Here is a 111,521-nt window from a genome sequence, read left to right as displayed (position 1 = left end):
AGCCAGCACAATGTTGGCTTTTGTGGTTTTGAATGAAATGTTGTTATTGGAATACAGCTTTTGGATGGGCTGCCATGAAATTTGGTAGAAACATACAAGTTCCCCTCAGGATGAATTGTGGTAACTTTCAACATTCCTTTGTTTTCAGCTAGCATCATCATTGGGTCAAAAGTTGTCCAATACCCGCAAACCTAATGACATTTCCATCTGCCTCAACTCTACTTAGAAGTAGAGTGATTATTAGTTTAATTCTAACACACTTGAGAAGGTGAGCATCAAAAACATTACACCTGGTAAACATCAGCATGTTAACATTGTTAGTGTAAGCATGTTAGCATGTTGAAGTAAGCATTTAGCTCAAAGCCACAGCCATGGTTCTTAGCATTGTGGGTCATTTGTGAGGGAGAGTGCACCACTCAAACACAAAATCAGTTCGGTTCCACATCATCAAGGAGATACCAGATTTTCTTGTGGTCTGCCCTTTGTAGTTCAAACTGGGTATTCATGCAAAATTGCATACAAAGTCTATGGAAAGATGTGATTAAGCAAATACACCCTGGGTGGCGCATCCTGCTGAGTTGAAAATGTGTCAACTTGAGCAACAATTCACACGTATGCTGCGGCTTAATGAAGTTGTCTCATAAATGGCATGGGAGGAAAAAGGAGAGAGACTGGAGTGAAATAACAGGAAGAACCAGAGTTTCAGAGGCTGAGCTGAAAACAAACACACAGGCGTATTCCCACTGATACAGTTGTTACGTTTGGTGTTAGTTAGCTTACAGTAGGTGCATTGGCTGTTTGGGGCAAATGCACAGTTGAACAGTTCAACAATCAGCTCCTTCATCGTAATGATGTGGTCCTTCATAAATACATTAGTTTCCGATATAGTTAGAGCAGGTTTTTTTTCTGTGTTCTTCCAATTAAAGTCCTGTCCACGCTCCAACCTCAGATGCTTGAGCACAGATGATAGCATGTTAGCAATGCTAACTTGAGCAGCTGTGGCAAAGTATGAGCCATCATTATTATAGTTCAAAAGGGCAAATAGTCCAAGCCATCATTCTTCTGCTTTTGAGCTGAAGTAACAAGCTGATTATCCGTGCTGTTTTAATCAGCAAGAGAGGAATAACAGAAAACATGCACGCAATTTACCAAATGTCTTGGCTAGTAGAATGGTTTATGCACTATAGGCAGGCACAGGGGAGAAGGCTACTAACCTAACATTACATAAGACACAAAGTTTTGTGACACAGATCCAATTGGTACCAATTTGGTCAGGGTCTCCTGCCTGGGTTTTTGTTTCAGCTGTCAAATAATAGACAGGGCCAATTTGTTTCTGGGTTGTACATTTCCAGGTCTTATTGTGTTTGAGCAACAACTTTTTGGACCTGTGAAGACCTCTATTACATCCAGCTATTAAATTGACTGTGGTTTTACAGTCCAGTGAGCTCCTCGAGACCTAAAGCACAGGCAGGCTTCACCTCTAGAGCACCACTAATTAAGTTATTCAGTTAGTTTGCCTTTTTATCAGTAAATGTCATACACATAGTTGACATACAACTTTTATTGTTTTAATGGGCTTTTCTTTTATGGGGATTTAGCCATTTCAATGCCAGAGCTCGCCTAAACAAGTTCCCCCTTGACACTGTTGTGCAGTAGACCTATTGCTGCATCCTGGGTTTAACACCAGCCAAGATGGTTGTGATTGGTTTAAAGAAATGAGAACAAGCCAGAGCATTGTTTGCCCCTACAATGGAATGATAATGTTTCAGTTGGACCTTTCTCCAGCTTCTGGCACAGGGCTAAAACAAAGTGTGGAGATGAGGTTTGAGGTCTGGCAATGCAAGATTATCAAGTATCTAAAGCAGGAGTTCCCCTTGACATCACACTTTCTGACTTCCTGAAAAACACCAACTCCACTAATATTGCTAAGTCACCATGACCAGAAATTGTACAAACTAGAGTGAGGCTGACGCTACAATGTTCTGTGTCCACTATACCTGACTCAGGCATAACAGGGGCCAAACATTCAAATTTTGCCCTGACGCACTTGAACAAGTTAATCTGGCCAAGGAAACAAGGCCATATACCACAAGCCCCATCTAACTTGTTCACAATTCCACTTTTAGAAGACTGACATGGGGATATACCTGAGGACTAAGTGTAACAATGCAATGCTGACCCAAATACAATCATTTCTTTCTGGTTGCATCTCAATTCAAAACACCCTGAGAGTGAAGGACAGATAGAAATAGATGAAGTTAATGGCAGATCACACAGGCAAACTAAGCAAGGTCAGACGGGGCTGAAAGGTGAACAGCTCAGGGAGGAACAAGGGAAAAAAAGGGGGGGGAGACCTTCAGGAGGCATTGTATATAATGTAGAGGACAGAGTGATTCTGGCTGTTGTAAAGCTCCCCCATGTGGTTGAGCAGTGACACCACAGTGAGCAATAGTTGATCACTAAACTGTTTTTATGTGGGTTTGTTGGTATTTGTTGTTCTGTCTTGTGCCAAAATCAGCATCAGGGTGTTTGAAATATAACTGATATGAAAATTACACCAGTTTCAAGAATGTTCCCTGCTGGTTCATGGGCAGCTGGTGTGACAGTCAGCCCAAACACTTTGAGTAATTCAGGACAGCAGTCCAAAACTGGAAGTCGAAGCCTCTTCAAGGGGACACAAGGTGATTGATTGGATGAGAAAATGCACACTATCTTTTCCAGTATGGATGTGCAACTTTCTTTCATTTTTTCTTTGAGGTCTGCCTGCAAGCCACCACTCACTATGTGGTAGGTGTGTGTGTTTTTCCTAATTTCTTCATAGACAAACTATACATATGTTTTTAAAACTCTCTCTCTCACCCTTTTTTTAGGTCTATCTTTTTTTTCCATAAATGATTTGAAAGGTTTAGAGGGTAAAAAAAACATAGACATATGAACCTGTGAAAGGCAGTTGGGACACACTGCTTATACTGCTTATAGAATATAAACCCAAGGAATTGTTTAATTTCATCAAATCAAACCACAATTTTGGTCTAACAACAAGTATTCAGATTTTCTACTTTGTTAAGGATAAGTTCACATTTCTTCTAGTCTGTCTTAAAATAACATAGGCATTCCCATCCCATGTCCTTCCTGTATATCATTGTGAAATAACTTGAAAAAAGGTGAAGCTATGCTTTAATCCTCCTCTGGATAAGTCCATCGACCAAATTCAGATCTGAGGACAGGGTCTTTGTAGTACTTCTACTATGCATACTTGTGGATATAGAAGAAGTTAACTGGAAGAAAGCTACACCTCCATAAAGTAAGTGCCAGTGCTGAGACTGAAATTCACCAGTAATGTCTGAGCTGCTGTTCCTCATTAACATAATTGATAATTAAGGTGACGTCATGCTCTAATTAGCCCCCTCCTGCTGCTCTTTTTTTGCTCTCTTGAATTTTTACAATGCTCACAAGACCAAACAAGGTGGCAACATCTTGTGTCGAATCACTGTGAATGATAGTCAGAGGGGCACTATTTCCATCATTTTCTTTTCCTGCAATCTAATCAGCTGATCTTTGATTTGGTTAAATGCCATCTCCTGTCAACCCTAACAAGCCATTTCCCCTCTGTGCAATCTACCTCTGTCCTTGCTGTCATCCCATCCTTTTCTCCCCGGTAGCTGTCTGATGCTGGTTAATTAACTGGACCATCACACCCTCCTGTCATCAGCGTCCGTGAGAGACAGCAGCTGGGTGACCTCTGTGACCTCTATTAAGGCTGCTAATGGCTGACTAGGATCTGGCCTAATAAGGTGGTGTGTGTTCATCCTCATGTAGGTTAAGTGTGTGAGTGTGTGCGTGTGCTTTCATGTGTGTGACACCCTATATATCTCCGTGCCCTCTCTGGCCTCACTGGCTGTTTGTGGCCCCGGGCTGTGTGACCAGAGCCGGTGACAGTGTGTGTGCTCAGCAGGGGACAGTATTTAGGCACTGGGAGCTGTGGCTCCGGGATCTTTGGTTCCATAATGAGCTGTTGTGTGTTGTGGAGCTGTGAAGCAGCTCGCTGGGGGACAGAGGAGCATTGTGTGCTGCTCACCACAGCTCAGCTCTGCACAGGAGGCCTGACTGAACCAGGCTGGGGAGCACCACAGGGCAAACATCTTCTGGATACTTCTGTCTGTTTGCTGCTCCTTCTGACCGTCTGACCTCTTTTATCTTGGATTTCTATTACAGGCTATAATCCTCACAATCAGTCACATTTTGATAGCTAATCTGTGGCTTGTGGTTTTTATTCAAATAAAACATTAATGCCCTGCTCGTCTAGGTGACTGAGATGCTGAGCTTGTAGTTCCAGCGTCCCTGCTTTGAGTCTTGGGTGAGACCTTTGTTGAATGTCAACACTCCTCTGTCTTCCATCATTTCCACTCATTTCTCTAATTGTTTGTTATCAAATAAAGGCAAAGATGCTCCCCAAAATGCTTTATTAATGATGCATATTCTTATGTAGTGTATGGCTTAATCACCATTTGGACTCATGGACATGCAACACTCACAATATCAATTGACATGATAAGAGTCGTTTCAATCTTCTCATCCAAGTCTCTGCATGAGAACGAATGAGCAGGTTCTCCAAAATGTCAAACTACTTCTTAAAGCTGAGACTCTATCTTGAAAAGGGGCCCAGTGTCACGCCCTTCATCATTTCAGCTTTGTACTTATATTTTGCACTTCCATAAATTACAATAATGTGTTTAATCAAGTTACCACACAGCACATCTGGGTCCAGATACAGCAGCATTTCAGCACAGAAAAACGGAAGAGTGGGAAAACATGCAGTTCAATACATCGTATTTTTGACAACATAGTAGATTAATCCAGCCCTGATTAAGTGAAATTAACTGCTGCAATTTGCATTTGTTTAAATTGTGCTCCAAAGCCTGGTTTGCTTGTATTTTTATAGGCAGGATCAGCTCTGCTTTTTTTATTGAGTTGCAAGCATGGAGAAAGTTTGCTTGTAGTCTCACTGGATGTCGGCATCTTGAAAATAAATAGGATTGAAATTCAGGATTTTTTTTTTTTTACAGAGGTTTGTGAATCTTGTATTGGCTATGTGACCATCATGAGCAGCCCACTGAGCAAAATGCATTATGCTGACTTCAAATCAGATTATCGCATGCCCTCCACTTGCCCGTCTGTCTGTCTGTCTGCTCACACATCCGTCTGTCTGCTTGGGGTGTTTGTGAGCTTGAACACCTGTCTGTGCTTCTCTCTACCTGTTGGCCTCGGCAGCTTCTCTGTACTCACAGTTTCTCTGTGACTTGGACAAATGGAACATCTCTCTATCCTTTCCAGGCTCTGTGACTTATGTATATCTGATGTCGTCACAGTATGGAACAATTAGATTGCTCATATTCGTTCACGTCTTCAAAGAAACAATTGACTAAAATGAAATCAAATGTGAGGAATGTCATAAATGACCATATTTCTCACTCTCTGCTCTCAAATATCCCATCCATCTTTCTGTCTTGTTGCCTTTTATCTCACCCTCTGCTCTGACAACAACAGGCTCTTTCATGTAGACATCTTTTCCTCAGACCCCTCAGGCTCTGTCCCTCTTTCTCTTGCGTTCACACAGACTAATTAAATGTTCTGAGGAGAACTCATGATTGGAAAGTCTGCACTACTTTCTCCCTTATCTCATCTCTCCTCCTCATAAAAAAAAATCCTCATTAAATCCAGAGTTATTGTCCCTGATACATTTTAAACTTTTTAAAATCAACACACAGATGTTTTTGTTTTCGTAAAAAAACATTTCTTTATTTGTGGTTTTATACCAGTTAACGCCAGAGAAATATGATAATAGCAAATAAGATACGGTACATTAAAGTTATTTCCATTTTAAAATTGTCATAAATTTGGAGCACATTAGCACATAAGCATTAGCACATATATTTTGAAGAACAACTCTTTTCATAATGGGTGCATTTGGCTAATTTCCTGTACCTCAAGTTTAAAAAGTGCTTTGCAGGAGGAAGAAAAGGGGAAAGATAGATTCAAAAAGGCAGAGAGGGTAACATATAAAATCAAGGAGAATCAGAGTAAACAAATCAGTTTTAAGATGCTTTGTAAAGATCCAAGGTCCAACAAAGTAAAGCAGAAAAAACTCATAAATAACAATTCATGTCGAACCAGTTCAACACATATTGTATTGCTGATGTTTTCTGGCAAAGACTTCACAATAAGTACAGAAAAAGCAGACATAAGTCAGTGATGCCAGCAGACAATGTATCAATGAATCAAAGCAGAAATTGTGATAATAATGTATAATATTCTCTGGCTCCAGCCTCTGAAATGAGAGGATTTGCTGTTTTTTCTTCGTCACGTCATTTTAAACTAAATATGTTTGGGTGTTCGACTGTCAGTCACACAAAACACATGTGAAAATGTCAACTCTCAGAGTTTTGCTACAAATTTTTCATTTTTTTTGACAATCCATACAGCAAACAATGAATTGATGAATCAAAAAAAAAAAAAAATAATAATAATAATAATAATCAAAGATATAAAAAGTGTTCAGGTCTTAACTGAAGCTGTCTGCAGCCTCTCATATGGAGAACAGGTAAAGGCTCAGCTGCTCTGCTGGATGCTGATTGAAGGCCTGGGGCTCACCTGGATTCATATATTCACAGTCTACTCTTGTTTCACTTTACTTTTGTTTATTTTAATGTTTTGAAAAAGAATCACATGCAGACAGTAATTACAAACAACACAAGCAAGACATAAGACAAAAACAGTGACTCAGGATGGTCTGAAAATGTACAATAATCATGTTTCCACATGTATAAAGGCACAATATCATATAATACCACATTTGTAAATTTAATCTCATGTTCTTACAATGAAGAGAGGAAACATTTCTAACTGCTGATCTTGTCTTTGCACGTCTGTAGAGGGCAAGAATTCTAAGTGTCATAACAGCCGACACATTTGCATGACTAAACGGCGTGCTGGCACGTATGACCGAGGGGCAAAATCGTCATGGAGTCACAATATGAATGCCACCATTGTCCATGTCACCCTCATCCCCATCTTCATCATCATCACCATCACCACGTTTCAACATCCTCCTGCATCTGAGACAGGGGCACAAATATGAGGTCAAAATCTGGCTTTTTCCTCAGGCTTCAATCTCATACTCCTGCTTTAGTTTTTCATCTCTCTTTCCCATCAGTGCTACAAATACAAATCTAAATGTCTGTCTTTATCTCTCTGCTGGTCATTTTCTCTTCCTCCATTTCTCTCTCAGGCTGCAGTTGTAGCAAAGAGATGCGGACACAGCAAACCACCGAACAATAAGCCATTCATGATGCCCTGCAATGCAATGATGATCCTGCTCTGCCCTCCACCCCCCACCCTGCACCAGCCTCCACAGCTGCACAGGAATGTGGTCCAACAAGTTACCCGCTCCCCCCTCTTCCCTGCCGCCGCCACCACCATCGCTACCACCACCTCACCAGTGCTGCCGCCATCGCAACCGAAGCCCCTCTCTCCCAAATAAAAGAGACGAAGAAGGCAAGAAACTATAGAGGGGGGAAACTGCAGACAGAGCACAAAGAGAGGATTCATGCTCGGTCACATACACTCCCAGAGAAAAAAGAGGGGGACCCATTTAAGTGTGGTGCAGCTGCACTAATTTACTGGGTGAAAATGGGCAAAAAAAGGAGTGGCAGAGGTCAGATAGCAGAATCATTTTTTATTCATCCTCATGGAAGGCATATCACTGCATCATCAACAGTTACAATGTCTGCAAGATGGTTAAATCCAGTGATTAATCCAGAAGACACCTGCAGGCCTTGGTGTGATTAGTTCACAAGTTTGTCCCCAGTATGATTTGATAGTGAAAGCAGAGCCACTCCTTGCATTCTCAGCTACTAAACTGTGTTCGTTAGAAGTCCCAACACGACGCTTGTCAGAGGCTGGCTTGAGGAGAATTAATGAGATATACAGTACAGTGTGAAAGTCTTGAGTCACAATATTTGAGTCACATGAAGTTCAGTTTTATTGATAGTCTGGCTTCAGAGCTGGAATTCCCCCACGCAAAAGCACTGAGCTCAACTGTTTTTCGCACAAACCCTGAGAGGAAATGGCCTTTATGAATTAAGTGCAGTGTTTTCCACAAACCAAGAAAATGCAAAGGAAACTAAAAGCATGAGAAAAGCACTTGTTTCTGCAGATAAATTAATTTTAAATGGCCAATTTCAATTAAGCATTTTGGAATGAAATCTGAGGCCCGGAAAGGAGAAAACATGCATCCGCCCCATTTCTGACACATAATTTAAGACCCCTTTGTCGAATTTGTCATCTTTCGGAACAAGTGACGCCATTCTTTTCAGCCCCAATGTGCCCATTGACATGAGAATGAATGTTTTCCACCAATTATGCATCAGTTTAATGCAGAATGTGACCCAGCATGTGAATATTTGACCGCTGTGCATGCCTCCCTTATCTGCACCCCTCTCATACTCTCTCTCACACGATCTGCATCTTTCCGTTTCTCTCTCTCTTTCTTAACCTTTTTCTCTCCATCCATCGTCAGATTTCAAGAATTTCCCCTGGGAGCTGTTCAAGTATTTAGGCCAAAGCAGAAGGGCGTCCTCTCTTTCTTTCTTCGCCTACTTTCTTTGTCCTTCCGCCACCTGATCATTTCTACCTGAAAACATCTGCAGCAAAATATTCTTCAGAAATAAATGCATCTGCCTCAAACTCATTGACTCAATTCATCCCGATCACACACGAAAGATAGCTGACTATGTGCACCTGAAGGCTGACTCTTTAACCCCGTCCCTTGCTGATCATGATCTCTGACCTCCCTGCTGATCATGAGACCTTTTCCTCCCATCTTCTCCCTCAGGAGCCGCAGGAAACAGGCTCTTGTGACCCAGTGGTCTGTGCAGCCATGGAGAGGCCCATTACTGCAGTCACATGGCAGGTTAGCACAGGGGCTGATGCAACCATGTGAGCTCTATTTTCTAACAAGTTTCAGCTTCCCCGAGGCCCATGATAGTTTCACACAGGACATAGATGTCTAATATGTCTGGAAATGCATGGCGGGTGCAGATTCCAAGCAAAACGGCAGATTGCTTTGCTTTCTGTGCACAAATGAGTTGAATCAACTTAAAGACGTGAACAGGTGCTATTTCTTTCTTTAGACTTGGGTCACAGGTGGAATATGCATGAGTTGTTTTAATTCCTATAAACCGAGTTGGCTACATATCTTTAAGAAAAGAAGAAACCAAGAACTTGAAATGAGCTTTTTGGCTGTGAGATATTAATCAAAGATGTGACATATAACCTGTTAAAGCAAATATATATACTATACTTTTTAAAAAGTCTTCATTGGCTAAAAGAATGACTTTTTAAAGCTTCAAATGGACACTCAGAGCTCATGAATGTGTGCAAAGTACCAGCCCCATACTGAGGCCTGTCAGTTTGAGCTCTCAGAATGAAGAAGAAGAAAAGTAAATGTTAGCAATGATATAAAGGTAACAAATGAGTTGACTGTCCCTTTATATTAAATCAGTGCTGATGCTATCATTACTAAAGCCTCTGTAGATTAAACTGAAGAGTTTGATATCCACTCTCTCATTTTCTGAAATTTAACTCAGGCGGGCAAGTTTGACGCTCATCATTTTGGTCATTTAGTCACATTTTTTTCACTGAACTATATCCATGCAGACAGAAAAACTGTAGGATGTTTGATTAGAAATACAAATAATATAAAATATGATTCATTTGAAATGTGTATAAAGACAAATATCTGAAAATTAGAAACAAATCAGAGCTTAATACAGAGAGAAATTAGGACTTTTTTAGGCTAAAGAACTAAAGACCTGCGGGCAAACAATGATGAAGTGATAAAACAATCAAGAAACCACACACAGCATTTATCTAAATTTACATCTTTAAAGATCAGTCAGACTTTTTTTTTTGACTGTTCTACTGATGACTGATGTGAGCAACTTTCTGATGCCTAAAGAGTCTAAGAGTCTAAATTTAGAATTTATCATGAAAAAAAAAGAGAGAGAGAAAGAGAGAGAGACCATAAACGCACCACTGAAAAGCCTCCAGCTCTCTTTGCTTTCCATTCGTTGGAAGAAATGGAAGAAATACATTTTAATATAAAGGCCTAAAATGGCTGATTTTTAAGAATAACGGACAGGACTTATTAAACATCGGACATCGCGTTGAGATAATATTCTAAAGGCCTCGACGCTCTGCCTCGTTCAGGTTGCTCCATTATTAAAGGCTTTAATAAGCACACGAAAAAAAACAAAAACAAAAAAAAAACGCATACACGATATAACTCATAACTTACCTTATAGCTACAGATTTGATTTTTGAATGGCAAGAGGTTTTAAAAGTTCGTTTGATTATTTTGTCTCAGTCTCAAATATTTGAGCACAAATAATAATGAGAAAAGAAAAAAGATTTGGTCTGGATACATATTATGAACAGAAGCTGCATATCATTGTTTTCATCCTGAAAGACTGTTTCAGTACAAAAAAAAAAAAAGCTCGTTAAAATACATCATTTTCTAAATCTCTTTTTCGATAAGGTTTCTTTAATTATCAGTATCACCAAAATAAAAACTGATTGAATATGAAACTAAAGCGCTCAACGCCTGCTGGTAAAATACAGCTTTGACAGACAGAAACGTAGAAAGTTTACAGTCATATGAATAAGCACCACGGGAAATAGTCTTCTACAATTCTGCACTGAATCGGTAGTCACTGTAACACACTGCTCATGTAAAGATACTTAACGCCATGTGTGCTGCAGTTATTAATAAGACGCAGAATATAAGAATATTATAGAATATGGCTTTTTAACGCACTATCCAGCACATTAAATGCAATATTGCCAAAGCATTAAGGGGACATTTAAGTGATTAAATTCTACTATGTATTTTTTTTCCCAGCAAGGACACACTCTGAAGATAAAAATAAAACATGCTGCTCTGTCTGACAGTCTGTCTGACTCCCTGGGGGCCCACGCACATTTCTCCACGCTAACTGAACACCCTCCGTAAAACCGCAGTTTTCTCCAAGGCGCAGAAACGACGCGCACTTTTTTAAAAAAACACTTCCCTGCAAAACAACAAGCAACAATCTCCCTCATGTCAGCCGGCAGCTCACAGACAAACACTCACTTCGCAAGCCCCGGAGGCCTCATGCAGGATCCAAGTGCTGCCGCTTGGTCGGTGGGGTGCAGCATGAAGGTGTCCCCCACCCTCCCACCACCAACCCGTCACCCCCTTCATCCCCAAACACAGCCCCCCTACCATCAGCACCTCCGAGGCCCAAATCCAGGTGCTGTGGAGTATTTAGAGACAGAAAAGTGTCGGAGCTTGAGGAACAGCAAGATCCATGTGTCCCGTCTGCTGCAGAGAATTTTCTGTGTGCGCCACTAGTGTCTATGCTCGGACATAAGGGGAGAAAGACGCACACATCGCTCTCTGTTATCATTTTTTTCCATGTTTGCAGCACAAAACTGCTTTTTGTTCCCCATTTTTTTCATTTACGAGGGTTAATGGATAGAGGCTTGGGCGTTTGATCACATGGCTACAATTCACCTGAGATGGAGACAAAGAGAGCAAAGAGAGAGGAGAGAGAGAGAGGGAGAAAACTGAGAGTCAGGCTCAACATGAGAGGCAACGGACACACTGGGGTCATTGTTGCATTCATTGTGTGTGTGTGTGTGTGTGTGTGTGTGTGTGTGTGTGTGTGTGTGTGTGTGTGTGTGTGTGTGTGTGTGTGCATCAGATGCTGCTCAGTCAGTTGTCTCCTTTCCCATCAGGCCCTGCTGTAACGGCACAAATCATGGCCTACAAGCATGTACTGACTTTTCCACTGTTGCAGTCTTGTTTTAAGGGCAAGAAATACAAGGAAATACAGTCTTTGATTGACTGATCAAGAAAAAGTGAATTCAAGGGTGTGCCAGTGTCAATGAGCCACCTTAGTATTTACAGTAGTTTGACTGGCAACACTTTATATTAAGGTAGTTAGTTAGTCAGTTAGTTATTAGGATGTGCGTTAGTTGGATTTTGGATTCTTTATTAGTCATCATAAAGCACTTGATTGATGCCTTATTCTGCAGCTGTTAGACCATTAACTAAGAGTTTTCTCTCAACCTCCTAATTGTTGCTTATTGATAGGAAGAAAGGAAGTTACTGTAATAACCTAACCATAACCATTAATACCCCTAACTCCCTGAATAAAGCACTAATATGTGCTTTATAATGACTAACAAAGAGCCAATACTCAACTAACATACATGCTAATAAGCAACTAGTTAATGGTGAATATGTGTTTCTCTTTATAAAGTGTTTGCATGTTTCCAGCCTTCATTTTAGGCAATTCACCCAGAGGTTTTTATTCAGAGAACAGTTTGATTAAATAATTGTTGATAAATTAATAATGCTGTAATGAAATAATTACACACTGAATCACATTTAAGATATGATGTTAAAAACAAGGTTAAAGTTGATATGGTCTTTAATGTCAGACTGGTCATTTCTGAAACAATGTCTAAAATGACTGACAGCGGTAGAGGGACCTTTAAGGCCCCCCCCCCCCCCCCCCAATTTCATTTAATGGAACGAATGGCTTTTTTTATCCAAAAATCTTGCAACAACACTATCTGTTACTCAGGAGTCATTTTTTATCTGTGTGACATCATCACTGTGGGCGCAGCCTGAAATCAAAAAGAGACTGGCTGGCATCTGTTCAGGGAAAATGCGTATAACACTGAAAGTCGTGTTGTTTCTGATCACATATATAAAAAAAAAATACTCAATATCAACATTAGTTTTCTTGGAAGTCCTATGAAGTGGACTGTGCCAGGTTTGTCAAGCAAAGCGGGACACTTTTCTGAGTGTGCAGCAACTCTGCAATGTCATGCGTTTCATCCAACGCAGAACATGACTGATGAGAAGATATAAGATGGGCTAACACACAGATACATACACACACATACATAGAGAGTAACCACAATTGTACTATTGAAACATTTTGTAGAGTGACATCAGTCACTGAATAATCTATCAGAGGCGATGTGTAGTCTTTGCTTTAAAACGCATTGTGCTGTAGATCAACAGACCAGCTGCACCGTTGAACCTGCACACATGCAGCGGTGCAGCTGGATTCACAGTGTGTAGCTTTTTAACGACAATCAATACATCAATACTCTTCCAGGAGCGTGTTGAGAAGGGTTGTATCTTTACACAAAAACATTATTGGTTTGAGTGAATATTTGTCAGCGCATTTGTTAATTTTTGCTGAAGTTACTCTGTCGTTTCTAATTTTTTCTCCTTCTTTAAGTTGCTTTAACTGATGATTTAATTCATTGTGCTTACAGGCCATAGTAAGGATACTTTTATTCTGTTTTGTTTGTTTGTTTGTTTGTTTGGTTGGTTGGTTGGTTGGTTTTTGTTTTTTTAAGTTTATAATGTATTTAGAGATTTGGTTAGATAGAAAACATGTTGATGCTGTATTAATTATCATTGATTTTATGACATTATTGCTCACTAACCCAAATATGGCCATTCCCATATACCTGGTGAATTATCTTAAATTATTTTCTCGTCTTTACTTTTAAAAATATGATATAGTTGGCTATTTATTTACTGAACGTACGTCTCCCTGATAAAGATTTGCCAAATTTCTTTACATTTTAAAGATTGTAACTCAAACTTACAAGCCTGATTTCCTGAATCAGGTTCAATCACAGCTGAACTTTACAAATCAGAGGTGATTTTTTTTCTTCCTTTTTTTCGAGGAACGTGACCACAGGAGGCAATAACTCTGCTCATGATTGTTTATTTGTTTGATATAACATGTCAACACGTCCAACAAAGCTGGCCTTCTCCTGCCACTAAATGGCCGCACTGTAGAGTCATTTAAGCCACTCCGATGTAAAATCTCACCTCTTCTCTGTTGGAAATGTTGCAGCGACGGACAGACGAGCATTAACTGTGTGCTGCTGCCGGCCAATCAGAGCGCAGGGGGATAATTAGCGGACCAATCGGGGCGCGGCGTGGTGCCGGGGGGCGGGGCTGATTGTGTGCTGGAATGCTGCCTCTCTGGGAATGTTTTCCACTTTCAATCACTTTTTTTTCTCCCAGTCCTTCTCACAAGGCGCTCTTTAAGCTCCGGTGTTGCCACACAGAGCAGCCATTCATCGGCTCTACAGTCAGCCACACACACTCCCATGTTGAACCACTGGACATCTAAACTGGTAAGTTATGCAATTTTTTTTTTTTTTTTTTTTAAACAAACGAAATTTATAAGATACAACAGAATGTTTAATATCGCTATTTATGTGTCAGGTGTATTCCAGTTATTTTTTTTTTAATTGGGAGAGTTTGGGCGTTAATTTGGCTTTAATTAAATTATTCTATGGGCGGAATATTATTCTTCTGGAAGCGCTCCTTTCGTCCAAATAACATTATTATTATCATCATCACCATCATCATCATTATTAGCTAGATATGCAGGTAGGTATATTGTCACATTTAGTCCGATAAAACTCTTGACAAGCCATGTTCAATTCGTAGGAAAACAAAAATGACAATTTTCTGCATCTGTGAACTTCATTGGTACTGAAATGCTTTTGGTATGATTTTAGGTGTAACTGCTTTTGCTGAAACGGATTTCCAGCCAGCGGTGGAAGGTTTTGGACACTTTTACGCAGCAGTATGGCTTTGCCTGAGAACAGTCTGCAATAACTGGGACCGTCACAGACTCCAGGCATCTTATTCAATTAACACGACTGAATTGCACTGAATACTTTGGACTCTCTCTGAAACAAATTTTGTATTCGAGGGTTGTGTTGTCGTTAGCTGAAATTGAAACAAAATGTCTGGCGAGGAGCACAGCCTGTCTGAGGCGGAACTGAGTCCGGGAGGGTCAGACGACGGTCACTCATTGTCACCGACTCAACCCGGAGCGCCACCCGGCCAGGACTCCCCTCTGACCGGCCCGCCGCCGCAGCTGGCCGCGCTGTGTGTCGCGGATGGCAGCGGAGACGATGGAGGCAGATCCGGAGTCAAATCAGAGGAAGAGGATGATCGCTTCCCGATCGGCATCAGGGAGGCGGTCAGTCAGGTGCTGGACGGATATGACTGGACACTAGTGCCTATGCCGGTGCGCGTAAACAACGGAAACAAAGCGAAACCCCACGTAAAGAGGCCCATGAACGCGTTCATGGTGTGGGCGCAAGCGGCGAGGAGGAAACTGGCCGACCAGTACCCTCACCTGCACAACGCGGAGCTCAGCAAAACCCTGGGCAAACTGTGGAGGTTTGTATGGGGCGACTGTCCCAGTAAAAGAACACTGTGGCCATACAGTGGCACATTTCCTGTGTAGTCTGTGCGTTAAGGATAGGGTACGTGGGGATGTACTGAACATGTTAAATAATGAGCTCAAATTTGTGATTAAAAACAAGGAAACACATAGAAACAGAAAACAACTAGTTTTCTATTGTTGCGTTTCTTTTATATGATGTGTAATATGCAATAAACTTAGATTTACAACGGCCTAAATGGCGCGTTTTGTCCTCATCTTCTCTTGTATTTATCCGTTACGCACGGGGTTGAAAGGGAAAATATTTCTAATTTTTATACGCATGCTAAGAAAATACTTCCACATTAAGGCAGACGGCTTATGAGACTAAAATCACTGCTTGTTTGTCTCCCCCCAGGCTGCTGAACGAGAACGACAAGAGACCATTCATCGAGGAGGCGGAGAGGCTGAGGAAACAGCACAAGAAGGACTACCCGGAGTACAAGTACCAGCCCCGGAGGCGCAAAAACGGCAAACTAACGCCTGCTAGCGAGTCTGATAGCCAGGGGGAAGGGGAGGCCAGCCACTCCCAGTCACACTACAAAACCCTGCATCTGGAGCACAATGGCGGGGCTGGCTCTCCCCTGGGTGACCTGCACCATCACCACCATCACCACCACCATCCTGCTGGTAGGTAGCTCACAGGTTCTGCGCCTGGACACAAAAATCATTATTTTTATTTTGATATTTCAAGAGACGTCATGGGAAGGAAAAGGGGAACATAGAAAAAGAAATAATTTGACCCATAATTCCTACATCAAAGTAACACTGATGTGAGACAAAAAAAACTTTGTTGTACCTGATGTCAAAGTTCATCTGGTCATGTTGTCCTCTCTCCTCTAGGCCAGGGTCACAGCCCACCCACACCCCCCACCACCCCAAAGACAGAGCTCCAGTCTGGGAAATTGTCAGATGCCAAGAGGGAGGGGGCAGCAGGAGCAGCCGGAGGATCAGGGGGGTCCAGGGGAGCCCTCGGGGTGGGAGCTGAAGGGTCTTCCGGTGGTCCATCATCATCGAGTGCTAAACCCCACATCGACTTTGGCACCATGGACATCGGCGAGATCAGCCACGAGGTGATGGCCAACATCGAGCCATTTGACGTGAACGAGTTTGACCAGTACCTTCCTCCAAATGGCCACCCACAGAGTGCAACCGGGGCCCCTGCAGCTGGATCCTCGGCCTCATCTTACGCCTACGCCCTGGCTGCTGCTAGCGGGCATTCTGCCTGGCTCTCCAAACAGCAGCAGCCTCAGGCCTCTCCATCTTCCTCTGACCCTTCCAAGGCCCAGATCAAGAGCGAGTCTGGGTCTGGGAGCCACTACGCCGAGGCCTCGTCCTCTCCCTCCTCAGGCACCCACGTCACCTACACTCCGCTCAGCCTCCCTCATTATGGCTCTGCTTTCCCCTCGCTGGCCTCCAGGGCTCAGTTTGAGTATGGAGAGCACCAGGCCCCTGGGGCATACTATGCCCACTCCAGCCAGGCACCAGGGCTGTACTCAGCCTTCTCCTACATGGGCCCTACACAGAGGCCTCTGTACACTACCATAGGAGACCCCTCCAGCGTGGCCCCCTCTCACAGCCCCACACACTGGGAGCAGCCTGTTTACACCACACTCACAAGACCTTGAGGGAGACCAGCTGAGCAGAGGGAAATATGGGAAGTGTGTGAGTGGATCTGTGTGTCTGTGGGAGTGAAAATATGTGAATGGTTGTGTGTGTGTGTGTGTGTGTGTGTGTGTGTGTGTGTGTGTGTGTGTGTGTGCGTGCGTGCGTGCGTGCGTGCGTGCGTGTGTGTGTGTGTGTGTGTGTGTCCGTGCCATATTGATGTTATATTAGAGGTTTTTACTTTTGTAGCCAATATAATGCAAGATGCATCCACGGGGCCTTATACAGTTTAAAAAAAAAAAAAAACAGAAACAGCCACAGACTCACAGGACATAAAGTGTGAATCATGGGTCAACAGCCAATCAAAATTAAATAAAACCTTAACAAATGTGTGCCATCATAAACTTATAAGTTGAGATGTACAGCAAGTGTGTATACGAGAGCTAGACGAGTGAGACACTGAGCGTGGACACATGTTGAAGTGACAAGTGACTCTGATTTGACCCCCAGACGACGGGGTTAGACTGACATAATCAGATTTTATTAACCAAACTAAAGCAGATGTTTTTGATGTTTTTGTGTTATTTTATATGAGTAGTAAGTTTATTGTCGTTGTTGATATCCTAGGGTGTAACTTTATTGTGACTGAATTGATATTACACTAATACATCTGCACCACTGCTTTGGGAAAATACATGTTTTGTTTCTACGAGATGTACCCCGGGGTTGTTTTTTTTGTGGCCAGAAAAGGATAATTGCAACCTTTTTTCCTTGTAGGTCGCACTCTGGATTTCTGTCCTTTCATTACATTGACTTTACTGAACTGAAGAATTAAACATTTAAGGGGAAAAATAGGAAAAAGAGAGGGAAAGAGAGCTCTTTAAGATGTATTTCAGCTTATTGCTCGGTCTTGGACGCTTACCTCAGCTCTGCTCATTTTGTGCCAATAGCAAAGGACAAATTCATCTCTGGATACCTGCTAAAGTACTGCTGAAGGTATTCAAAATTTCAGAGCAGTAAACTTCCACTTAAGTTTTTTTTTTTGTTTTGTTTTTCTGTTTTGTTTTTTGCTTTTTAAGTGCCTAACATTTTTCTGATTCACATCTGATTTATCCAATAATTGAGTTAAAATCTATAAGTACAAAGTCTCAACCAAATCTCTTGAGATAATTGGCCAGCTTTGGGTCCTACTTAAGGATTAGAATCACATGTACGATCGTTCTGCACTGCATGTAGGTCAAAAGCGTGTTTCTTGTCTTTACAGTTTGTTTCTTATATTGTGCCCAAGTAGCCCTCTTCCTCTTCAGCAATGTGATTAATGGTCATTACCACAGGCTTCACCTTTATTACGTGATGCATACTTTATCATTTTATACTGACCCTCTTACCATGTAGTTATTATTGTTATGTAAGTAATAATGCATTGTGTGTCACACCTTTGCTTCTTCCATTTTGTATAATTCTGGATAGTTTTGTAAAGTGTTTGCTATACATTCACTTGAGTATTTTGCTTCCATACAAGAAAAGCAATGTTGAAATATTATTGTTGTCATCTATTAAATCAATTTATTTATAAAAAAAAACCATCCTGTGTAAGTGCGTTACTTTATGCAGCAGCGATGGAGATAACGCATGGGGCAGTGAGCAAGTGAAGGGTGAACAAAATAATAAATTAAAAACACGCTGCTGACGTGTGAACTGTAATAACAACACAATCAGTGCCCCACCAACCTAAGCTGTTTAGAGTGTTTGTGTGTGTGGTAGGCTAAAATTGACTACTAATTCCCCACATTTAATCGGCTGGGGACTGCGTGTTACTGAGAAAAACAAAGAGAGCTATTCACCAAGGGAGAGGGACAGAAAGAGAGAGAAGGGGTGGGTGTAAAGAGCCAGAGGCAAGGCCAATTTCAGCTCAGTAACCAGCATACACTTGGACTTTTGTACATGGCTTTCCTTTCAGTCTGCCCTCTCCTCTCCACCTGAAGCTGCCTCGCCATGCCTCCACATTCAGCTGCTGCTAAAACCCATCCAGAATCAAAATGTCAGGTTCATTGTACTGGTTTTGTGTTTGACAGAGATGCAAAACAAAGAAAAGAAGATGATGACAGGCACAGAGATTTTTGCAAAAAAAAAAAAAAAAAAAAGCTCTTGTTTTTCATAGAAACATCATAAATGACATAAGGTGCACTTGGTGTATGAATTTGAAAAATGGTTGTGAGCATGGAAAGAAATAAGATAATGAGGCGGGAAGAGAGAAAAACAGAAAAAAATCAAAGACAATAGCTCCGCTACTGTGGCTCCAGCTTTAAGCCTAACTTTGCAACAAACAAACAAACAAACAAACAAACAAACAAACAAACAAACATAATAAAGCAGAAATAAACCTTGAACTGTAAGTCAGATAATATTTTTTTTATGAAAGATCTAAAATTTGGAATCTGGGGAAATCAGCAAGGATGTAAAATTTTAAAAAGCATGGAAAATTCATCTTCTGCAGCAATTTTTTTTAGTTTTGATCTGCTTTCCTGGTAGAATTACCAACTGTCCAAAGCAGGCATCAGATCATGACAGGTTCATGGGATGTGTGTCCAGTTTTAACCCATATGAAACATTTTTGTCTTTGCAGGTAAGTCCATTTGCCATATCTGGCAAGGGAAGGCATGTTGATTAATTTGATCTGTCCTAAATACAATACAAAAAAGTGAGGGAAGGTGAAATGAGTGTGTAAAAAATAAGGATTGCTGTTTTTGTGAAATCAATCCAGTTGTTCAGATTACGAGTGGTGGAAAGTAGGAGGTACATTTACTCACTTACTGCACTGAGGTAACATTTTATTTGAGTATTGCTGCGTCATCTTACTTCACTTTCACTTTAAATTCAGAGGGAAATATTGTGTTAGGTGCATAGGATCACATTTTAGGATGGCCGGTCATATATTTTTGTAATGAGTAGTAAATAGTGAAAGTTAGCTCCCCTTTGACCAGCTGCAATATTAACATGCTCTTTACATGTTAATTCATCACTAACAGCCAGTGAATAAAACGATATATAGAATGTAATATAACACTCAGAAAGGGGCAATTTTGTCTAATCAGTAGCCTACTTAAGTATATTTTCCTTATGTACTCTTTAATGCCTTTTGCTTGTAGCTATTCTGCTATTGATGCTTTTACATATGGAAAGGTTACCACTGAAGATAACATATTCCTGGCCATGCACCAGATTAAAAGCAAAACATATGGATATAAAGAGTTATTACCTGTTTATTCGTCCTTTTATAGCCATAGACCTTGCGTTTGCGTGTGGTCAGGCTCCAGACCAACTGGTGGCGGTAATGTGCCAAAATGAAGAAGAAGAAGAAAAGAAGAAGAAGAAGAAGAAGAAGAAGAAGAAGAAGAAGAAGAAGAAGAAGAAGAAGAAGGTGTGACGTCATTCCCGGGGCGCCAAATCTGTAGCAGACAGAAGCATAATACAAAGTTGTAACGAGTTTAGTCACCGTCTGAAATAGGTAAGAATGAGCTTTGTTGATATTAATGACAGAATTAGTTAGTTTAGTGTTTCCATTGAACGGCCAAAATTATTCACTTAAACATGACATGACAACAAAAAATGTCAGTGTGAGTAGTTTAAACCGTATCAGCAGCGCGAAAGAGCAAGCTAACGTCTCTAGCAGCTGTGTACCTAAAATGGCTGGTTGTCAGGAGTTGTAGTTAACGCGACAAGTCACCTTGTTTCAGTGCTAAAGACAGAGTTGTACATCGAGCAGGACTTGGACGTGATAAGATAAATGTTTGATATGTGTCTGTTTTCCTCTCCGTCAGCTGTCATGGACCTTGGCCCTTTTGAATCAGACAACTCCGTCAGCTGCAGACTGGCTTCTCAGATCCCTGATGTCTGCCGGACTGAAGACTGTTGTTTGGGCATTGATGAGGCAGGCAGGGGGCCTGTGCTGGGTATGCTGTTACTTACTTGTTGAAAAGAATATCTTCGTAATTTAGACCGTACAGCGTTTTAATAAAACTGCTTCCTCACATCGTCTGTTGCAGTCATCCATAATTTGTTATGGAGATGAATTGATTTACTGTCAGCCACTTCTTGAAAGCATTGTCCAATTGTTTTAACACTCACTGTGTTCCAGGGTTTGTGGCTTATATATTTACTGTATGTACATGTTTTGTGATCCAGGGCCCATGGTGTATGGAATATGTTTCTGTCCAGTTTCTAAAAAGGAGGAGCTGAAGAACTTGAAAGTGGCAGGTAATCCTATTGGCCCATATCTCTGTTGCATAGCATGTGTTGGTGAGATGCTTTGAGCTCATCCTCACTCACTAAGTTGTTAACAAATACATAAGCAGAATAAGCAATGAATTATTTTTCCCTTCCACAGTGGTAAATGAAAGTCTTCATTGCGTCCTCAGTAATATTACTTCTTATATTGTACAAACAAACAGATGTATTTTGTCTCCGCCTTATCAGATTCAAAGACTCTAACAGAGGCAGAAAGAGAAAATCTTTTCGAAAAACTGGATGAAGCCAAAAGTTATGTTGGCTGGGCTCTGCAGATTCTCTCACCAAACACTATCTCTACCAGCATGTTACAGAGGTATGTGGCACACACACACAGCATCATGCACATGTTCTCTTTTTCATAAAGTGTGTTCTGTATTCACACCCTGATAAAACGTCTGCTTTTGTTAGGACAAAATATAACCTGAACGCACTTTCACACGATACAGCCATCGGCCTATTACAGTATGCTTTGGACTGTGGAGTACAGATCAAAGAGGTATGTGAACAGATGAAGGTGCACACTAATGTTTTTGTTGTATTGTCAGGGTCATATTTTCTCCTGTGCTGGCTTTACACAAACTCTTTTCATTCAGTCAGTACAGGGTCTTTGTGTCAGTTCTGGGTCAGGTCTGATTGATAACTTAATGAAACATACAACATGTTAAACATCAGAGAATCAAAATGTAAGAAATCACCAAATTGAATACAGCTCCATTGTGTTTTAGATTGAACCTGTTACTTTAAAAGCATAGCATTTTGACCATAAGGTAGCCATCCTCGTTATCAAACCTTTATGTTTCTCATAGTTTTGCAGCCCCAGTGAAATGTGTGCTCTTCATTTCTCTCATTCATCTTTGCTCTTTCCTATTTCACTTGACCTGTCTGGGTTTCTGCAGGTATTTGTGGACACTGTTGGCCCAGCAGATAAGTATGAGGACAAACTCTCCAAGCTGTTCCCGGGTATTGAGGTGACTGTGAGGCCGAAGGCCGACTCCCTCTTCCCCATTGTCAGTGCAGCCAGTATCTGTGCGAAGGTTAGTGACCACCAGCCAGCTGGATCTCAGTTTCTTTCTCTTACTGTTCATGTTTCTGATTGTTACCATTTGTTAGCTCCACATAGGGCTGGGCGATAAAAACAATAGCGATATGTCTCGCGATAGACACGTCATCAATATCAATAAAAATGCGTTCGATAAAACATTCGATAATTTTTTTTCTTCATCGGAAGAAACCTGAAGTTGCGAAGCGAGGTTGGTTGCATGAACAAAGGCACTCGCTCTCAGGTAACCGAGCAACGTAGGGAGTAATCGCTAATCAGTGAGAGAGACACGCCAACACGCCAATCATGTAACAGTATCAAGTTCGGTTGCACCATCTTGTTGTCTCATGTTTGATGCTTTGCGAGGAGTGAGATGAGAAATAGAAAGTGAGCGCTGCAGCGAGCAAAGAAATTGTCAATAAAACATGGAAAGTCAGCTCGCCAGAATGGCATTTTTTTGGATTTTATAAGTCGGACCGTAGTCAGACCAATGTGGTCTGTAACTTATGCAAGACTTTCGTCCCCACCAAGACCGGTAATACCACAAACTTATTTAACCACCTTAGCCGCGCTCAGTCTTTGGAGCGCAGCCATATTCGCCAACGTCCGCCAACCGCAGCATCACCGCACAAGCAGCAGACCACCATGCAGAGGTATCTGCTTCAGTGCCTGATGACAAATCATCTAAAAGGCACGAAGACATAATGGAGGCAGCGGCATATCATATAGCTAAAGACATGCTTCACTGAGCACTGAGGAGAAGCCAGGTTATAAACATCTCTTACGCGTACTTTTTTATTATTATTTTTTTTAACGCACTTGCAATAAAAATATAATTGAATAGTTCATGTATGTTTAGGGTAAGAATAGTGACTAAAGTTATTCATATGTCAAGGCTGGTTTTATAGTTCAGTCAGTCTTACTGTGCTGTCTGTCATGTTTGTTTGTTTGTTTGTTTGTTTGTTTGTTTGTTACTGATGTCAAGTCTACCTCAGTTTCTGCTATGTTTACAAAACACTGCACATATTTGAAAACATTTTATTCAGCAGAAGGTGAATCAGCTTGTGAACTTCCTGCACTAAACCTGTAGAAAAAAGTTCTCAGGTTTCTCTCTGTTTACATTTTTACACTTTTTTTTACATTTATTATTTGAGTGTTTTCCATGGTTGTGTTGACATTTCCTTTCCTTTCTGCCTTGATAGCTGAGGGGATTATAATCAGAGGAAGGTTCAATTTAAAATAAAAATGTTTAGATTGAATGTATTTTTCTCCCGGTCCTTATTTTAAACAGGTCATAAAAAATATCAATAGTTATTGATATCGACCAATATAAAACACTTATATCGCAATAGAGTTTTCAGCCATATCGCCCAGCTCTAGCTCCACAGTACTGTACCTCCAGAAGACGGCGACGTTACCTTGAGTATTTATTGAAAGAAGTTGATCTTGTTGTGAGATAGTGAAGGAAGTGTTCTTTAGCCTGATGAGTACAGACTGCAGGTGTTGTAGGCAGTGGAGATGAGTGCTCTTTACTTCCCTTTTTGCCTCGTGTGAATATGAAGTCTGTAACTTCAGCCTTACAAAGCGAACATGTTCCTGTGATGAAAGCCTCAGTGTCCACGGTTTATGCTTTGTGCAAAGTCTGTCAGTAGTTTCTCTGATGCAATTTGCTGATTTTTCAGGTGGCTAGAGATCGGGTTGTAAAGGGCTGGAACTTTGCTGAGGACCTGGGAGAGGTGGATTCAGACTACGGCTCAGGATACCCCAATGGTAACAGGAACAATCAACAGCTATTTATAATCCTCCCACAATGATATCCTTATTTGAGAAAATCAGCATTTGTTTGCGTTTACACTTTTCAGGTATTCATTTTAGAAAAATCTGTCACTAATAACATAAAAAAAAAATTAACTGATACCAAGACCAATATTTTTCCTGCGTTTTCAGACCCCAAGACTAAAGCATGGCTCCTGAAGTATCTGGACCCAGTGTTCGGTTACCCTCAGTTTGTTCGATTTAGCTGGAGCACTGCCCAAACCCTGATGGACAGCAAGGGTGTGACTGTCCACTGGTAAAGAACCTTCACACTTGATTTTGAGCAAAAGTTAAAAAAAGCAGAGGCTGATTTAAGGAGTTAGAGAAGACTACTGTTGAAATCCAGCATTAACACATGATTTACAGTATCTTGATGATTCAGCTCAGAGAGAATTACTGCCTGTGTCATTTTTTAGCTATTAGTTAGCAGATAAAACATTTCTGAAAGCATTAAAATTATTTGCTGCTTTTCCCCAAGTCCATAGAAGCCAACCCCTTTGATTTCCAGGTCGTGCTTAATGCCTGCGCAAGTCATTCGTCTTAAAGAGATGAGTGCTAACCACAGTGAAAAAATCAGTATTTCTTTGTTGAATCTGTCCTCAGGGAGGATGATGAGGAGGATGGAGAGAGGGCAGCGCAGAGGCAGAACAACAAGTCCATGTTGTCCTACTTCAGTTCTTCAGCTGCAGGTAAAGACCAAAACCCGGCCCACCAAACACACCGATTCTTTACTGATCGGAGGCTGAAGAGCCTTGACACACTCTGAAGACAACACAGTAGAGGACATGCGCACACATACAGGAAACCAGAAGCTCTTTGGAAGATTTTCATACACGGCCCAAACATTTGGGTCTTCAGCACAGGTGTCGATGGACTTTGATGAAACATTGCAGACGTGTGACGTTTGTATCACTGCTGCAGATCTGTCTTTATTTGTACTGTTTTGTACTGTACTGTTTAAAACTCATTTGCTTTCTTTGTTTTTAAAATAAAATATAAAATTTTATAAAAATTAAATGTCAAAAGTCAGAGTCAACTTTATTGTCAGTTTCACCTAATACAGGACACTCAGCGTGCAAAAATATAAGGATAAAGCAAGACGAGTGGTTACATTTTGTCATCTTTAATGTCAATACTGCCCTCTCGTGGCAATAGGATGAAATACACCAGAATATGAAAAGCACTGTCAGTGTTTCACACGACCACATTGTGATGGCTGAAACAAATGTGAAGTATCCTCTGCAACATGACATGAATGAATGAAAACCACTCAGGACAGATTCTTCCACATATACTGAAATCATAGTGCGTCATCTTCATCACATTATTTGAGCTACTGTGCTGTGCAAAGACAAGTTTTGGTGCATACATCAGAACATACAAGAACACTGCCTGAATGAAGTGCAGCCTAAATAGTTGTTGAAATTACAACTGTCTAATCAAAGAAGTTAAGATGTGTAATAAATTTCAAAGAGAAATGATGAGCTTTCAATGGTCCACAGTTTGACACATTTCAGTCAGCACCAAAAAGTTACAGAGGTGCAGTACCCAGTACTGAAAATGTTTTATTCTAATTTTAGCTTTCATTATGTTTGATTAACTATTAAAATCTTACATTTTGAAACTGCTCGCTACATGAATGAGGCCAAACGGAGGATGAGGTTTGAAGGTATTACTGCATACTGTTCCCCTACTTGAAATGCCATAGTGTAATCTCTGTTAACCCAGCAAAGCATGTTTGGTATCCAATAGGTTGATGTGGGGATGGTTGCCAAATGCTTGTCTTTCTCAGCAGTGTTCTCCTGTTGTTGATCTGTCTCATGTCCCCTGAGAGCTTTATCCTCTTCTGAATCTCCAGGCTTTTGCTTCAAGGTAACACTTGAACAAACAGAAAACTCTCTGCGTGACATAGTACACATCACATTTCACCACAGGAACACAAAAGGCAGCTGGCCAAGAAGGGGTGTCCATGATTTCATCAGAAAAATAAACGTATCATTGACTTGCTGAGTTTAAGAAAGGTGATATAAGAAATGAAGGCATGTCCATCTGTCCACCGTCGCTAGTTCATGTCGGCTTTGTTTCGAGACTCTTGGATCCTCTTCCCACAGTTCATAGCCAAAGTGGAGACTGCAAATGAGGACAGGATCACAATTGAGCTCCCCACAAAATGAGACGATGCTCCTCTGGGGGTCATTCTCTGGACTTTCCTGGGGAAAGTCTCTCTGTCAAAGGCTGCAGTGGTGGTCACCGTCTGGGCCATGGACTCCATGCTTATGTTTCTCAGACGTGTGGAAACTGAAGGCAAAGAGCACGAGCTGGTCACAGGTAGACGTTGGTTCCTCTGCAGCCTCAGCTGGAGGTGTCTGGATCTCTGTCCCGACCAGTACGCCGCAGGTCCTGATCTGTTGTGTTCTGTCTGATTCCTTTCCTGATCCCTTCCTTTACCTCCATTTATAAACTTCCCAGGCTCCTTACCTAATCCCTCTAAGTAACCTGGTCTCCTACTGCGTCAGTGGGATTAAAAATAGCTAACCCATGCCAGCAGAGGGCTAAGGTGGTGATCTATTTCAGCGTAAGACTGTCTGCTTTAATTCTATTAGATCACCCGCCATCATTCCATAGTGTGAATGAATGGAGTATATGGGATGGACAGAAGTTGGCAAACAGTCAAGTCTGCTGTGTAAGCATAATTAGGAAAGGGCATAAACAATGATGACACCTGTCAGAGGTGAGGGTCGGTCGTGTTTGTATCGGTGCCGCTGGTCTTTGTCACAACTGAGAAGAAGCCTGGTACTCCTCCACAGTGCTCTCTATACATTTTCACAAAAGTAACTCAAAGGCAGATGTTTACACAAGTGTTTTTGTTAAGCAGAAGAAATATCCCAGATGGTAAGGACCACAGCACACATAAGTGGAAGCAACTTAGAGGCTGCTAATATTTGGCAGCTAGTTTGTTTTTCCATTTACAGTAATTGATGGCTGCCACAATGAGTCACTGCAGATTTATCCAAGACCGGATCGTATTTACTGTGTTTTTTACATACTGTTGGATCCCTGAGATGAAACAAGAGAGTTGAGAAACACCACAAGACAATTAGACAGTAAAACAAAAACCTGAAAGTTCAAAGTGACATGTAAATTCATTTAACATTTTTATTAGTGTCTCTAGCCAGGGACATGGTTTGCCTTTAAAAGCTTTAATTCTCATTTTGTCAAAGTCTAGATTATGTATCTATGTTGTATTGATGTAGCTGTTAATATATGGTGTATTGAAATCATAAGTAATCTGTCCTCTTTTAGCCAACAGCACGACATTTTTCTATCTAAAATATCTCCCCACTACATTAAAGGAGCTAAACAGGAAGATGATGTTGGATAGTGTTCCTCATACTGTAATAGCTCAGCTGAAACGAGTTCTCTGTCAGGACATTAATCAGCAGCAACTTTGATAATGAATTCATCATTTAAGCCAATTGGTATACTAAAATGCAAAGCATGTTCTGGTTAAAGCTTCTCAAATGTGACAATTTGCTCCTTATCTCCATTTCATATCACTGTACATAGATTATACTTTTGTTTTGGAGCGAACATTCAAGACCACCTCAGACCAAATATGGATATTGCTGCAAAGAAACTACAAAACATGGATGCTTCACACACATCTTCAACCACAAATGATCTAAACAATCAGCACAGTTTGAAGGTGGACACCAAAGATTGGAGTCACCAATTCAGTGTCTGACCAAATGTGAAGTATGGTCACAATCTGCCCTTCTGTTCCTGAGATATGGTGTTGAATAAAGGCCAGAAAAGTGTTTTTACGGAACATTGTGATGTCACAGTGAAGTTGACCTTTGCCCTTTTGATTATGAAATGTCATCACTTCATATTTTTTTCTTATGAGACATTAGACATTAGTTTTGTCAAAATTAGCATATGACTTCTTAAGTTGTGGTTTAAAACATGTTTTATGAGGTGACATTTGACCTTTGACTACCAAAATTGAATCAGTTCATCCCTGAGTTCAGGTGAACGTTTGTGCTAAATTTGAATAAAGTTTCCTCAAGGTGATCCAGAGATAACGAGTTAACCCTCCCGAAAACAAACAACCCGTCTGTCCCCTGCGCAGATGCATAACAGCAACTTGTACTTCAGCGCCAAGGACAGCTCCTCCTCGCCATGACCCCGGTCACATGGGGTCAGCAGGTCTAATCCCTGAGGTCGTTACACACAGTCCCAGTTTCTTTCTATGGCGTCTCTTTAATTAAGCTAATTGGATTGTGCCGGGTTTTTTTCCACTACTGACACAGAAAGCTCTCATGAATGAATGTGTGGTGGGGATACAGCCGTGGTCATAGGAGATACTTCAACTACAAAAAAAAAGGTTTAGATTACAGAAAAAAATGACAAGGAATACATTTTAGCGACATGTTCAAGTCAAGATTTTCTTTTGAGTCATATATGTATTCCCTAACTTGTGTGTACAGATGAATGCTGTCATCTGTTTGACTCATTAGGAGAAGAAATCAGACCAAACACATGACGCTCAGGTTTTGTAAATATGCTGCAGGGGCATAAACTATTGTGCAGTATAGAACACTGTATCTGGTGGACTTGTACTTAAAAAGTCAAGATAATGTCACTGATTATGTTCTGTTTAGTATAAAATCAAAGACAATCTGCACCGTCTTATTAAAAGCATCAGATGGCAAAATGTATTTTGTAAATGTCACCATCTGTTTAAGTGACCTTTGAGGATTTCTTCATTAAACTGCAGAAGTTTCCGCTTGGCATTTCACGCTGGCTCTGTCAGTGATTCTTTAACATCACATTTTCCTGGCCACAGATTTAAAGATCATTCTTTTCCTCATAAGTCATCACTTAATTGTTACACTGTGTGTCAGTGCATATATATCCCTTAGCTTCTGGTTCAAATAGAGCAGTCTGATCTAAAGCTGCTTCTTATCTACCCGGCCTTCACATTAAACTGTCTTTGTTGAGCTCCCTCAGGTGTGCTAACATTTTCAACATATGGTGTCTCATTTTAATTGGAATAGCAAATGTGTTCCACATGGTGTCCCTGTTGCTTCAAAATGAAAGCTGCTCTAGTTTCTAGCCATATCAAAAATTCAGTACACGAGAGAAAGACTCTAGGTTGCACTGGAGCAAGATGCTACTTACTTTTTTTAAGCGGTCTTTTATTTTTAATGCAGTTTATGTTTTCTCACTTTTACATTGGTCTCTTCTCACGCACTATTTTTTAAAAAAAGACGGGGTTAGGTTTCAGTGACATCAGAGGGTGTTAGACTTAGGAAACCTGAAGGCGTCTCATAAGTCATGTCTGTTCAAGAGAACATCAAAATCAAAAAAATGCATCAAATAGAGAGCATGTAACATGTGCTGGTGTGCTGCATGAAAAGTGATGAAGAACCTGCTTCTGTGACTCAGTGATGACCACAATATCCCAGTATTACATCTTTTCTGTGTTACTGCCGGTTGATGCTTGCATTTCTTATGTATTTGATTTAGTACAATACATCCTGCATGTGTTGATATTCCTCCTTTGCTCTCTTTATATATATTTTATTTCTTATTAAAGGTTCACATGTGGCTATTCATGAGGTCCAGGACAATGCCAGCAAAATGCACTTACATGAAAGTTAATACGATGCGCCAAATGTTAAATTTTGTACATTCAACATATATACAGCAATTTAACTAAAACCCAGACAGTGAAGTGGCTGAGTCAGGAGAAATGTTTAACCAGATGATAGATCAGATAGATAGATCTTATCTGAAACATAAGAAAATATATATTTAGAAAATGTATATACTTATACTCATAATAACAGTCTCTAACTACAATATACTGTATACACTGAATTTATAAACAGAAGGTGGTTCTGATCTTCTCTGAAGGTAAAAGTCACCATCACTTTCACTTTTCACTGTTTCACTTAATTAATGTCATTACAGGGTTCTCAGCATCTAGATTAACTAAAGCAAATGAGAAACACTTTAAAACTGTATTTTGTAAAACTTACTGTACCCAAGTGTGAGGGAAACAAATACCAGATATTTTGCACATTCAGCCTTGTGCCCTCAGTATTTGTGTGGGTGCACAGCTATGCTGCAAGCAAAACACACCTCCAATAAAGGCTTTAGACAGAGATAATCTTTGTAGTTTTTAATGGAAGCAACTGTGAAAACAGTATTGGACTCCAAATGTATGATGGTGATTACAAATGAGAAGATACCATAAACAGGTGAAGGTATTGTTATAGAGTAGGAGTCTGCAGCCATGCCAGCGGCTCTGTCAGGCTGTGATGCTCATTGGAAAGGAAAACTGTTAAAGTTAATCCATTTACCAAACATCAAAAACACCCTGAATGCATGGACTAAACTGCATGTTAGTCCACCAAACAGACTTTTCACCCAGAAGCACAAATGTCTACCTCCTGGTGGTGCTAGAGGGACGTAATGAGGACATCTTGTCATGGAGGCATGAATGTCTGGAAATGATTGTGCCAATCCATCCAGCAGATTTCAAGCTATCTCACTGAAGAAATGCACTTTTGACGTGTTAGTAGAGGATCTCCAAAGTCTTTACAACTGATCTGACCTGCAAATCTGTAGAAAATTTTATGGCAATCTAGCCATTACCAGTCAGAGAGAGCGACTTTTAATTTTGACCAGCCCAAGAAAACACCAAACAAAATAAACTCACAAAATGTCAAGAAAGTTAAGCTATCCTTAACTGATCCTAAAAACACCTGTGCAACATTCATGCTGTTTAATCAGGATCTTAATCTTGATCTTGATGCCACACCTGTCGCATGGATGGATTATCTTGCCAAAGGAGAAGCACTCACTGATGAGAATTTATGCACAAATTTTAAGAGAAATGAGCCTTTTGTATACCTAAAAAACAAAAGCGCTGCCTTATAATTTCTGTTAGTGTTAAATGCTATTGTCATGGTGGCACTAGAGGGAAAGTTAGTAAATCAACAGAGTCATTGGACTTCATCCTCTGGGTACTATGCTTACTCATTTTTAGCCATACAGCTAGCGAAAAAACATAGAAGCTGGATCACAAATTCAAAGATTAATTCTTATGCCAGAAAGAAACATGACCAGTGAAAGACCCCCTGAAGGAAGTAGGCTACAACACAATAATTCAGCTAGTAAACATACAGTGCACACGTCACCAAAAGAAAAAGACTAGCATACAAAGAACAGTTAGCTCAGCTGTCGTTTAACAGTTACCTACAGTGCTTTATTAGCAACACATTAGCCTCAGACAGCTAACATAACGCCTAACCGGTTTAGCAGTAAACAATCATCAAGTCCACAGCTACAGAACAGCCATAACAATAATAAAAGAGTAGCTACAGATTATCTTCCACAAAGAGCTTTTGAAGAGGAGATAAAAGATACCAGTAAATATTTGCTTGGTCACAGATCTGACAAAATGGTGGATGTTAACTGTCAGTTAAACTGCCAGCCATGGAACTGTGCCAGTAGGTGTTGCTATAGCAACAGCATGTTCAACTGAAACCAACTGCTGGTGACACAACAGAATTCACAGTACACAGTACTCCACAGTAAACAGTACGTCACAGGACGCAGTACTCCACAGTACACAGTGCGTCACAGGGCACAGTACGTCACAGTACTCCACAGTACACAGTACGTCACAGTACACAGTACTCCACAGTAAACAGTACATCACAGTAAACAGTACATCACAGTACACAGTACGTCACAGGACACAGTACTTCACAGGACAGTAAATTGCAGTACACAGTATTCCACAGGACACAGTACTCCACAGGACACAGCACATCACAGTAAATAGTAGCTACAGTACATCACAGTACACAGTACTCTGCAGTACTCCACAGTACACAGTAGGTCACAGGACTGAAGTTTCATGTAGATCAAAAGTACATTGAGTTCACATGGAAAGCTTCTCTAACTCAACTTCAGCTAACATGACAAAGTATCTTGTGAGTATTTCCATCGAATCGTTTGTGATGAAAAGCTTTGATGTATAATATATAAAGTATGTACATGCGAGCGGAAATTCCTTTCTGTCTTTACTGAGACAACAAGGCCAGAAAGCCACTTAACCAATCAAGCTGCATATACATTACCTCCTCTGTCCTGAACTCCTTCACCTCTCCTCTCCATCTTAGTTAGGTTTATGTATGTATAATGAGGCACCCCAGAGACCGCTGATCATATAGTGTTTTATTTAGAGAAGCTCCTCTTCCCAGACGAGGCTTTTAGCACAGCTGTAGTCTGTGACCCACTTCTGCACAGTCAGGGCTAGAAATGGGGAGAAGCTGGCAGCCGGGAGAAGGAGGAAGGAGCCGGGGTTTTAAACGGCAAATTTGAGGAAGAAAAGAGTTCATGTATAAATGAGGATGACAAAAGAAGGAGATGATCGAGGGTAATGGGGAGATGTTAGGGTAAGAATTTTAGTTTAAAACATTCAAAAATTAAGAAATTATCAACAGAATGTGAAGAAATAACAGTTTTGATGTTACTTTTGTTACTTTAAAGACATCACACCACTTTGTATCTCAAAAGTCAAATCAACAAACAAAATAAACTCACAAAATCTCAAGAAAGTTAAGTTATCCTTTACTGATCGCCACAGGGAAATTCATTCTCTGCAACCCATTTTAAGTATTAGGAAAACAGGGCAGCCACTGAGCGACTCCTTGGGGCCAGTTCCAGCTCTCAGACAGTGCTTTGGTCAAGGGCACTGCCAAGAATATAAACCGTTAATTCACCGAGTCAGATGTGGAAATATTCCAGCTCTCCATGCTGGTTTTCCACACTGGGGATGACTGACATCCCTGTCTCTCCCATTAGTGGTTACTCGAGCGATATGCTGCCCCCTATTTGTTTAGAGTGATTTTCATTTGACTTATACATTGCACCTTTAAGATGTCAAAATATTTAGACTGAAAGAATATCCATCCATCCATCCATTTTCTATGCCACTTATCCCTTTCGGGGTCGCGGGGACTGAAAGAATAGTTTTGCAGTAATTACGGTACAAAATGGGCCTTTTTCACAGCAGACATTTTGACATCTCATTGTTGAACCTGACCTGCCCGGGCAGTCATAATGCGTGCCATGAAAAGGGTTTATGGAGTGTGAATTGTGGCTTCGTGGTTTGTGTATTGAACGTAATGCTGTTGTAATGGATCACTGAAAGAGACAAAGCAACGTACATAGAGCTGGTGATTAAAATGAACAGATGGCAAACAGTGTAAACAATGCGCCTCTTAACACAATCGCAATCACAAACCCTGCTGCAAAGTCAGATCATAGTAGGTTGAATGCCATTTAGCAGCCGCTGGTGAGCCGTAGGAGAGATGTAGCACTTTCCTATGTACGTACGCACGAATGAATTATTACAGCAACAGAGGCAAACTGAGAGCTTCAAATACGCAAAATCACTGCTCAGTGTGAAGGAGCTTCTTTCAGCCGACTAAATTAGTTATTGCGTCAAAGGAAACCCTGTTGCTGCGATGCTTTGAATATCTTAACATGATCATTTTGTGAAGATTTATGCTGCCTGATGCTGAATTACATAGACTCATTACTGGGTGATTTTAAAATGCGCTTTAGGGGCACAGACGTAATAAATGAGGTACGTCTGAATTAGCAGGCGCAGCTTTCAGCCTCAGGGGCGTTTGGAGTGAATTATACTGTCATGCGTCCATGTTGTTTTATCCCTGCCCCTGTGTTTAGCTGGGTAGACTTATAAACACATTATACGATGTAGAGATGAAACTATTAGTCACTTAATCGATCAGTCCATTGGTTCTGAAGCTGGTGGGTGATGGGCGTACTCTCTGATGCACTGTGACTGTGATGCTAGCAAAGCCACTTTGCCGAGATGTCTTATCTCAATACATCTCAGCTTCCCCAATGCAGAGAATAGTTTAATAATCACTGGATTTGTCGACTGACAGAAAAGTTTATCTGCAACAATCTTCATAAACAATTCATTGTTTGAATTATTTACAAGGTCAAAAATTCACTGGTTCCAGTCTCTCAAATGTCAGTATTTTCTAGTTTTTTCATCGTCTATGAAGGTAAATTGTTTATCTTTGTGTTTTCAGACAAAACAACCATTTGAAGAAGCCACCCTGAAAGAAAATAATTGTTAATTGTGGCTCTAATATGATGAAATCCAATAAAACCCCATACAAAACACCAGAAGCTCTGGCCTCCAAGTAACCACAGAGTTAAGCCAGCACCTCCCTGACATCGTGCTACATGCTGAAAGGAGGTAGTATTTATTGGAGGGCTATTTGACTCAACTGTCTGAATTTTCCAGGTGTGTTATATTATTTTTCACACTCCCTGTATGTCTTAAAAGCACCTGCACACAGAGGTTGATGTAATTAATCACTGAGAGAAGACTTTCCCTTAAAATAATGCCCACGTTACAGTTTGTGTCTGTGGGGGGAATGCTGACTGCTTTTGTCAACCTACACACACACACACACACACACACACACACTCACACATACGCACACACAGAGCAGATGTGAATGCAGGGGGAGGCACTTGCAGTCTATGAAGAGATGTGAGCTGACGTGGCTCTTGTGAGATGGGCTTACCAGGACGGGAAATGGGATCGCACATGCGGCAGGCATATTCCAAATCCCAACCCTGCCAAGCTTTTGGCTGCAGAGAGCTGACCCCATGTGACCTCCCTCGAGGCATCCTCTGAAAAAGGGTGACATCATTTTTGAGAGCTTTTGCACAGAGCAATAGGAAAAAGTCTTCATCTGTAGAAACTATGGCTCGTGAGGTTTCTACGCTCCCGCCTCCTCCCCTGCCCAAATCTCACAGCACCTAATGAACAAAAAAGATGTAAAATTCATGTGCCTTCATTAATTATTTAATATTAATAAGAAAAGCAGCATAGGCTAAATGTGCAAGAGAAGGCAGACAAGCTGGTAACTGGGTCACTCTGAGAAACCTCATTTTTCACCTGCTGTCACCAATGCATGTTTGGCTTCACTTTATTCTTATGCTTTCTTTAGTATTACATCAATCAGAGTTTTAAAAAGGCCAACATGTTTAATATGAATTCACCAAGTTGTCCAGTCCAGCACATTATAGGCAGGGTAGACAACAACAGCCATTAAACAAACAGCATGATAGTACTAATAGGAGGTTTTAGTGGTTTTAGTGCAGTGTTCTAAAAGCCACTGAAGCATATTTGTTTGAGCTCTCATCATGGACTGATGCGTTAGATCATTTATAAATGTATCAATACTAAATAAATGAAATTCAGCTCAGCTCAGCCTATGAAAACAGATTTATTACGTCCTCTATTGTTCTTAAAAGGAGCTTTACAAAGTTTAACAAAGCATTTGACTGTTTTGTCATCAGCTCAGGCTTGAAGCCTGACGTCGTCTGCGTTACTAGTGGCCATTCAGGAGGCTGGGATGGTTTAATGAAAGATGCTACTGAGATGGGAAATGTAGGATCCAGTATTTTTGGAGATTGACTCATACCAGAGACCATAAGATCGACCTTTATCTGAATGCAATAATAAATCACTGGAGTATACAAGTACAGCTACTTGGGAATGCAGATGCCTTTGGAGAAACAGGCTCGGGATCATCTGCACTGCCAACATAATTCAGACATCCCACTTTTTTAACCTCCATTCTAAAATTAGTGGCAAAACATAGACACCAAAATGCAGTCAGTGACCCCACACTTGTTCTTAATGCCTTTTTAAAGATATGCCATCTGGAAAGCATTCCAGATTGCTTGTAGGAAGTTTGGTTTTATTCCAGAAGCTGTAAGACTTGTTAAACAGCCAAGTTAAAATGGATTTTTATTAAGGAAAGCCGGATACTGAATACTGAGTCCTTTGCTTTACTGAACCATAGAGCTGAAAGGATTAGTCATTAATTAAATTCCAGATAGACATAAAACGAATCTGCATCCACTGTGATAACTGATTAAAAATACTCATCACCATCATCATGTAGAAAAACATAAAAAATATTTTAGGCATTTTGGACTGTTGATTTGATAGAGTAAGCTATCTGAGGACCTCGTTTTTTGCTTTTAAAAGTTGTGATGAGCAATTTATTGACAATTCATAGATTAAGAGATGAACTGATTATTCTAGAAAAGTAATCCACAGATTAACTGCTGCAGCCCTCAAACCATCAAGGTCCTCTTTTTAACATATGACATTGTTACACCATTAGATGACGGAGTTCACCTCGTACATTTGGGATACACATGGTCGAGAGTGAGAGACTTGAAGTGATGGTGGAGGTGATGGGGTGCTGAGGTTGAACCCACACTGATCTGTCAGCAGTAAATCACAGGGTGAGAGGGACTAAAGCCTGTGTGCCCCGTCTGCCCAGAGAGACGGGGGAACATTAAGGCCACGATGCTAAAAGCCACTTAGTCTCCCTCTTGTCTCCCTCCATCCTGGAGCTGGAGCCGGACCAGCTGCCTGGCCTCTTGTGTGTTTTTTTCTCTTCACATTGATCCGTCCCACCAGCCACCTTTGACCAACATTTCTCTTTTTTCTTGCTTTCCTTCTTGTGAGAATGTTTAACAGCGAAACATCATCCTGGCAAACACATCACATTATGTGAACACGGTGATGGACTTTGCCCTCCAACGTTTCAGTATAATCAGTGATTACTACTGCTTAGTAGTGACTTTCCTTTAGTATTGATCAGGGAGTGTATTCATTTTATTGGCAATACGTCTACATCTGTTGGCAGACTCAGCGGGGACAGGATGCTTCGCTTGCTATGAACATTAGACCTGCAGCAGACGTGCACTTCCAGTTAATATTTCAACAGCACTGAAGATCTTTCTCTTTAAAATCACCACAGTGGGGATTTGTTTCTATGCCAGCGTTCATTCATTAACATTTGGATCAGGGATGCAAGTAACTGAAGGGTGAGGAGCTGTGAAATGTTATGTGGCAGTGAATCCCATGTGTGACAGGTGTGAATGTTGAATAATGCATAATGCTTGATGCCATTTTTCATTGGAATAGCAATGGAAGCATGACGGCAGGCTGTGCTGACTGTTAATTCAGTTAGACGACGTCCATTTATGTGTGCCAGGCACATGTACAGTCCATGGGCAGCATAAACACATCTTGACAAAGCAAAGTGCTTCATGGCTTTGGAGTAATTAAGTAACTCACAAAACAAACTGTAAACATATAGGTTGGGTACCATGTTAATTGATGTGTCAAGCCCATGGAGAGTGCTGTCTTTTTTTTTCTCAGTTTTTTATATCATCTGTGGGTTTTGGATGGTTGATCAGACAGAATGAGCAATTTGAAGACATCATCTTGGACTCTGGGAAATTGAAATGGGCATTTTTCAGTTTCTGACATTTTCTAAACCAATTAACTAATCAATAAATGGAGAAAAAAAGTTGGCAGATTAATCAGTAAGGAAAAGAATTGTTAGTCACTGCTTGATATACAACCCCAATTCCAAAAAAGTTGGGATGCTGTGTAAAACGTAAATAAAAACAGGATGCAATCATTTGCAAATGAACTGACAGTGTTCCTGAGCCCATGTAGTTAAATCCTTCATACAATCGTGTGTTCACAAAGTGGAAAACCTCGCTCCATCCTTGACTGAGCCTTTCCAGGATGCCCCTTTTACACCCAATCATGACACTATCACCCGTTACCAATGAACCTGTACTGGTGAATTGTTCCAAACAGGTGTACTGTATATTTTCTCCATGAATTAATGAACCATTTGGTCTCTTTCAAGCCAAAAATCGCTTCCCAGAGTCCAAGGTTACTTTTTCAAATGACTCATCTGATGAAAAGTCCAAAACCCCCAAATTTAATTTTCTAGTTTATATGATAAAATGAACCTGAGAATGTGTTGCATTTTGTTTTTTCACAATTTTTTCTTGATAAATTACTGAAGCGATTATCTGATTATTAAAATATTTGCTTTTTTGGAGACCAAATGATTTATCGACTCACACTTTCAGTTTCTCTAATAGTTTCTCAGCATCTCCCAAAGCTATCAAATATTATATTATTTGCCTTTGAAATAGTTTTGCAGTTTCATGTGACTGATTTATGTAAACATGGCTTCTTGCAGATGATGAAGGCTTGAATTACCGGCTCTATGAAAAACCACTTCCATACATCTGATGGTAAATGCAAAAACAAAGCCTCTGGTCGCTGAGGGGTTAAACGTCGTTGGTAGTAGGAAGTGGGTGGCAAGAGCCGAGGATGGAGCGAAGCCTGTGTAGCAACCACCGCTCATTTTTCGCGAGAAAAGCAACGTTACACCAGAGAAGAAGAGAGTGAAGACATCTTATACCTGTGAGAGTGCACGGAAAACGGACAAATCCGCCTTCCAGAGGACGAAAACGTAAAGTTATCAACGTGCTTTCAGTGCCGATGCGTGTGTCTGTCAGCAGATGGACACTGAGTGGCTGCAGGTTCGCATTGATCGCGCCTCTTTCGATGCACAGAAGCTCTGACAGCGCATGGATGTGTCACACGGTGCAGATTTGAGCTGTGTATCAATGGCCAGCGTGCATGCAGTCAACTCCGCGTTCATGCATGCACTGGTGCCTCCGCAGCACACACGCTGTGTTTGAATGTGGACTCCTGTAACCTGAAGCGGATTGCTGCAGCGAGGTGGTCGTAGTCCGACAGAGGATCATTGCGATCGAAGCGTTTTTAAAGGATGACAGTAGATGGATTGATTGATTTTGACTGGTGCTGGTGCAATGAGCTACTTGTAGTTTCCTGGTTTTGTTTGGAGTCGTGACGTCTTGGAGTGAAGATGTGTGCAAACTTGTCTAATCTGTGCTGTGATACGCTTCGGTCTGACAGTCTGGGCTGTTCGGGGGGTCTGCTCTCTGTCTCCCAGCTGGACTTCTGTTGATCCCACCGTGCAGCCTCGCTTATTCAGCAGTTCCCACCACAGTGCAGCCTCGTCAGTAGTCTCTGTCAGTCCCGTCAACAAGCGATGTTGGCCGGGGTCGAGCTCAGGAGCGCCACTTTTTTAATACTTTGCTCACATTTGTAGTTTTTAATTTTTTGTGACGGGAAAGAAACAGCGCATATATCACTGTTTCCACATGATGTCATGTGCCGCCCCGGCCATAACAGCACAGACTTGTCCTCCGAAAATTAGCCATTATTTCTGCTGGTGAACGATGTTAAAAGCGGCTCCGGGAAGCATTCCGGTCTAGCGGTGAATTGACGAGCCGTGCTGGGTCCCTGAAAGCCTCGCGAGAGTGGGGATTGTTCTCGCCTCGTCACCTGAAAACCACAGGAGCCACGAGACCCCCGACAGGTGCGAACCCGGACACGTGCCATGGATGATTCTGGGATCATCCGAAGACGGAGGCTGCAGGTGAGAACTTGTTTTTTAACCCCCTTGTTACAAACACGGATCATGTCATTAAAAGTGGATGAATAATAGTTCTTTTTTATAAATTAGAATCAAGTGTTGAGGCATTTTTCACTGGAACATACCCTTTAAAGGAGATTTCGTTCATGCACGCATAGATATAAAGGGTGTAAATAAATAAATCATAAAAATAAATCAGTTGTACGTTGAATGAGTTTACTACACGTGCAGACCCTTTTCAACACATTTAAATCATGTATACTATGAATGAGATCTCCAGCCCCAGGAAACATATTGCCATGAGTGCATCTATGAATGTAACATGAAGAGGCTGAAGACCATATAAACATGTTACACTGTTAGACATCAGCAGAAGGTGTGGAATCAGTCGATTGGCACTGAAAACCTCAATCACAGTACCTGCCAGTTTGTCTTGCGATATCAATATACACATGATGCTGTAAAATTTATTCAAAATTAAGTGAGAAATGGTTCATGGATTTAAAAAATGACAAATCACGGTACTCATCAAAGTGATGCAAAACATTAAAAAAAAAAAATCTAATACCGCCATAAATCAGTCCAGCTCATTGATGTGCAACATTATCACAAGGGCCCAATGCACTCACTCATACTAAGGTTACGAATAGGGAAAGCTACCTTGGTATAAACAGTAGACTAACTTCCTTAATATGTTGTCCCAATAAGTGCAGTGGATGACAGAGCTTTTTCTATAATCATCAAGTCTGTAATAACCAGTCATATGTTCAGTTTGGACGACTTAAAGAGACTGAGTACATTATCCTATTACATATGCATGATGTAGGCTCGTCACTTAGCCTTTATGTAGTACATCACGGCAGACACAGGAAGGCACTGGAAGAAGCTGTCTTCAGTGCTTCCCTCTGTGTGGTGAGTGCTTGGGTGAACGTAATCATGTGAGGCAGACAAAGCTGACTGTGCATTATCTGTCAGTCCTGTGAGTTTTCACAAGTTCATTTCACATTAAAAGTACCCTGCTGTAGTTCATGGTGAGGTAGTATGCTCAAGGTGATTTCTCATCTTTTATGAAGACAAGAGAAATTGGACACATGTTGTTCAGTTGGTAAAATGCAGCAATAACACTGCCAGGCTTGGAGGTTCCTCTCTCACAGGTGCTGGACTCTGTTGTAAAGCCTGATGGATTAAAGCAGACACTAAATTAAAGATGTTATGATGAATGGGTTAGTCCAGGTGTCAATTTATTCTCCATTCTTCAGAAATACAAGACTGTCTGCTCCCTCTACCACCAGTTCCACCTTCATTGAATTGTACTTATTGAACTGTTGATGAAGAATTCCCCTCATGTGTATGGAAGTGACATTTACACTAAGGCTTTTCATAACTGCTTATAGCTGTTAAACATGCAGGGAAAGCTCCAGTAGTTTGCCCAGGAAGTAAGGAGCATTTTTTTTCTTATCTCCAACCAATGATTATTTATTATATTTATTAGTCTGCAGATCACTGTCTTAGGTAAACAGTTGTTCTCTAAAAAAACAGAAAATAGAGAAAAATGCTTCTTAAGATTCCCAATTCGACATTTTCAAGCAGCTTGTTTGTATGAACACCAGTGTAAAACCCAGTGGTGTTCATATTTCAATCACATACAACTAAGAAAACCAGCATAAATGTACATTTATTTAAACTAGAAACATCTAATTTTTGACATTATTACATAAAAAGTTTTAGCTCTAGCTGCAGTTAAGTGAATTCTTTGATTGATCGCTAAATCGCTATTCATTGAAATGTAGAATTGTGAAACATCCCCAAAGGTGACGATTTCAAGTGTCTTGTTTTGTCTGGCCAACAATCCAAACTTCAGATATTTAGCGGTCCAGCATGTGGGATTTATTGGTATTGAACGATGCTTTTATTTCCAGGTGATTTTACACCAATGAAAACATAGTGGTGAATATTATATTCCATTTCTGCCAGTAGATCCTACTAAATCTTACACACTGGTGCCTTCATTCACAATAATTTGCCAGAGGATATTTCCCATTTTTGTTTGATTAAACAACTGTAACACCTAATTATTTCAGCTCTACTATAAATTTAGTTTTTACACACACAATATTGCTCATATCAGGCACAGATCTCACATATCACAGAGGTAAAGATTTTCAGATGGTTTTGTGGAACTTTATTAATGTGAAATGAAAAAAAAAAAAACCCAAAAAACAAAACAACAACAACATGAAATCCAGCTCAGGAATCATCTAATGCTGAACTGAAAGTTTGGCAGAGCTGAGTGTGTGAATTTGAAGATGTTCCGTCTCTCTGCTGAGCTGTTGTCCTTTTGATTGAGATATTTTCTCAGAAGTTAATTGTAGCTGAAATTCAGACCTGGATATGAACACCGTTAGTGGAAATGGAGAGCAGGGGCTGCCTGGCTGGGGGACAGGAGACAGTTTGATGTCAACATAAAGGTTTGAATGTGATACAGAACCACACACTCACTAGGGTTGGGCGGTAATCCGGTAATAAGGTATCCCGCGGTATCTAAAAAATAGCAACGGTATCAGTTTCATTACCGTCATTAAAAAAAATGCTGCGCATATAGGTCTATAAGGGTCTAACATAATTGTAGCATCGTCATAACAAAAATGAAGTCCTCTCCGTTCAATGTATCTGGTTGAATTTTTACTCCAGAAACAGGTGACTGTGCAAAATGCTACAAAAAGAACCTGGGCAGTTTTACAGGTGTTTTAACACAGGTATGTCCAGGCGTTCGTCTGGGCAGAGTGCCGTTATCTCGTCCAAGCACACGGAGAAACTCTGTTGAAAACACCTTTTCAGCCTTTTTTCTGCTTGCTATTGTTCTTAGCTCTCATAAAAATACGAAAAGCAAATAAAAGTTAAACAACACTTCGGGCCGCTCGGCAGAGTCCTCTGTGAGCACTCTGCTCTTTTATGAGACGGAGCGCTGAAACTAACTACGTAGTTACACCCTGCGACCCGCCCACATTCACCATAGAAACACCAATGACGATCCAGAAGGAAGTAACCCCAGAGATAGGTTATTGCATGAAGAGCGCTCCCTCCAATCTAGAAACCCTCTCCTTTTTATGTAAACAAGCAGGACATTCGTGATTGATCTCAAACTAACGCAGAGTCATAGGAGGAGACATTAGCAGCGTTTTTTCGGGCTGAATATAACTTTTGACCACAAAACAGCAAAGGTAAGACATACTTTATGATTTAGCAAAGTTTTTTTTCTAGCTCGCCGAGTTTTCGTTGTACAGTGTGGAGGCAGACATCTTCGTGATCATCAGACTCTCTTCTTTCATATGATACCGGGCTTTGGTGGTTTGCGTGAAGTGGTGAAATCAGCAGATAGTGCCATTGACGTGCGCTATTTTCGTGTTTGTCGTTAAATGCGCATATAATTTCTTGGGGTATGAATTATGTGTCGTTTGGGTGACAATGCTTGGTAGAGGCTTTTAACTGAGTTTCTCCCCGTCATTCTGGTATGCTACAAGTTAGGACTGGTGCTTCTTCGCGTGAGCATTGACCGTCTGAACTGCGCGAATGTCACGCGGCCCTGCAAAGTGATTTTTAATTAGTCACGGTAATACCGTATACCCCGGGAAAATGTGGGGAAAGTTTGACGGTATCAAAATTTGGATACCGCCCAACTCTAACACACACCTGCACATAGACACACATGAAAGGACACATTCCCTTAAAAGGAGCTCACTGGTGAGTCAGACTTTTGATGGGAGTCAGATGCTGAGTGCACGTTAATGTTTGCGTCCAGCCATTCAGTTGAATGTACCGTGGCTGCGCCAAGCTTCTTGTGTGTGTTTGTGCATAACATTCATGCCTATATGTCCATATCAAATTGACTCCTGCCTCTTGCCCCTACTCTCCATTTCCATTCAAGTGGTCGATATCCATATCTCAGACAGAGAGGGTCTAAATGCTGAGGATGTGGCGCAGTTGTCAGGCCCATTAGCAGGACTAATGGTGGCCTAACAGCCCTGTGTGCCCTCAGGGAGGAAGACCAACCACCACCAGCAGCGGGACGGGCTGAAAGGCCTGGAGACCAGGAGGAGGAGTGGGGTCAGCGTAGACTCGAAGCAGGCAGCAGCTGTGGGCTGCCTTAGACCCCATTTAAGTGGGTATTACATTATGTGGATCTCTTTACTGCCTGGATCTACTTTCACACCAGAGAGATAGAGGAGGGAGGGGGAGAGGAGTGTGTGTGTGTGTGTTCATGTGTGGCATGTTTGTGTCTCATACAGATGATGTTATTGGTTGTTTATGAGTGAGGACACCATACACCAAGAGCGATTTGAGTGTCATTTGGATTGTTCAACACTTTAAGCAATTGCTATCATGAATGAGTACAATCAAGACTTTCTCATTAATTCATTCAATAAAAACAGCCAAACCTCTCGACTGCACCACTTCACTGTTGTCATAACACAAACTGACAGAAACTTTGTCCTCAGTTCAGAATTGTGGTAAAATTGACAAAGTTCTAATGTTAACTGCACAATATTCAACATTTACCCATTAAAATACCTAAAACTGACTTGACTTGTGTTATATATTTTGTTGCGTTGTGTACTTCCATTACCCCATATCTTTCCATCAATGTTCAAGAGAAATCCATAGCTTATTTGAGGTAACAGTTTATTACGTTTGTTCGCCTCCGCTGGCGACAGGAGAGACATCAGATGATATTTCAGAGAGTGAGGAAGGATGTCAGTTGACTGAACACGGCATGAATCAAACTTAATACTTTACCTTTTGTTGTTTGTGATCATTTCATTTAATTGGCAGTTTGTTGTTGTTTGACAATGAACTCCCATCATCCCACAGTACTTCAACATCGTCAAACTGTCTTTTTTTTTTTTTTTTTTTTTTTTAACTTTTTTGACTGAGAGACCCCGTGGCAGAGAAGAAATACTGTACCTTTTAATCAGGTTATTTTTGACAAAAAAAGGAAGAAAAAGTGACAGCATCAGTTGTTTCAGCCAACGCCTCAAATGACACTCAAGTATGTTCACGTTCAAGTGACAAAGCCCTCTAGTGGCTGTAGGAATTAATGACGGGAGCAAAGGAGGAAGTCAGGTCATCTTAACCATGTGGTTATTGCTGTAACCATGATGACAGAGTCCCCCTACCCATGATAGAATAGTCAGTTTAACCCAAACCAAGATGCTTTCCTGACTTTTAAATGCTTATTTAACCCAAAAAATTTGGAAATAGGAAATCTCCGGTTTTAAAGTCTCATTGTCATGTGACTTCCTCCTTTGCTCCTGTCATAATCACGAGAAAGCTCGTTTGTCACTTGAACGGAGACCGATGTAGTTTTGGGGCTCTTACTGAAGCACCTGATACTGCTGTCCTTCTTGGACGGACAGTCTCTCTCTCATGGCCTCCTGCAGTCAGTGGTTATCCTGATTGATCGGTCCTGCTGTCATCCTTAAGGGTTAGGTTAAGCCATGAAGTCTTGCTCTTCTCTCTGTCTCTCTCCCTCACTTCCACAACAACCATCTTCTTCTTATTCCTCCTTCACCATCATCACCTCCTTTGTCCACCCGTCTTTCAGTCCACGTCTCCCTCCCACGTCCTCACTCTTAGCTCTTTCATTCTGGCACCGAGACATGACCCAACTGGCAGATCATTTCCAGGGATCACATTTGACTTCTTCCCTTGCTTTCTTTTTTTAAGATTATAGTTTATTTGGGCATTTTTGCTTTTTTTAAAAATTATTATTTTTTGGGGGGGCTTTTTAGCCTCAATGACAGTGACAGCTGAAGGGATGAGAGAGAGGGCGGGAGTCGAACCTGCGGCCACTATAGGGGCGCCTGGCATTTTTGCTTTTATCTGATAGTTGACAGGGAAGGAAATGTCGGGGAGGAGAGAAGCCCCTGGCTTTGGTTTTAATATTCAAATACAAGTGTTTACAGTACTCATATAAAACATTTAAATCAATCACTTTGCTGCAACAGGCCCCATTTAACTTTATGAAAAACACAGTGAATAGAGAGACTAGATCACCCACAGTGATTGGGATCAGTGGCACCGTCCAGTCCGTTTTATTTTCATTCAAATTCCACTGTAGGAAGGTGTGTGTCATTGAGATGAGTCATTTTCATCTCAGGTGAAGATGATCCCGCCGCCTCGAATGGTGGTAGGTGTGTGTAGCGTACTTAAATTAACCCATATGCTCGTGCATTCATTCACACACAAACAAACACACGTCATACAATGTGTCTGACCCCATTGTGTTGTAGGAGTATTGAGTACACACACAGAGTGGTGTTTCCATCACTTCAGAGGACATTACATTGACTTGCATTCATTTCCTGGAGACTTAACTCAGGTCGTCACCCTAAAATCTAATGATTTACGTGACTGTGTAAGCAGAATTATGTCCCCACAACATGAGCAATACACGTCTGCACACACAAGCGCACGCGTGCACACACACACACACACACACACACACACACACACACACACACACACACACACACACACACACACACACACACACACACACACACACACACACACACAAGCATAATTTGTCCAATATTTTGTTCTGGGCAGCGTGCCCATTTCCAATATGCTAAGCACAAGGGATAAGAGTGTGATCACTGCAGAAGATCCAGCTCTCTTTGCCAAGTCCTGTCACTCACTGTCGTGCCCACTGCTTTGTTCTGCCTCACCACGTCCTTCTGATGTCAGTATTATACAGAAAGGGTAAGTTTTGTACTGAGAGAGCAAAGAGTACATCAAAGCAACAGATCTGGGCCAGAATATATTTGGGAATAGCTTCAAATATTTGAACTACTTTAACTGGGCTTGAATTATCATGCCAGACGTCTATAAAGCAGAAAAGCTTGAGCCCAGCTTAATCCCCAAAACAGACAAAAATGGACAAAGTAAGGAAAAAATAGCACTTGTTAAAGTTTGAAACTAGATCCAGTGAAACAAGAAAGTAATATAGGACAAGAGTGTGAGTCAATGAGACATTAAGTTATTTTCGACCTCAGTGTAATGACCAGTGAATTCAAAGCTTTTGAGTGAAACTACTAAACTGAAGAATGCTCTGCGTGACATTTGCCTCCCAATCTGCTGTCAGTGTTGGCAGTAGAAGCAGAGCAGAAGCATCAGCACTCTGCCCAGAGCTGCAGCATATTAACATTTTTCTTTTCTTTGGTCTCCAATTGGCCTTAGTTTTGTCCTTGAGTAAATAAACCAAGAGAGAAAAACATGGAAATAACCGTGTGACACCTTTATTTGTCAGACGGAGAAAGTTCTGTCATATTTTAATCTGTTTTGTGTGTGTGTGTGTGTGTGTGTGTGTGTGTGTGTGTGCGTGCGTGCGTGCCTGCGTGTGTGTGTGAGTGAGTTGGGGTAGTATCACACCTTTCTACTTTTCCCACCTATTTTCCCACAGGCAGATATTTATGTATTGTGATGTTTGCACTGTGTGTGTGTGTGTGTGTGTGTGTGTGTGTGTGTGTGTGTGTGTGTGTGTGTGTGTGTGTGTGTGCGCATGAGGGTTACCATAGTATGCGTCGAGACATTCATATGTGTAACCGTGAAGACAGGAAATGGTTTTTAATGGTGAGCAGTCACATATAATGACCTCAGGCCTATGATTACTTGTATATTTCTGTCATGTCACATCTTGTGCTTTTCTGATGCGATAGAATTTAGCATTACTGATTCCACCAACTTCACCATCTGTCCACAGTTCAGGATCAGCTTTGATGATTTTCTAAAATGGCCAACAATGTCAACTGCCTCTTTTGCCAAAATAGGAAAGTGTGAATGTAAATAATTGATAAAATAGAAATGTAAGTGCGATTTAGACGGTTTATGTTAGGATTGTAGCTGCACTCTGACGTGTAAAACACATGAGGCTGGTCAATCTTAATAACAATGATGAAGACAAATGCACTGAAGGTATTTAAACAGAGGTCAGATCAGGAGGGCACACAGAGAGCACAGACCTCTTGTCCAGTCTTCTATTATGCCCATCTGCAAGCACACACTTCACACCATAGGAGCTGCATAAATGTGTTTCAGAGCTGGAATTGAAGCTCGTTTTTTTTGCAGTGCACCTTCTTGTGCATCTTTTCTTTCCGGCATGATATCTGTAACACACTGGCAAAAATTACAGGAATGAACATTAATACACATAGAAAGCAATCTTTAAAAAAAAAAAGCTAGTTTATAAATAGCTTTATGTGTCAGCACAAACTGTATAGCAGCCTCTTCCTATAACAGGGTGTTATTAGAAATGAACTGCTGTGTCGCCCTTAAAAACATCACATTTAGTCTTCGAAAAGAAAGAGTGTTCCCTGAGGTCTGGCAGCCTTATTTGGATTACATTGACAAGTTGCTCATGCATAGCGGTTCATGCTTTAAAAAGGTAATTGCCAGTGTCTGTCTTTAAAACCTCTATGTCCTGCTGAAACATTTCACTGAAAATGTCCTTGATGTCGTTATATGCACATCCAGGCACATTTTTGTTGCCTTTAAGTCTTGCAACGCATACATGTCAAAGTGGATTTTGCTGAGAACTTTCACACCTTGTTGTGCTCAATTGAACCGAGGAGAGTGTAAGAAACGCTGGAGTGACCTGTAACATGGCAACAACACGTACAGTAGCTGTCTGTCGGACAGAGACAGAGGAGAGGGAGCAGGTGTTGGGGTTTTTATCCATTAGCCACCCTGTCACCCCACGCACACACACACACACACACACACACACACACACACACACACACACACACACATACAAGACACCTGCAGGGCCTCTCTCTGAGTCACCCTGGCAGAGCTCACTTCCTCTTCATGATGTAACTCATTGGCTATTACTGTCACTATGATGGGTGATGTCAGTCCACCAGTCCCAGGTGTATTTTAATGTGACATTTTGGGAAAAATCTTTTAGAGAGTCAGATGAGAAGATCAATACCACTCTCACACATGTATACTACATATGCTGCTGCAGCCAGGGGACGATTAGCTTAGCTCAACATAGACAGTGAAAACATAGGGAAACAGCTAGCCTGGCTCTGTTCAAAGCTAAAAACACACCTGCAGTAACAGCGGCTCTAAAGCTTGCTAATTAGCACATTAAATCTTGTTATTTACTGTGTCCACAAGCATAAATGTAAAGAAAACAGTCTGTGGTTTTAGGCATAGTTACGTTATACATGTTAATTTGCAAGCTTTAGAGGTAACGGTAAGCAGACTATTGAACAATGAGGAGCAGGCTAGCTGTTTCCCCCTGCTTCCAGTCTTTATGCTAGGCTAAGCTAATTGTCTCCCGGCTTGACCCCCATACGTAACACAGAGACATGAGGGTGGTATCAATCTTCTCAGCTAAGTCTCACCAAAATAAAGCCAATCATTTTTTCCTGAGATGTAGAACTATTCCAGTATTATTTCCAGTTTGGGGCAGAGCAGAATTAGCTGCTTCTATATTTATGTGATTACTGCACACCTGCTGCACTTGTTCGATCTCCATGATTATGATCTCTTCAGCGTGCCCATGGAAGACAGGTTCTAACTTATCACAGTGCGTCTTTACAGCCCAGTAGGGTTTCTGCCGCTCATCGGCTCCCTATTGTTTTTTTTATGAAGTGTGAGTATTAAGAGTCTCACAGTGCTGGAGAGCGAATCGGGTGAGTTTGGGTAGTAAGCTTGTTGTGAGATTGTTTGGAGATGAGAGCTCCAGCTGTCAAGTCATGTTTCATCAGCTCGACTTTGTTTGGTTTTTGTAATGCTTGTTTACTTATACGAAGACAAAGAGACTGTGTGTGTGAGAGAGACATTTCAGGACTGCCCTCAGCTAACAGGATGAAATTCCTCTCTGCAAAGCAAATTACACTCTCTTATTTTTCTCTCATGTTTGGATTTGTCAACTCCTGACCCTGGTGCGATTTGTCGCTTGGATTCCTCTCATTTTTTTGACATTGCTGTGTGCAATTAATGATAACTATCTCTTTAGCGGAGCCACTGGGCAGTAGAAAATGGCTCGATAAGAAGCGCTGCACAGGCTGACAATAGAATTTCATGGTAACCTGATCAAACCTGACGATCAAATTGGGAATAGATGGGCAACAAGCACCATGCAGATTCATCCCAGTAGGTCCTAATCACATCAGGGCCCTTGTTGTTGTGTTCCAATATATATATATATATAACATAAATATAGCACTGCCATTTTTTTAAATTGACTTTGGCTGCACTCAGCCTGGTGGTTCCTGAAGCCTCTGAGCACTTACTGTAGGACGGATCAGTTTTCAAACTGCTTTCCACGTACACTCAACATCAACAGACATCACAAAACTGTCTGCAGATTAATCTCATCCTATCCTCTGTTTGATCCATTTTATTACCAAATATTGGATGTTAGTGTGTGAAACATGTATTTTCTAAACCACAGCATCCATCAGGATTTCTTGTTCTGCCCTCTCTGGGACTTATCAGCGGCGAGGTGGTTGCATTTGATGCAGCAGCGTCTTGTGTGATTGCACTTCAACGGTTACATTTTGATGCTGTTATTTACAAGTTGTTGTAAAGGAACAAGGGATGGACCCAAATGCAGACAACAGAGGCCGATCTGGTGCAGTTCAGTGATCTTTAATGATATAAAATGAGGACTGGCCGAGAAAGTGTAGCACGCAGTCCAACGCAAGCAAACTAGTCCACCAAGGGGCAGGCAGGAATCTAAAGTCCAGTAAACAGGCTAAAGGTCAAACACTGAAATGTTTTTCTTCAGCTCTACTTTGTTGCTGGGATGCTAGCGTTATGTGCTAATGATGATGCTAAGGTTTAACTGTAGAAGTTCATTATTTATGACGTGGAGATCAAAATATGTGTCCTCATGGTTTTAAGAGTCAGCAGACTGAATGTGCTCCAAAATACTTTCGATCGTTTTGAAATCAATCTGTCAAAGGTTTAATGGTCTCGCAGCAATTATTTAGGAAGCCAAAATTTTGAGTTGAGTAAAATGAAAGGCTTTTCATGAAATTACATCTTCTTCATTAAGTAATCAGAAATTCAGTATAATTTGTTTGATCTGTTTCAGTCTTTAACTGAATTGCTGTTTGCAGTATTTATAAGAGAGATTACAGTAATGATTATGCTAACACCTATTTTATCACTACACTTACAGCACATTACACACAACTATGAACACACTGCATGATGTCTAAAGTTCATGTAATCAGTCTGATCTGTCTGCTCTCTTTTCCTCCCCAGAAGGATCTACCTCTGCCCCGAAAAAGTAGCAGGTAAGTTCACAATCATGCACATTTCTCTGTTTGTCTGCATGTGTTTCAGGATGAATGCATGTTGTTGAGATACTGCATCAGCTTTATGTGTGCACCCTTGCAGGTGAGTTTGTTTGCTGTGTTGGATGTGTGAGGGTGCGTTATTTATTGACTTGTTCTCTTCATCTTTGGGTTTCCACTGCTCCTGGAATTACAGAAATTCAGTTGTGTAGTTTTCCAGAAAGGGAAGAGTGGGCAGTTGATTTATTCTCCGGAGAAGTGAGACAACATCAGTGGGAATTTTTACAACCCCGATTCCAAAGACGTTGGGAAACTGCTGCTGAAAATGTATGTAAATATATACAGAATGGATAATTTGCTAATCTTTTTCACATATAAATCCAACGGAAAGCAGTACAAAGATAATATACGTCATGTTTTCCTCCTCAACTTCATTGATTTTTGTAAATATCTGCTTATTCTGAACACGTATCCAACAAGTTGGACAGGAGCAGCTAAAGACTGGGAAAGTAGTGGAATGCTCCAGAAACACCTGTTTGGAACATTCCACAGGTAAACAGGTTGATTGGTAACAGGTGATAGTATCATGATTGGGTATGACAGGGGCATCCTGGAAAGGCTCAGTCATTCACAGGCAAGGATGGAGAGAGGTCACTTTGTAAACACGTGATTGAATAAAGGAGATTACTACAAGAACTCAGGAACACTTTGGAAAACTGTTGTCAGTAAACAGTTTGAAAATGATTGTGTACTGTCTTTATTTTTACTTGGTGCCCCAACTTTTCTGGAATCAGGGTTGTATATACAAGGCACTTCAGTGTGCTCTTACTTAATATTGAATTAATTTTGCACCTTGTTTTATTGGTTGATATTATGCAAATCAGACTGCTCTCTGAGCTGGAAGATATACACAAACCAGGAAGGCATAACATTTTTATTCAAATCAAGTCAGTTTTATTTATTGCAAATTTTCTTCAAGGGGCTTTACAATCTATATAACATATGACAGCCTCTATTAGATTGGGGAAAATACTTCCCCCAAATGTTCTGTAATGGGGAAAAAATGAAAAGAAACCTCAGGAAGAGCAACAGAGGACAGATCCGTATCCCAGTGTGGACACATACAGTATATAGAAGTTGTATGGCCAGAATAGAACAACCAATAGTAAAATGACAGTGTGGACAGATGACACACTTACAGATTTAAACATATGTGAAGAGTATGGATCCAGGCGGACGTTGAGTCACCTTAGGTCTTTCCAGCTTTGTTAAAGGATGATATTTTTCAGTGGAAGCCTTGTCTTCAGGCTGCAGCATGTTCCTGCTTTGCGGGAGCCCTTTCACTCTCAGAGCGTCTCTGTCGGCCCAATCTGTTGCACCAGTGAGCTGTGCAATGAAAGTTCAGCAGCAGGAGAGCTGTGTTGTGACCTCAGTGCCCTGCGTGGTTCTGGGAAGGCGGGGAGGTGGAGAGGGCAGAGTAGAGCAGTACATGATGTGACCACACTTGAGATGTGCAGTGCAGATGGTGAATGACTGACATGTTGTGTTTATGCTTTATTAAAGGATGGATTCACATTAAAGTGAATAATACAATAATCACATGTCTTTTCAGTGCCAAATTCACACTTTATGCTCCGCTGGTCTCTTTTGTCTAAGACATTTCAACCATCCATGGAGTTTCTGCTCCTGTCTTCCATTGACATACTGTTTTGAATTTAGTGTTAGGCCTGCAAACAGGTGGGTGGTGAAGATTTCCCCTTGAGGGACCACCAGAAACAGACCAGAGACAAAACTGTAGGAAGGTCCAACATACATACACATACATAGAAAAATGTACACAGATCAATCTGGTTGGAATCGATATACCAGAGCTTCTTAAAGTTTGGAGCTTGGTCTACATCCAGACCGAATGGCCACTCAGTCAGAACTCAGCCCATATCGACACCTAACATTACTCATCATCCACTCTGCCCTGAGAGTGACGGTTGATTAACTTGCCAACCTCCGACAGTGAGCCAAAAGGTGCGTAATTCATAGTTCACCAGTTTTACAGAAACAATTACTCACAGAGACTCATTACACGCGTCTATTAAATGCAAGATGTGTCACTTGGGGTTATTGTTGTTAGCCAGCTGTCGTGACTGCTGGAGACGGAGTTGTGTGTTCCTGCTGCCGAGTTCATGCATTAACGTTATCGCCTGCCAATCACAAGAGATGAGACGTCAATTAATTGATTAAATGTTATTTTGTAATCACCAGTCATTCCAAACCAAAATCAGATGTGGACCTTTGAGTAATGAGTTATATACAATACACAGCCCTAAATCAGAGGTTTTAACTGTACAGAGGGAAAAAGGGTGCATGTCTCCGTTATTAAAAACAGTGGGAAGGTAGTTACTGTTGTTTGATTCCTGATTTGACATTTAATCAACACAGTAAGCAGCAGCAGCAGTGGCTGTGGCCCATGGAGGGCTCATAGAGAGAATGAAGGTACTTTAAAACCTGTAACTCCGAATTTCTGCAATTTGCACCAATATTCATGTTCCTTATGTATTCATATTATTTCTTATGTCCATGAATTCACTGAGGATTTTTCCATGGTGTGAAAATGCCTCATCTCAGCCCTCATGGTGCTCTTGAATGAAATGATTGATGGAAATTCCTTCAGACTGTCAGTGTTAAAGCCTGACATTAAACATTGTAATGCAGCTTCACAGACAGAGAGAGGTGCAGTGGGCTCCTCCTCGAAGATAGATTACATTTAGCGACTGAAACCTCTGGAGTCGTTTCTGTGCCATTTAGCAGCGAGTGAGATTGATCCTGAGAGGTTTGACAAAACTGATTAAATGATCTTAATTTGTGGTGCAGGCATGTAAAAACAATTATGGCAGGAAGCTGTGAGGGAACACAAACTGATAACGTCTTTTAATGCGCCTGATGCGTCTCTGTCCATGGTGCTGAAATGAAACTTTCTGTCTCACAGTGCTCACAGTGTTTGTCACTCTTGCTCAAATCTCGCCGTCCCTCTGATTCCACCATAAAAATACGACAGAAAAATAATTTTTCCTTTTCACACACAGGCTGACATGACATCAGAGCGTTTGTCTCTGGCGGCGTTTCTTTTGCCACATCTTAATTACCGTTCACTTCTTGACAATATCCACTCTTTGACTGGGATGAAGTGTGAATTTGCTTTTCTGCTTTTAAAGTTGGATTTGGAAAGCCGTGGCTGGCTGCTGTGCCGCTGGTAAAAGCTCTTCACAAATCATGCAGAATTTGGAAAAGTGTCTTATGTCAGCTCAAAGCGCTGTCTGAAAAAGCCTTTGAACATGAAGGGGGGTGTAATTTTCCACAAAATGCTTCCACTTTGCCGTCATCATTTCGAGTGTTGAAATCCTTGAAATTTCTCTGAAACTGCTGTAGTCCAGAGCCAAACTTTTTTTTTTTTTAACTCTGCTTTCTGCTTGCCCACTTTTGTTCGGTGTGAGCAGAATGTGAATCAAGGAAATGTCTTTTTATCGTGTAAACGGTGATGGTTGCACTGACAGTACTGGCAGTTCGGGATGTTGTTAATGTGAAGCATGGCTTTAATTCCCTGTATTTATTCAAGTTCATTTTTTATTTGTTTGTGTGGTTGTCTGTTTAATATTCTGTATGCGTTTACGCTCTGCAGAGGTACTATCTGCTAGTCGTAGTGTGATGGTGCGAGCTTATAAAGGCGAGGGGTTATTTAATATGTATGTGTATCCTTGTGCAATTATAATTTACTGCCTCGCTCGGTTTTGCCACATGCTTCTGTGTGTGTAGGTGATCTGGTATGCAGCATGCATGTGTGTCCCTGACTGCTGTCATTGGGTGTGTTTTGTCCCTGACCTCTGACCCGTGTGGTGAGGTGGCAGATGTCACAGCATGACATGAAGGAGACGCTGGAGCTGGAGGCTCACGGTCAGCTCTCGCAGCTCCCACCCCCTCCCTCCCCACGTTGGATTTTTCTACACTCATCCTCCTGTGGGTGGAGCTGGAGTTTTATACGATGGCCGTAATGACTGTGTGTTTATAGCGGAATGAGAAAAAAAGCGACATGAAGGACAACAAGGCTACCAAATACTAAAACCCTGAGAGCTTAAATGTGCTTCAGAAAAGCCTGAAAGACAGATAAAAAACATCACATTATGCACAAAAATACACACACTGTGCCTTTTATATGATATCATGCAGCCCATTCCTGTCTGTGACCCCCCACTGTGTTTCAGTGATATCAGCCACCACTCCTCCTCCTCCTCCTCCCCCTGTCTCTTCTCTCCCATGTATATTTTATCCATCCAGACTCCCACATTAGAGACAACATCCATTATTGAATTACTCCCCTCAGCACTACTGTGCAACTGTCACCCCACGTCAGCTTTAACATTTGGTGGATTTGTTTCTAAGGGAAGGAGGGACACACACGTGCACGCATGCACACACGCACACACACACACATACACACACACAGAAATGACATCTCTGTTGGCCGCGCATTGCGGAGCAGCTCCTGTGATATCTAGGACAAATAGACGCCGCTGTGGCTCATCCAATATGGCATTTTACTTAGAAAAATAGTGTCTGTGTGCATTTCAAGGATGAGGCTGATCTAATTCTACATTTTTCTTTATTGTCAATAATCTCCAAAAACCAATTGTGTGTTGGTCCATCTGTCGATACTTCCTGCCCTGTCTGTGGCTCTCCAGGCACATTTGTTCCTACAGACGACGTAAAACGCATCACAAACATATAGTTTCATTTTTAAAAGGCTCAGTAGATTCTCTAAACAGGAATAAATAGTGCATTTCTACTGAGTATTTACAACAAAAGAGGTGTCAACTGTGTCAACTCAAAATGAACTACAGTGCTCATGCTCATGGTAATGAAGGAACATGTCACCCATTGCAACAGTGTTGTTTATTGGTGTGTTTTTTAAGGGATAGATCTGATATTTTATATTTTATTATTGTCAACAAGTCCCATGAAAAGACCAAAACTAAAAGCACATTTATCCTGCTAACTAAATATTGTCTGTGCAGCTCAAGCCCGACATAGCTTATCACTCTGTGCCTACATTGTTTAAAAAAACAATTAAAAACACATAAACCAGTCACACGGTTGCACTGGGTGACATGTTGCTTCACCACGATGAACAAGGGCACTGTGGATTATTTTAAGTTAATCCCACGGACACCATCCTGCTGCTGTAAATTCCCATTAGATCACCAAATCCCCCTGTAAATAGTCCCAAACAAACCCACTATTTACTCCTGTTACATTTGCTCAAAGTGAGTCCAAAAGGAAATAATTTAGCCTGAAAACACTGAGTGAAGATTTCCATCTTCAGCAGGAGCCAATGAGTTCACATCTTGAGGAAGCCAGAAAGCATTGACAGACAGACTAATGCACGATTGGTTCTGGTCTTTTGTTGACAATAAGAAAAACAGAGAATATAACCAGCCTTATCCAGTAATAGCTTTTGGACAACAACGGAGGTCCACAATGGCACAGAGGCCATATGAGGCTTCTTAGCAGTGGGTTTAGGCTTTATCATCATCCTTAACGTCTTTTAATAACAAGTGTAATGGTGCTCATGAACCAGCTGTAATATGCACAGAATAACACACTCTCTCGTGTGAAAACCAACTGTCAATGCGCCCCCCCTCCCCTCCCCACCGTCTCTCCTTTCCTCTGTCCTGTCATTCACATTAGTCTTCACTTCACTGCTCCCTCATGTCTCTGATTGGCTTTTCACTCTCTTTCTTTTCTCCCACATGCTGTTTCTCTCTCATTCATACTGTATATACCTGCATTGACTCCCCCTTCCTCACTCTGTCTCTCTCTCTGTCTCTCTCTCTGTCTCTCCCTCTCTCTCTCTGCACCCCCCCTCCCCCCTCGCTCTGTCGCTCTACACATCCTGTCTTGGCACGATACCCTTGAGAGCAGCCCCACAATCCTCTCTCCTTCTGAGAGGGATGCTCAGCAGCCTGCTCCCCTCTCTCCATCTCTTTCCTCTTCCCCTCGCTCTGTCTTTAACTCTCTTGTTTCCTCCGTCTGTGACATGGCTGACATTTCCAATTCTTTCTAATCATTTAATCTGTCTCTCGCATACACTCTTGCACACACTCTCACGTGCACAGAGTCACGGCGAGACACTGGTGAGTGTGCGTCTGTGTGTTTAACTGGCCAGAGGAGGCTGACATGCCGGCGTGGAGCATAATTGCTGCCTCTTGACTGCCTCTGTGTGTGTGTGTTTATTTCTGTGTGTGTGTGTGGAGGCTCAGCTGCTCTCATGTTCATCTGCCAACACAGCCTCTGCTGCTAGCAACATGTTTCGACGCACAAAAAGGTAAATGGCAACAATCTGTCTCCGTGCTGTCTTTTTGACCGGTGTGGTGTCCTGCTGTTGTTAGTGTGTGTTGATTCATGGGAGGAGGTTGTTGTGTTTTTCCATGATGTTTCCGATGTCCCTGCCAGCTATCATGCTGTGTCACAGTTGTCTCCCTGTCTCCATTTAGCTCCAGCAATATGGTGTATGTGCGTGTGTGTGTGTGTATTTGACGTCTTTACGTGCATGCGTGTATATGTATGTGATTTTATGCACACAGCATGTTGTTACATCTGATAAGTAGATGCCTCCAGAGCTTTAAAGTACATTGAGGTTTAAACATGTGCTTGTGCGTGTGTGTGTGTGTGTGCATGCATGCATGCATGCGTGTGTGTGTGTGTGTGTGTGTGTGTGTGTGTGTGTGTGTGTGTGTGTGTGTGTGTGTGTGTGTGTGTGTGTGTTTGTGTGTGTGTTTGCGCTGGATTTGTATTTATTTATATCCTTGTTGTGCTTTATTGTAGTGGTGCACATGTGCACGAGGATTTAGTCTGGGTTACGTTATGGCTGGTGATGTCTTCCTCTATCACTCACACACACACACACACACACACACACACACACACACACACACTGGAAGGTATGTGTGTGCTTGGCCAGTAGCCTGTGTGCCAGAGATAGCATTATGAAGTGAAGGCATTATTGCCAGCGTCCAGGGAGTGCTTGTGCAGCAGAGAGCCAACAGTGGGCAGTGCTGTCTGCTTGGCATAAGTCCTCGCTCTTCCTCTCCCATCCTCCTCACCTCTTTCTGTCTTATCTTCTTTTTCCTCTTGCCTGTATTTCCTGTCCCATCTTTTCCTCTCCTTGCTCACGTTTTCCTTCTGTCTGTTTTCCTAAATTCTTCTCTGTGACTTGTGTGTACTCGTTTCCCCCTCTTATCCTCATTAACCCTTCCTCTCCTCTCCTCTCCTCTCCTCTCCTCTCCTCTCCTCTCCTCTCCTCTCCTCTCCTCTCCTCTCCTCTCCTCTCCTCTCCTCTCCTAGTCCCTCATGTAGTGCTTCATTTTAGCAGTCTTCATCTCATCTGATCACAGGGGGATTAGTCTGAGTCTTCACCATTGCTCCCACTGCAGGGAATGAACAGCAGGATATTCTGTATGTGAACAAGAATAAAGCCTCCCTCACTCTGACTGTCAGCCATCATGCAGTGTCTGTGTGTGTGTGTGTGTGTGTGTGTGTGTGTGTGTGTGTGTGTGTGTGTGTGTGTGTGTGTGTGTGTGTGTGTGAGTGTGTGTGTGTGTGTGTGTCTGCATGAGTATATTTGTTTAAGGGTGTGTTTGCTTTTGAGCCTGTACATGTGTGTTTGCTGTGGCCACAGCATGTTTACAGTCTGTATTTTGTTGCTCTTTCCATGTGTCTGTTCAACCTGTGTTAAATTGTTCGTGAGTGTGTGTCGACAGGGCGACATAATATTATACTGTGCTTGTTTGTAGAGGTTATAACATTGTCAGAAGTGGTGGGGCTGGCTAGATTTTTCACATTTGAGTTGCTAAAAGCAGCAGATGTTTGGCTGATAGATCAATTGATTGTCAACATCAGCAGTCTGAGTCTGTATTAGTGTTGAGTTGTATGTGTTTATTGGTGTTATGGCGGTGTGATATGACCAAAATCTCATATCCTGATGTAGGTCATTTCAGATCCAGGAAATGATACATATCACAATATAGCATGTAACTTTTTATATACAATGACCACAAAGGAAAGGAAAGGCCTATTTCTTCTCATGTTCTGCAGGCTTTCTGGTCCGTGTCAGACTCAAACCACATCCATGTGACAAAAGTAGACCCTCTTTTAGGCACGAGCTCCTTGTTTTGTCTTTCCTGGTCCTTCTAACGCTCAGAATGTTCTGAGTCACGCTGACTCTCGTCCATGTTTGTTTGGGTTGCCGTCATGCAAATTTCCTGCCTGCATCTGTGTTGTGCAGAGAACCACAGAGCGTCGTCCAAAAAACAAATATTACCGTAAAAAGTGTGATTTAGAACACAAACAATTAAACAATAGAGCATAATATGAAGCTCACGAGTGACCAAAATGTGAGTATTGAGTATCACATACTGATATTTGGCATTGACCAGATCGTTAATCAGATCGTGATAAACAGAAGTTTATGGTCCTAAAGGTCATAATGTGAACAGAGTGTAGATTCAGCTTTATGTTTGTCTTTGAGACTATAGGTTGTGGTGCTGTTGAATTGTACTGTGTTTATACAGAGAGGTGTTTCTGTTATTACTACTCTCATAGTACTATTACTGCCCTCATTGGTATAAATGATGTGGATCTCTCTCTACAATAACTGAACATTATAACCCTCATGGAAGTCAGATTTATTACAGGACTGCTGCATCGGACTGCATCAGTTTTAGCATGGTGCACCTAACAAATAGCAACTGAGTGTATTAATAACAATAATAATAATTTATTTGTATAGCACCTTTCATGAAGGAATTGCAGCTCAAAGTACTTTTTAAGAAAGAAATCACATGCATCAAGTGAGTGCTTTCCATAGAAAAGACAGAATGGACATAAAAACAAATTTAAAAAAATGAATGAAAAAAGATGGAGAATAAAACCCACGTGATAATGATAATAAGGATGAATATAAAAATGAGACAATGCATAAAACCACACAATAAAGTATTAAAATCTAGGTAAAAATGGAGTAGAATAAGGCTGAAAATAAAATAAGGATAAAGCATCAAATCACTGCAAAAAAAAGTGCGAGGCAAAGCACAAAAGTTTTAGACCTGTATGAGGAACCAAAAACTCATTAGTTAAATGCTAAAGTGAAGAGATACGTTTTTTAGCTTTCTTTTGAAAATATTCCCGTTATTTGTTTAGACGATATTTAACATTGGAGGACTGTGGCTTCTTTTGTTCAATGAAAACATTGTTTTCTAGAAAAGTAAGGTATTAAAAATAATGTTATGTGTTGGTGGTGAAACTCAAGTATCGTATCAGCAAAAGCATAGAAATGTGTTCAAACAGCCGTAATTCTAAGTTATAAATATCATCATTTATCCCTCATATTTCTTTCATTCCACTTTTAATTATCTAGCTCGCTCTCTCTCTTTTGCACTCTCGCTCTCTTTGCTGCTCTGTATTGTGTGTGTCTGCGTATTGTTTCACTTGTGCATGTTGTGTTTCCTTGGCTTGCTGTGGTAATTAAGAGAGTTAATGCTTTGCGCCCACTCCCAAACAGATTGAGCTAAAGGAAGACAGAGAAATGAGTGAGTAAGAGAGAGAGAGAACTTGAGGCACGAGACAGAGAAAGCAGCAGAGCTACTGGAAGAGGAGAGTGGGGTGGGATGAAAGGCTGAGCCTGAGGTAGTGTCTCAGCCTACATTTAAGAGTAGCCCACCGGGGTTAACCGAGCCCATGACGATACGCTCTCAGTCTGTTCGTCTGCTTCCTTCCCTCTCACTTGTTCTTCCCACTTGAAGGTTAACGCCTTTGTTTTGTTTTTTTTCGTTTTAGCTCTTTGAGATTATGAAAGGGAGCTGGAGAAGCAGGAAGGGACGAAAGCTGGACGACAGAGTGAAGGAGGATTTCATGTTTGTCTTGCAAGAACATGAGAATGCATGTTTATCCCACTCACACGCAGTACATACAGTATTATCCCACTCACACATATTGTTACAGCGTCCGTGATGCAAACGATCCCACTCACAAACAGCACACAGGGCATCTCATCCCACATTTCATACACATTGCTAATGTTGATTTTTCACATCAGCGAGTGTCCCTGTGTGTGTGTGTGTGTGTGTGTGTGTGTGTGTGTGTGTGTGTGTGTGTGTGTGTGTGTGTGTGTGTGTGTGTGGTGTGTGTGTGTGTGTGTGTGTCAACCTTTTACCCGTTATGGACGATAGTGATGTAATCCATATGCATTCTCCTGCCTCCCCTGCTAAACTTCTCGGTGCAGTCTGTCATTCTGCCTTTAGGTTCATAACTGGGGATGCTTTTAGAGCACACCCATGTTTACTGTATGAGGGAGTGGGCTGCTCGTCATCCACAGTCAGAAGAGAACAGCACTGCATTCTCTTCATCTGTAAAGCTCTTCTTGGCAAACTACATGAGCATCTCTTGTCTTCGTAACTTTAAATCAAGTTTGCACTGCTCCCAAGACTCAGTACTGAGACTGGGAAACTGGCTGTGAAATACTTTGCACCCCACAAGTGGTTGTACTTTAGTTTTGTTGTTCAGAGTCAGAATCGGATTTATAGGCCAAGTATGTGTGCACATACAAGGAATTTGACTGAGGTTGCCCTCAATGTACTTGCATGGCAAAAAGGACCCACGGCTCAACAAAGACAAAAAGCCAAAGAAAAAAAATCACTGAACAATAAGTTAAACCCAAAGCAAAAATCTAAACAATATACAATGTATACAGTTAATGTATTGTATATTGTAAACAAGGCAATCAACAATATATACAATGACATTTTTATATGTATTGCAATTTTTACCTATATTGTATTTTATTTATTCATTTATTTTTGTATTTTTAATGATTTGTTAGCAGGACATCATTGTAAAAGAGAGCTTGCTCTAAGCACACGAGGCAAAGAAAAAGCTGTAGTTCAGTTGAGCTAAGTAAAACACTGGTTGCTGTTTGATGTATTTTGCCTATAAGCTCTTGTTCCCCGACTCGTGGCGTAACAGATTATAATTGCGCTCCACTGAATATGTAATAGTTAGACAAGAACACCTCTCACCTCGCTACAGTGGTTTCGTTTCATACATATCTACCATCTGTTGGGGTTGCTGTCATCTTTGTCACAGCTAATTCAGGTTATGTTAAGCTTCAGTGCAGCATACATTATGTTGATGGACCTGATAGCTTGTAAGTAGGTACTGCAGTCATCTACTTCGGCAGCAACAAATCACAGTTACAACGAAGCACGGGCTCGGCGGTGTTGTGGCGTTTAGAGGTAATTGCATGATGGTGCTTTCTCAGATAATTTTCACTGCACATTTTTCATACATGCAGCTAAAAACAGCAACATGCTTATCTTGTGTCCCGACCAGGTGTTCAGTGACATGTGATGTTTGAGCTGTTGCGTTGCTTGGCTGGTCTCTTTTAATGAAGTGAAAGATAGTATAGAAAATGAAAACTCCTCTCTGTGCTCCACTCGTGTTGTTTGTACCATGACAGCACCATCTGTTACTGGCTGGTGTTCAGGCTGGCCTTAACCAAAACACACAGACTGTTGGTGGTTTATCTTTGATATTGCAGTGACATGATAACACAACATGTCTTATATAGCCGCGAGCTGGAGGACAGCCTGGCAACACCAACTGCATGTGAATGAAATTTCATTCTCTCATCTTCGAGGTGATGTGCGGGCTGTGCATTTAGGTTTATGAAATTATATTAAGTCATCTTATTTCATTTATACAGACACTGTCAAACTACGAATCTGATGAGATGATGTAACTCAATGTCATCCTGTATTGCTAATGTGAGCATGAAGGATTTATGCAGTCACTGCTCATTTGAACATTTTGAACATCCTAACATGCAGAATTATTGAAAGGTATAATTAAGAGGAGTTCAAGAGGAGCCATCAACATGTTCTGTTCCTGCAAGTAGTTTGAATACTTGAGCAGTTGAAATTAATTCTTGACCTTTGAAACAGCAGTGACTGGATGGAGATCAATTTTCTTACACTTTACTGAGCAAATTACATCCAGTGAAGAAGACTGTGAGATACAGTTGAAAAAGCCACTAAATGGACGTTAAGTTGAGGTTGTCCTGGTTGTTGTTTTTGACTAATCGTTGATATGTCAGGCTGTGTAAGTACCGCACCAACATGAATGTTCATGTGCATCTAAAACTGCAGCCTGCGTTGTTTTGTAGAAGCTGCTGCTACAATATGAGTCTGCCAATATTCTATTATTAATGTTTGTGTCAGTTCAGGTCGCACATCGCCGTCTCTTCTATTCTTTCTTCTTACAGCCACTCTATTCCTTACCCGTGCACAGATTACTGTATATTTATTAAAAACTCTTAAGTTATGACCTTTTTATCAAAAAGAAATATTTTTTTTCCTTTTGTACCAGTGTTGTATTTGACTCATGGATGATTTAACAAAGCATTTAGCTTCACCTTCAAAATGTGGTGGAACAGAAATCAAATCAATTTCACACGTTTTATAAGCAGAAGTGTGTAATTAGAAATGTACTGGTTCTAGCTTTTCAAGCCCTGTTGCTAGTTTTCCTAGTCCTATGGTAATAAACTGAATATCTTTCGACCAAAACAAGCACTTTCATGACTGAGGCATTGCAAAATTATGATTTTGGCATTTTTCACTGTTTTCTGACATTTTATAGATCAAACAGTCGAGTTGCAGAGAAAGTTACTGGGGAGAAATTGCAGTGCAAAACTGTAGAAATGAGGAAAACAATGGTGTTACCACTCCACACTTGTTTCTCAACAAATCACTTGTATCACATTGTATAATGTTGTCAAAAATGCAGCCTTCTGTCCAGAGTGTCACCATTGTGTTATCACAGAGTTATACATCAAAGAATGTACGTAATGCGAACCACACAGTAAATAATCATCTGGTCACAAAATGTCGCAGCTGCCCAGTTACAGTTGATTCATTTAGCGTTTCCTTTAAGCTTGCTTAAAACCTTTAGTGTCATAATTTAAAGCCTCGTCGTATTACACCAGACGTTACATTGAGTTAAGTGTCAGACTCCATTCAGACTCTCTTCTAAGAGACTGAAGCTGTGGCCTTGCTTGGTTGTGAATCCATATGCATCAGCCATAATCAGATTAAATCATTTTTAATGTCTATTAGACATGCTGTGAGACTCTCCACTCATGCAAATGAGTGCTGCTTAGTGGAGGAAGTGCTTTAATCTTTGAGGTGATGGCCACGGATCATTTGCTGCAAATAAAGTCATGGTGGGAACAAAGTGAAGTGTCATGATCGTGGAGATTCAAATCATCTTGCAGGTCTCTACACACAGTAACTGCAGAGAGCTGAGACATCCACAGACAGACAGACAGACAGACAGACAGACAGGGTGGACAGGCTGATGCAGGCAGGAAACCAGCAGACGAGGGAGCGATAGTGACACATGCAGAAAGATCCAGATAGGTCTTTGCACTGCCACAGCTTCCTGCTGCATCACTCTGCCCGAGGATACACTTTCACACCTTTAGAGGACATCTGACAACACCTTCGACTGGAGAGAAGTGATGTGACTAAAATAGATGTCTGGATGTTTGCTGTGTCCTGCTGTGTTCTATTTCTGCGCTGTGTCCCGACTGGCGTGTTTCAAACCACTGAGTCTTTGGACATCACCTTTAATCATAACCAGGAAGCTTTAGTGGACTTTACCTCTGTTGTCTGTTCTAGAATTTGTAAAGAGTCTCTGATTTGAGGAGGAGGAGGAGGAGGAGGAGGAAGAGGAGGAGCGCCTCCAGATCTCAGTAATGACACAGAGTATCTCATTAGTTTAATCTGCATACAAAGAGAAAGACAAGCATCACTGTAGTTCATTGTGCTCTGCTGTTGTTCGTGGAGAAACAGTCCCACCACACATTTCTGCTTATGCACATATTTTAACAAACGGGACACAACATGTTTGCTTTGGCAGTTGTATTTTTGAACTTTAAACAGAGCCATGCAGCTGTTTCACCCCGCTGTTATGCTAAGCAAGGCTTCTCACCTCTGGGTGAAAAAGCCCAGTTCGCACAATGATGGCTGCACATGTGCAAATAAAAGCAAAATAGAGGTTTTCAAATTACCAATCCAAGCCAAAATATTCAGGGGGAGCAGGCAGCAGGGCTGTCGATTGAAGCTGCTCTCCTCTTTGAGAAGGTTCAGACAGCAGCTCCAGGCCTTGACCGTGCTGTTATTTATTAGTCACTCCACTATAAAATCTTCTCGTCAGGTGAGATAGTTAGGCACCAGTTCAGACAGAAACACCCACAATCTGACTGTCAGCCAGAATGTTTATCATCCACCCAATTGGTCAGTAATTTAGACAATCAGCTGCCTTGTCTGCCAGCCAATGCTTTATTCAATCATACAACAAGCTTCCTGACCAGCTCACTACATAATCACTGAGTTACTGGAGTCACAACAAAACACACTACCTTTCTTTATTTATTGAAGCAGTGCCGAGTAATATTGTAAGCTGAGAATTGCCCCGCAGTCACAGTATGAATTGCTGAAATTATTTCTATTTTTCTAAGATGCTGAAATGACTCAGTCAGCATTTCATCTTTTCTCTGTGACCTCCTTTTTACTGCCTCTCTCTGTAACTACATGTTTTCTCTTCTGGACTGTGAAGCTGTAGTTGTTACTTTTTTGGTCGGCTTTGTCATCATTGTTTTCCCTCCTTGCTTAGCCTCTCTTTCATGGGGAATAACAGCAAAAGCCTCTATTTATGTCTCTCTGTACTACATTGCATAGCAACAAGAAAGCCATGTGACTAACCCCTGCAGCAACCCCTAACACCAAACGGTACTTTCTCCTCCTAGTCTCATCCCAACCTTTATCTTTTCTCCTGTACTCTTTCTTTATTTATGTCACCTGTTTGCTTTCATCTGCTGCCTGCCAGCATCACTCAATCATCCCCTCAATCTCCATCCGAATGCCTCACGCTTGATAAATCTGCCCACATGGCTTGATTTGGTCACTTTCCAGAGTTTGGGATCCATCTAGATCCTGGTGGATGTCTTGGACACCGCCAGCAAGAACAGCGGATGTTGCGTAATTGGATGCACTCGCAGGGACCAGCCTGTTTGTCCAGAAAGCTTTTTTAAAGGGGTAGCATTTTATCCCGTCCATTTTCATCCCATTTCCCACAGTTGTAAACATGCACTCACCTTTAAGAGGTCCTGAGGGGAGAGAGAGAGAGAGAGAGAGAGGGAGGGAGGGAATAAGAGAGAGAGAGAGAGAGAGAGAGAGAGAGAGAGAGAGAGAGATATCACCTGACAGGAAGTCAGCCCGGATGGATCAATGGTGTAACATCAGGAAGGTCTAGTGTCCTCTGTGCCCTGTGAGTCAGCACTTGGAGCAGAAGATGACACTACTGACTGACACAGACACACACACACACACACACACACACACACACACACACACACACACACACACACACACACACACACACACAGTTAGAGTGAGTGAGTGAGTGAGTTAATAATCTGCATTATTAAGCATGAGCACATTAAGCATGCACAAACGCCCGTCTGCTCACACCTGTCACAGGCTGATATGTGCATGCAAATGGATAATCAGTAATAGGCCAGCGGCACACAACACACAGAGGAACACACATGTTGACGCCCACGTCCATAACATCCTGCACCAGACAGCTGAACATCCTCTCATGATGTGCTGTCAGGACGTCAGTGTCTGCGCTTCATCCTGAATAAACTCATTCCTTTAATTGACTTTGTGTAATGTGGAGCTGCTCTGTCGAAACGGCTCATGGTCGACGCTGTCGTGTTCTTATCTGTGATCATCTTTTGTAATAAAAGTGTTCAGCCGTCTGGTCATAATATAAACCAGCCTTTTTATTTGTGGACAGAGCTTCATTGGAGGAGATGAGTGGAGCAGAGAGGACAGCCTCCTCATGAGAGGTCATTTACTGTAGGATACAATTATGAATGGCTAAAGAAAGATCATGAAATCAAATACCAATATGTTTAAGCACTATTTAAAAATGAGGATAAAGGTTTACATTTGTCATCTTAATTCCCACTTTAATTCATGCTGCATCTCCCTTTATTGTTCAATGTGTTTATTAAGTTAGCGGTCAAAGCTCAGAGCAGAACGCAGTGATTGTCCTCTCCTTCAGTGTCCACAGGCCCAGGTGTCATTGTGTGAACAATTACAACTAAACTATAATGGTGAACATGGAAAACAGTATACCTGCAGCATGTTGGTGTTGCGTTAGCATGCTGGCATTAGCATTAAGGTTAAAAAGCATCTTCTTAAAAACCGTTACGCATTGTGCTTCACTTCCTCTTGGTGGAGAAGGTTTCTTGGCCACCTGTGAACACCAGCTGACACAAGTTCTATTTTGAGGTCACAGCTGGTGGAAATGAAATTTCTGTTCTTTGGTATTTTTCCATGAAAATCTGTTTTAGTTTTCTGGGATATTTTCAATTAATTACATCACAGTTTTCCCGAGGCACAGTTGTCCCTTGTACTTGTCAAGTTTATTGCTTACATCTGGGCGCATGGTGACGTTGCTAAAAAGATGTAAGACAGTCAAGAAACATGAACATTCAGACCATCAGACAGGTTTTAAACAAAAGAAATCAAAGGCAAACTTGCTGTAGTTGAGGGGATGTAAAATTTTCCCGTGCAATGAGGGATTATTACCAGCATCTGAAATGTGCTGTCTTTCAGTTTTATCTGAAATATTATATCTTGTTAAACTGTTGGCTTGTTTGCAACTTTACCTGCTCCTGCTTCTTGACCCGTCTTGTGGCAGTGTTGTAGTGTTGGCAGTTCGCAGTAATTACCTTGATAGATACACTATCGTACCCAATAGCATTGTACTAATTAACCAGCTGTAGCCTTTTATTATTACTGAACAGCTACTTTATGCACTTGTTCCATCCCAGCTCATAACTTACAATTGAACAAGTGTATCAGCACGAGGGATGCATGAAATGTGTAGTTTTAATGACGTATGAATAAATAATCTTTGTATCCCCCTCCCCCCTTTTTTTTTTTAATGAACGTAGACAGTTTGGGACAGTTTTGGGGCTACCTACCCTATGCATTCGTGTTTTTCCATGAGTATGTGCATGTGTGTGTGTGAGAGACAAATGGCCCAGTGCCAGCCGGAGGCCTGAAGGGGGATAATTGCTCGTCAAAGCTTCTGCACGAGTCATTACCACAGATTTAACCTCTGACCCCCCCACAGCGGGCTGACCGGAGCGTTTTAGCCAATGGCAGCCCTGGGTTTCATTATTGGAAGCGGGGAGACAGCGGCAGGGGTTGATGGCTGTCACATCTTTGTCTCCATGTTTGTGGATTTTGCTCTTTCTGTTTCTCTGTTGTTACCTTAGACATTGTCTGTTTGTATTATCCTCTCTGCATTGCTGTGTCACCATGCAAACTTGTCACGTCTGTATGCCACTAATTTGGTTTGACAAGTACCCAGGTTCATGTCCCGTGCATTTAGGCTACTGAAACACTTTAACACTTAGTTAAAGTGGTATGAATTGATTATTTTCTTTGGTCGCTTCAGGCAGCAATACAAGCTATAAACACAACATTGACGTATTATATAACTAAGTGTTATTCTCGTGTTATTGCTAACATGTCAGCAAACATTTGCTTCTTTACACAGCTAGCATTATCATTCATTTGTCCTGATTCTGGCCACCTGATGAATCTAAGTACAATATTTACTGTCTTAGCTCTGTTGAGCTTTAGTCCCTACCAACCCCTGAGTGAGATACCATCTCTTTAGCTGCTAAATGCTCCAGCAGGAAGCAGAAAGTGTATGGTGGGTTTATCAGAGTGGATAAACAGCACTGTAACAGGTGTGATCTTATAATGTAAAGACACCACCAGCCAGGGTTTCCAGTAGAGTTCATCTATTATGATAATAGACAAACATTGTTGTCACTGAGCTGTTCTGGAACATGCATCTTCAGCAGAAACATAGAAACACTCATGTTACCACACACATACACATAGTGTAGTATTTGGCTAATGTAGCTAGCAACAGAGCCTACACGCCGTTGTTAATAGTACATTAACGTTACATTCATGTAAAGATAAAATTATAAACAAAAATGAACGCTTTCTTCAAATAACCTGCACAGTGTTATAAAACATAAGTTGTGTCATTCCCGTCAAGGCAAACGCACATTTATTTTATGACAGCAGTAGACCAAAACACAAATATATGCACCGCTTGTACAATGGCAAGTGGAAGCATTATTAACCATGTTATACCAGCAAATCCAAAACAATCAACTGAAAGACACTAAAATGCTGCGCAAAGCTGAGGGGAGCTGCAGAGTCTGTGATGTTAAAATAATGATTACAGCAGCTTTAAGGAAAGGTAAAGATTGTGGATTTGGTTAAAAGTTTGAAAACTCAAAGCGTCTCATGTGGTGCCTCAAGTCAGCGTAGACTTGTTGAATATTTATGTTCGCTCTTTCTCTCTCCTGTCATTATTTGTCATTATGGAGGTTGTTTCTCGAGACCTCCTGCATCCTGCAGCAAAACAAACAGAAAAACTCTGACTTGCTTTGCACCTTTTGACAGACTCACACATACGCACTGTGTTTCTCTCTCACACACAATGAAAGTTTGTTTCCCAGTCGCAGCTTTCTCATCAGCTCTGGTGTCCATCAACAGAGGCCCACACAATAGCAGCATGCACCATTGACCCCAATGAATCATACTCTGTCTGACTGACAGCAGCACGCGCCTCACCACTACTCCTCTGTCACACACAGATTGAGCCTGCATGATGGATTACACAATGGATTATGATGGATTATATGACTGGCATTCACATAAAAACACACAAACACTGTTTGGCTCAGCCGCATCATCAGACACTGACTCACACAGTGTTGTGGTTCGCTGGGTGAGAGCAGATTTTTTTAGACCAGTCTGATGCTTACCTTCATGAATTCATTTGTTTAACCCAGTTTGTCTGTTCTGGCTGGAAGCAGAAAAAAGAGTCAGAGATGTCACCGCTTGCTTCTTTTGAAGTGTGACTAAATCTGTTTCTATGGTAACGTTGTACATTCCTCTCCTCTCCCTGCTCCTCTTCATCTTTCTTCATCTCGGTCAATTCATTATACATAGACTGAATTTGTTTCTTGATGAACCTAATTGGATATGAATGAGTTTGAATATTTGAAAGGAAAGTGCCTCGTTTTCAGTAAAGCTTCATCTTTGTATTCAAAATTCATTTATGTGCATGTGGATGACTGAATGAATCCAAATATCACTCGGACGGAGGTGGAGATGACATCGTGCAGGATTGTTTGGCTGTAAACTGAGTGTGTGTTTACATTTGATCACAAAACTAGAGAACGACTTATGATTTATGATTCAAGATGGCAACGTGCAGCATACTAACTGTTTCTATCTTACACATACACACACACACACACACACACACACACACACACACACACACACGTTCTTAGCCAGATTGAGGCAGGATGAGCCTCGGCTACATGACCATAACCGTGACAGAGTGATTTAAAGTCACATTCACACACAAAAGCGCACATATATACACACATCACTGCTAACACATTCCCTCCTCCCTTATCTTCTTTGCTTCCTCAGTCAAGTGAATCTATAGCATGTTAGCTATAATCCCTTACAGCCACCTATAGCTCCTGTCCTGTAACCTTCACTGACTGCCACCACTGTGACGGCTAATTATGTGGCCGCAATTTCAGGGCAAGACAGGGAACAGGACAGGACAAGACTGGCTAATATGAACTCCTCCTTAAATCCTGGCTTTCTGCTGTCCTGCATTTCTGATGAGTTGAAGAACATCCCTTTGCTCTATATGTGTAGGCACATTTTTTCTATCTCTATATTATTTTACTGTTTACATTTACCAAATAGAAGCACCGCCAAGGTCGACAGTCAGAGCACAAATGTCATGGTCAATATTATTCCTTAATATCTCTGGTGGAGTTTATTGCAGACAATTCAAATTTGGATGTGAGTAAGATAAGTGCATAATTAGTTGCGTAGTATGTGTTTATTTACATTTCCATAACCACACCTTAGTTTGAGAAAACTCTCTCATGAAACCACTGTCCCCAAGTGCTCCATAATGACTGTAGGTGACCCTAGAGGATTGCTGGTACCCATCAATGAGGATTGTGATATGAGAGTGAGTCATTATATTTCTACAATTGGCTGTTTTGTCACTATTGAACTTTACTACCTCCTAGATTTAAAGATATATGGCATTTATTCTGCTATGGCCAAATACCCTAACTCAAAATGTTAACTAAAGTGAAGAACAATTAATGTGTTCACCCTGTGATTTGGATCCGCTCCAACATGTAATGGGTTCTTCCTTGGCCCATGCTTCACCCTTCCATCAAATTTCATAAAAATGGGGTCAGTAGTTTTTCTGAAATTCTGCTAACAAACAAACCAAGCAACCAAACTGAAAATATAACCTCACTGGTGAAGGTAATTAAAGGAAGAACCAGGCTTAAAGCATGGAGGCACATAACAAATGCAGATGCACTGCATTTGTTATGTGTCTCCATGACAATACAGTCAATACTGTTTAACTCACTGACATGTGTAGACATGCTGAACATGCCCCTTTCTCAATCTTGACTGAACATTTATGGGAGATGTTGAACCAATGTGCTCAATAGCATTCTCCATCACCATCATCAAAATATCATATGAGGGAATTTCTACTGAAAGAATGGATTGTATCCCATTAGAGGAGTTGAAAGATAAAACGGTAGAAGCCTCTGCAAAGTAAACGTGATGAACCCCCAGAGAAGTATCACCAAGCTGCCGTTGCCCTCGGCTCTTGAGAGCACTTTTAATGTCTTTCAATTCATTGTTTTTGTTTTTCAGCCCTTATATATTTTGGCTCAGCTCTGTTAAATCCAGTGAAAGTTACCTGCTCAACACCAAACAGTAGACAAAATCAGCAACTAGCATTTTGCAGTTAAAGACAGATTTTCCCTCAGCAGCTGGTGGAGACCAAAACTTTGCTAAAAAGGAGAATGAATGCCAGACTTCCATTCATCAGGAGAACAAAAACAGGCCTCCAAGAGAATCAGTGTTGCTCGATCAATAAATAGGCAACTGCAACTAACACATTCGCCGTACCGACTTTATAAGATGATAGTGTGTCAATGTTGTTTTTACAGCTTTTTACACTTCCCCAAATGACAAAGAAGAGATCAATTCACGTATGTCCAATAACACCTTTAATTTAGATCTGTTGATCAAGCTATCCAACAAAATCGACTCCAATGGACTCATTTACAAAGTAGCCACAGGGCTCTGTGTAGAGTCGATAGATTCATTATCTGTTGTCTCAGTACAATAAACCTCATGTCAAAGATGTACATTTCTCCTTGGATTTTGGGGTTCGCCCAAAGCTATTCTTTAAACTTAGGAAATTACTGACTGAGGTCAAAATCAAAAGGGCAGGTTGAGAGAAGCTGGGTCCAAATCATCTCAAAGTAACGATGGATGTCTCTGCCTTCCTCTTTCATCTTGCTGCTTCTATCGTCGATGCATCTCATGGCTTTTGAAGGAAGTGGCAGGACTCTAATGTGACCTTTACTGGTGATGAATATCTGGCTGGCTGCTGGACTAAAGAGTGCAGAGCAGCACTCCTATTTAACCTTTTTTTTTACAGTACAAATGCTTTGGGCAAGATGCCCTTTTGCAGCATTAATTTAAGATAGCGATGTTATAAAACATAGTGACTGCAAGAGGCTTCTGGCTTTATGGGAAGATTAGATTGCTTTACCCTGGTGGGTTTTCATTCTATTACTGTCTTTAATAGTTTGGTCGACTCTACAATCCTATAAAGGGGAGTTAGAGGGGAAGAGCAAGTTTTCTGGACTTCCCACATTTCAATTATTCATCAGTGAGAGAATTCATTTTGAAGAAGGAGAAAGCAGAGAATGAAGAAACATAAAGAGCAAAGATGGAAGAAATGAAGGAGAAACAGATGAGTGATGAGTGATCAAAAGATGTTGAAAAGATGTCTTGTGACTGACAATGATGAGCAATAAGAAAAAGTCACAGAAACGAGGCAGATTAAATCCCTTTCCCTGTAATATGTGGTTTGAAACATTAGACCCTCCACCTAAAAGTGAATCATTTGACGGTTCGCTGGTGGAGTCAGGCTGCTGTAGATGTGATGAATCATGAATCAAAAGCAAAGAATATGCTCTGGAGCCAAGCTTGACTAACGTATGCTCAAGTGATTCAGCTTTTGATTGAGGAAGAGCAGCAGCGAAAATGTGGATTTGAGAAACTGCAGGTTAAGGAGCGAGTGAAAGGAAAGACGATTGCAGGCAGGTTCAAGAGCATAACCGTGGTTTGACGAAAAGAGGAGCATGACACACAAAGAGCATCAGAGGAATATAATGCATGCACTTCTACTCTCTTGACTTTTTTGTCTTGTTCTTTTTACTCCCTCCACCCTTCCCCCTTCTCCTCTGATCTCATCTTCTGAGTGCTGTAGCGCAGGACGGCGTTATGCCACTTCCAGCTCTCTGTCCAAAGCTAATGCATTTCCCTTAAATATTTCAATATGATCCTCCTCTGTTCTGCAAGGTTGAGTACAAGCTCTTCCTCAGCTGGCGCCCACAGAGGCACACTGCCACCGATAAAATCCTGCCAGGGTTTGATGTCTCACAGAGCTGGAAAGAACTACTCACATCAAAAAGAGGAAGAGGTGCTGTTAGGGAGGATGTGGGAGGACTGCAAGACTGCAATATAGATTATAGATTGAAGGAGATATGTCAAATATCCAGTGTGACCATTTTTTATTTTTGTGTGCGCATCTATGATCACTTCCTGCGCAGATGTAGAGCAGCATGCTGGCTGATGCAACATGGAGCAAACTTGTCTTGTTTGTCAGATGTGGTTCAGCTCTACAAAATCTGGTCTGACAGTGAAGCACACAGACAAGCGCGAAAGGCCTACGAGCAAACCTAATCCACACATGAAGATAACACCTGAACAATCCACTTCCCACTTCACGGGCTGTTATGTAAGATGAAAACCCGTGCACGTCTGTGTGCGCGCGCTCCTTTGTGAAATTCAAAGCCACATCCAGCGGTGGCAGCAGGAGCAGCGAGTGAAACGTTTATGGTTCAATAAGTCCAGTCAATGCTCTATACCTGTCCTCCCCGCTCCTTTACTTCCTCTCCGTATGTCTCTCCATCGCCTCATCACTCCTGCAATTATATTTCTTGGCAGCAGCCGTCATGGGGCTGGACCTAGAGGAAATTAAAAATCTTTGTTGCTTTGTCACTCTCCCCTGCGAATGGGCGGATGTCAATAAAGTCTTGCATTGTGTGCTACCACATACACGCACACACACACAGAAAACATGCTGTACTCGAGATAAAAACCGACACCCACACAAACTGAAGGCTATACGTTTACTCAAGGTGACCAGTAAGCATACAGAGAAAGAAACTGTTTTCATTAACCTGTGGGTCACACTGTGGTGTGAATGCCTGCTATCATCAGTCTGGTATCGATGAAGCCTTAAATATAATGAAGACAAATATTGATGTGCTCTTTGTTGTCATGTATGTTCTAGTTGCAGAACCAGTAACCGGAAAAGCCTCATCCTGACCAGTACATCCCCCACCCTGCCACGGCCACACTCTCCACTGCCTGGACACATAGGTCAGTATGTAAAACTTATAGTACTAACAGTATATTGTGCTCGTAATTATCCATCCATTTTCTATGCCGCTTATCCCTTTCAGGGTCGCAGGGGGGCCGGAGCCTATCTCGGCTGTCGTGCTCATAAGTAGTTTTTTAGAATTTTGTAAATTGGAGGAAACTAAATGGCTGTTTTTAACCGATAGAAAATGAGTGATTAAGGGGTAAAAATAACTACACAAAAAGCTGCATGTTATATCCTGTAGCTCACAGTTTTCAACACTTTCTTTCACTTTTTATTGTTGGATTTTCAGAATTTTCTCAGTGGGAGTTAAGTTAATTACATTGGTCAGTGTCTATTTGCAGCTTTTGGATGCATTAGGACATGAAACTTGTGTGAAACTTACTTACATAAAGCCTTGGGGTCAAATATAAGTATAAAAGTATCAAGTATAAAACTGTTTATATTTAGGTGTGAAAATCTGTGTGTACAATCTTTTGGTCACATGTCGAAAACCCCACGTACGTCTGTTCTCACATTTCAATCATCTTGAAATTGTGTGCACATGCACAAGCCCCAGCTGCCTGTGCATATAAAGAGCCAGCATTTAGCTTAGTTTTGAGGAGAAATGGTGGACGCATCTAAGAAGCAGCTGAAGGAGGAGAAGAAGCTCAATGTACTGACTGTAAACTTGAAATGTGGTTGATCAAATTGAGAGGAGAAATGTTTTTAAGCCTAAACTCTTGTCTGACCAACAAAATGAAACAAGTGGAACGGCAGAGAGTAACTGAAGCACTGAATACTGTTCTGACCCGCAGACCCTGGAGGAGGTTTTTAAAAAAGAAGTCAATAACTGCACGCAGCGATAGTTTGTGAGCCATACAGTGGCATTTTAAGGACTAGTTAACTGGTCACACCTGAACGTGTAAGTTACTCTTACTCTCCAGTCGCATAATAATCAGCATTTTTATATAAAGATCATGTGTGTAATTGTTTCATTAGCATTATAATTGCACGCTGAGAAACATATTTACTCAACATTAGAATGAAATTAAGACTTGTTAACCAATCAGGCATCACCATGTAATCACAGTGAAGCTTTTTTAATCTATTGTTTACATCCTAACACAGTGTAGTGTAATATAAGCTCTAAATAAAATGTCACCTAAATTTACACTCTTATTACCCTTAATTGCCAACTCACAACATCATACTAATCAGACTCAAAGACTGCATATGCAGTACGCGTGGGGTGAAAGATGTGTACTAGTATGCACATTCTCACCACCTGTGGGTTTTCATACAGTCAAAACCTGCATGGAAAGTGGTTTGAATACACTTTTTGTGTGTTGAAATTTTGTTTTTAAAAAAAATTAACAAGGAAAGAAAGAAAGAAAGAAAGAAAGAAAGAAAGAAAGAAAGAAAGAAAGAAAGAAAACAGTTAGCCACAGTCTCAACTCGCCACAGTGATGTAAAGTGTACTCTATGGTGTGTCAGTACAACCTGACAATTCAAACCACTAAAGCAGTGATTCCCACCCTCTGAGCCTTTAAATGCCTCAAGATTATTTTTCCTTTGCATTTTTATTCACCATTCAATAACGTTTCACCTGATTGAAAAAAGAATATAAACATAAAAACTGAAAAAGCAGGTGACAAATGTCATGATCACTGTGAAACTGAAATATGCAGGAGCTGATGACATAAGAGGAGCCAGATGCCAGTTGTCATAGTAATGTAATATGCATTCTGGCATGCAACTTTCCAAGGTGCACAACAATGAGAAATGAGAAAGGATTTGCGCAGTCAGAGCTTAACGTCTTATCATCCTTGCGTTTTAGTGAAGGAATAAAACAAACATGTTTAGTTTTCATGAGCAGAATTAGCACCAGATAAGATATTGCTCTATGTGTCTTGAAAGTAGGTGTCACAGTGAATATATATGGAGTTGTTATAACAGCATTTTCACCGTCTCTGTTGACTGAATGCACAAAGATCAAAATTTGATCTCATATTCTTGATGTCGGATGATAAAATGCAATATCACCTTTTAAGTGAGGTTGACTAAATGAAACAGGAATGAAACCTTAATGCAATTAGAAATTTAAAATGAATTAAGGTATACTATCCTGCCAATAACTCACAGCCTGTGTTTCCGTCATGTTCTCTCCATATGTACTTTAACAGGAAGCAGTCCGTTGGACAGCCCGCGTAACTTCTCGCCGAGTGGACCTGCCCACTTCTCCTTCGCCTCCTCTCGCAGGTTGGCATCCCTCCTTTATTCACACAAAAAGTCACACATGCAATGTTACAAGAGCAGTGCGAAGCAGTTGAGGGAAATCGCTGATAGGATTATTTTTACACACACACACACACACACACACACACACACACACACACACACACACACACACACACACACACACACACACAGAGTCAAACTCATGGGGGACTTGCACACACACTCCCTCACACACAAACATGCAAAATGAAACTGCATGCCACTGCCCTGTCTTTGTCCTACACTGCTCCCACCGAGAGTCAGTGTGACTGAGGCGTGACAGCAGGCCCAGATGAATGAGGCGAGGTGCCGGGATTCTGCCCAAACTTGCATCCCTCATCGCTCACTCAGAGGAAGTGTCAGACTCGGGGAGGGCTGGAGAAGGCCTGAGGGAAGAGAGGAACAAAAGGAGCCAAAGTGTTGTTGGATAGAGTGAAAGGAAGTGAAGGTGGTGGGATTGTTTTTGTAACTGCCAATTGTGTTGTTTGGAGGGACTAAAATAGAATCTGATATTTGAGTTCTGGCTGTTGAAAGTGAAAGAGGTTTTTAGCATTCTTTGTTCTAACATATGTTCTCCCTTTTCCACCTCTATGTGTTTTCCTCAGGGCTGATGGTCGTAGATGGTCCTTGGCTTCTCTGCCTTCCTCAGGATATGGCACCAATACTCCCAGTTCAACGGTGAGCTTTAAGAGGAGGAAGAGAACCACACACACTCAGAGCTCAGCTATGAAACTGTTTCATTTAACACTCATTGGAAGCATTTTGAAAATACTTCAAACATCTGATTTCCTTAACCATCCTGAACCTGACACCATTGTTCCATTTTACCAAAATTAAAATCTGGGCAGCTCACTGTGTAGAACTCATTGGAATCATGTAATGAGGCCAGTGATTACTGTGGCACTTAAAATTGAGTCTGTGACTAAATGAATGTAACTGATACCTGAATCATTCAATTTAACTGTATTTAATGTGAATCAGTCAAGTTCTGATACTCGAGCCACATGAGCATCGAGGCTGAAACCAGTTCTGCATTTGAGATAGGTACATCCCCCATGATGATTGGACTGACATATTTCCAGCCTATTTGCAGATATGCAGCTCCACCAGCATTGCTATGTGACTGCGTGTGTGTGAGAGGCTGAATGAGAGGCAAATTGTGAAGCACTTTGTCCTGCTAAGGTTGAAATAAGTGCAGTTTATTCGCCACTCCTTTCAAAAAGGCCTCCAACATCAACATGAGGCTGCTGTAGCTCGTGGTGGAGTAGGTTGGCCATAAGTTGCTCGGTTGGTGGCTCGACAAAAACGTAGTGGGGACGTGAATCTGTTTGCACTGTCACATTGTGGGGACTCATCTTCCTTATAAGGATGCACCGATTCAATATTGGTATCGGCCCCGATATTGATGAAAATTCTAGATCGTGTATCGGTGACATTGGGGCCAATACGTAGGGGCCGATCTATTCAGTCTAACGCTATGCTATAGGCGCTGTGAGGGGCGTCATGCGCAAGCAACACGCAGTGCTGAAGCACACATGATGTGGACCACATTGTTTTCAAAATGAAGCGAGCGAAAGGATCAGCTATCTGGAACTTTTTCACTCTACGTACTTGTCAATACCTGTGCAGGGGGTTACAGACACAGCGCACGCATGCGCGCGCGCGCACACACACACACACACACACACACACACACCACACACACACACACCTGCACTAAGAAATGCTGAATTAAATAAATATTTTTATTTGTACGAATTTATGTGTCATGAAATCAGACCCCCGTCCCCATTTAAAAAATAGGAAAGAAATGTTTAAGTCAAGTCTGGTGCACAAAAGAATGATCCCAGTCTGGAATCAGTTGTTAGGTAATTTAGTGCTGTTTTTCTGTATCGGTATCGGCCGATTACTAAACCTCAGATATAGGTATCGGTATCGGAGGCGAAAAAAGCGGATCGGTGCATCCCTACTTCCTTATGGGGACAAAATGCAGGTCCCCACAATGTAAATCATTAAATTTTAGGATGAAGACTTGGGCTAAGGTTAGGGTTAGGCTAGTGCTGGTTTTGTTTAATGGTTAGGGTAACTCTCCAGGAAATGAATGTAAGTCTTTGTAATGTCCCCATAAATTATGAATGAACAACTCTGTCTGTGCGTGTATGTGTGTGAAAGTTGGTCCCACTGTCCCAGAGATCATCCACTTGCTAAAGTGTCAGTTTCAATTCAGCCCAATCCAGTTCACCTACCACAAAAAGAAAGAGAACTCTGCTCCGGGTTTTACAGCAGACCCCCACAAAGCTCTGCTTAGACCAGCAGCTCCTGGAGGAACTCCTACTGGGAAATATGCACATTCAGCGGATGATTCCTCCTCCTGTGCTGACACAAACTCCAGAGACAAGGATTATGTTTTACCAAAAGTTGTATATTGCTATAATAATGTATGGTTCTCACAACACCTGAATTTGCCTCACGGCGCACCATTTGGGACCCACTGGTCTGTACCACAGATGCTACAGTACAACAGTAGTCAGAACTTTGCTTCATCTATCGGGTATTGTTACTGCAGCAGCTACTGCACCTTATACTTTCTCAAATGTAGGGCAGAGCTGACTAAGTGTGTCCTTGTAACATAAAACCTGTGGCTATCAAACAGCACAGCACAGTGCAGCAGCAGTGCCCTGAAATGTCCCTGAAGTCTCTGCTGATGGTTATGTTGTTGTCACAGAGAAATTCCTTCATGTCTGCCCTCTCAGTAGTGGGATGACTAAAAAGGATCTGGTCTGTCTTTGATTTCCAGTTTTAGCAGAGAAACAGAAGAAAAGTCATTGACACTAGCGTGGGATCAGATTTTTCTCCTCTTTTCTTCTAATTTAGCTGTACAAGTCATGAAATCAGCATACAAAAAAGTATTGTAGATTTTCCATCCAATGCTAAACTGGTGAGGTGGGTTCTGCACCCTTTGCATGAATATGTATCCCACTCAGAATTCATTTGCATGTATTTTCACGCATAAAATCGGTGCGTGCTGGTCTGCTTATAAATTCATGTTCTAAAGTTGCATGTTCTACTTGCATTGAAATGATTACACGCCACACTTGCAGCTAAATGCCATGCATGCGCAAACACACACACACACACACGCCCCTGTGTTCTTTGACTTTATAGTTGCTGCTGCGAGTCTCACCCGATTATTTCAGTGCCTTTTAGTGCGGAAGAACATGCATCACATGTAAAGCAGAACTAAAAATAACTAATCAGTTGCTAAGATATGATCGACCTGATTTATGTGCAGCTGATGGAAAGTGTGGATCAGGGATAATGGCAATGAAATGTAACCAATCTGTATTTCTGCCTCGCAGTCGCAAACTGTTCCAGCAACTATTCTCTATCCATCACTTAATCCCCAGAGAAGCAGAGACGGATGATAAACAGGGGCAGCAGAGACAAATGAAAGCAAGAGAAGGTGGAAGCGAAACGTGCTTTGAAGCGAACAGAGAGACAAAGTTCACTTTTGTCTGAGTGAAAGATGTTTGAAGCACAGGAGACGACTCAGCAGAATGAACACTGCCGAGGCCCATTTGGTAAATTGTCCATTCGAGAAATGGACCTTAATGTGTATGACGCTCAGGTGGAGGCAGGTGTTGACTCATAATCCACTCGCTGGACATTTCTGTGCCGTCGTGAACACAATCACTTCCTCTGCATCTTTGCCGCTTTTTCACACATCATTTCTTTCATTGACTGCTTCTTGTGCTTCTCCTCAAAGCGGCACATATGGAGCGACGTACACTGCGGGCGACTGATTGATCTCTTTTCACTGGTTGATGAGGTCGAAGACAGTTTCTCAGTCTCTCCATTCTCCTCTCCACCTACATCACTCCCCTCCACCCTGTCAGGTTTCAGTGCTCTGCTGATTCTTACATGGGCCATTACTCGCTTGATTAGTTACAGCAGGACGCTTGCATACTGAACAGAGCACTTGAAAGGAGGAGGTGTGTGTGTGTGCATGTATGAACCACATTTATGCAGACAAGCTGCAGAAATAGCTGGAAAACAATTGAAGGTGGAGGTAAGACAATGTAGAAGATGGAGGAAGCAACAACCCAGGTGTCGTGTAAATCCCAAGTTTAGTATCTCAACTAGTTCAAATTAATTCAATTTAGATGCACGTGTGGATGCTTCAAACTGTTTTTTTTAAAGGGAAAGCATGCAGAGAATTTTTTAAAGTCTTTTTTTCTGTGTGGGAGGAGATATATTAAAAAAAACTGTGCTTGAAATAGTAAATGTCTTTACTGTATTATGTGGACAGTACATACTATATGTGCAAAAGGAAAGTCAAGACATCATAGGAGACGGCAGAGGTGTTGAGGCTGACTGCCAGGTGATCAGGTGGTCATCAGAAAACTGACTCCAGATGAGACAGAAAGGACATCTCATTTCTCTAAAAACGTCTCCTCGCATCTTTTCCTGCTGTCACGTCTTCAGCAGGAGGGACTAAAACACAAGTGAAGGAAATGCTGGGTGCAGTGAAGTGAACTGAGATGCACCCTGTGACTGCATGAAAGGAACAAGACAGATATGAGACAGTGTTCTTTCATGAAAACCGTCATATCCAGTGGCATTTTCCTCAGCCTGCGAGCTCTCTGTGTCTCCGGGGAGCCTCTTAATTGATTCTGATGACTGGACTTTCAGCATTCACATCATTATTTCAGTGCTTCTCTGCAGCTCGCAAGTGGCTAAGACCTGAATGGAGTTTCTAATGGATTTCTACAGCAGAAATCGTTGTGTGACCAACACCAACCATGGTGTCCCATTGGGAGATGTGTTCATTAAAACCTCCCATTGATCCGGGCTGGTTTTTCCCTCCTGCGCAGAAGAAAAGTCTTTTGTTTAAAACCGAAGAGCGCTGCCATTAACCCCCCCGAGGCAGCAGACACTTAAAGCAGCAGTCAACTTTTACGTGGAGTGACTCTTTCGTTCCCTGCAGTCTTTTTGCTCTGGTTTTCAGTCCACATTATTCTGTTTTGCCCTCCTACACTAAGTCCTTCTGGACATTTTTCTTGTTTCTCCACCTCTCTCTTTCCCTTCCTTGTTCTTTTAAGTTCGTCGCTTCTTTGTTTCAGTTCTTTCCACCCACTCGCATCATAGTACACCTTGTGCTCTCTTCTCTTCTCTTCTCTTCTCTTCTCTTCTCTTCTCTTCTCTTCTCTTCTCTTCTCTTCTCTTCTCTTCTCTTCTCTTCTCTTCTCTTCTCTTCTCTCCTCTCGTTGTCACCACATCAATTAAGGTTGTCTTGCCATTTGTTGTTTTTTGATTTCTCCATCACTGGATGTCTATTTTTGGACTATTGACGGTGAAGCTGCAACGGAGGCTTTTAAAAAAGATCTAACAAAGGGCAGTTCACAGTTTCACCTTGTCTCTTTTTCATGTCTCTCTCCAGTCATCCAGCTCATCCCAGGAGCGTCTGCACCAGCTGCCCTTCCAGCCGACCATGGACGAGCTGCACTTCCTGTCCAAGCACTTCGGCAGCACTGAGAGTATCACGGACGATGACGGGGGCCGACGCTCACCGCATGTCCGCCCTCGCTCTCGAAGCCTCAGGTGAGAGCGTGGAGGGTCATAGGCTAAAGATGCCCCGCCCCCCCAGCTGCTTCCATTTATATTGTTTACATGCGATTCATCTGTAAGAGCAGAAGCCGTATGAGGACTGAAGTGCTGGTTTCTTCTTGTAGCAGGAAATAGCCGCCAGTCGCTGACTTAGCAAATCATTTACACACAGTTGAAAATAATGTTGTGACACTTTCCTCAAAAAACAAAACATTCATGATTGATTCATGATTCATGATTCAACCATCAGGGTGTTTTCTGGCTACAGTAGTGACATTGAGTCATTTTGATTATTTAAAAAAAAGTGCCAACATTGCTCAAAGCCTTATTCATAAGTAACTGATTTTATCTGGTGAAGAGAAATAAACCAAAGTAACCAAAATTGAGCCTATTGAGCTTCAGTGGAAGGACATCAAGCTGCCCCTTAAGATTATGAAAGGGAAGCCTTAATTAGTGTGCATGAGCAACTTCATTGTGTCGTGAAGAGATGCTGAGGGCTCTCAATCATTTACTGAGAGCACAAGCCTCTTTTATAATTCACCTTTTTGTGTGTGTCAGTGCTGTTGAATGCTTCATTTTCTGCCAATTAATGAGACAAGAGCCATTTTGCTTTATCATGTAAATGAAATAATTGAAAGTAAAATCATATTTCTCCACATAAAACACTGTTTACACATAGTTTAGACTCTTTTCTTCATGTTCATTGTCTCGTTTGTGCTCCTTCACTAATGTTTTTTCAATTCCCCCTCATATATACGTATATATATTATATTATTTTATATTTTAAATAGTGCTGTCAATCGATTAAAATATTTAATTGAGATTAATCGCATGAATGTCATAATTAACTCGTGATTAATTGCAAATTAATGGCACATTTTCATCTATTCTAAATGTCCCATTAATTATCATTTTAATACTGTTATCAACATGGAAATGTGGATAGGCTTGCTTTGTGCAAATGTTTTTTTAATGGAAAAAAGCAACGTGTAGTATTATATTTCACACTAACATTCTCATTTTGAGCAGTCATTCACATTTGAATGAATCAAATCTCACACAATTTAACACTGTCAATAAACAAATGACAAAAAAAGAAATACTTGGTTACAAAAAAGCCCCTTCAACAACCCTTTCTAAGGGATCAAAACAGGGTGATACAAAATAAAGTCACATCATTGTAAACTAGGACTCAGGCTATAGTGCAGTTAAACCATGGCTTAAACTTTCCTTTCTTAAGTTTCCTTTGAACATAACAGCATCCATACGCCTCTGTCGAAAGCCATCCATTGTCGCCTGGTTTTGACACGGAGGCGGTGGAGAATTCGCATTCAGCGTGTGTTTGGCCATCAAGTGGTATTTCAGACTGGATGTGCTGCGGTGATAATTCAGTTCACACCGACAATACACACAGATAACTTTGGTCTTGTCAGTCGACCCATCTGGTAACTTTTTGAAACTAAACTCTCCATTCAAAATCTTGTTCGCATCCATTTCGGTGTTTCACGCTTGACATCCGCCTACACTTTCACAGCTAGCAAGCAGACAAGACCAAACACGCGTGTGGGGCGTGCCTATTGTTTTGTTTCCAGTTTACAATCAGATCCTGTAGTCTTTCTTACGTCACTAGCAGTGGCCACAGCTCATAAAAAACTACAAGTTCACTAGGTCACTAAGAGTGTTAATCTCACGATTAAAAAATGATGCCGTTAAAATTGATTTGTGTTAACGCGTTAATAACACGATATTTTTGACAGCACTAATTTTAAATCAATCAAAAGTCGCGTGATAACTATTCATACACCAACACCACACTACAAAATACACGATTTCAAAGTAAAAGTACTTTTATGATACCGCATTATCACTTATATGTAAACAGCATTTTTATGTTATGCCAATTTTAACTACTAATTAAAGAATAGGTTTATTGTCTGTGTAGCCAAATCTGCTCCTGTTAACTGCTCTGTGCCTTAAACCTCCACTGCTGTCCAAAAACTCTTGTTTGTTGCACTTGGTGACATGTTCCATCATGAAAACAGGTACTGTAGCTTATTTTGAATCAATCCCATAAACACTTTCCTGCTGCAGCAAATCAGAAGAGCATCAAATATGTATGCATCCGCTGCTGAATATAGTCCCCAACATATATACTGTTTAAGGAATGTTTGCTAAAAACTACAAAGCCCAGATCTTTCATACCCAATCATGGCACTATCGCCTGTTACCAATGAACCTGATGACCTGTGGAATGTTCCAAACAGGTGCTTCTGGAACATTCCATTACTTCCAGTCTTTAGTTGCACCTGAGGTCAAACATTAAATAGATTCTCTTTGTACATTTTTCAACTGTCAAGTTTTTCTCGAAAAAGGTCAGAAAATCATCATATACTGTTTTAATTATGTTTTATGCAGCATTCCAACTTTTTTTGGAGTCAGAGTTACAGTGGCGTATAAAAAAGACTACAGCATTGACCTCGGAGGAAAAAGTAGCAGACAATGGACTCAAGTTAAATACAAGTACCTTCAGATTTTAGTACAGTACTTGAGTAAACATACTCAGCTGCTAACCACCACTTCTGTTGCAGCAGCGTCAGTCCACCCTCCAGTGCTTCAGGCCTCTCCAGAGTACAGCAGTTTGTCTATTACCAGAAGTCTCTGGTGTACACTCCCTCCAACGACACCTATTATAGCCCCCCTCTGGATGCAACATGCCCCAACTACATACAACGCGTCACTACTAATCAGTATTCAGTTTTCATATTAAGCTCCTCAACACTTGCTGCCCTAGATAATAGCCTCTCTTGTAGCTTCAGTAGAATAGAATGCCTGTACCTTGGCAGGCCTCATTATCACTACTCAAATCACATCAGCTAAATTCTAATGTTTTTGCCCACAAGACATCCTTCCATAACATGCTTCTCTTTTGTGAATGTCTCATTCAGCACTCTATGAGCTGCTATGATGTGATTATGATGTGTTACATTTTTGGGCTTCTTCTTCTTCTTCTTGCCACATGTTGAGTGGTCTTTGCCTTTTATTTCTGCATGTGTGTGTTGGAAAGTGTACATGTGACTCTGACATCTGATGCTTGTAATGAGAGCGGCATGACATGCAGGAGGATGCCAGATGCATTAGAGAAACTGAACTGAGCGTACTGATTTTCTGATCAGTCGATTACCATAATGTACAGACAGGACATGTGGGGGAGCGGTGAATTGTTCCTTCATTGAAGTGAAAAAATACAGAATAGCTATCTCGCTGTCTCCAAGGCTGCCCCCCTCACTCCTGCCTTTTATGTTTTCCTCAGTCAGAGCTGTGTATTACACTCCTGCTCTCTGTGTTTGTCTCCCTTCAGCCCGGGGCGCTCTCCATCCTGCTATGACAATGAAATAGTGATGATGAACCATGTCTACAAGGAGCGCTTCCCCAAGGTCAGCCTCACACAAACAAATACACAAGTGTAAACTCTGCATACACACATCAAGTACGCAGACAAACAATGTGCATGCAGTCAGTGGCTACCTCTTAAACTGCACTCATTACATTCAGGATTCAGACGTTTGTGGTGGCTAGTTGACAATATGTCAAGCGTCACAGGGGGTGAACATGTGTCCACAACTAGTAAACAAACTCAAAGTCCTTCTAGAACATTGGTCATCACTATTTTCCCAACTGCTTTTACTGTGAAATACCAGAGAACATGCAGTTATGGGTTTTGGGTTGTTTTGCTTGAACCCTGATACTAAACACAAAGGGTTTGATCCGTGGAGGACAAATAAAAAATTATGTCAATAGGTGGGTTTGTTGGAACATGTGCAGGTTTCTGCAGTCTGAATCAAGTGCAAATGACTGCGGGAACAGAGAGCAGTGTTGCCACATGTTTGTGAGGATCTTACTGAGAGGAAGGCTGCAGGCAAACAGTAGATGTGATGGTTCTTGCTAGAGTGAAAAGATTTCACCATAGCAGGGGTTGTAGACTAACATCAGGGACTTGATCTGATGTAAGCCACCACAAGAAGCTAATGTAAGGAGCGCAAGAGTGGGATGTTTGGGCAAGGTGAAGAGCAGAAAGGCTCCTGCATTTTTGGAGATTTGGAGGGATATGACCACCTGCAAAACAACACAACCTAGCAAGGCAACGCTGGGGTCTAATCTGGAGTGTCTTATGCCTGGAGCAACATTTGGGTAGCATCCTGGGATATATGTGTGTCTTACTGATGTCCTGAAGGATAAACCTCCAGAAAAAGAAAACAAATTCACTGTATGGTCTGAGAACAACAGCCAATCATTCACAAAAGTATTTTCCTTCAAAAAGGAGCAGCGCAGTCTTCAGGGCCTCAGTGAATATCATCCCAGCGTGGTCACAACGCCACATGAGTCAGAATATAAGTAGTAATGGGAGCACCCCAGTAGCCTAATTGTTAGTTTGCATACCTTGTAACTACAATGTCCACAGTTTGACTCCCAGCTGGAGGACCTTTATCACATGTTATTTCCTTCATCTCAAAATGTTTCCCGCCTCTCTCACACTGACTGTGAAATAACAGAAAGATTATTTGCATTAAAGAGAGCCATGTATAGGGACAAGAGATGTGATATAGGGGAAAAAGTAGACATACTAGCAGTGGTCTGCAGACGACAGGTACCAGTGGTGCCCTTTTGCTTTTTCCCTTTTTTGCCTGAAATCCTGGATTCATTTAAGTCCTGGAAATGGTCCACATGACATTCAGGCCCTGAGGATGAAGAGGAAGCATATCATGTGGTGCAAACACTACCTACGACCTTGCCTCAGGACATCTCTTGGCCTGTATGGCTGAATCTGACACATTTGCATGATTAACATGAAGTGTTCATGTTAAATAATGAACATTGTCCCTTCTTATTTAGAATAAACATAAACATCCCAAAGGTCAAACTACAGGCTTTGAGGATGAAACAACATCCTTAAGCAGTCCTGAAGACATCCCAATAAGTGTTTTCAGAGATTAGCTCATGCTTGCCTCTGTTGCACTAAGCTGTTATCTCTGTATTTCCGTGGCCTTGTTTCTTTGAAAGAGGCTTACCGTTCTCCTCTGACCTGCAACATAAAGGCAGCTTTTAGTCAGAGGGCTGCTACTGAGACTGTTTCACTGTTCTTGGTAAGCTGTTTACTCTGCAGTGTGTGAAACTCCTGGAGGATAGCCTTGACTGAGATGCTCGACCTGACCTGTGATTCATTGATGAGAGCCACAAAATCAATTAGATCACTCATGTTGCTCGAGGCCAATATGTAACCAAACTGTAACCTAACCTCTTAATCCTGTCTGCTGGCACTAAATACTGAGACATGGGTGCATGATTCAGTGTCTGAGAGAACTAACTGGTCATATGAACAGGGAAGTCTATGCATGCGAATGTATGTCACTCGCAAGCAGGTTTCCTCAAACACCTTCCTGTACTCACAAAAACACAAGCACACGCACAGACCACCAACTTCATCCTGTGTTCGTTCACAGTGATGCATGAAGAAGCAGTGCTAACGAGTCTTCCCACATACTATTGCACACTTCCCAGGATTGTAAATGAAGGCTTCACATTGTTTCATCTTCACCATCATCAGGAGAATAATTAGCAGCTACATATCTGAAATAGATACTTAGAAGCAGCCTGAAATATGAAAATGTTGCACGTTTTTTAAAAACATTTTCACAGTTAGTGGTTCCATCTGAAGCAGATCTTTTCAACGTCATTTAGGCTACTTCCTGTTCTTCCAAAAAGACTGACTGCTCTTGCTTTTTCACATCATGTATTCCTTGTCCTGTCTAACTTTTAATGCAGCTATAATCGATAGTTTTATAATAACAATGAATGAAATGTGACATTGTGTTTTTAATGATCAAACTATAGAGAAATATCATCCAAATCTAGAGGTAGGTGGTGACGCCCACGAGTTATGACATTTTCCGCCGCAGCAGGCAGCTGTTTTCATTGAACACTATCTATTCAGCAGACAAAGTTAGCAACTACTGGTGAACGTGGTGCAGCATTTAGCAGCTGAAGAGACAGACACTTCTCTCAGGAGGTGGTGGAGACCAAAGAACTGAGCTAAAAATGATCATTTTGCTCCATAACCGCTGGATTTGTAAATATAAGAACACATAGCATCACCTGTTGTGCTTCAGCTTAAGCTAAACACACCATACAGACAAAAGAAATAGGTCCCATTTCAGGGAAGGAATGTGATCCATCTGCTGCCTTTCTGGAGATTTGATTTGTCGTCTAGGACAGTTGATTACATTAATGAACAGTGGCCTGACAAGATGACAGTAACTGACTGTTAACTACTGGCTTGTACTCAATCAGGCCACAGCTCAGATGGAGGAGAGACTTGCAGAGTTCATCCAGAACTACTCCCCAGAGAGTGTCCTGCCACTGGCCGATGGGGTCCTCAGCTTCATCCACCACCAGGTAGCTGAGCTGGCCAGGGACTGCCTGACCAAATCCCGCGAGGGCCTCATCACCAGTGTCTACTTCTGTGAGCTGCAGGAAAACCTGGAGAAGCTGCTGCATGACGTGAGTTGTGATGTGTGTGACGTGAAGAGGCCTAAGTTCAACCTCTGCACATCTCTAACTGACCCTGTCTCTCTGTCTCTCTGTCCGTCTCTATCTGTCTCTCTCTATCAGGCGTATGAGCGCTCGGAGAGTTCGGAGCTCACTTTCGTCATTGAGCTGGTTAAAAAACTCTTCATCATCATATCTCGTCCAGCCAGGCTCCTCGAGTGTTTGGTGAGTTCCATCCCTCCCTCATCTGATAACGCAGTCACACAAACTGAGACTCAACACACACTGATACAGATCCACCAAATGAACATTTATTGAATTAAGTGACAAGATCTTTTTTTTTTTCTGAGGGCTTTTTTGCATTCTGAGTGTGTTCCACCTCATCTGCTGGGACAGACTCGTGTCCTACCTGCCGTCCTCCCACATAGAGATGGAGGGTCAGCTCCTTCACACTGAAAAGGCATTAAAGAATGAGCAGAAGTGGGCAGGCTGTCTCCTGTGTATTCAGTCTGAAGTGATGAAGCACAGGTTTTCTAAATGTGTCACAGCTGGAAGCTGTGCTGTCACTCCGCTTTTTCTTTATCTTTCACATCACATTTGTTTTAGTTGTGACAAATAAATGACCTGTTATCTTTCTGTGATCATTTTTTAACCTTATTTTCTCATCTAGTTTGGTGGGTTCACAAAGATTTAAAATAAAAGAGATTTATTTATACACTCGTACAAGGAATGCACTCTCCATAATAGCAGACCTACATGTAATCTCATTAAAAACAGAAGCAAAGTGTGCCCGCTTCCCTGTCTGTTTCTAATATAGAAAACATAAACCTTTAATTATGGCCAATTAGCAACACAGATATAGAGCCCACCTACCCTTCGTGCTCTATACCGTTGGCTGCAGAATATAAAAAATTAACAAGTAAATAAAAATAGAATTAGGAATATTACCACACTATGATCAAGTTCTCCTTCTTGTATTTTCCCACATAAGGAAAGAAGAAAAACATAATGCATTAGTAACAAAGATTAACTGCTGCAGTCAGATGTACACATACACACATATTTAACATTTGTTTCTCTTTTTTATGCCACCTTATTTATTCTGGAGAGATTAAAGTAATAATTAGATTTTTTGAGCTACTCTCAGAAAGACTTGAAAGGATTGCAGCTCCTTGTACACACAAGAAAGAAACACGTCTTTGTAGAGGGTTCACCAGGAGTTCATCGGGGGGTTTGCATCTCATAACCGTTACTGATCTTTACACACGGAGTTCGTCTTATGTTCATGAGGAGTTCGACTTCGTAGCCTGTGAGAACAGTTGTATAATCTGTTCTGTGGTTCTGGAAAGAAAACTCCAAAGTCTGCATAATAACCTTGATAATGTCATCAGGGTTGGAATTGAGATTTAAAATGTTTAACATAAAGCCTGCATTGTAAGGTTGAAGAGGTGAAGCTTGAAAAAAGATGATGGGAAATATAGGATCCAGTCTTGTTGGGTCTGGATACCTCTGGCTTTGACTTTGACCAGTCGTTTTGTGTGTGTGTGTGTGTGTGTGTGTGTGTGTGTGTGTGTGTGTGTGTGTGTGTGTGTGTGTGTGTGTGTGTGTGTGTGTGTGTGTTTTATGTGAATCTCTGACTTTATGGAAATGCTTCATTTCACCATGAATGGAAAATCTTAAAGGATTGCAAAAGACTTAATGTCATTAAATGATCAGTGAACGTGGCTGCATTCCAGTCAAATCCAGTAAATGTGAAAAGACAGTATCTCTTCTAGTCTTCGCTTCCTTTTTGCACTTGTTCTGCATATTTACTGTGTGCCCTTACACATGAAAATGCACATGTAGACACATCCTTTCAGTAAATGTAGTTTCACCTTCAGTTTTCTTAACACATGGGATGTGGATGTATGCATTTACAGTGTTACGCAGTAGAGGTCATGGTTGTGTATAAGCTGGATCCTTCACTCCATCAGACATGCTGCTCATCTCTGCAGCAGCGGAGTACACTTCATTGCCGCAGGATATTTTTCCAACTTAACTCAAAAGAGTAAAATATTCTTTCCACTTTTACCACTTGTCAGTCTTCTCAGCAGCACATCAAATCAGCAGAGAGACCGAGCCGTGCCCTCGGTGTGTTGATACATGTACACTACATAACTCATTTAAACTTATTTGTAATAACAAGCCCCTCTGCATACAGAGGATTAGCCATACCTGGTTATCAACTCCCTGATTGATGGCCTCACGTGTTCATCATTGACGAACTCCCTCCTCCAACCCTCCCGGCTCATCTTTCCGTTGCCAAGGCGACCGTCAGAAGAGGTCGATAGGGTCAGGCAGGATGTGGAGGGGACTTCAGATCCTCGTGGCCCTTAGGTTATAGAAGAGAGGACACACACATGCAGATAAAAATGTTGTCCACAGAGTTCACTTAGCATTCAAGTCAGTTGCGAGGTTTGATTTGGTGAAAATGTCACACGGTCAGCAGACTGTTAGCTGCAAGAATGTTATCCTGGAGCAGAGCAGGCTATCAGAGAGGCAGGTTAATCCACCCCCCACCCTACCCCCCCACCCCCGTACTCTCTTTTTTCTCTGGTCGAGGGGAGCAGATATAAGAGAGCAGGGGAGGAAGGAAATGATCTCGCCTGCCCCGGGCTCTGCTTTCTAATCAAAATGTTATTCCACCAACAGGACTGAAACTGAATCCCACAGGACAGTACAAAAGGCTGTTTCACTGGGAAAAGGATGTTTAAAGAAAGCAATTTGAAGTTCGAAGGTGTATTAATACTGATTGTGTTTGTTTGACAGCACCACAGTGGTGTTTGGGCATGAATTTGCAGCAGGTTGAAGTAAATCTTACTTTTGTGATTAGAAGTTGGCCATACTTATAATTACACTGATTCATCATTATGGTTGGACACAACATATGATCAGTTCATTAACGGTCATCCTTTGTTAGGTGTCACCGCGTCTCTTTGTTACTACTAACTAAGAACTTAGTTATCACGGTTCAGTACACAGCTGTGGGGCACCAATTATACCCTGATGAACACTGGTGTTTTCTCCTTATGTTGCAGACATTTGAGCTTTCAGAACCTCATCTGCCCCTACCAATAATTTATCAATTAATGGATAAGATAATCACCAGATTAATTGACAATGAAAATAATCATCAGGCTTTTTTTTTTTTAACGTCCACTTAAGTCACAGTATCATCTACATTATGATTATCATGAAAGTCTTACTTTCAGCTGGGCAGTTCAAGCTTTTAGGTGTTTTTATATTGTAGCTTCTTTTGGCAGTTCATTTTTGTCTCCTCCAATGACAGGAGTTCAACCCTGAAGAGTTTTACCATCTGCTGGAGGCAGCAGAGGACCACGCCAAGGAGGGACAGCTGATGAAGGCGGACATCCCTCGATACATCATCAGCCAGTTGGGGCTGACCCGAGACCCGCTGGAGGGTAAGACAGAGTTTTCAGTTGTTTCAGTGTGTTCTGTTAGACATTGGCTGGTTCCCTGTAGACAAAGAAATCCTGATTGGTGATTATAGACTGAGGAATAAACACTGGTTGTTTTGAGTTAAAGCAAACCACAAATAAAACAATCAAATGAAAAAAAACCTTAAGGAATATTTCAACATTTCGGGGAATACATTTATCCACTCTGAGAGTTAGATGAGAAGGTTGATACCACTGTCACACCAGGAGCTGATTAACTAAGCTTAGCATAAAGACTGAAAGCAGTGAGAAACAGCTTATCGGACTCTGTAGCTTGTCATTTTTACTGCACCATCTTAATTAGCGAGCTTTAGAGGTGCTGGTAGGTGGATTCTTAAAAACACAAAGCCAGGCTAGCTGCTAGCTCCCCATGCTTCCAGTGTTTGAGCTAAGCTAAGCTAAGCTAAGCTAATCACCTCCCGCGTTGAGCTCCATACTTAACAGAAAGGCATGACATCATCAGTCTTTTCATTTAATTCATTTAAGACCACAAATTGGCTTATTTCCCCACATCTCAAGCTATTTCTTTAGAAGTTTCTTTAAGTTAGTTGATGTAGTTTGTCCCACAGCGCACTTATCAACACAATCAGCAGTTAACAATTCATAGAGAGACTTTTATCATTTAAAACCCCAAACAGCCACTTCCTGCAGTTCATGTCAAAAGTCTTAATTCTTCTCATCAAATTTTAACACAGACATATTGCAGACGTTAAGATTCAGTGTATATTACACTTCCAAGGATATATTTATCTCCTGTGTCCGTTCAAAGCAAATATCTATAAATTCACTTTCAGGATTTTAAAAAATGACCTTATAACTCCATTAGCACGTTTTCCAGTTTAACAGACTATCAAAGTAATACAGTCAGAGTTGTCTGTGCATTCATGGGTACATTGCAAACTGGAGCTGCTAATAGCTAATTCGACATTTTAAATGGTGCGGATTTGCAAAATTGTAAAGAAATATCGATTGAAAACAGAGGGCTCAAGCTGTTGCCCACAACTAACTCCATATAGCCACACTGTACCTTCTGTTTACATCCACCAAAGCCACCAGGTTATTGGTAACTGTAGTTCCAAAGCTTAGAGCACGACTTTCACCAAAGTCAAAGTAAGACAAAGAATAATATCAGGAAAAACCAGGCCCCCCTCTCCCTCACCAACCTGCTCCACCTCCACATCCCTTTCACGGCCTCCGCTCCTCTGAAGCCAACCTCCTGTCTCCAAAACAACACAACAAGTCAGCAATTTAAAATTGTCTGCTGGAGTACAGTTAACTTGTGCAGCTGATCAGCCTTCCTGGATGTTCAGCATGAGAATGTAGGAGATGTAGAGTTTGGGCAGGCTGGATCATTAACTGGCTGGGGATGCGGTGAAATCACTGTCTTTCATCAATCAGCGTGGCTCAAAGTCGGCCCCCAAACTCACAGCACTAATTCACATCTGCTCAGCCGCTCCCACTCTAATCCATCAAGAGCTCTTCATTAGCTGATGGGTTAAATGATCTGGAACAACTCTTCACAATAAACAGCTGCAGTTTTATTTCAGAATTCATGGAAAATACGGGCCAGCTCGGTCCTTCTCAGTTAATTTCTGCGAACAATGTGCCACTTGATATCTTGATCTTGCACTTTCTCTTGCACCTTCATTGTCATGCAGAGACACACATGCACACCCACGTGCGGTAGCTGCTTGCACATCCACACTTTCACACTCTCGTTTATTTTTCTCAGCTCCCTGCAGACACAAGATCAGTTGTTTTCAGCGTCAAACAGAACTGAGTGATATACGATTGTCAGCTCAATGACTTTTATTTTACAAGATGTTAATATATACAGAGCAGCTTTGTAAAGGCTTTGCAAAGTTAATTACCATTCAATTATTTCCCTGCTTTAACAAAACAGAACTATAATCAGTGCATTCGAGCAGCTGTCACATGCAAGAGCAGGAGAACGCTAAAAATTAGCTGCCAGTGCTGCTCGAGGAGGGAGGAAATACAAAGTGAGAGGGAGGGAGAGCTGATGGAGACAAGAAAAATTAATAAGAAGAAGCTATTTTAATTCTCCTGTTTTTCTTTCTGCGATCTGACATGTTCAGCTGTTTTGAAACTTGAATAGCTGTTTTGTTAAAGATGTCTGAGCAGCTGCAAATGTTCTGTGTGCTCCCAGCAGTGTGGGAGTCCTGGTGCTGTAGCATGAGAAATGCCTCTTTTCATGGTGACACCAGGCTTCCTTGTTAACTAACATGTTTCTCAACAGAAATTGTGAGCCTTGACAGCTATGACAGTGAGGGTCCACATACTCCAGAGACCGATGACTCAGCAGAGGTGAACACATACAGTATGACTGCATAAACACACCAACACTCGAAAACGCACACACACACACACACACTCACACACACACACACACACACACACACACACACACACACACACACACACACACACACACACACACATACACAGCTATCAGAATCATCAAGAATGACATTTGAGCATTTGAACATTCCCTTCAAACCGTCTTTGTGCAGATTTTAATTATGGTTTTAAAATGTGTCACCAGGGAAAAGGAAGAGCCATCAAGCCACCGAGCGAAGAAGATTTTCAGAGCATCAAACTGATCAGCAACGGAGCTTATGGGTAAGCAGTGGACTGAGGCCTTATCGATCCTTAGAAACCAAATCAAACCCAGTGATTTATATATGTAGTGTTTTGAACAAGACCCAACCTCGACTACAGCAACACTAAAATACTAATAGTAATGAATGAAAGACACAGTCTAAAACATTCTGCTACAGTACCCTGTGGGAACTCGCTGGTAGTAATGGAACATACAGGCTGTTGTCAGATGTTAACTGTTGATGTTCTCAGAGTTTTTCAGCTAGATAAAAAACAGAAACAGATTTTTTAAGCATGGACGACTGACTTTTACTCATGAAACTTAGACAAAACCTGGGAAATTAGAAAAAAAAAGCCCTTCATTAGGATAAACTTTGTATGTTGTGTTTGTATTTTAGTGTGTGTTTAGTTTTTAGCTTTTTTCTTTCTGCAAAATGTATTGTTTTCTTTGGGTTTTAGTATCGCGGGATGTCTTCTTACATTTTCCATGTTTGAGCTGTCAAACTGTGCTGTAATCCCATGTGGGATGTACCTTATATTTAGCCTGACAGAAAAAAATACATAAATAAAAAAAACTAATACAGACAGTAAAAGCAGTGTTCCAGTCCTTCATCCTCGCATGGAGAATAATTAAAGCACCAACATCCAGGCAGATTTCAAGGAGAAAACATTTTTATTAAGGCATTGTCTCATGTGTGCAGGCAGTGTGCTGTGGAACACTTGAAAAGTCAATGATGTAAACTTGAAATGTACTCAACAAGCAGTCATTTAAAGCAATAACATGTCGTTTCCTCATGTTGCTGCAGTCTCAGTTTGTCTAAAGCTGGCTGTTGTGATCAGAAAGGGCAGCGCTGCAGCTGTGAAGCCTCCATTATTCCCCCATTATCTGCCCATGTAAAAGAACAAGCATATTTCCGAGCTAGACTTCAAAAACTCAAAGGGTCCCTTTTTGGAGCTCAACATTTTATTCCAGAGGATTTTAAGTCTTGATATCAACCTTAATATCCACTCAGCCACACTTTCTATGTCAGCTCTCACTTCATAATTGTCTCACCCTGCTGTCTTTACTCCATACCTCACCTTGGTACCAGCATTCCCTTCAGCTCTCGCTCGTCTCTCTCGCCTTCTCTCCAGCGCTGTCTACCTGGTGCGCCACAGAGAGACACGTCAGCGTTTCGCCATGAAGAAGATCAACAAGCAGAATCTGATCCTGAGGAACCAGATCCAACAGGCGTTCGTAGAGAGGGACATCCTCACCTTCGCAGAGAACCCCTTTGTCGTCTCCATGTTCTGCTCTTTTGAAACTCGCAGACACCTGTGCATGGTCATGGAATATGTTGAGGGTAAGGGAGAGAGCTGGTTTTGTGACACTTTTATGACACTGAGGGTGGATTTGAGTTGAAAAGATATTTAGGGTTTGATCTGAATTTGGTGTTTTTCCTGTTCCATTTCTCCTTCATTTTTCAGCGTCAGGAAATGTTAGATCAGGGTCTATCTGGTTTCTGAAATAAGAAGAATGCTTTTCAGCCTTTTCTCCCTGCCTCATATTTCCTGACCAAACACTTCTCCAGCTTCAATGATCCTCTCCAAATAAGCACACAATTTGTGTCTTTTAAGCCTTTTGTCTGGGTGCTGTGGTACTTGACCATTCCAGTTTTAACTGCTCTTTGCTTCTGGTGATGTTGACCTTAAAGTTTAAGCTAATTCAGCGTTTTCATTTCACTCATTTGACTCTGGATAAAAGTGTCAGTTAAACACCTGAATAGCAAATGAAGGCTTTGTCTGCCCAGATTCAGGAAGTGACAGTAATATGGGGGAGTGCAGTCACTCACTTTCATTTCCAGGAGGGCAGACTCTTATTTCACTATCACAGTGATTCTCCACCATGAAAGTCAAACAAGGTCAGCAGATTCAGGCTGCTGCTCCAGCCCTCCTCATCTTCCTCTCCAGTTGTGCTGGATTTTCTGGAGGGCAGTTCAGGATGGTGTCTGCGCTTTGGCTGCAGCAGCTCTTATGTTGGTGGAGAGACACACTGAAGCATGAAGGGGAGTTGGGAGTGACTCATGTGTGATGAAACTGCCAAATGTGGCTTAGTGGGTGCAAAAGTGGACTACTAGCCAAAGAAAAGGAATAGAAATACCCTTTGATAAGCTCAGGTACATCATAAAAATAAGAGTACTATTAGTATTACTCACATGCTATGATGCAATTCTGCCTTACTGCAGACTGTCAGTACTCTTCTTAATAACTCTCAGTAGCAATAACTTGTGGTGTTTCTGTGTTCTCAGGTGGGGATTGTGCCACTTTGTTGAAGAACATCGGGGCTCTGCCTGTTGAGCTGGCGAGGATGTACTTTGCTGAGACTGTTTTAGCTTTGGAATACCTACACAACTATGGTATCGTTCATAGAGACCTCAAACCTGACAAGTGAGTGTTTAAAGCTGGGCTAATCAATATTTCTTGCATAATACTGGATCAAATGGCTCTGTGTAATGTAAAAGGGGTTGCTGTATCACCCACCTGCAGTTCCTCTCATCTCTAACAAGCATTTAGCATCATTCAGCTCATTGTTTTGGTTTTACAGCCTGATATTTTACTGATTTGCCTCAGTCTTACTTCTTTTATTAGCCGTGTGTGCAACAAAAAAGCTCTAAAAACCCAGTGTACTCAACTCTGTGACTGTGACAAACCTTTCAAAATAACCGCATGCTCCATTATATCTGTATTTTTCTGCACTGTGCCCAGATTTGAACTGTTCAGTTCCTGTTTTCTCTCTCCAAACAGTCTGCTGATCACCTCCATGGGACACATCAAGCTGACAGACTTTGGCTTGTCAAAGATGGGTCTAATGAGCCTCACCACCAACCTGTATGAGGGACACATTGAAAAAGATGCCAGAGAGTTCCTGGATAAGCAGGTACAGTGTCTGTAACCTGGCATCAGCACGTAAGCTGGGTTTGTAGAGATTAATGGCAGTACGTCATCACCACATTATAAAGAAGAAATGCTGACATTCAATCAGCAGCTGTATGAATGAGTCGGTGTGTGTAATGCAAATTAGTGTCATTCTGAGCTCGGCTGTATGGTGGATGAACAGGCGACTGGCATTCACAGCCTCTTTCAGTCTTGTCCAGCCGTGCGTGCCAACCTGCCAAGTCATCTGGCAAAATCAATAATCTCCATATAAAGACATTGCATCACAATGCTTCCTGTGTTGTCTGAATGAGTGAATCGTTAATGGTCTCTGTCTCCATCACAATACCATTTTGCTATTAAAGTTATTGTTTATGCTCTGAATGAAAGCAGTCATAATCAGTCAGATTGGCTCATGTGTCCTCCAGCTCTTCTGGGTGGAAGCAGGCATCTGTTTGTCTGCCAGTAATCAGCTCACATCTGCAAATGGAACAGGTCAGGGCTTCACTTTTCATGTTCCTAGTGGAGATTCTGATGAGGAGTGTTTCTCATTCACACAGTAATGATGTCTCTGTTGTGTGAGACAGCACGCACACGTGGAATCACTCACAAACACAGACGCACACGTTTTATGTATGATTACTGGAATGAAACCATCAGTGTTAAACATCTAAATGAACAGTTTCCATTTTCCTGCTTCGTATTAAATGGTTCGTCCAAATCACAAAAAAGAAAATGAAAAAGAACAATTTCCCATTAACCAGAAGTGGAGTGTAGCCTTGCAAATGTTTTGAAATCTCTGCCACTGAGATTTTTCCACAGAAAGTAATTTCATTTTTGGTGCTTTCAGCATTAATCAAATGACTTCTGAAATTGACTCAGTGTGTCTTCCCCGAAACAAGTTCCCAGTTACCTGAAAAGTCCACAGTGTCTCTGAACAGTTTGCCCTGTTTTTTGTTCCTCGCCAGTCTAAATGATCAGGACATTGCTCTGTATTCATCTCTGGAAAGGCTCAAACATCTCCTTTCATCTTTGAATTCTCAGCCAAAGAGACCTCAGATGAAACCAAAGCTGTCTGAGTGGTCAGAACGACGTGTTTAAACTGACCGTTCGAGTGTGTTGTGGATGTTTGACCATCACTGTGCAGAATGATGCTGAGTTTAACACTTGAGGCTGTTTTCATGTTCATCTTCTCTTTGTGTTTACTTTAAATCGAATTCAACACATGTGCGTACAGGCAGGATTATGTGACATCACTGCTTGGAAGCCAATCAACTTTTTTGTGGAAGAACTACATCAGACACAAATTATTATACATTTGTTATACATATGCATGATACATAATACATATTATACAGTATTTTTATTTGTCTCACAATCCACCTTCCACTCTCTTTCCAATCCTCTCTTTTCCTCCTCTGCCCTCCCTTCCTCCCACCTCCACCTGCTCTCCATCACTCAGGTATGTGGTACTCCAGAGTACATTGCTCCAGAGGTCATTCTCCGTCAGGGCTATGGGAAGCCGGTGGATTGGTGGGCTATGGGCATCATCCTCTATGAGTTCCTGGTGGGCTGTGTGCCGTTCTTTGGAGACACTCCAGAGGAGCTGTTTGGACAGGTCATCACAGGTGAGAAAATGACATTAAACGTACACTTCTTTGCTTTCTTAAGACGCTCTCAAACTGCACATTTTTAGCGATGAAAAGCAAACTACAGAAGCAGTACAATGTGTTTTCATTTGACAGGGTTATTGTCTTCCTTCATAGTGTACCACAAAGCTTAGGAGACACGTTGTATCTGCTTCATGGATCACACCGTGCAGTTTGAGAGCTGCTCCAGATACAGTAGTTTTCCTCCATATTTGATACTCATTTTTCTCTGGTGACACGCAGGTGTTCAGGACTACCTGTGATTTGTCATCTTTGGAACTATTTCAGAAGGAAGCAGTTTGTTTCTTCCTTGTTCCTCTAACCTTTTGCTCTCTCTTTGTTGTCTCTGTTAGACGATATAGTTTGGCCAGATGGTGATGACGCCTTGCCTGCAGATGCTCTGGACCTCATCTCTGCCCTGTTGCAGACCAACCCTCTTGTGAGGTTGGGTACAGGTAAAACCTTTCCATTTATTTCATATTAGCGCTCTAATCTGCACCCATTTTGCAGCAGTATTAGGAGTGAATAGTGCCATCAATGGAAGCATTCAGGCTTGCGTACGTTACATTGAAAATTAAGTTGTGCATTACTTAGCATTCCACAAGCATGACTTTATCCATCCATTCTCTGACATTTATCTGGGCCCTGGTCATGGTGGCAACAGGATAAGAGATGTCTAGATGTCCCTCTCCCAGGGAAACCTCTAAAAGGTTGTACCCAATAGGCATCAGATGCTTGAACCACCTCGACTCTCAATGTGAAGGAGCAGGGGCTCTACTCCGAGCTCCCAATGGATGTCTGAGCTCCTGTCACTGAGGGTGAGCGCAGCCACTCCACAGAGGAAACTCATTTCAGCTGCTCGTATCTGCGATCTCATTCTTTCAGTCAATAAACAAAGCTTGTGACCACAGGTGCAGGCTGGAGGGTAGATTGACTCTATACGACTGTAGCTTTTATTACCTTTGCCAAGGAGGTCATGTTTTCAGAGCAGTTTGTTTGTCTGTCAGCAGATCGTGAAAAACTACTTGGCTGATTTTTATGAAACTTGGTGGAGGGGTGTAGCATGGGCCGAGGAAGAAGCAATTAAATTTTGGAGTGGGTCTGAATCACAGGGTAGATATACCGATTATTTTTCACTGACATTTCGAGATAATGGCGGAATAAATGCCATACTTCTTAAAATCCAGTAGATGGTAGTAAAGTTGAATAGTGACAAAACACCCAATTGTAGAAATACGATGATTCCACATCACAATCCACATTCACAGGTACCAGTAGTCCACTGGGGTAGCCGACACATGTAGTTGCTCAGACTTCACACAGAAAGCAGTCCTTATGGAGCACTCGGGGACAAGTGCTTTAGAAATTTATTCTGATATGTTACACACACAGATTTGCATATGATACAAGAGTGGACCCTTGGCCAAAATCTGTGCTCTCCGAGTGCCCATTATCTATACCGCCTATCCCTTTCGGGGTTGCGGGGGGCTGGAGCCTATCCCAGCTACAATGGGCGTCTCCGAGTGCCCTTCTCCTTCATTTTTAGACCTGTATTTGTTTTGTTTTTTGGCCAACAGGGGACAAGACAACAAGCTCTATTAGCATGTTAGCATGTTTTTGGACGTCACCAGCTTCTTTAGGAAATATCTGCTTCTTAGGCAGCTAAGCGCTCACTATGTTCACCAGTTACTTATTAACTGTGTCTGTTTGGTGTTCAGTGATGGGCAGCTAGCATACGGGGGATTTTCAGCTGCATTAGCTGCCTGCTGCATCTGAAAACTCTCCCCTGATGAGAGTGGGGAGAGCAACACAAAACAGTTACATTATGGATGAGAAAACCAAAACGCTCCATAGAGCTGAAGGAAACTGCAGAGTAGGGGTGATAACTCTGTGTGTTTGTCTCTGTGAGAGACTCTTTGGGCATGCATGTTCTCATCTGATCCATTGTTAATAGTATTGATTGATCAGCCTTAAGCAGCTTTAAGTGTACTGTCCACCCACGTTGAATCTTGAATGAGGCTGACTGGTTGTGTTGTGTTGTCGTTCGTGCCCCTGCCACCAGGTGGAGCATTTGAGGTGAAGCAGCACTCGTTCTTCACAGAGCTGGACTGGAACACTTTGCTGAGACAGAAGGCAGAGTTCATCCCTCACCTGGAGTCAGAGGAGGACACCAGCTACTTTGATAGTACGTTTCTCTGGGTACAGCAGTAACATCAATATTAGATTTGTGGCTTCTGCAATAATTTTCTGACAGCGTTCCGGTCAGAAATGCACATTTTCCGTTCCACTGACAGCTCATATATTCCATCTCCTCTCTCACTCCCTCCCCTGCCAGCCCGCTCAGATCGTTATCATCACATCAATACGTACGACGAAGATGACACCAATGATGATGAGCCTGTAGAGATCAGACAGTTCTCTTCCTGCTCTCCTCGCTTCAGCAAGGTCTGACTTTGTCCTCTCTCCTCTTTCGCCTCTCTCTTATCCTCTCTGTCATCATTTTTTTTCTGTCTCACTGTGTCAACCTGTTATGTTTTGTCACTTTGAACATTATTTTCTAGGATTAGATGAGGAAGGAGAAAAGTGTTTGAGTGAGGTCTGACTGTGCAGAGAGCAGCACCTGGAGGCTGGGCTCAGGTCTCAGCCTTGCTGGGCTGTTGCACTGTTTCTTCTTATTCCTTGTCTCTATTTTAAGCCACTCTGAGGCTCATGTGCCTTTAGTACCTTTTGCTCTACCTTTCTACATATGTGTGTTTAATGATGTCACCTTCCTATTTTTCCACATCCCCTATTTTCATGGCCAAGTCTCTTTCAGTTCTGATCTGTGACACTTTCTCTCTCAGTTCTTTTTCTGTCACACTTTTCCTCTCACCACATGCTGTCTCTCTCTCTCTCTCTCTCTCTCTCTCTCTCTCTCTCTCTCTCTCTCTCTCTCTCTCTCTCTCCTCTCCTGCTTCCATCCTCTCTCACTTCCTCTGTCTTTACATCTGCCTTCCGTCTGTTCACCTGGTCCATCCTCTCATGTTTGGGCTGTGAAGGAGCTCTTCAGAAAATCCAGAGTGTTTCATCGAGGCTCCGATTTCAATTAGATCTGAGATGAATTTGAAGTTCCATTTGAGAGCTTTCGAGTGCTCAAGCAAAGACCCCTGCTGAATACACACACATAATGAGGTCCACAGTGAACACACACGTATTTGATTCATTATTATTAATGCAGAGCTGCAATGTTTCATGATTATTCAATGACAGAAAATTAACTAGCAACTCTTTTGATAATCATTTGATGCATTTTGTTATATATTTTCCTGTATTTATTTATACATTATTTATAGTCTGGTATACACTGCTTAGATATACCTGACTGCTGACTTGTTGTTATTCATCATGCTGCTGTCACTTTACCTCATAATTTTGTCATCTGTTTTTACTTCTTATCTTGCTTGATATACATTTTTCAGTAAAAATCGTATTTCTGTAGCAAATGTAGTAAATATGCAGACAGCAAACTAATATATACCTGTAAGCCCACTCACCAGCTGTGTTGTCCCTGAGCTGTTAATAACTGCTAACAGACCAAATCATTATTGATCTGATTGTGTTCCCCTGCAGGTGTACAGCAGCATGGAGCATTTGTCTCAGCTGGAGCAGAAAGCCTCGACCTCCGTGTCCCGTCGGGAGCACAAGGGCCCGCGGGAGGACAAGGTGACCAAGAGAGAGAGCCTGGGCAGCTTCACCATGAGAGACAAGAGCTGGAGGACTGGATCCCCCGAGATGTGAGTATTATTGGATGAAGGGTTTTGAAAGAGTGTTTGGGATTTTTGTGTGTAAGTGAGGAGGGAAGTTCTGTATACTTGTATGAGATAAAACTGAGGTGTTCAGAAGGTGGTTCCCTCAAGGTTTTTTCTTCCTTTCAGCTGCCACACACTTTCTGTCTCACTGACAGCAATTTTGACACTTGCTGTATAAAAAGAACATTGTTCACACTGAGTCAACAATAGGCAGCAGATCTTCACCACCACAAACTTTGGAAAGTGCAGTTGGATGGCTGGTTCACATGTCTCACAGAAACCCAATATGTGTCAGTTTTTTCATGATTTCTTAATAAATAATGCAAATGTAGCTGCTTGTCTCATTCAAATTCAGTGCACAGTTTAGTTACACAAATGTATAATTATTGTTGTTTTAGGGCCATTGAATTTAATGCTATTTGTAACCTCATTAGTGACCTTGTTAGTCTACAGTTATTTGCAGACATGAAGAGACCTTTCATTACCTTGCATGAAGGCTTTTAGTTTTTAGCCCATATAAATTAAGCAATTGCTCTTGTCCTGGCAGTCATTAAATATTATTCTGCTCTGACACTATGCTTGTCATGTTTTAACGCTGCTTATAAAGACCTGCTCGGTCCACACTACATATTATTAGTTATCACACTTCTGATTGAGAGCATACAGCAGAAACAAATTGACATTATTTCTGAAACTCCATTTCACCTCAATCTTTAGAAAACATGGAATTCAATCTCTTCTACATTCGTATGTAAAATAAAGTCAATGATTTATACATTCTGCAGTCATAAAGCTTGAAAAATTTGAAAAGGTGAAGGTGGTTCATCATGTATTACCTTACATATTGGATTTTCCTTCTTCCATATCTAGTATGAATTACCAGTATCTCATAGCTATGATTACTTTTTGACCACAGCACATTACATTCATTCATTTCTTTTATTAAAGGTGCCCTGTGGAGTTTTCTTGGAAACAAACAAAACTTGTGTTTTCACTTGGTGTTACTCATCAAAATACACTGCGTGAGCTCTAATAAATGCGTTGAATGCGTTTCCTTCCCCATAAAACATTTGCAAAGCTCCATTTTTTTACATGCGCGTTTACTAGCAAAAAAAAGTCTTCTTCTATCCTGCCTTTGCCAACATATTTCACCACCTGTGATCGGTGGAATAATGTGATAATTAGCAGGAAGGTGTATTACAACACGTGTGCAGTGTCATCATATCAACCTGTGTGTATGCACAAGATAAACAAAACCAGGGCCCATTCATACAACCCCAATTCTCCAAAAAGTACTGATGAGGTGTAAAAAACAAAAACAAATACAGAATGCAATCTTATGCAAATGAACTTTGTTTACAAACAACAGTTTTACAAAATATTCAAAAGAGTCCATGTAATAATATCCTTTATACAATCCTGTGTTCACAAAGTGCTGAACCTCACTCCATCCTTGCTTGTGAATGACTGACAAATTAGCAAATGTTAGCATGCTAACATGCTGAACTGAGATGATGAAGACAGTAAACATTATACCTGCTAAACATCAGCATGTTAACATTGCCGTTGTGAGCATGTTGGCATGCTGACATTAGCGTTTAGCTCAAAGCACTGCTGTGCATATGTACACCATCACTGAGGCTCTGTTTATATTGTCGTATGAGTGTGTTTCTGTGTCCTGTTCTCTTGCAGGAAGCGTCTGTCTTGTTCAGAGTCTCTGCACATGGAGGGGGATGCTAGTCCACCCCTTGGTGCCCGTCGACGCTTCTCAGCCCTCATGGATACACATCGTTTTGCCTCACCCCAAGACGGTGAGCCAGACTTCCTGTCCCGCCAGGTGCCCATCAAGGTCCGTGGAACCTCTCTGGATGGGACCAGTGCCCCCTCACCAAGCCTCCTGGAGCAGAGGAACAGTCTGAAGGAGATCAACGGAGCAGGTGTGATAGTAAGGGGAAGTCTCTAAGGGAGTGAAAGGTTGTGAGGGTAGAGAGGGAGAAGGAGAGGAAATAAACGGGAGCTTTGGAAATTGGTAAAGAATAAATCAGACAGGGAAAGGAAGGGGGAAGGTGGGAGCAGAGGAGGTGAAAAAGCAAACTTTATTAGATGGCTGCTGAGTGAGTGGGCAGGTGGGCGATTCGTAACATTGCTATATTCACCTGTAAATGCTACTAACACCAGGCACTATCTTAAACAACTGTCACTTCCTCGTGACTCTACATCCTCGCAGACAAATCCCCGAGACATGGAGAGACACCGGGAGTCACCACAGCCATCACCACATTATCCCCAGGTCCTGCTCGTGACGTGATGACTCCTCTGTATGATCCTCTGGGGCCCCGGGCCACCAATGACCTGGTCCTCCGCAGGGCACGCCATCAGCATTTGTCTGGTGAAGGAGAGAAACGTAACTCCAGACCTGGAAACAAGGTCATTAAGTCAGCCTCTGCCACAGCCTTGTCTGTCATCATACCATCAGGTGAGAGGCACAAGGAAAGAAAAGAATGAAATCCTTTCGAAAAGGTTAGTTTGTGGTACATTAATACAGCCTCTCATTTCTCTCCTTACTCTGTTTGCCTCCAGTGGAGCAGCATGGTGGCTTCTCTCCACTGGCCAGCCCCATGTCTCCCCATTCTTTCTCCTCCAACCCCTCATCCCGTGACTCCTCACCCAGCAGAGACTTCTGCCCAGCTGTCAGTGTGCTGCGCTCTCCCATCACCATCCATCGCTCTGGAAAGAAGTACGGCTTTACTCTCAGAGCCATCAGGGTCTACATTGGAGACAGTGACATCTACAGCGTGCATCACATTGTTTGGGTAAGAAAGCTGTCAGAGTGTGTACCACTCGGAGATGTTTTGATTCAGTGGCCTCACATGAAGAGGGTGAGTGTGTATTTTAAAGACCAGGTGCCATTAAACAGGGATCAGTGTGTGTATGATTTAGTGGCATCTAGCAGTGAGTTTGCAAATTGCAACTAGCTTCTTTTCCTGTTATCTTATTAAAACAAACAATTACTAGTATTATTTGTAATCATATTGAATGCTTTCCTTTACACTGACAGTGCACAAATGTAGAACATCTGAACTGAAAAGGTTCGTTATAGGATTTATTGTTGTTGTTATTATTGTTGTCATCTTGAATGTTTGGTGTGAATTGGCAGCATGTGGAGGATGGCGGCCCTGCCCAGGAAGCTGGCCTGTGCGCTGGTGACCTCATCACCCACGTCAACGGGGAGCCCGTCCATGGCCTGGTCCACACTGAAGTGGTAGAGCTCATTCTCAAGGTAGGCAGCAGTAGGTGTATTCATTCTCAACTGTGCTTTATATTGGTAATATCATTATTCCTGTATTTCTGTCAATTAAGGCCACTTAGTTGTTTATTTCTAAGTTGTCAAATTCAAGGTAAGGCTATTCATGCATGAAGACAAGGTGCTTGCGGCTGTCACTTAATGCTGAGCTTACTAATTATACAGTTAATTCTGTAAAAGGTCACATGTCATCGGTCATTTCTCTGTCAATAAATAAGCTTGACAGTGAATAATTAGAAGCATCAGTGTAGAAATCATTCAGTGTTTTTTATTGGTGCAGAGTGGAAACAAGGTGACAGTGACAACCACGCCTTTTGAGAACACCTCCATTAAAGTTGGTCCGGCCCGCAAGGCCAGCTACAAGTGTAAGATGGCCCGACGAAACAAGAGGACTATGGGCAAGGACAGCCAGGACAGGTAGGAGCCTACACACCTGCAGCCCTGCAGTGAGAGTGTTACTTATGTTGAGACATGGCGAGTAGTCTCATGAACTAAAACACACACAGTGTAATTTATACAATATTATCTTGTCTGCAAGATGATTCTCATTGCAACTGGACAAGACATAACATGCAAAAGCTGCACTAAAAAAAATCTGTTGGTATGCTTTGGGAAATTAATTAATGTATTTTATGCCCATATTAATCCCATTTCAGATCTTACCTTCTCAACCTGTCTTTTCTTTGTCTGTCCATCCTGCAGCAAGAAGCGGAACTCATTGTTCCGTAAGATCACGAAGCAGTCCAATCTGCTGCACACCAGCCGCAGCCTGTCCTCTTTGAACCGCTCCCTGTCCTCCAGTGAGAGTCTTCCTGGCTCCCCAACTCACAGCTTGTCTGCCCGGTCCCCAACTCAGGGCTACCGCTCCACCCCTGAGCCCTCATACCTGGGTAGGACACTGGAGATAAACAATGCAGATACATGTGTCGATATAGAAATTGTCTGAGAATAGGTATTAGAATTATTTTCCTGTTTGAAGCCTGCACAGAAAACAACTCGATATATTTTTAGAAAGTAGAATTGGGAGTTATCCAAATTCACTTCCTCCAAAACACAGTGAACGGCCTTGAAAATAAGCTTTTAAAGCCAGAAATTGTACGAGCCATAGAAACCAGAATTCTCTTCATTTGTAAATCAAAAACATGCCTTTTCTTCAGAGGTTACGTATCTTAATTGATCTTTTCTGCTTTCTGTTTAACTTTAGGTGCTTCCTCCCAGAGCAGCTCTCCAGCCTCCAGCACTCCAAACTCCCCCGCTCCATCTCAGCACATGAGGCCGAGCTCCCTACACGGCCTGTCCCCTAAACTCCACCGCCAGTATCGCTCTGCCCGTTGCAAGTCTGCTGGTAACATCCCCCTGTCCCCACTGGCCCACACTCCCTCCCCTACCCAGTCTTCGCCACCTCCCTTGCCTGGCCACACTGTGGGGAGCTCCAACACCACCCAGTCCTTCCCTGTCAAGCTCCACTCCTCACCACCGGTGGTCCGTCCCAGACCCAAGAGTGCTGAACCCCCTCGATCACCTCTGTTGAAACGGGTGCAGTCAGCAGAGAAATTGGGCTCGCCTCTGACCCAGTCCAGTTCTACAGGAGGGCTGGGGGGTCCGCTGAGGAAACACAGCCTCGAGGTGCAGCACTCAGAGTACCGTAAAGACGCCTTCCTCTGTGAGCTTGGGCTCCAGAGCCTGCTGGAGACAGAAGGGGAAAATTTACCTCCTAATCCTCCACCCCTGCCCTCATCCTCTACTACCCCAGAGACTGGGGTCCTGAAGCCTGTGAGGAGACTCGGGAGACAAGAGTCACCACTTAGCAGGGAAACACTGCTGGCCGGGAGGGAAAGGGAAGAGCGGGAGAGAGGGAGGGAGAGGGAGAAAGAGAGGGAGATTGATACCGCGACAGTCCTGGAGAGATTGAATCGGGTTGGAGCCACAGTGTCCCCGTCATCCTTACAAAGAAAACCTCATACAGGTGAGCTGCCCTTGAGCTCGCACGTTGGCCCAAGCTCCAGACTAAGTGCAGAAACCACTAGAGCTACAACTCCTGGCACCCCTTCCAAAACAACAGGAAGTCTAGGTGCTCACAAGGGACCTGAAAAGAGTCCCGCCGACTTAACTCCAAAACAACCGGACCACAAGGCAGCCAGAGCTGTGTTATCTAGTAAAGATCCCCGGGACCAGCTCGGGGACAAAACTGAACCAAAGCAGGAAGGAAACAACAGGAGTAGGCCTGCTTTACCTGGTGCTGTCTTCACCAAGAGCTCTGCTTCTGCTCCAGATAAATCCATCGGCATCAACTCGACAGTGACAGCAGGTCCTCTGAGCATGAACAAGACCTTTAAACCCTCAGGTGTGGGGGACAGCCTGAGAAAGGCTGGAGAGGAGAGCAGCGACTCGAGGACTCCAGACCTCGGCTCCAAAAGCCCCAAACTCCCAGCTCGCATTCTCGCTCCCGTCGTCCCCCCACATGGGCAGCCGCTTTCCCTGGGCAAGGTGAGGCAGGGACTTGGGCCTGTCAACTGCTACCGTGGAACCCTTGACTGGGACGACAAATGTCGCCTGGAGGTGGTGGAGGAGCATTCGCCCTCTCCCTCCCCCTCCCCAACTGCTGTTACCCCCTCCCTCTGCGGACCTTCCCTCTGTAAGTCGCGGCCTGTCTCTCCTGGTGAAAAGACCAGCTTTGTCAGCCAGCTGACCACTGTAGCCAAAAATGTCCTCGGGCCAATCAAGCTTGGCTCCCAGGAGGGAGCCAAGAGCAAAGACCAGCAGACTAAGGCAGCGGAGGAGAAGCAGGGAGGCACAGCAGGAAGGTCTGACACTGCCGCTGGAGGTCGAGTGGTTGTTGGGGCTGCAGTGGTGACCCAAAGTCCTGCTGGTTCACCATTAGAGAAGGCTGCAACAGGTAGCAGCCTGCCGAAAATGTGACCCCATGGGGTCCCTAAATGGGACTTTACTGGAGAAAAAAAGATGCCTTTTTTAGAGGAACAATGCAACAGAAGTCAAGCACTTAAAAACAATGTACATTCCAGTTTAAGAGTATATCAAATGTTATTTATTGATTCCAATCAATGACTGATTCTAACTTAAAATCAGGAGTGAATTAATCTACTGTAAAGGTGCGTTATCTGTTGATTTTCTATTATAAAGTATTTAATAAGAAGACTCTCAATGTAATGTGGAACACTTTATCAGATGTATATGTGCGTGGGTCTATGTGAACGCATGTCATATGGTATGTACTGTACATGTATTATAGGTACAAGAAGGTCAAAAAGTGCTTTACCGATCAAAACATGCTGAATACTGTGAATACCAAATCCAGTCACTCTATTTTGTCTTTCAACCAGCCCTCTTCTTCTTTTACTGCTTATCAAACAAGATGATGAAGAACACAGACAAACTGTAATATTTGCATCAAACAACATGAATGACACGTAGCCTCAGCTTGGCTATAGCGGGACAAGCCAGCAATGAGATGATTAGGCTCATTTCCTCTTCATCCAGCAGTTTACTGAGTTGATGTGCACAGTCAGACAAAGCCAAAGCAGGCCTTCTGTCAGTGGATGTCACATCAAGCACTGTTCGGCTTTGTCTGTCGCAGGGGATTGTTTGCGTGTGTGTGTAAAGCCACCTTGGGTCTATTTCTGGTGGTTCTTGAAGGCTGTGTCCTGCTGCAGAGGAAAGCAGGGTTGACAGAGCTCAGGCTCAGCGCTTATCTCCACTTCGCAGGAGGCCTACCGCAGCCCTTTTTTCCGTCTGCCTCCGTCTGCACACAAACACACGCACACGCTTGTGCACAAACACATGTCCACACACTCACACTGCCACAGGAGCCAGCAGTGTCAGCAGCTGATTTCCATGCATTTAAATCCATACCCCTGTGGTCCACAAATCGGGATGTGAGTGTGTTTGCAAGTGAGTGAGTTAATAAGTGTGTGAGCACATGTGTGTCTTTTCAGGGGGTAATTACCCTCGACATGATTGACTCAGCAAGGGGTCACAACAGAAACCAAACTGGAAATAAACAGACAGCGGTTCAGATCCAGTAGCAGTTCTCAATGCTCTGCTATTTTACGAACAAACCACACAGGCACAGTGATGATTACTTATGTGGATGTGAAAAAAATAATAATTATAAGCACATATACAGTGAACCCATGTGTTGTTTTGGAGCAAAACAGGAGAAGCAGGCAGTCATGGATGTAGCATACTGTATTCTGTTAAAGGGCTCTATAGCTAAGGTAGGGTTTGTGGATATGGGCATGATACAGTATATCACCATGAACCTGTTGCTGTAAAAACAAGGTTATCTACAGTATAATCAGAATGACAGTTGTTACAGCAGATACTACATGGTAGGTAGTCAAAATCGATTAATGTAATGGTCACATTTTGCAAACGTAACATAAAGGTGTTTAAAACGGTCGGCTAGAGTGCTGAGAAGGATAAAATGTTAGCAGGAAAAACAACTTTCTTTTCTCCCACTTGTCATTTTCATTTCCTCAGTAGTCCATTCTCAGAAACTATCCACTGTACATAATCTTATGCAAACCGTTTACAGCTGTGTGGGAGGATTGCTGTCACAAATCCTGCTACTAGTTGATTTACCAAGTTGGGGTAGAAAGTCGGGTTTTAACGATTTAATACATATTTGATTAAATGCGT

The 111,521-nt window shown here is 41.8% G+C and overlaps 3 protein-coding genes across 5 annotated transcripts; all 3 read left to right on the top strand.

Annotated features, from left to right (window-relative positions):
* Window positions 1–14,147: 14,147 nt before the first annotated feature.
* Window positions 14,148–18,571, top strand: LOC139342065 (transcription factor Sox-10-like). The gene is made up of 4 exons (XM_070978942.1): window positions 14,148–14,277; window positions 14,668–15,340; window positions 15,742–16,013; window positions 16,227–18,571. The coding sequence occupies exons 2-4, from the start codon at window positions 14,898–14,900 to the stop codon at window positions 17,009–17,011; spliced, it is 1,500 nt and encodes a 499-aa protein (XP_070835043.1). The 5' UTR covers window positions 14,148–14,277; window positions 14,668–14,897; the 3' UTR covers window positions 17,012–18,571.
* Window positions 18,572–20,381: 1,810 nt separating this feature from the next.
* Window positions 20,382–25,139, top strand: rnaseh2a (ribonuclease H2, subunit A). The gene is made up of 9 exons (XM_070983666.1): window positions 20,382–20,496; window positions 20,810–20,941; window positions 21,174–21,245; window positions 21,465–21,591; window positions 21,687–21,774; window positions 22,175–22,312; window positions 24,000–24,087; window positions 24,265–24,388; window positions 24,736–25,139. The coding sequence occupies exons 2-9, from the start codon at window positions 20,815–20,817 to the stop codon at window positions 24,896–24,898; spliced, it is 927 nt and encodes a 308-aa protein (XP_070839767.1). The 5' UTR covers window positions 20,382–20,496; window positions 20,810–20,814; the 3' UTR covers window positions 24,899–25,139.
* Window positions 25,140–38,379: 13,240 nt separating this feature from the next.
* mast1a (microtubule associated serine/threonine kinase 1a) lies at window positions 38,380–110,988 on the top strand. Of its 3 annotated transcripts, none has more exons than XM_070974329.1 (27): window positions 38,380–39,566; window positions 50,850–50,881; window positions 74,594–74,682; window positions 76,849–76,924; window positions 77,548–77,620; window positions 82,383–82,543; window positions 85,908–85,983; window positions 88,895–89,104; window positions 89,216–89,317; window positions 92,421–92,553; window positions 94,847–94,914; window positions 95,153–95,229; window positions 96,343–96,551; window positions 97,497–97,635; window positions 97,993–98,125; window positions 99,584–99,749; window positions 100,124–100,225; window positions 101,833–101,955; window positions 102,106–102,215; window positions 103,380–103,543; window positions 105,251–105,495; window positions 105,786–106,034; window positions 106,139–106,371; window positions 106,716–106,838; window positions 107,143–107,279; window positions 107,565–107,752; window positions 108,067–110,988. In XM_070974329.1, exons 1-27 carry the CDS (start codon window positions 39,528–39,530, stop codon window positions 109,779–109,781), a joined length of 5,172 nt encoding a protein of 1,723 aa, XP_070830430.1. In that variant the 5' UTR covers window positions 38,380–39,527; the 3' UTR covers window positions 109,782–110,988. The 3 variants fall into 3 exon arrangements, with proteins under 3 accessions (XP_070830430.1, XP_070830438.1, XP_070830446.1); XM_070974337.1 differs by having other exon boundaries at window positions 39,410–39,566; window positions 50,853–50,881; XM_070974345.1 differs by lacking the exons at window positions 38,380–39,566; window positions 50,850–50,881 and adding an exon at window positions 57,108–57,254.
* The last annotated feature ends 533 nt before the right edge of the window (window positions 110,989–111,521 follow it).

Source organism: Chaetodon trifascialis, chromosome 2 (assembly GCF_039877785.1).
Source record: "Chaetodon trifascialis isolate fChaTrf1 chromosome 2, fChaTrf1.hap1, whole genome shotgun sequence".
Lineage (NCBI taxonomy): Eukaryota > Metazoa > Chordata > Actinopteri > Chaetodontiformes > Chaetodontidae > Chaetodon > Chaetodon trifascialis.
This window is presented reverse-complemented; position numbering and strand designations above follow the sequence as displayed.

Bases quoted from the DNA above. Each gene is read 5' to 3' on its own strand.
- LOC139342065 (XM_070978942.1), top strand. From the start codon at position 14,898: ATGTCTGGCGAGGAGCACAGCCTGTCTGAGGCGGAACTGAGTCCGGGA. The intron at 15,341-15,741 runs GTTTGTATGGGG...GTCTCCCCCCAG, and splicing joins ACCCTGGGCAAACTGTGGAG to GCTGCTGAACGAGAACGACA. The intron at 16,014-16,226 runs GTAGGTAGCTCA...TCTCTCCTCTAG, and splicing joins TCACCACCACCATCCTGCTG to GCCAGGGTCACAGCCCACCC.
- rnaseh2a (XM_070983666.1), top strand. From the start codon at position 20,815: ATGGACCTTGGCCCTTTTGAATCAGACAACTCCGTCAGCTGCAGACTG. The intron at 21,592-21,686 runs GTATGTGGCACA...TGCTTTTGTTAG, and splicing joins TCTACCAGCATGTTACAGAG to GACAAAATATAACCTGAACG. The intron at 21,775-22,174 runs GTATGTGAACAG...GGGTTTCTGCAG, and splicing joins GTGGAGTACAGATCAAAGAG to GTATTTGTGGACACTGTTGG.
- mast1a (XM_070974329.1), top strand. From the start codon at position 39,528: ATGGATGATTCTGGGATCATCCGAAGACGGAGGCTGCAG. The intron at 82,544-85,907 runs GTGAGAGCGTGG...GTCTCCCTTCAG, and splicing joins CCTCGCTCTCGAAGCCTCAG to CCCGGGGCGCTCTCCATCCT. The intron at 85,984-88,894 runs GTCAGCCTCACA...GTACTCAATCAG, and splicing joins ACAAGGAGCGCTTCCCCAAG to GCCACAGCTCAGATGGAGGA.